Source organism: Engystomops pustulosus, chromosome 2 (assembly GCF_040894005.1).
Source record: "Engystomops pustulosus chromosome 2, aEngPut4.maternal, whole genome shotgun sequence".
Lineage (NCBI taxonomy): Eukaryota > Metazoa > Chordata > Amphibia > Anura > Leptodactylidae > Engystomops > Engystomops pustulosus.
The window spans coordinates 261299690-261443868 of NC_092412.1; the positions used below are offsets into that span (position 1 = coordinate 261299690).

At 50.5% G+C, this 144179-nt stretch overlaps 2 protein-coding genes and 1 long non-coding RNA gene across 4 annotated transcripts; 2 read left to right on the forward strand and 1 right to left on the reverse strand.

Moving 5' to 3' along the window:
* Nucleotides 1-20262: 20262 nt before the first annotated feature.
* Nucleotides 20263-76215, forward strand: LOC140116835 (uncharacterized). 2 transcript variants are annotated; one of them, XR_011852986.1, is made up of 3 exons: nt 20263-20350; nt 65507-65566; nt 76107-76215. It is a non-coding gene; the product is annotated as an uncharacterized lncRNA (long non-coding RNA). The 2 variants fall into 2 exon arrangements; XR_011852987.1 differs by lacking the exon at nt 20263-20350 and adding an exon at nt 47628-48087.
* On the reverse strand, nt 65386-84287 carry LOC140116834 (cystatin-A2-like). The gene is made up of 3 exons (XM_072133270.1): nt 83932-84287; nt 76064-76165; nt 65386-65596 (listed from the first exon to the last, which is right to left on the reverse strand). Exons 1-3 carry the CDS (start codon nt 83998-84000, stop codon nt 65468-65470), a joined length of 300 nt encoding a protein of 99 aa, XP_071989371.1. The 5' UTR covers nt 84001-84287; the 3' UTR covers nt 65386-65467.
* Nucleotides 84288-126927: 42640 nt separating this feature from the next.
* Nucleotides 126928-136635, forward strand: LOC140116836 (cystatin-A-like). The gene is made up of 3 exons (XM_072133271.1): nt 126928-127108; nt 130344-130445; nt 136373-136635. The coding sequence occupies exons 1-3, from the start codon at nt 127004-127006 to the stop codon at nt 136499-136501; spliced, it is 336 nt and encodes a 111-aa protein (XP_071989372.1). The 5' UTR covers nt 126928-127003; the 3' UTR covers nt 136502-136635.
* The last annotated feature ends 7544 nt before the right edge of the window (nt 136636-144179 follow it).

Genomic DNA, 144179 nt, shown 5'->3' on the forward strand with positions numbered 1-144179 from the left:
CTCTGTTTCCTCTCCATGTGCTGAGTCCTGTCCCTCTGTCTCTCCTCCATGTGCTGAGTCCTGTCCCTCTGTCTCCTCTCCATGTGCTGAGTCCTGTCCCTCTGTCTCCTCTCCATGTGCTGAGTCCTGTCCCTCTGTCTCCTCCATGTGCTGAGTCCTGTCCCTCTGTCTCCTCTCTATGTGCTGAGTCCTGTCCCTCTGTCTCCTTCCCATGTGCTGAGTCCTGTCCCTCTGTCTCCTCTCCATGTGCTGAGTCCTGTCCCTCTGTCTCCTCTCCATGTGCTGAGTCCTGTCCCTCTGTCTCCTCTCCATGTGCTGAGTCCTGTCCCTCTGTCTCCTATCCATGTGCTGAGTCCTGTCCCTCTGTCTCCCCTCCATGTGCTGAGTCCTGTTCCTCTGTCTCCTCTCCATGTGCTGAGTCCTGTCCCTCTGTCTCCTCTCCATGTGCTGAGTCCTGTCCCTCTGTCTCCCATCCATGTGCTTAGTCCTGTCCCTCTGTCTCCTCTCTATGTGCTGAGTCCTGTCCCTCTTTCTCCTCTCCATGTGCTGAGTCCTGTCCCTCTGTCTCCTCTCCATGTGCTGAGACCTGTCCCTCTGTCTCCTCTCCATGTGCTGAGTCCTGTCCCTCTGCCTCCCCTCCATGTGCTGAGGCCTGTCCCTCTGTCTCCTCCATGTGCTGAGTCCTGTCCCTCTGTGTTCCCTCCATGTGCTGAGTCCTGTCCCTCTGTCTCCTCTCCATGTGCTGAGTCCTGTCCAACTGTCTCCCTCTCCATGTGCTGAGTCCTGTCCCTCTGTCTCCTCTCCATGTGCTGAGTCCTGTCCCTCTGTCTCCTCTCCATGTGCTGAGTCCTGTCCCTCTGTCTCCTCTCCATGTGCTGAGTCCTGTCCCTCTGTCTCCTCTCCATGTGCTGAGTCCTGTCCCTCTGTCTCCTCTCCATGTGCTGAGTCCTGTCCCTCTGTCTCCTCTCCATGTGCTGAGTCCTGTCCCTCTGTCTCCTCTCCATGTGCTGAGTCATGTCCCTCTGTCTCCCCTCCATGTGCTGAGGCCTGTCCCTCTGTCTCCTCCATGTGCTGAGTCCTGTCCCTCTGTCTCCTCTCCATGTGCTGAGTCCTGTCCCTCTGTCTCCCCTCCATGTGCTGAGTCCTGTCCCTCTGTCTCCTCTCCATGTGCTGAGTCCTGTCCCTCTTTCTCCCCTCCATGTGCTGAGTCCTGTCCCTCTGTCTCCTCTCCATGTTCTGAGTCCTGTCCCTCTGTCTCCCCTCCATGTGCTGAGTCCTGTCCCTCTGTCTCCTCTCCATGTGCTGAGTCCTGTCCCTCTGTCTCCTCTCCATGTGCTGAGTCCTGTCCCTCTGTCTCCCCCTCCATGAGCTGAGTCCTGTCCCTCTGTCTCCTCTTCATGTGCTGAGTCCTGTCCCTATGTCTCCCCCTCCATGTGCTGAGTCCTGTCCCTCTGTCTCCCCCTCCATGTGCTGAGTCCTGTCCCTCAGTCTCCTCTCCATGTGCTGAGTCCTGTCCCTCTGTCTCCCCTCCATGTGCTGAGTCCTGTCCCTCTGTCCCCCCTCCATGTGCTGAGTCCTGTCCCTCTGTCTCCCCCTCCATGTGCTAAGTCCTGTCCCTTTGTCTCCCTCTCCATGTGCTGAGTCCTGTCCCTCTGTCTCCCCTCCATGCGCTGAGTCCTGTCCCTCTGTCTCCTCTCCATGTGCTGAGTACTGTCCCTCTGTCTCCTCTCCATGTGCTGAGTCCTGTCCCTCTGTCTCCTCTCCATGCGCTGAGTCCTGTCCCTCTGTCTCCTCTCCATGTGCTGAGTACTGTCCCTCTGTCTCCTCTTCATGTGCTGAGTCCTGTCCCTCTGTCTCTCCTCCATGTGCTGAGTCCTGTCCCTCTGTCTCCTCTCCATGTGCTGAGTCCTGTCCCTCTGTCTCCTCTCCAAGTGCTGAGTCCTGTCCCTCTGTCTCCCCTCCATGTGCTGAGTCCTGTCCCTCTGTCTCCTCTCCATGTACTGAGTCCTGTCCCTCTGTCTCCTCTCCATGTGCTGAGTCCTGTCCCTCTGTCTCCTCTCCATGTGCTGAGTCCTGTCTCTCTGCCTCCCCTCCATGTGCTGAGTCCTGTCCCTCTGTCTCCTCTCCATGTGCTGATTCCTGTCCCTCTGTCTCCTTCCCATGTGCCGAGTCCTGTCCCTCTGTCTCCTCTCCATGTGCTGAGTCCTGTCCCTCTGTCTCCTCTCCATGTGCTGAGTCCTGTCCCTCTGTCTCCCCTCCATGTGCTGAGTCCTGTCCCTCTGTCTCCCCTCCATGTGCTGAGTCCTGTCCCTCTGTCTCCTCTCCATGTGCCGAGTCCTGTCCCTCTGTCTCCTCACTATGTGCCGAGTCCTGTCCCTCTGTCTCCTCTCCATGTGCTGAGTCCTGTCCCTCTGTCTTCCCTCCATGTGCTGAGTCCTGTCCCTCTGTCTCATCTCCATGTGCTGAGTCCTGTCCCTCTGTCCCCTCTCCATGTGCTGAGTCCTATCCCTCTGTCTCCTCTCCATGTGCTGAGTCCTGTCCCTCTGTCTCCTCTCCATGTGCTGAGTCCTATCCCTCTGTCTCCCCCTCCATGTGCTGAGTCCTGTCCCTCTGTTTCCTCTCCATGTGCTGAGTCCTATCCCTCTGTCTCCCCCTCCATGTGCTGAGTCCTGTCCCTCTGTTTCCTCTCCATGTGCTGAGTCCTGTCCCTCTGTCTCCATGTGCTGAGTCCTGTCCCTCTGTCTCCATGTGCTGAGTCCTGTCCCTCTGTCTCCCCTCCATGTGCTGAGTCCTGTCCCTCTGTCTCCCCTCCATGTGCTGAGTCCTGTCCCTCTGTCTCCTCTCCATGTGCTGAGTCCTGTCCCTCTGTCTCCTCCATGTGCTGAGTCCTGCCCCTCTGTCTCCTCTCCATGTGCTGAGTCCTATCCCTCTGTCTCCTCTCCATGTGCTGAGTCCTGTCCCTCTGTCTCCTCCATGTGCTGAGTCCTGTCCCTCTGTCTCCCCTCCATGTGCTGAGTCCTCTCCCTCTGTCTCCTCTCCATGTGCTGAGTCCTGTCCCTCTGTCTCCTCTCCATGTGCTGAGTCCTGTCCCTTTGTCTCCCCTCCATGTGCTGAGTCCTGTCCCTCTGTCTCCCGTCCATGTGCTGAGTCCTGTCCCTCTGTCTCCTCTCCATGTGCTGAGTCCTGTCCCTCTGTCTCCCCTCCATGTGCTGAGCCCTGTCCCTCTGTCTCCTCTCCATGTGCTGAGTCCTATCCCTCTGTCTCCTCTCCATGTGCTGAGTCCTGTCCCTCTGTCTCCTCTCCATGTGCTGAGTCCTGTCCCTCTGTCTCCCCCTCCATGTGCTGAGTCCTGTCCCTCTGTTTCCTCTCCATGTGCTGAGTCCTGTCCCTCTGTCTCCTCTCCATGTGCTGAGTCCTGTCCCTCTGTCTCCCCTCCATGTGCTGAGTCCTGTCCCTCTGTCTCCCCTCCATGTGCTGAGTCCTGTCCCTCTGTCTCCTCTCCATGTGCCGAGTCCTGTCCCTCTGTCTCCTCACTATGTGCCGAGTCCTGTCCCTCTGTCTCCTCTCCATGTGCTGAGTCCTGTCCCTCTGTCTCCCCTCCATGTGCTGAGTCCTGTCCCTCTGTCTCCCCTCCATGTGCTGAGTCCTGTCCCTCTGTCCCCTCTCCATGTGCTGAGTCCTGTCCCTCTGTCTCCTCTCCATGTGCTGAGTCCTATCCCTCTGTCTCCCCCTCCATGTGCTGAGTCCTGTCCCTCTGTTTCCTCTCCATGTGCTGAGTCCTGTCCCTCTGTCTCTCCTCCATGTGCTGAGTCCTGTCCCTCTGTCTCCTCTCCATGTGCTGAGTCCTGTCCCTCTGTCTCCTCTCCATGTGCTGAGTCCTGTCCCTCTGTCTCCTCCATGTGCTGAGTCCTGTCCCTCTGTCTCCTCTCTATGTGCTGAGTCCTGTCCCTCTGTCTCCTCTCTATGTGCTGAGTCCTGTCCCTCTGTCTCCTTCCCATGTGCTGAGTCCTGTCCCTCTGTCTCCTCTCCATGTGCTGAGTCCTGTCCCTCTGTCTCCTCTCCATGTGCTGAGTCCTGTCCCTCTGTCTCCTCTCCATGTGCTGAGTCCTGTCCCTCTGTCTCCTATCCATGTGCTGAGTCCTGTCCCTCTGTCTCCCCTCCATGTGCTGAGTCCTGTTCCTCTGTCTCCTCTCCATGTGCTGAGTCCTGTCCCTCTGTCTCCTCTCCATGTGCTGAGTCCTGTCCCTCTGTCTCCCATCCATGTGCTTAGTCCTGTCCCTCTGTCTCCTCTCTATGTGCTGAGTCCTGTCCCTCTTTCTCCTCTCCATGTGCTGAGTCCTGTCCCTCTGTCTCCTCTCCATGTGCTGAGACCTGTCCCTCTGTCTCCTCTCCATGTGCTGAGTCCTGTCTCTCTGCCTCCGCTCCATGTGCTGAGGCCTGTCCCTCTGTCTCCTCCATGTGCTGAGTCCTGTCCCTCTGTGTTCCCTCCATGTGCTGAGTCCTGTCCCTCTGTCTCCTCTCCATGTGCTGAGTCCTGTCCAACTGTCTCCCTCTCCATGTGCTGAGTCCTGTCCCTCTGTCTCCTCTCCATGTGCTGAGTCCTGTCCCTCTGTCTCCTCTCCATGTGCTGAGTCCTGTCCCTCTGTCTCCTCTCCATGTGCTGAGTCCTGTCTCTCTGCCTCCCCTCCATGTGCTGAGGCCTGTCCCTCTGTCTCCTCCATGTGCTGAGTCCTGTCCCTCTGTCTCCTCTCCATGTGCTGAGTCCTGTCCCTGTGTCTCCCCTCCATGTGCTGAGTCCTGTCCCTCTGTCTCCTCTCCATGTGCTGAGTCCTGTCCCTCTTTCTCCCCTCCATGTGCTGAGTCCTGTCCCTCTGTCTCCTCTCCATGTTCTGAGTCCTGTCCCTCTGTCTCCCCTCCATGTGCTGAGTCCTGTCCCTCTGTCTCCTCTCCATGTGCTGAGTCCTGTCCCTCTGTCTCCTCTCCATGTGCTGAGTCCTGTCCCTCTGTCTCCCCCTCCATGTGCTGAGTCCTGTCCCTCTGTCTCCTCTTCATGTGCTGAGTCCTGTCCCTATGTCTCCCCCTCCATGTGCTGAGTCCTGTCCCTCTGTCTCCCCCTCCATGTGCTGAGTCCTGTCCCTCAGTCTCCTCTCCATGTGCTGAGTCCTGTCCCTCTGTCTCCCCCTCCATGTGCTAAGTCCTGTCCCTTTGTCTCCCTCTCCATGTGCTGAGTCCTGTCCCTCTGTCTCCCCTCCATGCGCTGAGTCCTGTCCCTCTGTCTCCTCTCCATGTGCTGAGTACTGTCCCTCTGTCTCCTCTCCATGTGCTGAGTCCTGTCCCTCTGTCTCCTCTCCATGCGCTGAGTCCTGTCCCTCTGTCTCCTCTCCATGTGCTGAGTCCTGTCCCTCTGTCTCCTCTCCATGTGCTGAGTCCTGTCCCTCTGTCTCTCCTCCATGTGCTGAGTCCTGTCCCTCTGTCTCCTCTCCATGTGCTGAGTCCTGTCCCTCTGTCTCCTCTCCATGTGCTGAGTCCTGTCCCTCTGTCTCCCCTCCATGCGCTGAGTCCTGTCCCTCTGTCTCCTCTCCATGTGCTGAGTACTGTCCCTCTGTCTCCTCTCCATGCGCTGAGTCCTGTCCCTCTGTCTCCTCTCCATGCGCTGAGTCCTGTACCTCTGTCTCCTCTCCATGTGCTGAGTCCTGTCCCTCTGTCTCCTCTCCATGTGCTGAGTCCTGTCCCTCTGTCTCTCCTCCATGTGCTGAGTCCTGTCCCTCTGTCTCCTCTCCAAGTGCTGAGTCCTGTCCCTCTGTCTCCCCTCCATGTGCTGAGTCCTGTCCCTCTGTCTCCTCTCCATGTACTGAGTCCTGTCCCTCTGTCTCCTCTCCATGTGCTGAGTCCTGTCCCTCTGTCTCCTCTCCATGTGCTGAGTCCTGTCTCTCTGCCTCCCCTCCATGTGCTGAGTCCTGTCCCTCTGTCTCCTCTCCATGTGCTGATTCCTGTCCCTCTGTCTCCTTCCCATGTGCCGAGTCCTGTCCCTCTGTCTCCTCTCCATGTGCTGAGTCCTGTCCCTCTGTCTCCTCTCCATGTGCTGAGTCCTGTCCCTCTGTCTCCCCTCCATGTGCTGAGTCCTGTCCCTCTGTCTCCCCTCCATGTGCTGAGTCCTGTCCCTCTGTCTCCTCTCCATGTGCCGAGTCCTGTCCCTCTGTCTCCTCACTATGTGCCGAGTCCTGTCCCTCTGTCTCCTCTCCATGTGCTGAGTCCTGTCCCTCTGTCTTCCCTCCATGTGCTGAGTCCTGTCCCTCTGTCTCATCTCCATGTGCTGAGTCCTGTCCCTCTGTCCCCTCTCCATGTGCTGAGTCCTATCCCTCTGTCTCCTCTCCATGTGCTGAGTCCTGTCCCTCTGTCTCCTCTCCATGTGCTGAGTCCTATCCCTCTGTCTCCCCCTCCATGTGCTGAGTCCTGTCCCTCTGTTTCCTCTCCATGTGCTGAGTCCTGTCCCTCTGTCTCCCCTCCATGTGCTGAGTCCTGTCCCTCTGTCTCTCCTCCATGTGCTGAGTCCTGTCCCTCTGTCTCCTCTCCATGTGCTGAGTCCTGTCCCTCTGTCTCCTCTCCATGTGCTGAGTCCTGTCCCTCTGTCTCCCCTCCATGCGCTGAGTCCTGTCCCTCTGTCTCCTCTCCATGTGCTGAGTACTGTCCCTCTGTCTCCTCTCCATGCGCTGAGTCCTGTCCCTCTGTCTCCTCTCCATGCGCTGAGTCCTGTACCTCTGTCTCCTCTCCATGTGCTGAGTCCTGTCCCTCTGTCTCCTCTCCATGTGCTGAGTCCTGTCCCTCTGTCTCTCCTCCATGTGCTGAGTCCTGTCCCTCTGTCTCCTCTCCAAGTGCTGAGTCCTGTCCCTCTGTCTCCCCTCCATGTGCTGAGTCCTGTCCCTCTGTCTCCTCTCCATGTACTGAGTCCCGTCCCTCTGTCTCCTCTCCATGTGCTGAGTCCTGTCCCTCTGTCTCCTCTCCATGTGCTGAGTCCTGTCTCTCTGCCTCCCCTCCATGTGCTGAGTCCTGTCCCTCTGTCTCCTCTCCATGTGCTGATTCCTGTCCCTCTGTCTCCTTCCCATGTGCCGAGTCCTGTCCCTCTGTCTCCTCTCCATGTGCTGAGTCCTGTCCCTCTGTCTCCTCTCCATGTGCTGAGTCCTGTCCCTCTGTCTCCCCTCCATGTGCTGAGTCCTGTCCCTCTGTCTCCCCTCCATGTGCTGAGTCCTGTCCCTCTGTCTCCTCTCCATGTGCCGAGTCCTGTCCCTCTGTCTCCTCACTATGTGCCGAGTCCTGTCCCTCTGTCTCCTCTCCATGTGCTGAGTCCTGTCCCTCTGTCTTCCCTCCATGTGCTGAGTCCTGTCCCTCTGTCTCATCTCCATGTGCTGAGTCCTGTCCCTCTGTCCCCTCTCCATGTGCTGAGTCCTATCCCTCTGTCTCCTCTCCATGTGCTGAGTCCTGTCCCTCTGTCTCCTCTCCATGTGCTGAGTCCTATCCCTCTGTCTCCCCCTCCATGTGCTGAGTCCTGTCCCTCTGTTTCCTCTCCATGTGCTGAGTCCTGTCCCTCTGTCTCCCCTCCATGTGCTGAGTCCTGTCCCTCTGTCTCCCCTCCATGTCCTGAGTCCTGTCCCTCTGTCTCCTCTCCATGTGCTGAGTCCTATCCCTCTGTCTCCTCTCCATGTGCTGAGTCCTGTCCCTCTGTCTCCTCTCCATGTGCTGAGTCCTATCTCTCTGTCTCCCCCTCCATGTGCTGAGTCCTGTCCCTCTGTTTCCTCTCCATGTGCTGAGTCCTGTGCCTCTGTCTCCATGTGCTGAGTCCTGTCCCTCTGTATCCCCTCCATGTGCTGAGTCCTGTCCCTCTGTCTCCCCTCCATGTGCTGAGTCCTGTCCCTCTGTCTCCTCTCCATGTGCCGAGTCCTGTCCCTCTGTCTCCTCACTATGTGCCGAGTCCTGTCCCTCTGTCTCCTCTCCATGTGCTGAGTCCTGTCCCTCTGTCTCCCCTCCATGTGCTGAGTCCTGTCCCTCTGTCCCCTCTCCATGTGCTGAGTCCTATCCCTCTGTCTCCCCTCCATGTGCTGAATCCTGTCCCTCTGTCTCCTCTCCATGTGCTGAGTCCTATCCCTCTGTCTCCCCCTCCATGTGCTGAGTCCTGTCCCTCTGTTTCCTCTCCATGTGCTGAGTCCTGTCCCTCTGTCTCCTCTCCATGTGCTGAGTCCTGTCCCTCTGTCTCCTCTCCATGTGCTGAGTCCTGTCCCTCTGTCTCCTCTCCATGTGCTGAGTCCTGTCTCTCTGCCTCCCCTCCATGTGCTGAGTCCTGTCCCTCTGTCTCCTCTCCATGTGCTGATTCCTGTCCCTCTGTCTCCTTCCCATGTGCCGAGTCCTGTCCCTATGTCTCCAATCCATGTGCTGAGTCCTGTCCCTCTGTCTCCTCTCCATGTGCTGAGTCCTGTCCCTTTGTCTCCCCTCCATGTGCTGAGTCCTGTCCCTCTGTCTCCCGTCCATGTGCTGAGTCCTGTCCCTCTGTCTCCTCTCCATGTGCTGAGTCCTGTCCCTCTGTCTCCCCTCCATGTGCTGAGCCCTGTCCCTCTGTCTCCTCTCCATGTACTGAGTCCTATCCCTCTGTCTCCTCTCCATGTGCTGAGTCCTGTCCCTCTGTCTCCTCTCCATGTGCTGAGTCCTATCCCTCTGTCTCCCCCTCCATGTTCTGAGTCCTGTCCCTCTGTTTCCTCTCCATGTGCTGAGTCCTGTCCCTCTGTCTCCTCTCCATGTGCTGAGTCCTGTCCCTCTGTCTCCCCTCCATGTGCTGAGTCCTGTCCCTCTGTCTCCCCTCCATGTGCTGAGTCCTGTCCCTCTGTCTCCTCTCCATGTGCCGAGTCCTGTACCTCTGTCTCCTCACTATGTGCCGAGTCCTGTCCCTCTGTCTCCTCTCCATGTGCTGAGTCCTGTCCCTCTGTCTCCTCTCCATGTGCTGAGTCCTATCCCTCTGTCTCCCCCTCCATGTGCTGAGTCCTCTCCCTCTGTTTCCTCTCCATGTGCTGAGTCCTGTCCCTCTGTCTCCCCTCCATGTGCTGAGTCCTGTCCCTCTGTCTCCTCTCCATGTGCTGAGTCCTGTCCCTCTGTCTCCTCTCCATGTGCTGAGTCCTGTCCCTCTGTCTCCTCCATGTGCTGAGTCCTGTCCCTCTGTCTCCTCTCCATGTGCTGAGTCCTGTCCCTCTGTCTCCTTCCCATGTGCTGAGTCCTGTCCCTCTGTCTCCTCTCCATGTGCTGAGTCCTGTCCCTCTGTCTCCTCTCCATGTGCTGAGTCCTGTCCCTCTGTCTCCTCTCCATGTGCTGAGTCCTGTCCCTCTGTCTCCTATCCATGTGCTGAGTCCTGTCCCTCTGTCTCCCCTCCATGTGCTGAGTCCTGTCCCTCTGTCTCCTCTCCATGTGCTGAGTCCTGTCCCTCTGTCTCCTCTCCATGTGCTGTGTCCTGCCCCTCTGTCTCCTCTCCATGTGCTGAGTCCTGTCCCTCTGTCTCCCCTCCATGTGCTGAGTCCTGTCCCTCTGTCTCCTCTCCATGTGCTGAGTCCTGTACCTCTGTCTCCCCTCCATGTGCTGAGTCCTGTCCCTCTGTCTCCCCTCCATGTGCTGAGTCCTGTCCCTCTGTCTCCCCTCCATGTGCTGAGTCCTGTCCCTCTGTCTCCTCTCCATGTGATGAGTCCTGTCCCTCTGTCTCCCCTCCATGTGCTGAGTCCTGTCCCTCTGTCTCCTCTCCAGGTGCTGAGTCCTGTCCCTCTGTCTCCTCTCCATGTGCTGAGTCCTGTCCCTCTGTCTCCTCTCCATGTGCTGAGTCCTGTCCCTCTGTCTCCTCTCCATGTGATGAGTCCTGTCCCTCTGTCTCCCCTCCATGTGCTGAGTCCTGTCCCTCTGTCTCCTCTCCATGTGCTGAGTCCTGTCCCTCTGTCTCCTCTCCATGTGCTGAGTCCTGTCCCTCTGTCTCCCCTCCATGTGCTGAGTCCTGTCCCTCTGTCTCCTCTCCATGTGCTGAGTCCTGTCCCTCTGTCTCCTCTCCATGTGCTGAGTCCTGTCCCTCTGTCTCCCCCTCCATGTGCTGAGTCCTGTCCCTCTGTCTCCTCTCCATGTGCTGAGTCCTGTCCCTCTGTCTCCTCTCCATGTGCTGAGTCCTGTCCCTCTGTGTCCTCTCCATGTGCTGAGTCCTGTCCCTCTGTCTCCCCTCCATGTGCTGAGTCCTGTCCCTCTGTCTCCCCTCCATGTGCTGAGTCCTATCCCTCTGTCTCCTCTCCATGTGCAGAGTCCTGTCACTCTGTCTCCCCTCCATGTGCTGAGTCCTGTCCCTCTGTCTCCTCTCCATGTGCTGAGTCCTGCCCCTCTGTCTCCTCTCCATGTGCTGAGTCCTGTCCCTCTGTCTCCCCTCCATGTGCTGAGTCCTGTCCCTCTGTCTCCCCCTCCATGTGCTGAGTCCTGTCCCTCTGTCTCCTCTCCATGTGCTGAGTCCTGTCCCTCTGTCTCCTCTCCATGTGCTGAGTCCTGTCCCTCTGTGTCCTCTCCATGTGCTGAGTCCTGTCCCTCTGTCTCCCCTCCATGTGCTGAGTCCTGTCCCTCTGTCTCCCCTCCATGTGCTGAGTCCTATCCCTCTGTCTCCTCTCCATGTGCTGAGTCCTGTCCCTCTGTCTCCTCTCCATGTGATGAGTCCTGTCCCTCTGTCTCCCCTCCATGTGCTGAGTCCTGTCCCTCTGTCTCCCCTCCATGTGATGAGTCCTGTCCCTCTGTCTCCCCTCCATGTGCTGAGTCCTGTCCCTCTGTCTCCCCTTCATGTGCTGAGTCCTGTCCCTCTGTCTCCTCTCCATGTGCTGAGTCCTGTCCCTCTGTCTCCCCTCCATGTGCTGAGTCCTGTCCCTCTGTCTCCTCTCCATGTGATGAGTCCTGTCCCTCTGTCTCCCCTCCATGTGCTGAGTCCTGTCCCTCTGTCTCCCCTCCATGTGCTGAGTCCTGTCCCTCTGTCTCCCCTCCATGTGCTGAGTCCTGTCCCTCTGTCTTCCCTCCATGTGCTGAGTCCTGTCCCTCTGTCTCCTCTCCATGTGATGAGTCCTGTCCCTCTGTCTCCCCTCCATGTGCTGAGTCCTGTCCCTCTGTCTCCCCTCCATGTGCTGAGTCCTGTCCCTCTGTCTCCTCTCCATGTGTTGAGTCCTTTCCCTCTGTCTCCTCTCCATGTGCTGAGTCCTGTCCCTCTGTCTCCTCTCCATGTGCTGAGTCCTGTCCCTCTGTCTCCTCTCCATGTGCTGAGTCCTGTCCCTCTGTCTCCTCTCCATGTGCTGAGTCCTGTCCCTCTGTCTCCCCCTCCATGTGCTGAGTCCTGTCCCTCTGTCTCCTCTCCATGTGCTGAGTCCTGTCCCTCTGTCTCCTCTCCATGTGCTGAGTCCTGTCCCTCTGTGTCCTCTCCATGTGCTGAGTCCTGTCCCTCTGTCTCCCCTCCATGTGCTGAGTCCTGTCCCTCTGTCTCCCCTCCATGTGCTCAGTCCTATCCCTCTGTCTCCTCTCCATGTGCAGAGTCCTGTCACTCTGTCTCCCCTCCATGTGCTGAGTCCTGTCCCTCTGTCTCCTCTCCATGTGCTGAGTCCTGCCCCTCTGTCTCCTCTCCATGTGCTGAGTCCTGTCCCTCTGTCTCCCCTCCATGTGCTGAGTCCTGTCCCTCTGTCTCCCCCTCCATGTGCTGAGTCCTGTCCCTCTGTCTCCTCTCCATGTGCTGAGTCCTGTCCCTCTGTCTCCTCTCCATGTGCTGAGTCCTGTCCCTCTGTGTCCTCTCCATGTGCTGAGTCCTGTCCCTCTGTCTCCCCTCCATGTGCTGAGTCCTGTCCCTCTGTCTCCCCTCCATGTGCTGAGTCCTATCCCTCTGTCTCCTCTCCATGTGCAGAGTCCTGTCACTCTGTCTCCCCTCCATGTGCTGAGTCCTGTCCCTCTGTCTCCTCTCCATGTGCTGAGTCCTGTCCCTCTGTCTCCCCTCCATGTGCTGAGTCCTGTCCCTCTGTCTCCTCTCCATGTGATGAGTCCTGTCCCTCTGTCTCCTCTCCATGTGCTGAGTCCTGTCCCTCTGTCTCCCCTCCATGTGATGAGTCCTGTCCCTCTGTCTCCCCTCCATGTGCTGAGTCCTGTCCCTCTGTCTCCCCTCCATGTGCTGAGTCCTGTCCCTCTGTCTCCTCTCCATGTGCTGAGTCCTGTCCCTCTGTCTCCCCTCCATGTGCTGAGTCCTGTCCCTCTGTCTCCTCTCCATTTGATGAGTCCTGTCCCTCTGTCTCCCCTCCATGTGCTGAGTCCTGTCCCTCTGTCTCCCCTCCATGTGCTGAGTCCTGTCCCTCTGTCTCCCCTCCATGTGCTGAGTCCTGTCCCTCTGTCTCCCCTCCATGTGCTGAGTCCTGTCCCTCTGTCTTCCCTCCATGTGCTGAGTCCTGTCCCTCTGTCTCCTCTCCATGTGATGAGTCCTGTCCCTCTGTCTCCCCTCCATGTGCTGAGTCCTGTCCCTCTGTCTCCCCTCCATGTGCTGAGTCCTGTCCGTCTGTCTCCTCTCCATGTGTTGAGTCCTTTCCCTCTGTCTCCTCTCCATGTGCTGAGTCCTGTCCCTCTGTCTCCTCTCCATGTGCTGAGTCCTGTCCCTCTGTCTCCTCTCCATGTGCTGAGTCCTGTCCCTCTGTCTCCTCTCCATGTGCTGAGTCCTGTCCCTCTGTCTCCCCCTCCATGTGCTGAGTCCTGTCCCTCTGTCTCCTCTCCATGTGCTGAGTCCTGTCCCTCTGTGTCCTCTCCATGTGCTGAGTCCTGTCCCTCTGTCTCCCCTCCATGTGTTGAGTCCTGTCCCTCTGTCTCCCCTCCATGTGCTGAGTCCTATCCCTCTGTCTCCTCTCCATGTGCAGAGTCCTGTCACTCTGTCTCCCCTCCATGTGCTGAGTCCTGTCCCTCTGTCTCCTCTCCATGTGCTGAGTCCTGTCCCTCTGTCTCCTCTCCATGTGCTGAGTCCTGTCCCTCTGTCTCCTCTCCATGTGCTGAGTCCTGTCCCTCTGTCTCCCCCTCCATGTGCTGAGTCCTGTCCCTCTGTCTCCTCTCCATGTGCTGAGTCCTGTCCCTCTGTCTCCTCTCCATGTGCTGAGTCCTGTCCCTCTGTGTCCTCTCCATGTGCTGAGTCCTGTCCCTCTGTCTCCCCTCCATGTGCTGAGTCCTGTCCCTCTGTCTCCCCTCCATGTGCTGAGTCCTATCCCTCTGTCTCCTCTCCATGTGCAGAGTCCTGTCACTCTGTCTCCCTTCCATGTGCTGAGTCCTGTCCCTCTGTCTCCTCTCCATGTGCTGAGTCCTGTCCCTCTGTCTCCCCTCCATGTGCTGCGTCCTGTCCCTCTGTCTCCTCTCCATGTGCTGAGTCCTGTCCCTCTGTCTCCCCTCCATGTGCTGAGTCCTGTCCCTCTGTCTCCTCTCCATGTGATGAGTCCTGTCCCTCTGTCTCCCCTCCATGTGCTGAGTCCTGTCCCTCTGTCTCCCCTCCATGTGCTGAGTCCTGTCCCTCTGTCTCCCCTCCATGTGCTGAGTCCTGTCCCTCTGTCTCCCCTCCATGTGCTGAGTCCTGTCCCTCTGTCTCCTCTCCATGTGCTGAGTCCTGTCCCTCTGTCTCCCCTCCATGTGCTGAGTCCTGTCCCTCTGTCTCCTCTCCATGTGATGAGTCCTGTCCCTCTGTCTCCCCTCCATGTGCTGAGTCATGTCCCTCTGTCTCCCCTCCATGTGCTGAGTCCTGTCCCTCTGTCTCCTCTCCATGTGTTGAGTCCTTTCCCTCTGTCTCCTCTCCATGTGCTGAGTCCTGTCCCTCTGTCTTCTCTCCATGTGCTGAGTCCTGTCCCTCTGTCTCCTCAACATGTGCTGAGTCCTGTCCCTCTGTCTCCTCTCCATGTGCTGAGTCCTGTCCCTCTGTCTCCCCCTCCATGTGCTGAGTCCTGTCCCTCTGTCTCCTCTCCATGTGCTGAGTCCTGTCCCTCTGTCTCCTCTCCATGTGCTGAGTCCTGTCCCTCTGTGTCCTCTCCATGTGCTGAGTCCTGTCCCTCTGTCTCCCCTCCATGTGCTGAGTCCTGTCCCTCTGTCTCCCCTCCATGTGCTGAGTCCTATCCCTCTGTCTCCTCTCCATGTGCAGAGTCCTATCACTCTGTCTCCCCTCCATGTGCTGATTCCTGTCCCTCTGTCTCCTCTCCATGTGCTGAGTCCTGTCCCTCTGTCTCCTCTCCATGTGCTGAGTCCTGTCCCTCTGTCTCCTCTCCATGTGCTGAGTCCTGTCCCTCTGTCTCCCCCTCCATGTGCTGAGTCCTGTCCCTCTGTCTCCTCTCCATGTGCTGAGTCCTGTCCCTCTGTCTCCTCTCCATGTGCTGAGTCCTGTCCCTCTGTGTCCTCTCCATGTGCTGAGTCCTGTCCCTCTGTCTCCCCTCCATGTGCTGAGTCCTGTCCCTCTGTCTCCCCTCCATGTGCTGAGTCCTATCCCTCTGTCTCCCCTCCATGTGCTGAGTCCTGTCCCTCTGTCTCCTCTCCATGTGCTGAGTCCTGTCCCTCTGTCTCCCCTCCATGTGCTGAGTCCTGTCCCTCTGTCTCCTCTCCATGTGATGAGTCCTGTCCCTCTGTCTCCCCTCCATGTGCTGAGTCCTGTCCCTCTGTCTCCCCTCCATGTGATGAGTCCTGTCCCTCTCTCTCCTCTCCATGTGCTGAGTCCTGTCCCTCTGTCTCCCCTCCATGTGCTGAGTCCTGTCCCTCTGTCTCCTCTCCATGTGCTGAGTCCTGTCCCTCTGTCTCCCCTCCATGTGCTGAGTCCTGTCCCTCTGTCTCCTCTCCATGTGATGAGTCCTGTCCCTCTGTCTCCCCTCCATGTGCTGAGTCCTGTCCCTCTGTCTCCCCTCCATGTGCTGAGTCCTGTCCCTCTGTCTCCTCTCCATGTGCTGAGTCCTGTCCCTCTGTCTCCTCTCCATGTGCTGAGTCCTGTCCCTCTGTCTCCCCCTCCATGTGCTGACTCCTGTCCCTCTGTCTCCTCTCCATGTGCTGAGTCCTGTCCCTCTGTCTCCTCTCCATGTGCTTAGTCCTGTCTCTCTGTCTCTCCTCCATGTGCTGAGTCCTGTCCCTCTGTCTCCCCCTCTATGCGCTGAGTCCTGTCCCTCTGTCTCCCCTCCATGTGCTGAGTCCTGTCCCTCTGTCTCCTCTCCATGTGCTGAGTCCTGTCCCTCTGTCTCCTCTCCATGTGCTGAGTCCTGTCCCTCTGTCTCCCCTCCATGTGCTGAGTCCTGTCCCTCTGTCTCCCCTCCATGTGCTGAGTCCTGTCCCTCTGTCTCCCCCTCCATGTGCTGAGTCCTGTCCCTCTGTCTCCTCCTCCATGTGCTGAGTCCTGTCCCTTTGTCTCCCCTCCATGTGCTGAGTCCTGTCCCTCTGTCTCCTCTCCATGTGCTGAGTCCTGTCCCTTTGTCTCCCCTCCATGTGCTGAGTCCTGTCCCTCTGTCTCCCTCTCCATGTGCTGAGTCCTGTCCCTCTGTCTCCCCTCAGGTCGATACCGGAGAAGATAAATTCTGTCTTTTAAAGATAGAAAAAATGGAAACTCCTGGAGGAGAGGGACTGAAGCTGAATGATTTCCAGTGCAAGTGGGAGCAGAATTGGCCGCTTTCTCCTTTCTAGAAATTAGATCCAATGCTGAATATATGTAGAAAACTGCCAGAAACCCCGATTCATCCTGCAGATTTATTGTCCTTATAAATGTCTGTTAACCCTTTGTATTGTAAAATAAATCATAAACAATTTATTATTTACATATAGTTATGTAAGAAAGAATCACATACGTTATAGAGAAGATACTGCTGGTTATAAATATATCCTAAAGTAGTATTTATATATAAAGACAGCACAGTACTACTACTCCTATCGTGTATATATGAGCACAGCATAGTACTACTGCTCCTATCGTCTATATATGAGCACAGCACAGTACTACTACTCCTATCCTGTATATATGGATGCAGCACAGTACTACTACTCCTATCCTGTATATATGGGCACAGCGCAGTACTACTACCCCTATCCTGTATATATGAGCACAGCACAGTACTACTACTCCTATCCTGTATATATGGGCACAGTACTACTACTCGTTTCCTGTATATACAGACACAGCACAGTACTACTACTCCTATCCTGTATATATGGTCATAGCACAGTACTACTACTCCTATCCTGTATATATGGGCACAGCGCAGTACTACTACTCCTATCGTGTATATATGAGCACAGCACAGTACTACTACTCCTATCGTGTATATATGAGCACAGCACAGTACTACTACTCCTATCCTGTATATATGGGCACAGCACAGTAGTACTACTCCTATCCTGTATATATGGGTACGGCACAGTACTACTACTCCTATCCTGTGTATATGGGCACAGCACAGTACTACTACTCCTATCCTGTATATATGGGCACAGCACAGTACTACTACTCCTATCGTGTATATATGAGCACAGCACAGTACTACTGCTCCTATCGTGTATATATGAGTACAGCACAGTACTACTGCTCCTATCGTGTATATATGAGCACAGCACAGTACTACTACTCCTATCATGTATATATATGCACAGCACAGTACTACTACTCCTATCCTGTGTATATGGGCACAGCACTGTACTACTGCTCCTATCCTGTATATATAAAGACAGCACAGTACTACTACTCCTATCCTGTATATATGAGCACAGCACAGTACTACTACTCCTATCCTGTATATATGAGCACAGCACAGTACTACTACTCCTATCCTGTATATATGGGCACAGCGCAGTACTACTACCCCTATCCTGTATATATGGGTACAGCAAAGTACTACTACTCCTATCCTGTATTTATGGTACAGCACAGTACTACTACTCCTTTCCTGTATATATGAGCACAGCACAGTACTACTACTCCTATCCTTTATATATGGGCACAGCACAGTACTACTACTCCTATCCTGTATATATTGGCACAGCGCAGTACTACTACTCCTATCCTGTATATATGGATACAGCACAGTACTACTACTTCTATCCTGTGTATATTGGCACAGCACAGTACTACTACTCCTATCCTGTATATATGAGCACAGCATAGTACTACTACTCCTATCCTATATATATGGGCACAGCACAGTACTACTACTCCTATACTGTATATATGGGCACAGCACAGTACTACTACTCCTATACTGTATTTATGGGCACAGTACTACTACTCCTATCCTGTACATATGGGTACAGCACAGTACTACTACTCCTATACTGTATATATGGGCACAGTACTACTACCCCTATCCTGTATATATGAGCACAGCACAGTACTACTACTCCTATCCTGTATATATAGGCACAGCACAGTACTACTACTCCTATCCTGTATATATGGGCACAGCACAGTACTACTACTCCTATCCTGTATATATGGGTACAGCACAGTACTACTTCTCCTATCCTGTTTATATGGGCACAGCACAGTACTACTACTCCTATCCTGTATATATGAGCACAGCACAGTACTACTACTCCTATGCTGTATATATGGGTACAGCACAGTACTACTGCTCCTATCCTGTTTATATGGGCACAGCACAGTACTACTACTCCTATCCTGTACATATGGGTACAGCACAGTACTGCTACTCCTATCCTGTATACATGGGCACAGCACAGTACTACTACTCCTATCCTGCATATATGGGCACAGTACTACTACCCCTATCCTGCATATATGAGCACAGCACAGTACTGCTACTCCTATCCTGTATATATGGGCACGGCACAGTACTACTACTCCTATCCTGTATACATGGGCACAGCACAGTACTACTACTCCTATCCTGTATATATGGGCACAGTACTACTACCCCTATCCTGCATATATGAGCACAGCACAGTACTACTACTCCTATCCTGTATATGGGTACAGCACAGTACTACTGCTCCTATCCTGTTTATATGGGCACAGCACAGTACTACTACTCCTTTCCTGTATATATGGACACAGCACAGTACTACTCCTCCTATCCTGTATATATGGGTACAGCACAGTACTACTACGCCTATCCTGTATATATGGGTACAGCACAGTACTACTACTCCTATCCTGTATATATGGGCACAGCGCAGCACTACTACTCCTATCCTGTATATATGGATGCAGCACAGTGCTACAACTCCTATCTTGTATATATGGGCACAGCACAGTACTACTACTCCTATCCTGTATATATGAGCACAGCACAGTACTACTACTCCTATCCTGTATATATGAGCACAGCACTGTACTACTACTCCTATCCTGTATATATGTGCACAACACAGTACTACTACTCCTATCCTGTATATATAGTACAGCACAGTACTACTACTCTTATCCTGTATATATAGTACAGCACAGTACTACTACTCCTATCCTGTATATATGGCCACAGCACTTTACTACTACTACTATCCTGTATACAGGAATGAACCAAGCATGTCTGCTGCCTGAGGCAAGCCATAGAGAAATGCCCCTCCCCCACCCATATATGTAATACATCAGGGAGTGTCAGGGTTTGGTGTGAAAAGAAAGCAATGCAAAATGCATAGAGCATACCGCCATGTAGTATAAAATGCATACAGCGTGCCACCATGTAGTATAAAATGCATACAGCGTGCCACCATGTAGTATAAAATGCATATAGTGTGCCACCATGTAGTATAAAATGCATATAGTGTGCCACCATGTAGTATAAAATGCATATAGTGTGCCACCATGTAGTATAAAATGCATACAGCGTGCCACCATGTAGTATAAAATGCATATAGTGTGCCACCATGTAGTATCAAATGCATATAGCGTGCCACCATGTAGTATAAAATGCATATAGCGTGCCACCATGTAGTATAAAAGGCAAACAGCTTACAGCCATGTATTATAAAATGCATACAGCGTATCGCCATGTAGTATAAAATGGATACAGTGTACACAGTGTCGGACTGGCACAGCGGTGGACCAGAGAATCCTCCGGTGGGCCCCGCCTCCTGATATCTCAATGCTTGTGTGAGAAGCACATGTACTTGTAAACAGCTCCTGAGCAGAAACAAGATGCTTCCTGTGCTCAGCGGACCATGCGACTTCTTGAGGAACTGCAGGTCAGCAGAGGTTAGGAAAGAGGAGCATGGAAGATTCCAGGGCCCTCCATCCTCAAATGGCCCCCACCTTCCGTGCAGGAACATTGCTACAACTGGTACAGTAGTTATTATGTGGCGGCAGGGCTGAAACCCGGAAACTTCTGAGACTTCCTGCCAGCCTCTGCACCCAATGCACCCCGAGGTCCTCACCCACCTTGCTTCTACCTCAAATGCCCGTCACAGGAGCAGGGCACTGGTGAGATAAAGCAGTGGGCTCCACAGGGTCCCTGCCAGCAACACACTGTAGCAAAGCTGCAGATTTCCCACATCACAGTCTTCCCCCAGAAACAGTGAGTGAGTTTCTGTGTAATGTACACCTTATACATGAAATATACTTGTATAAACTGTGTGTATTTGTGCATTCGCCTTTTCCCGACGTGTGAACTTGAGTGCGTTCCGATGCTCTTCAGCGCAGCAGCGCCACCTGGTGGACGTCGGAGGAACTACCTTAATAAATCCCGGCCGGACCCAAATCCAGCGCAGAGAACGCGCCGCTGGATCGCGAATGGACCGGGTAAGTAAATCTGCCCCAGCATGTCATTTCAGTTCCGGTTTACAGCATTCGGGCCGGGACGCAGCATGCGTTTTGAGTGTGATGCGGGGTAATGGCATCACACTCGCAAGTGGGGAACGGGCCTTACATTTCACAGCGAGTGCCATGTCGACCACACTGGTATCACTCCACAGTTAGGTTTGGTGTTTTGTAGTAAAATACCTACTCAATTTATAATTATGGTGCAGGTATCTGTCTTTCTTTGGAAAAGGGTAGGGGTTAAAGGGTTTGTCTAGTTTTAGCAATTGTTTGGGATAATGAAATGTTATACAATGTTCCAATATACTTTCTCTAGTAATTTCTCAAAGTTTTGCTCTGTTTGCTGTCATTTTATAGGAAACTTCATGGTTTAGTTCCTGTTCCCTGGTCATGTGATATCACAGATGCGAGGCTCATTATATCCCTGGTCATGTGATATCACAGGTGCGAGGCTCATTATATCCCTGGTCATGTGATTTCACACAGGTGCACGGCTCGTTATATCCCTGGTCATGTGTGGCGTCGGTATACAGCACCTCACCACAGTGGCGTCGGTATACAGCACCTCACCACAGTAAGGTAAGCCTTTTTATAGTGGTTTTAATGGTAATATTAGGGCAGCTGCACATAATGCACATCTTAATGCAGATGATGTGCAGGTGCAAGGTACCCCAGTCCGACACTGAGCGTACAGCCATGTAGTATAAATGCATAAAGCATACCACCATGTAGTAAAAATGCATACAGTGTACCGCCATGTAGTATAAAATGCATATAGCGTGCCGCCATGTAGTATAAAATGCATACAGCGTGCCGCCATGTAGTATAAAATGCATATAGCGTGCCGCCATGTAGTATAAAATGCATATAGCGTGCCGCCATGTAGTATAAAAGGCAAACAGCTTACACCCATGTAGTATAGATGCATACAGCGTGCCGCCATGTAGTATAAAATGCATACAGCATACTGGCATGTAGTATAAAATGCATATAGCGTGCCGCCATGTAGTATAAAAGGCAAACAGCTTACACCCATGTAGTATAGATGCATACAGCGTGCCGCCATGTAGTATAAAATGCATACAGCATACTGGCATGTAGTATAAAATGCATATAGCGTGCCGCCATGTAGTATAAAAGGCAAACAGCTTACACCCATGTAGTATAGATGCATACAGCGTGCCGCCATGTAGTATAAAATGCATACAGCATACCGCCATGTAGTATAAAATGCATATAGTGTGCCGCCATGTAGTATAAAATGCATACAGCATACTGGATTCGAGTCCGGCCGGGATTTATTAAGGCAGTTCCTCCGACGTCCACCAGGTGGCGCTGCTGCGCTGAAGTCCGCTGAAATGCACTCAAGTTCACCGGCCTATTCCTGGTGAAGGTAAGTGCAAGCTCCGCAACACTTTTTGTTTTTTAAATGCGGCGGTTTTTCTGAATCTGTCGGGTTTTCGTTCAGCCACGCCCCCCGATTTCCGTCGTGTGCATGCCGCCACCGATGCGCCACAATCCGATCGCGTGCGCCAAAATCCCGGGGCAATTCAGGGGAAATTGGTGCAAATCGGAAATATTCGGGTAACACGTCGGGAAAACGTGAATCGGGCCCCAAATGACCCCCAAAAGGTCTATGAGGCTCTGGTGGGAAACCTCAAGTGTTCCCCTGGGCCCAGATAATTCTGATAATCCAGTGATGGGCCGGGACCCCTGTACGGAGCAGAGGAGCCTCCCGTTGGGTTCGGGTGAAGCCGTTTTTTCTCTTGTACATTTTTCTCGGTTATTATAACTTTCTGCAGATAATTGATAAGATCATTTCTCATCCAGCAGATACTTGTCAGGTATAAAGTCTACACTGATAATTACACCTCCACATACCGGAGTCTGGGACGCCACAAGCCCCGAGGCCACAGGCACCTGATATCTGCAAACATTTCACTGATTTTCTCAGGCTTTGTTTTGATCAAAAAGAGACATAAACTGTATAATTCCCTAGATATAAGCATGAGAGGCATGAACGCCGGAGGCCGATAACAGAGGGGAGCGTCACATTCCAGCTCCGCCTGAATCTCCACTTCTTTACAATACAGAACGAAAATCCCAAAGCGTATGAGAGACACCAGAAGCGGGGATCAGGCTGCTATAGAGCTCACAATAGGGGCTTCTAGAATGATCCAGCTTCTAAATAGGAGTCATATCAGGGAAAAAGTGACTCGTCTCAGCTTATTTGCATGTGGATTTGGAGGAGATTTGACAAGATTTGACATAGAAGTGGGAAAGAAACTGCTGGTTTACTGGTGTAAAAGTGGATGGTACGGTCAGGGCTTAGAAATAGTCTCTGAGGAAGGACTGCAGTGTAGGGACTGTAATAATTGTAGTGGTGGCCGCCATCGTGTTTCCAGTCTCCATCACTGCAATTACTCTCCCCAACCTCCAGAAGATGAAATATCCGCTATCTTTCCCTATCCATGAGCTTGGCCCCTCCCCCTTGTCAGTTATGCCTTTCCATACAAAGGATGACGAGTCCCCCTGATACACAGACACAGCGGCGATTGCACCAGGAACATCGGACCGATGGCGCCTGGTACCTGGTGCATCCCAGGTACTGCAGCTGACACCGGGTGTACATTACATACATTACATACATGGTGTAACAATTTATGTACATTGTAATAATGTATTGTTTATTAGACTCCTCAGACTCACATCCACTAATGACGGGTTTATCAACCTCCGTGCGAACCCCTCCGACCTCTGACAAGTGCCGTCACATCACGTGGATTCTAGAATTCCTGATAGTTACACGGCCACATACCGGAGCCGGGGTGGATCCACGCAAAACAGCCACAGGCAACTTATACCTGCAGATACTTCACTCATTCTCTCATTTTTACATTAATCTCTCCGGTCTCTAATTTCAGAGGTTTGAGATGGGGGGACGAGGGACTGGATGGAGGTGCCAAGGGGCCTGGGGGCGAGCAGGTGGAGGACCAAAGCTGGAGGTGATGTGAGCTCGAGGGAGCCGGCAAACACTTATTGTGGGGATGCACACAGGAAAAGGAGATTCTGTAAACTCACAGTTCCTATATTAGGAGCACACCTTCCTCTGAGGACTAGCAGGACTGTTAGTCGGCCGGCGGTGACAGAAGAAAAGTCCTCTAGAGAGCAGGAACAATAACCGAATCTCAGCCTGGAAGAGTGGTCATCAATAATCTCCAGTGAGCAGATCTGTAGTAATCAGAGGCTCATGACAAAAAGCACAAGGCCAATAAGAAGCCAGAACCCCGGACAGAACCTCTAATTATAGATTTGTTCCGTCTAGAAAGTTCTGGGCTGACAACCAATAACAACCTGTGAAGCCTCAATAAAGTAACAAAAAGTCACTTACATAAACTCTTACCTCCTTAGGTGACGAGCAGATGCACATATAAATGATGCACATTGTGGAGGGCTGCGGTGGGCGCGTGGTGGTGGTGGATACCGTACAGCCGACCCAAGGGGAACACATACAGTAAAATCCTGGGAATAAGAAAGGGCCCTATTACCTGGAAATGTGGGCCCAGTGGGGTCATCCGTTCCCATCTGTCCAGGTTAGATTAGAATTTGCTACGGCCCAACTCCAGGACATGTCGTGCAGGTGTCACAGCAGGGTGGGTCACAGTCTTGTGGGGTGGGTCACAGAGTGATGGGGCACAATCTATTCAATTCTGGAAAAGTTACTGGAGGTGAAGTCTCTAAATTTTATTTCATGGGTTCTGGTGCCTTTAGGGTCACCCTGGAAGGTCCCAAGTCAGCATTACTTCTCCGAAAACAAGCCCCACCCTTTACTTACATGTGGCGGATAACGTGGACTACTCCCTGCAGCACCTGCACAGCGCAGAGGAAACCCATAGAAGTGCGCTTAATACGAGTCCTTAATGCCAAGTTGTTTGCGTTGCGTTACATTTTCAAAGGTTCCTCCCGCAAACACATTTTCAAACGCAACATGCAATCACAGGAAGAGCCTTATTGCCACATGATTCCTGCTCCATCAATTACCTTCCATCTCCAACAGCGTCAGGATGAGCAGGTGTTGAGGCGAGTCAGGCGGCAAACAGCGCGTTCGCCTAAATTTTAAGGTTGTGAGAAACACTGACACCAACAACGACACCAACACAGACACCAACACAGACACCAACACAGACACCAACACTGACACCAACACTGATACCAACACTGACCCCAACACTGACCCCAACACTGACCCCAACACTGACCCCAACACTGACCCCAACACTGACCCCAACACAGACACCAACACAGACACCAACACAGACACCAACACAGACACCAACACAGACACCAACACAGACACCAACACAGACACCAACACTGACACCAACACTGACACCAACACTGACACCAACACTGACACTAACTCTGACACCAACACTGAAACCAACACTGACCCCTACACTGATACCAACACTGACCCCAACACTGACCCCAACACTGACCCCAACACAGACACCAACACAGACACCAACACAGACACCAACACAGACACCAACACTGACCCCAACACTGACCCCAACACTGACCCCAACACTGACCCCAACACTGACCCCAACACTGACCCCAACACTGACCCCAACACTGACACCAACACAGACACCAACACAGACACCAACACTGACACCAACACTGATACCAACACTGACACCAACACTGACACCAACACTGACACCAACACAGATACCAACACTGACCCCAACACTGACCCCAACACTGACCCCAACACTGACCCCAACACTGACACCAACACTGACCCCAACACTAACCCCAACACTGATACCAACACTGACACCAACACGGACACCAACACAGACACCAACACAGACACCAACACAGACACCAACACTGACCCCAACACTGATACCAACACTGACACCAACACGGACACCAACACTGACACCAACACAGATATCAACACAGATACCAACACTGACCCCAACACTGACCCCAACACTGACCCCAACACTGACACCAACACTGACCCCAACACTGACCCCAACACTGACCCCAACACTGACCCCAACACTGACCCCAACACAGACACCAACACAGACACCAACACAGACACCAACACAGACACCAACACTGACCCCAACACTGACCCCAACACTGATACCAACACAGACACCAACACAGACACCAACACAGACACCAACACAGACACCAACACAGTCCCCAACACTGACCCCAACACTGACCCCAACACTGACCCCAACACTGACACCAACACAGATACCAACACTGACCCCAACACTGACCCCAACACTGACCCCAACACTGACACCAACACTGACCCCAACACTGACACCAACAAGGACACCAACACGGACACCAACACAGACACCAACACTGACCCCAACACTGACCCCAACACTGACCCCAACACTGATACCAACACAGACACCAACACAGACACCAACACAGACACCAACACAGACACCAACACAGACACCAACACAGACACCAACACTGACCCCAACACTGACCCCAACACTGACCCCAACACTGACACCAACACTGACACCAACAAAGATACCAACACAGATACCAACACTGACCCCAACACTGACACCAACACTGACCCCAACACTGACCCCAACACTGACCCCAACACTGACCCCAACACTGACCCCAACACTGACCCCAACACTGACCCCAACACTGACCCCAACACTGACACCAACATGGACACCAACACGGACACCAACACTGACACCAACACTGACCCCAACACTGACCCCAACACTGACCCCAACACTGACCCCAACACTGACACCAACACAGACACCAACACAGACACCAACACAGACACCAACACAGACACCAACACTGACACCAACACTGACACCAACACTGACACCAACACTGACACCAACACTGACACCAACACGGACACCAACACGGACACCAACACGGACATCAACACAGATACCAACACAGATACCAACAGACATCAACACAGACACCAACACTGACACCAACACGGACACCAACACGGACATCAACACAGATACCAACACGGACACCAACACTGACACCAACACAGACACCAACACTGACACCAACACTGACACCAACACTGACACCAACACAGACACCAACACTGACACCAACACTGACCCCAACACTGACACCAACACTGATACCAACACAGACACCAACACAGACACCAACACAGACACCAACACAGACCCCAACACTGACCCCAACACTGATACCAACACTGATACCAACACTGACACCAACACTGACACCAACACTGACACCAACACAGATACCAACACAGATACCAACACTGACCCCAACACTGACCCCAACACTGACCCCAACACTGACCCCAACACTGACACCAACACTGACCCCAACACTGACCCCAACACTGACCCCAACACTGACCCCAACACTGACACCAAAACGGACACCAACACAGACACCAACACAGACACCAACACTGACCCCAACACTGACCCCAACACTGACCCCAACACTGACCCCAACACTGATACCAACACTGACCCCAACACTGATACCAACACAGACACCAACAGAGACACCAACACAGACACCAACAGAGACCCCAACACTGACCCCAACACTGACCCCAACACTGACACCAACACTGACACCAACACTGACACCAACAAAGATACCAACACAGATACCAACACTGACCCCAACACTGACACCAACACTGACCCCAACACTGACCCCAACACTGACCCCAACACTGACCCCAACACTGACACCAACACTGACCCCAACACTGACACCAACACTGACCCCAACACTGACCCCAACACTGACACCAACACTGACCCCAACACTGACCCCAACACTGACACCAACACGGACACCAACACGGACCCCAACACTGACCCCAACACTGACCCCAACACTGACCCCAACACTGACCCCAACACTGACCCCAACACTGACCCCAACACTGACCCCAACACTGACCCCAACACTGACCCCAACACAGACACCAACACAGACACCAACACAGACACCAACACAGACACCAACACTGACACCAACACGGACACCAACACGGACATCAACACGGACATCAACACAGATACCAACACAGATACCAACAGACATCAACACAGACACCAACACTGACACCAACACGGACACCAACACGGACACCAACACGGACATCAACACGGATACCAACACTGACCCCAACACTGACCCCAACACTGACCCCAACACTGACCCCAACACTGACCCCAACACTGACCCCAACACTGACCCCAACACAGACACCAACACAGACACCAACACAGACACCAACACTGACACCAACACTGACCCCAACACAGACACCAACACTGACCCCAACACTGACCCCAACACTGACCCCAACACTGACCCCAACACTGACCCCAACACAGACACCAACACTGACCCCAACACTGACACCAACACTGACACCAACACTGACACCAACACTGACACCAACACTGACACCAACACAGATACCAACACTGACCCCAACACTGATACCAACACTGACCCCAACACTGACACCAACACAGATACCAACACAGACACCAACACAGACACCAACACAGACACCAACACAGACACCAACACAGACACCAACACAGACACCAACACTGACCCCAACACAGACACCAACACTGACCCCAACACTGACCCCAACACTGACCCCAACACTGACCCCAACACTGACCCCAACACTGACCCCAACACTGACCCCAACACTGACCCCAACACTGATACCAACACTGACACCAACACTGACACCAACACTGACACCAACACTGACACCAACACAGATACCAACACTGACCCCAACACTGACCCCAACACTGACACCAACACTGACCCCAACACTGACACCAACACAGATACCAACACAGACACCAACACAGACACCAACACAGACACCAACACAGACACCAACACAGACCCCAACACTGACCCCAACACTGACCCCAACACTGACCCCAACACTGACCCCAACACTGACCCCAACACTGACCCCAACACTGACCCCAACACAGATACCAACACAGATACCAACACAGACACCAACACAGACACCAACACAGACACCAACACAGACACCAACACAGACACCAACACAGACACCAACACAGACACCAACACGGACACCAACACGGACATCAACACAGATACCAACACAGATACCAACAGACATCAACACAGACACCAACACTGACACCAACACGGACACCAACACGGACATCAACACGGATACCAACACGGACACCAACACGGACATCAACACAGATACCAACACAGACAACAACACTGACATCAACACAGATACCAACACAGACAACAACACTGACACCAACACAGACACCAACACTGATACCAACACTGATACCAACACTGACACCAACACTGACACCAACACAGACACCAACACTGACCCCAACACAGACCCCAACACAGACCCCAACACTGACCCCAACACTGACCCCAACACTGACCCCAACACTGACCCCAACACTGACCCCAACACTGACCCCAACACTGACCCCAACACTGACCCCAACACTGACCCCAACACTGACCCCAACACTGACCCCAACACTGACACCAACACTGACACCAACACTGACACCAACACTGACACCAACACAGACACCAACACAGACACCAACACTGACACCAACACAGACACCAACACAGACACCAACACAGATACCAACACAGACATCAACACAGATACCAACACAGATACCAACACAGATACCAACACAGACATCAACACAGATACCAACACAGATACCAACAGACACCAACACAGATACCAACACAGATACCAACACAGATACCAACACAGACACTTACACAGACACCAAAACAGACACCAACACTGACACCAACACTGACACCAACACTGACACCAACACTGACACCAACACTGACCCCAACACTGACCCCAACACAGACATCAACACAGACACCAAAACAGACATCAACACAGACACCAACACAGACACCAACACAGACACCAACACAGATACCAACACAGACACCAACACAGACACCAACACTGACCCCAACACTGACACCAACACTGACACAAACATAGATAGTAACACAGACACCAAAACAGATACCAACACAGACACCAACACTGACACCAACACTGACACCAACACTGACACCAACACTGACACCAACACTGACACCAACAAAGATACCAACACTGACACCAACACTGATACCAACACTGACACCAACACAGATACCAACACTGACACCAACACTGACACCAACACTGACACCAACACTGACACCAACACTGACACCAACAGAGATACCAACACTGACCCCAACACTGATACCAACACTGATACCAACACTGATACCAACACTGATACCAACACTGACCTCAACACTGACCCCAACACTGACCCCAACACTGACCCCAACACTGACCCCAACACTGACCCCAACACTGACACCAACACTGACCCCAACACTGACACCAACACTGACACCAACAGAGATGCCAACACAGATACCAACACTGACAACAACACTGACCCCAACACTGACACCAACACAGACACCAACACTGACACCAACACAGACACCAACACAGACACCAACACTGACCCCAACACTGATACCAACACTGACCCCAACACTGACACCAACACTGACACCAACACTGACACCAACAGAGATACCAACACTGACCCCAACACTGATACCAACACTGATACCAACACAGATACCAACACTGACACCAACACAGACACCAACACAGACACCAACACTGACACCAACACTGACACCAACACTGACACCAACACTGACACCAACACTGACACCAACACTGATACCAACACAGATACCAACACTGACCTCAACACTGACCCCAACACTGACCCCAACACTGACCCCAACACTGACACCAACACTGACCCCAACACTGACACCAACACTGACACCAACAGAGATGCCAACACAGATACCAACACTGACAACAACACTGACCCCAACACTGACACCAACACAGACACCAACACTGACACCAACACAGACACCAACACAGACACCAACACTGACACCAACACTGACACCAACACTGATACCAACACAGACACCAACACTGACCCCAACACTGACACCAACACAGACACCAACACTGACACCAACACTGACACCAACACAGACACCAACACTGACACCAACACAGACACCAACACAGACACCAACACTGACACCAACACTGACACCAACACTGACACCAACACTGACACCAACACTGACACCAACACTGACCCCAACACTGACACCAACACAGACACCAACACTGATACCAACACTGACCCCAACACTGACACCAACACCATACCTCCCAACATTTCTGGAGGGAAAGAGGGACAAAATGGTGGCACACATAGGAGCACTTTTACTTACCCGGTCCATTCGCTTTCCAGCGGCGGCTTCTCAGACGAGTGTTCGGGTCTTCCGGCGATTCATGAAGGTCCTGCGCCCGATGTCCACCAGGTGTCGCTGCTGCGCCGAGATCCGCCGAGTTGCGTCGGAGTTCACTGATCTCTTCCTGGTGCATGTGAGTATGGCCCGTGCGACAATTTTTAGTTTTAAATGCGGCGGTTTTTCCGAATCCGTCGGGTTTTCGTTCAGCCACGCCCCCCGATTTCCGTTGCGTGCATGCCAGCGCCGATGCGCCACAATCCGATCGCGTGCCCCAAAAACCCGGGGCAATTCATGGAAATTCGCCGCAAATCGGAAATATTCGGGTAACACGTCGGGAAAACGCGAATCAGGCCCTTAGTAAATGACCCTCATGGTTTGCCGCGGCAATCCCCCTAAGCCACACCCCCAATCATTTTGTGGCCACGCTCCAAATTTTTACCATATTGTAATTATAAAAATAATCTTCTCAATAATAATATTAACAATTTTTTTAAGCTAAGATTTGAACTCAGAACCAGCACAGTCTATGTGCCATAATGACATAGAGGGGCTCATTTACTTACCCGGTCCTGTCAGCTGCGCATTCTCTGGCGAGGATTCGGGTCTTCCGGCGATTCACTAAGCTCGTGCGTCCAACTTCCTGCAGGTGTCGCTGTTGCGCCGAGGTCTGCCGGAGTTCACCTGTTTATTCCTGGTGCATGTGAGTGCTTGATTTTGCAACACAAATCGTTTTTTAAATTCTGCGGTTTTCCCAACAGCCACGCCCCACGATTTCTGTCGCGTGAAAGCCGGTGCAATTGCACTGAAATCTGATCGCATGCGCCAAAATCCAGGCGGAATTTGGCACAAAACGGAAAAAGTCGGGAAACCCGGGGAAAGTGCAGTCGCGGAGCCCTTAGTAAATGAGCCCCAGAGCCTCTACCCACTGAGCTATGAGCCAAGTGATTATCTAGCTGAGGATATTTGGTAACTAAGAAGTGTTATCTGCCACTGTTACAGTGTGACACAGACTTAATACACTGATATTTAGAGCGGGATCTTCTCAGAGATTATTATTGTCGTTATTTAGACAATTATTATTATGGAGATGATTATTATTATCTTTACTATTATTTATAATTGTCTCCATAATAATAAAATAATAAAATTTATAATAATAATAATTGTCTCAATAATTACAATAATAATCTCTGAGAAGATTCCGGCGATTCACTAATGTAGTTCCTCCGCCGTCCACCAGATGTCGCTGCTGCGCTGAAGTTCCCCGAAACCCGCCGGAATGCACGAGCCTATACCTGGTGAAGGTAATAATAATAATAATAATAATAATAATAATAATAATACTTTATTATCCCAAAGGGAACTTAAAGTGTCACATCCGCCATACATCAATTAAACAAAACATCACATATATGAAAAGACTCACATAAGAACAAAATAAAATAAAAACACATATAATACACATATAGTACACATAAATATAGATTTAAATTGATGTTCAATACATAATTAATTAAATGAGGTATAAAACGTAATAAAATATACCCTTCTTTCCAATCGTCGTACATTTTTTAAAACTTTCCAATTTTACACCTAATTGCGGTATTTGACAGCTCGAGAGCGGCCGGTATAAACGTCTTTTTATATCTCTCAGACCTGCGTCGCATAAGAATAAAACGGGAACTAAAACCACTGACCTGTGCCTGCAGCACGCCATGCGTTGGATGGTCACTGTTATTTCTAATTTTTTCCAATTTCCTTGTTATCCCGCACTGTACAAGTTTCTCCCATCAAGTGGCAAACCCACTATCGAGGAGGCTTTCTTAATTATTTTATCCATCTTTTGGCAATCCCTACCAGAGATACAATTGCCCCAAGCCGCTAGGGCAAATGCAAATGCGCTCACCATTACCGTATTATAGAAACCAACCAACATGGTCCTTGGGATGTCAAATGCTCTTAGTCTACGTAGAAAGAATAGATTACTATTAGGGCGTCTGAATACCTTTTGGATATGCTCCTGCCAGCATCATTTATTGTCTAAGACCACGCCCAAGTATTTATAGCTACCCACCTGCTCCACTTCTGTCCCTGCTATAATGAGCGGTTTGGGCATAACGCCCTTTTTTCTTGAAAAATCTATGACCAATTCTTTCATCTTATTTACATTTAGCACAAGACCATTAGAGCTGCACCATTCAGTAAATGTATTCACTGACTCTCGATATTCACTGTCGTCCCCCTCTGTGATACGGCCCACCAGTACCGAAGCGTCCGAGTACTTCTGAAGAAAACAGCCCGGATCATTTTTCCTAAAATCAGAGGTGTACAGAATAAACAAAAAGGGAGCTAACACAGTACCTTGAGGGGCCCCCGTACTACACACCACCTCGTCAGACCATGTGTCACCCAGCCTGACCCTCTGTGGTCTGCAGCGCAGATAAGCCATCAGCCATTTAATCATAGTCGGTTCTATCTGCATAACCTGCAGCTTAGACTCTAGCAATGCTGGAATAATCGTGTTAAATGCGCTGCTGAAGTCAAAAAAAGTCAAGCGTACCTCTGTTTTGGAGGATTCAAGATGAGCACATGCTCTATGTAACAGGTTAATTAATGCATCATCTACTCCCAGCCCACACCGATATGCAAATTGTAGTGGGTCTACAAAATCCTTCACCACACTAGATAAGTGCCGCATAACCAGTCTTTCTAAGATTTTCATAACCACCGGGGTCAGCGCTATTGGTCTATAGTCGTTTAACGTTTTTGGTCGTGGGACTTTATTTACGGGAACTATAACCGACGTTTTCCATAAAGTCGGCACTATTCCACATTGTAGGCTCATATTAAATAAATGTGTGAAAACCTCCCCCAGCTCCCTACAGCACGATCTCAGGACCCTATTATCCAACAAGTCTGGGCCTCCAGCTTTATTGGATTTTATCCGGCCTAGTTCTGGTACCACATCCTCAACTTTAATCGGCGGCATCATCTCCCGTTTTCCTCCCTCGTAGTGTTCCCCCACCACATTTAGATTTACACCATCATTTACATTAATTCCCGACACTATGGAGTTACACATCTCATTAATTCGTTAGCCTTCTCTATATCCCCTTCAGTTCGCGTTGGTATTCCGGTTATTAATTTTAGACCCTTCCAGACCTCCTTGGTTTTCTGCTCAGACAACTTATTTTCTAATCTCTTTTTATATGCAGCTTTGCACTCCCGGATTTTATGTTTAACATCCTTTAATAGGCTTCTATAGGAGTCCTCATCCCCAGCCAGGAAAGCCCGCCTCTTCAACCCCAACAATTTCTTAAGTTCTCCAGTCATCCAAGGTTTGTTATTTGCAAATATTTTAAGCCTTTTAACTGGCACTATACTGTCTACGCAGAACCTGATATAGTCAGTGACCAGATTAACACCCAGGTTTACATCGCCCTGAGCTTCACCACATAACAACTCCCAGTCTGTAGTTGCAAAGCAGCATTGCAATTCCTCTTCCACCGACCCAGACCATTTACGCACCGATATCTCCTTGGGAGAAAGTCTTTTTAAAACCGGGCGATATCGCGGTTTAAGAAAGATCAAATTATGGTCAGAGTTTCCCAAGGGCGGCAGTGTCACAGATTTGTAAGCATCAGTAGTGTTAGCATAGAATAGATCAAGCATATGTTCTCCTCTAGTCGGCCTAGTCACATAATGTGTTAAATTTGACCATATACCCGCTTTCCTGACGTGGTTGAAATCCCCAGTTATGATCAATAAAGTATCACTATATCTGCCTTGTAGTTCACCAACCACATCCTGAATTACTGCGAGTGCCGTATCATAATTGGCCGATGGTGGAATATATTTACCAACCAAGATTACAGCCGAGAACTCCCTCGGAAGATAGAAGGGCCTCATCACCAATGCTAAGATCTCCACGTCTCCACAGCAATGTTTCATTCTCACTGTAATATGTTCGGCTAAACACCATCCCTGATTTACATAAATGATAATACCTCCTCCTTTTTTCTTCCCACTACTTCTACAATCCCTATCTCCTCTAACCTGGGAGAAGCCTGGTAAGCTCAAGTCCCGCGACACAATTTTTTAAAAAAATGCGTCAGTTTTTCCGAATCCGTCGGGTTTTCGTTCGGCCACGCCCCCCGATTTCTGTCGCGTGCATGCCGGCGCCAATGTGCTACAATCCGATTGCGTGCGCCAAAATCCCGGGGCAATACAGGGAAAATTGGCGCAAATCGGAAATATTCGGGTAACACATCGGGAAAACGCAAATCGGGCCCTTAGTAAATGACCCCCTGTGTGTCTCTATGGCAGAGGGTTTGAATCCCGGGCCGGGCAAAAATGTATTTAATTTAACCTTGTGTCTGTGGGAACCCTAGGAGATGTAGTGACCATATATGGACAGATACTGATCTGAACCTGATGACGTGGTCCCTGCTCTCCGCTAACCCGACTCTTCTCTGAAAAGGATTCCCTGCCCGATGTCTGCTCTGGGGAACCCTAGGAGATGCAGTGACCATATATGGACAGATACTGATCTGAACCTGATGACGTGGTCCCTGCTCTCCGCTAACCCGACTCTTCTCTCAAAAGGATTCCCTGCCTGATGTCTGTAGAAGCCATTCTGTATCACGGGTTCTGGTTTTGAAAGTGTTTAATATGCGGGACACAGAGCCGGGACAACCCTGTGATGTTGTTATATGTGTTCTGCTAATATGTTTACTGTTCATGTGTTTTGCATATTCTGCCCAGCAGCAATGATGTACTGAGGAGGAGGAGGAGAAGGGGGAGGAGCAGGGGGAGGAGAAGGGGAGGAGCAGGGGAGGAGCAGGAGCAGGGGGAGGAGCATGGGGAGGAGAAGGGGGAGGAGCCGGGGAGGAGCAGGAGCAGGGGGAGGAGCATGGGGAGGAGCAGGAGGAGGAGCAGGGGGAGGAGCAGGGGGAGGAGCAGGGGGAGGAGCAGTCTGGTTTAGGGCAGTTGTTACATACAGAGCAAAGGAGAAGCATGGAATAAAGTTGTCTCTGAGCATGCGGTCCAGTGATCCGGTGTCGGTTCCTTCTACATCATACGGGTTCCTACCACGACATTACAACTGGCGACGAGGATTAACTATTATCAAGAAAGGGTATTTCAGAAAAACAGAAGAGCCACCTAGACTGTGATATAAGTACCCACCATGGCCGGTCTACCTGCATTCCCTTCCTTTGATGTGCACCAGTCCCAGGCAAATTTAGGAGCAGCTGGAATAAGTGGCTAAAACGCTTTGAGATATTTTTGCAAGCTATGAACATTACTGACAATGCAAGAAAGAACCCCAGCCAGTGCGGGACCTGGAGGGAATATGCGTGACAACCTCCCAGCTGCCCGTGACAAGGGGTAGAGGTAAAAAGAAACAGGACTGTCCCAGCCAATCCGGGACGGTTGGGAGCTATGCCAACACAGATACCAACCGTGATACTGAGATTCCGTTTTACACTTTTACACTTTGCACTATTATTAGAATCTGTTTTTTTAAGCAGATAACTTTAACCGATCCATTTAATAAAAACAGATACTTTGCTTTCTGTTGGCGTCAGTTAGTTTTTGTTTTTCACTATTTTACGAGGTTTTTTTTGGATTGTTTCCACTCAAACGACGGAAGATGTAAAAGAAAATCTGTTATTCCTCAGTTTTGCGCTAAGGGCTCGTTCATTTTTAAACGCATCCAAAGCACAAGTGGGAGGGGCTTGGCCCAAAGGCCTCCGCGTTTCCACTATAACACGTGTTATGGAATGAGGACCATACGTTTTCCATTACTGACATGCAAAACATGCGTTGCTTATTCCAGCAAACATGCGCATGGTTCCGGCAGCCCCGGAGGACAGTTAAAAGATAAATATTAGTCCATTTGTTATGTTTAACTTCACTCCATGGGAACTATTACAACTATATCCTGTACTACCCTTAAGGCTAAAATCTCAGCAAAGTGCAGTTTTTAAACATCAAATTTTAATAATTTCGTACTAAAAGATACAAAGATACAAGTGCACATTTACACGTAATCGTATATCACGTAGATGGGTGTGTGGGAGGAAACTGGAGGACCCAGAGGAAACCCATGCAACCATGGAGAGACCATACAAACTCTTTGCAGATGTTGACCTGGATGGTATTTGACCCCAGAACCCCAGTGCTGCAAAGCTGTAATGCTAACCACTGAGCCACCATGCTGCAAGGCTGTAATGCTAACCACTGAGCCACCATGCGGCAAGGCTGTAGTGCTAAATACTGAGTCACTGTGCTGCAAGGCTGTAATACTAACCACTGATGCATCATGCTGCAAGGCTGTAATGCTAACAACTGAGGCACCATGCTGCAAGGCTGTAGTGCTAACCACTGAGACACCATCCTGCAGGGCTGTGATGCTAACCACTAAGCCATCGCGCCGCCCTGTAATAGGGTAGGAGGAGCGCATAGGCGTGTTCATTGGTGCAAATTCCATCTAATGAAGGGATGGTAGGTGCATCCCTAAAATATCAACCCTATTGCCCAATAATGACTTGTGCCCTGACAAGGGTGGTCCCAAAGAATCTTTTGATGGGTTGGGAAATGGTGAGATATGGAGGGAGGGATTGTCTTGTGTAATGGAAGTGACAGCAGCCATGAAGCTGCCACCACAAGACCTAGAAGCCAAGTCTCGTCGCACTGTGCCCAGGAGGAGCGGGTAAGAGCTCCTGGTATCCAGGGTCAGGGACGGCCAAGAAGCCGGATTACACATGACTGGAGCAGTGAGGCCATAGGAATCCTCCTCCTTCACTGTAATGAACCAACAGCAGCAGAGACAGGAGGTTTGACCCTGCATCAAAAAATCTCAAAAAATCAGATGCCAGATTGGAAGCCAATAGTGCCCAAAGGATCCCACTGACTATAATGGGGTTCATGGAGTCCATGACTCAGATGTGATTCTTCTCCTGGGAAGGGGTAATGTAGGGTACAGGTGCAGGTAGAGGTGCAGGTGCAGGTACAGGTAGAGGTGCAGGTACAGATACAGGTAGAGGTACAGTTACAGGTGCAGGTACAGGTGCAGGTACAGGTAGAGGTAAAGGTAGAGGTGCAGGTACAGGTAGAGGTACAGGTGCAGGTACAGGTGCAGGTAGAGGTGCAGGTACAGGTAGAGGTACAGGTGCAGGTACAGGTAGAGGTGCAGGTACAGGTACAGGTGCAGGTACAGGTAGAGGTGCAGGTACAGGTAGAGGTGCAGGTAGAGGTACAGGTAGAGGTGCAGGTACAGGTGCAGGTACAGGTACAGGTACAGGTACAGGTAGAGGTGCAGGTAGAGGTACAGGTAGAGGTACAGGTAGAGGTACAGGTGCAGGTGCAGGTAGAGGTACAGGTACAGGTGCAGGTAGAGGGACAGGTAGAGGTGCAGGTACAGGTGCAGGTACAGGTGCAGGTGCAGGTAGAGGTACAGGTGCAGGTACAGGTGCAGGTACAGGTGCAGGTAGAGGTACAGGTGCAGGTACAGGTGCAGGTGCAGGTACAGGTGCAGGTGCAGGTACAGGTGCAGGTGCAGGTACAGGTACAGGTAGAGGTGCAGGTGCAGGTAGAGGTGCAGGTACAGGTACAGGTGCAGGTAGAGGTACAGGTGCAGGTACAGGTGCAGGTAGAGGTACAGGTGCAGGTAGAGGTACAGGTGTGCTGTTCCCCATAACAAGAACCCGTCCGCATTTTCAGACTCTCAAATACACTACAGATCACGCACCTGTCCATTATATAAGGGAAGCATTAAAGGGGATGAACCAATTCTGATTGTTACTGTGTAAGGAAGGGTCCTGTGTAAGGAGGTAAGGAAGGGTCCTGTGTAAGGATGTAAGGAAGGGTCCTGTGTAAGGATGTAAGTAAAGGTCCTGTGTAAGGATGTGAGGAAGGGTCCTGTGTAAGGAAGGGTCCTGTGTAAGGAAGGGTCCTGTGTAAGGATGTAAGGAAGGGTCCTGTGTAAGGAGGTAAGGAAGGGTCCTGTGTAAGGAGGTAAGGAAGGGTCCTGTGTAAGGAGGTAAGGAAGGGTCCTGTGTAAGGAGGTAAGGAAGGGTCCTGTGTAAGGATGTAAGGAAGGGTCCTGTGTAAGGATGTGAGGAAGGGTCCTGTGTAAGGAAGGGTCCTGTGTAAGGAAGGGTCCTGTGTAAGGATGTAAGGAAGGGTCCTGTGTAAGGATGTGAGGAAGGGTCCTGTGTAAGGAAGGGTCCTGTGTAAGGATGTGAGGAAGGGTCCTGTGTAAGGAAGGGTCCTGTGTAAGGAGGTAAGGAAGGGTCCTGTGTAAGGAAGGGTCCTGTGTAAGGAAGGGTCCTGTGTAAGGATGTAAGGAAGGGTCCTGTGTAAGGAAGGGTCCTGTGTAAGGAAGGGTCTTGTGTAAGGATGGAAGGAATGTTACCTGTATCCATAACAATGTGATCTACATGCAGACGCCTCCATTCTTCGCACCCACATCTATACTTACAAAATTTACCTGTCAGCACTAAAATGTACAGCTACAAAGTTTATAGTTTCAAATCAGAGCCTCAGGGGCTCTAATATATGCAAATCCTGAAAAGCTGAAGTTGCCTTTGGTTTTTGTCGAGTACCAAAGTGTGCATGTACATGGGACGTAAGGAAGGGTCCTGTGTAAGGAGGAAAGGAAGGGTCCTGTGTAAGGAAGGGTCCTGTGTAAGGATGGGTCCTGTGTAAGGAGGTAAGGAAGGGTCCTGTGTAAGGATGTAAGGAAGGGTCCTGTGTAAGGAAGGGTCCTGTGTAAGGAGGTAAGGAAGGGTCCTGTGTAAGGATGTAAGGAAGGGTCCTGTGTAAGGATGTGAGGAAGGGTCCTGTGTAAGGAAGGGTCCTGTGTAAGGATGGGTCCTGTGTAAGGAAGGGTCCTGTGTAAGGAGGTAAGGAAGGGTCCTGTGTAAGGATGTAAGGAAGGGTCCTGTGTAAGGAAGGGTCCTGTGTAAGGAGGTAAGGAAGGGTCCTGTGTAAGGATGTAAGGAAGGGTCCTGTGTAAGGATGTGAGGAAGGGTCCTGTGTAAGGAAGGGACCTGTGTAAGGAAGGGTCCTGTGTAAGGATGTGAGGAAGGGTCCTGTGTAAGGAAGGGTCCTGTGTAAGGATGTAAGGAAGGGTCCTGTGTAAGGATGTGAGGAAGGGTCCTGTGTAAGGAAGGGTCCTGTGTAAGGATGTAAGGAAGGGTCCTGTGTAAGGAAGGGTCCTGTGTAAGGAGGTAAGGAAGGGTCCTGTGTAAGGATGTAAGGAAGGGTCCTGTGTAAGGATGTAAGGAAGGGTCCTGTGTAAGGAAGGCTCCTGTGTAAGGAAGGGTCCTGTGTAAGGAAGGCTCCTGTGTAAGGAAGGGTCCTGTGTAAGGAGGTAAGGAAGGGTCCTGTGTAAGGAGGTAAGGAAGGGTCCTGTGTAAGGAGGTAAGGAAGGGTCCTGTGTAAGGAGGTAAGGAAGGGTCCTGTGTAAGGAGGTAAGGAAGGGTCCTGTGTAAGGAAGGGTCCTATGTAAGGAAGGGTCCTGTGTAAGGAGGTAAGGAAGGGTCCTGTGTAAGGAGGTAAGGAAGGGTCCTGTGTAAGGATGGAAGGAAGGTCCTGTGTAAGGATGTAAGGAAGGTCCTGTTTAAGGATGTAAGGAAGGGTCCTGTGTAAGGAGGTAAGGAAGGGTCCTGTGTAAGGAGGTAAGGAAGAGTCCTGTGTAAGGATGTGAGGAAGGGTCCTGTGTAAGGATGTGAGGAAGGGTCCTGTGTAAGGATGGAAGGAAGGGTCCTGTGTAAGGAAGTAAGGAAGGGTCCTGTGTAAGGAAGTAAGGAAGGGTCCTGTGTAAGGATGGAAGGAAGGGTCCTGTGTAAGGATGGAAGGAAGGGTCCTGTGTAAGGATGTAAGGAAGGGTCCTGTGTAAGGATGGAAGGAAGGGTCCTGTGTAAGGAAGGGTCCTGTGTAAGGATGGAAGGAAGGGTCCTGTGTAAGGATGGAAGGAAGGGTCCTGTGTAAGGATGGAAGGAAGGGTCCTGTGTAAGGATGGAAGGAAGGGTCCTGTGTAAGGAAGGGTCCTGTGTAAGGAGGTAAGGAAGGGTCCTGTGTAAGGATGGAAGGAAGGGTCCTGTGTAAGGAAGGATCCTGTGTAAGGAAGGGTCCTGTGTAAGGATGTAAGGAAGGTCCTGTGTAAGGAAGGGTCCTGTGTAAGGATGGAAGGAAGGTCCTGTGTAAGGATGGAAGGAAGGGTCCTGTGTAAGGAAGGGTCCTGTGTAAGGAAGGGTCCTGTGTAAGGATGTGAGGAAGGGTCCTGTGTAAGGATGTGAGGAAGGGTCCTGTGTAAGGATGGAAGGAAGGGTCCTGTGTAAGGATGTAAGGAAGGGTCCTGTGTAAGGATGTGAGCAAGGGTCCTGTGTAAGGATGTGAGGAAGGGTCCGGTGTAAGGAGGTAAGGAAGGGTCCTGTGTAAGGAAGGGTCCTGTGTAAGGAGGTAAGGAAGGGTCCTGTGTAAGGATGTAAGGAAGGGTCCTGTGTAAGGAGGTAAGGAAGGGTCCTGTGTAAGGAGGTAAGGAAGGGTCCTGTGTAAGGATGTGAGGAAGGGTCCTGTGTAAGGATGTGAGCAAGGGTCCTGTGTAAGGATGTGAGGAAGGGTCCGGTGTAAGGAGGTAAGGAAGGGTCCTGTGTAAGGAAGGGTCCTGTGTAAGGAGGTAAGGAAGGGTCCTGTGTAAGGATGTAAGGAAGGGTCCTGTGTAAGGAGGTAAGGAAGGGTCCTGTGTAAGGAGGTAAGGAAGGGTCCTGTGTAAGGAGGTAAGGAAGGGTCCTGTGTAAGGAGGTAAGGAAGGGTCCTGTGTAAGGAGGTAAGGAAGGGTCCTGTGTAAGGATGTGAGGAAGGGTCCTGTGTAAGGATGGAAGGAAGGTCCTGTGTAAGGATGTAAGGAAGGGTCCTGTGTAAGGAAGGGTCCTGTGTAAGGATGTAAGGAAGGGTCCTGTGTAAGGATGTGAGGAAGGGTCCTGTGTAAGGAAGGGTCCTGTGTAAGGATGTGAGGAAGGGTCCTGTGTAGTAATGGGTATCATTTTTTTTTTTTGGAGGTGAAATAGTTGGCACATTCTCAGCTACATTGGAAGAGGCTGAAGGCATTTGTGGTGCTCCTGGTACAATAGGTGAGAGGGTGGAGAAAATGTTACTTCAGTCTGACTAGTAGCCGTGTTTTGTGAAGCATGAAGTATGTTTGAATGGACACTTGACAAAGGATTCGGTGAGCCATGGCTAGTCAATGGCTGAGGGGAGAATTGTGCACTTGCAATACTAAGTGGGCTGGGATGAATATAAGGAGGTGTGTGCCGAGCAGGTTTGGGGGACATCCAACTGAGAAGGGAATGATTCAGATCTGAGTCCATAGATTCCTTGCGAGAACATTGTGGACATTTGGTTAATGTTCTGTGTAATTTCACCGGGGGCAGTAATCCTATTGTTATGAAATTGCTTATTTTCATCCAGTGATTGATGCATATACGGCTCCTGACCACGTGTCAGTCCAAGTTCTTCTTGTTCTTCCTCACAGGTTTGATTGACGTCATGGATGTCCATACTTGATTCGACATCAGGATTGTTTTGGATGGTTGGATTGTTCCCATTTTCATCTTGCAAATTGTGTGTGGCCACATTACATCTAGAAATATAATATTGGTAAATGTAAAATGTGTCCGGCAACTTAAAAATAAACATTTGGAATGAAACAACAAATGACATCTATTGCATTATGAGCACACAAAGAGAAGGTCCACATGTTTTTTAAAGTCAGTAAAATAAATGTTAGAATTCAATGTACAAGACTTTAGGTGACACATTGGGGCAGATTTACTTACCATTCGCGATCCAGCGGCGCGTTCTCTGCACAGGATTCGGGTCCGGACGGGATTTATGAAGGCAGTTCCTCCGCCGTCCACCAGGTGGCGCTGCTGCGCTGAAAAGCATTGGAACGCGCTGGAATACACCAAGCTGGACCAGGTGAAGGTAAGCGCTTCCCAAGCGGCACATTTTCGTTTTCTAAATGCGGCGGTTTTTCCAAATACGTTGGGTTTTCGGTCGGCCACGCCCCCCGATTTCCGTCGCGCGCATGCCGGCGCCGATACGCCACAATCCGATCGCGTGCGCCAAAATCCCGGGGCAATTCAGGTACAACCGGCGCAAATCAGAAATATTCGGGTAACACGTCGGGAAAACGTGAATCTGGCCCTTAGTAAATGACCCCCATTTTGTCAAATGAGTCCAATTGTTAAATCGTGGTGTGTGTAATTCAAGAAAAACTAATTTTGTGATTCCAAAAATTGCACACAACATAGAAAAGGGTATCATGTTTTGAAAATGTGTAAAACATTACCTTGCTCATCATTACAGGCGAGTGAATCCATGTCTCCAACGCCAAATATTTGGTCCTTGGGGATTGTCTGAGAAACTAATTTTTCCAAATCAGCTGCAGTAGATTGCCTGGAGGATCCAGCATGAGATGTTTGGGACAGTTTCATGTTACACTGCCTGCGACTGTCGTGCCATTTTTTTTTTAAGCTGGCAAATGCTTCTTTTTTCAACACCCAAAGCGTCAACTGAAGTAGCTATATTGTTCCAAATACGAGATTTAACTGACACAGGTGTCCGATCCGCTTTTTTCCCAAACAATGGGGCAGATTTACTTACCCGGCCCATTCGCGATCCAGCGGCGCGTTCTCTGCTCTGGATTTGGGTCCGGACTGGATTTATGAAGGTAGTTCCTCCGCCGTCCACCAGGTGGCGCTGCTGCGCTGAAAATAATCTCAACGTGCCGGAATGCAGCACCTCGGACCAGGTGAAGGTGAGCGCTTCCCAAGCGACACTTTTTCGGTTTTTAAATGCGGCGGTTGTTCTGAATACGTCGGGTTTTCGTTCGGCCACGCCCCCCGATTTCCGTCGCGCGCATGCCGGCGCCGATGCGCCACAATCCGATCGCGTGCGCCACAATCCCGGGGCAATTCAGGTACAATCGGCGCAAATCGGAAATATTCGGGTAACACGTCGGGAAAACGCGAATCGGGCCCTTAGTAAATGACCCCAAATATGTCATAATTTTGATAAACCTTTTTAGAGGGAAAAAAACCCATTAAAAAGTGCGTACGTAAATACAAACATGAACAATTTCTATAACATTTGAGTGAAATGGCATCTGTAAAGGCAAACATTTAGCCCAATGCTAAATTATGATTTTTGAACCTTGGTTTATTAAATATTAAAAATATAAACAAGATTAAAAAAAAAAAAAAGGACATTGGTGTGTAAGGTTTTTTCAAAAAATACATATACATACTATAAGCCTAGAGCAGGATCCAAACCGAATTAAACAAATTGTTTGGACATGCATTGTTACCCTTGGCAGAATTAATATTGAGACAAAAAATAAATAAATAAAAGGATAGTCACAAACAAACATATTACCATGTGTGCTGAAACTAAGCAGGTTTTATTTATTTTTTTTGTATTACAAAGCAAACAAATTACCGTATTTTCCGGACTATAAGGCGCACTTAAAAGCATTGGATTTCCGTGGAAATCCAAAGTGCGCCTTATAGTCCGGTGCGCCCTATGTATGGCGCTGGGCAGCGGACCATACTTACATAGGTCCCCGCTACCGGAGACCGGAGACAGCAGATCTCCAGCGGGAACTGCAGACCACGCGGCATGAACAACTTCTGCCGCGTGGTCTGCAGTTCCCGCTGGAGATCTGCTGTCTCCGGTAGCGGGGACCTATGTAAGTATGTCCGCTGTCATCCTCCACCTCCCCCTCACCTTCCCCGCTCACCTTCCCCGCGTTCCCCGACGCGTCTCGGCGACGCGTCCCGTCGCCGCGTCCCGTCGTGTCCCGCTCCGCCCCCTGACCTCCGCCACGCCCCCGGACCCCGCGCCTTATAGTCCAATGCGCCTTATATATGGAATTATTACATATATAAGGCGCATCGGACTAATGCGCCCGATAGGGCAAAAAATACGGTACTTACTTTTTCAATGAGTATTTTTTTCTCATGCACAGTGACATGTTTTTGCTTGTGCTTTCGAGGAGCAAAATTATGCGCAGGGTCGGATTCATCACTTAATGGTGAATTTGGAGGTTCTTCTGATGGCAACATTGGAAGTTTGCTGGATAAAACACTTTGTTGGCTGTTATTTTCAGGTAATGCTGGTGCCGAGTTTACAGGTTCATTTTGCAAATCAAACTTTTGCCTCAAAAATTGCCCAAACAGTGAGGTTAGTCTTTCTAGCTCACATCTCTCCATCTTGATTCCTCCTGGACGTTAGCCTACAAGCAGACTCCTCTTGTTGCCTTAAATCAGGGGTCTCAAACTCAATTTACCTGGGGGCCGCTGGAGGTAGATTCTGGGTAAGGCTGGGCCGCATCAAGTTTTCCACACAAAATGCGCTTACAAAATATCATTATTCAGATTCAAATGTCACGGCGTCTCCCAGCGCAAGGAAAGCCCCGAGCGGGGAGACGTGTTTTCTCTATGAACGCGTCCTGTGCACCGAGGGGTCCCAAGCTCCTACCGCACTGAGCCCAGTCAGGGACACTCCATCCCCCCCTCCCCCCCGGTACTTGCCTCCCATCGAAGAAGATGAAGTCGCCGCTCTGACCTGCACCAAGTGCGTTCAGAGCGGCGACTTCATCTTCTTCAAGTACCGGAGGGAAGGGGATTAACCGGTTACGGGCCCTTTCCTGTTTTTTCATGTCCATTTTTCACTCCCCACCTTCAAAAATCTATAACTTTTTTATTTTTACACGTAAAGAGCTGTGTGACGGCTTGTTTTCTGCGTAACAAATTGCACTTCATAGTGATGGTATTAAATATTACATGCCATGTACTCGGAAGCGGGAAAAAAATTCCAAATGCAATGAAAATGATGAAAAAAACGCATTTGCGCCATTTTCTTGTGGGCTTGGATATTACATCTTTCACTTAGCGCCCCAAATGACAGGTCTACTTTATTCTTTGGGTCGGTACGATTAAGGGGATACCAAATTTGTATAGGTTTATAATGTTTTTTACAAAAATTAAAACCTCCTGTACAAAAATTATTTTTTTGATTTTGCAAACTTCTGGCGCTAATAACTTTTTTATACTTTGGTGTACAGAGCTGTGGGTGGTGTATTTTTTTGCAAAATTTGATAATATTTTCAATGATATCATTTTTAGGACTGTACGACCTTTTGATCATTTTTTATAGATTTTTTATATTTTTCAAAATGGCAAAAAAGTGCCATTTTCGACTTTGTGCGCTATTTTCCGTTACGGGGTTAAACGCATTGAAAAAACGTTATCATATTTTGATAGATCGGACATTTTCGGACACGTCGATACCTGATGTGTTTATGATTTTTACTGTTTATTTATATTTATGTCAGTTCTAGGGAAAGGGGGGTGATTTGAAATTTTAGTATTTTTTGTATTTTTATTTATACTATTTTTCAGACTCCCTAGGGTACTTTAACCCTAGGTTGTCTGATCGATCCTATCATATACTGCCATACTACAGTATGGCAATATATGGGGATTTTCCTCCTCATTCATTACAATGTGCTATCAGCACATTGTAATGAAGGGGTTAAAACGAAATAGCCTCGGGTCTTCGGAAGACCCGCAATATGCGCAATATGCAGCAAAGACTTACCGGCTATGGAGAGGGCTCGGCCCGTGAGCCCTCTCCATGCAGCGCGACCTGCCCTCTCCATGCAGGTGGGGGCCGCAAAATATTGTCCCGCGGGCCGCAGTTGGCCCGCGGGCCACGAGTTTGAGACCCCTGCCTTAAATACTTTGCCAAGTGAAAAACCTGTGTTTAATTTCTCCTGATTTTGCATTGCTAAACTAAGAAGTCGCAGATAAATCCGAATTTGCGACAATATAAAAAAGCAAACACAAAAAAAAAGCGACAAATATTGAAAAAAACGCAACAAATTAAGCCCAAGAAATAGAGACATGCACAAAAGAACATAGAACCACATTGTGAATTTATGCCAAAAAAAATAGAACAGAGATTTCACATAGACAGAAAAAAAAACGCAAATTAATGATAAATATCCCCCAATGTATCAGAATTAAAAGTGGACCGTGTTAGAGGAAGTAGAAGCTAACAATAAAGAAAGTATAAAAAGACGCCTCCTCCAACGGGAGGTCCACTGGATCTATAAATCTGAAACGTTAAATCCTAATGGAATAAATGAAGAATGTCATTTTATTGTGTTTCTCTGATTGCTGTCAGCCTTCTTAGTTTGCACGGAGAACCGTTCATTTTTGAACTTTTCTTCGTACAAAAAGAAAAAAAAGTTCTTCCTCTATGCACCAATGTGCGAATATGTATGCTAAACAATTATGTGTAATGGTGACCTTATATTAACAAGAGAATGTATATACACCTATGTGCAGTTACGCTTCCGGCGATGTAGACAGAGATGCGCATGTCTGAGGAAGGAGGCGGGACCTCCGAAACGTCACAGTAATCATGCGAGCGCCGTCTCTGCGAAGAAGTGACTGACGATAAGACCTGAGATGTCTCTACAAGCCGCGGTACAGTGAGACTCAGAAGTGGAAATTGCATCTTTGCAACCTGTCTAATAACAAAGGACTGCACCTAGAGGTATACCCTCAGAAGTTATTTATAAAGAAAAAACTAACGTGTTAACAAGAATTATATAAAGCAAAGATATTTTATAAGAAAATTATTCTCAGTGGTTGGTTTTTTCTACATATTGACGTTTCTGGACTAATCAGGGAGTCCAGTGTGTTCCACTATTTTTTTCTGATTACGCCAAGGAATAGTTATATAAAGGCTGTTGCTGTGACTACTGGCTACTGTGGGGCTGGTGCTGTGACTACTGGCTACTGTGGGGCTGGTGCTGTAACTACTGGCTACTGTGGGGCTGGTGCTGTGACTACTGGCTACTGTGGGGCTGGTGCTGTGACTACTGGCTACTGTGGGGCTGGTGCTGTGACTACTGGCTACTGTGGGGCTGGTGCTGTGACTACTGGCTACTGTGGGGCTGGTGCTGTGACTACTGGCTACTGTGGGGCTGGTGCTGTGACTACTGGCTACTGTGGGGCTGTTGCTGTGACTACTGGCTATTGTGGGGCTGGTGCTGTGACTATTGGCTACTGTGGGGCTGGTGCTGTGACTACTGGCTACTGTGGGGCTGGTGCTGTGACTACTGGCTACAGTGGGGCTGGTGCTGTGACTACTGGCTACTGTGCGGCTGGTGCTGTGACTACTGGCTACTGTGGGGCTGGTGCTGTGACTACTGGCTACTGTGGGGCTGGTGCTGTGACTACTGGCTACTGTGGGGCTGGTGCTGTGACTACTGGCTACTGTGGGGCTGGTGCTGTGACTACTGGCTACTGTGGGGCTGGTGCTGTGACTATTGGCTACTGTGTGGGGGCAATGTGACTATTGGCTTTTGTTTAAGGGCACAGTGAGCCATTCGCAGACATTACCATTCTGTTGACTGTGTGGGGGCGCAGTTTCTATATTGACTTCTGTGTGGGGGTACAGTGTTTGCTATGATCTTGGCTACACTGAATGTTTATAAACCAGGTAGGGCAAGAGCACTATGGGTAATACACTAAGTTAATGCCTCGTCCATAGGAAAGTCATAAACATTAGATTTCTGGAGATCCAGCCCTTGGGACCCCAGTGACTGGTTCCAGTGCCTTATAGATGTGACAATGTGCTCCTCAGGGGCGGACCCAGATGAGGGAGACTCCTCCTCTATCCCAACGCAAATGCTGAACAGGATCGAAAATCTGGTCAGTACATTTTATGATGACATAATTAGACATAAATTAGATTTTAGCATGAAACTAGTAAACCCCTGGTCTATATATCATATCTGTTAAAGGGATGTTCCAGGTTTTGTTCTATTTTATGTATAATAACTAATATTACCTGAGTGGGAGGAGACATAAGCATTCAGATAATCTCTGTGGATTCTTCGCAGTGTAGCAAGCACAGCACCATGCATTGTATTGTGGTTGTGCTGGGTATTGCAGCCCAGCCCCATACACTTGAATGGGACTGAACTAAATACAGGTCATGTGACCGGGGGGGTGTAATGGATGTTGTTTTAGTGCTCGTGTTATATAAAATAAAACATACATTTTCATAATGTCATATGAGGGCCGGATTTTTGCTGGAGGAGTCTTGTTATTTAATGAAATCATTTCTGGGGAAAAATCACTTATTAATTAACCTGATTTACAGTTTCTAGGGAAATAAACAGCAATAGTTTTCCCTGTAATCTCTATTCTATATCAATAGTCGATACTTTTTCTGGTTTTTCTACTTCAGCCCAAATATGAACGTTTAAAAATGAATAAATATTGTAATATTGCTGCATTACTCTTCACTAATAGTAGCTGTATGAGGGCTTGTTTTTGTCCGGAAGGGAGAGTATGTGATAAAGTAATTCTGGACGACATATACAGAGGGTAAAGAAAGTATTCAGACTAGAGATGAGCGAGCACTAAAATGCTCGGGTACTCGTTATTCGAGATGAACTTTTCCCGATGCTCGAGTGCTCGTCTCGAATAACGAGCCCCATTGAAGTCAATGGGAGACTCGAGCATTTTTCAAGGGGACCAAGGCTCTGCACAGGGAAGCTTGGCCAAACACCTGGGAACCTCAGAAAAGGATGGAAACACCACGGAAATGGACAGGAAACAGCAGGTGCAGCATGCATGGATGCCTCTGAGGCTGCTTAATCGCACCATTATGCCAAAATTATGGGCAACAGCATGGCCATGACAGAGTGACCGAATGAGGCTAGATAGCATCTAAAACATCCAATAATTGACCCTGACACTATAGGGGACGGCATGCAGAGGCAGCGGCAGCAGCGGCAGGCTAGAGAGTGGCATGGCGACATACCCTAAATGGACTCAGGCTTCAAACCAATGGGTAGCAGAGAGGAACCAAAGGAGGTGAGCAAGAAGCGCACAAATAATATCGGTACATGATAAAAGTTTGCCAGTATATTTTGTGGATTACACAGCAGGGTGGCGACAAAGTTAACATGGAAGCCATGAAAACAACCCAAAATTCTGCCTGACACAGCTCGTTTGATAAGGGGACGATGTATGGAGGCAGTGAACTAGTAGTAGATTAAAGGTGCTGCAGATAAAACTATGTTAGTTGGTTCTTGGCATGGAGCTGGCGCTCCGCTTCCAGGCGAGCTTTCGCCAATCCAAGCCCCTGTCTCTAGGCTACTCCCCAAACAGCACTTCTAAGAACCTTTTGTATAAGATCAAGTGTAGTAGCGTTCTTATAAGTTTGGGATATGGCGGGTGAGGGGAATGTAAACATCTGCGCAAGAAGCGCTGAAATAATATTGGTAAATGATAAAAGTTTGCCAGTGTATTTTGTGGATTACACAGCAGGGTGGCGACAAAGTTAACAACTTTGATGTGGAATCCATGAAAACAACCCAAATTTCGGCCTGACACACCTCGTTTGGTAAAGGGACGATGTATGGAGGCAGCTATATGGACGACTTTTGGAGGTAGCAATGGAGACAACGTGTGGAGGCTGCTATGGAGACAATTTAATTTGGATAGTGCCTGTATGTGGCAGTCCAAAAAAGTTTTCAAACCAGAGGAGCAGGTAGGTGGTCCTCCAGAAAAATTAAATAGATTGAGTGCCTTTATGTGGCAGTCCAAAAAAGTTTTCAAACCAGAGGAGCAGGTAGGTGGCCCTCCAGAAAAATGAAATAGATTGAGTGCCTGTATGTGGCAGTCCCAAAAATTGTTTAAAACAGAGGACCGGGTCGGTGGCCCTCCAGAAAAATTAAATGCATAAAGTACTATAGCTACAGCCAGTGGGCCCTGTCAAAAAATAGCCAGTTTCCTCTGCTTTAGTGTACAAAGAGGAGGAGAAGGAGGAAAATGAGGAGGAGGAGGAGTGGATAAATTATTCAGGTTGAGCTTCCTTCACCTGGTGGAGATTGGAAATTAGGAGAAATCCAGGCTTTATTCATCTTAAAAAGCGTCAGCCTGTCAGTGCTGTCAGTCGACAGGCGTGTACGCTTATCGGTGATGATGCCACCAGCTGCACTGAAAACCCGCTCGGACAACACGCTAGCCACAGGGCAGGCAAGAACCTCCAAGGCGTACAGCGCCAGTTCGTGCCACATGTCCAGCTTTGAAACCCAGTAGTTGTAGGGAGCTGTGTGATCATTTAGGACGATGGTATGGTCAGCTACGTACTCCCTCACCATCTTTCTGTAAAGATCAGCCCTACTCTGCCGAGACTGGGGACAGGTAACAGTGTCTTGCTGGGGTGACATAAAGCTGGCAAAAGCCTTGTAAAGCGTACCCTTGCCAGAACTACGCACTCTGCCGCTAGCGCTGTCAGAAGGGAAATACTGTTTCAGCTTGTGCACCAGGGCCTGCTGGTATTCATGCATTCTCACACTCCTTTCCTCTCCAGGGATGAGAGTGGAAAGATTTTGCTTGTACCGTGGGTCCAGGAGAGTGAATACCCAGTAATCGGTGCTGGAATAAATTCTTTGAACGCGAGGGTCACGGGATAGGCAGCCTAGCATGAAATCTGCCATATGCGCCAGAGTACCAACGCGTAAGAATTCACTCCCCTCACTGGCCTGACTGTCCATTTCCTCCTCCTCCAACTCCTCCAACTCCTCTTCTTCTGCCCATACACGCTGAACAGTGAAGGACTGAACAATGGTCCCCTCTTGTGTCTCGCCAACATTCTCCTCCTCTTCCTCCTCATCCTCCTCCACCTCCTCCGATATGCGCTGAGAAACAGACCTGAGGGTGCTTTGGCTATCAACAAGGGAATCTTCTTCCCCCGTCTCTTGTGACGAGCGCAAAGCTTCCGACTTCATGCTGACCAGAGAGTTTTTCAACAGGCCAAGCAGCGGGATGGTGAGGCTGATGATGGCGGCATCACCACTGACCATCTGTGTTGACTCCTCGAAGTTACTCAGCACCTGACAGATATCAGACATCCACGTCCACTCCTCATTGTAGACTTGAGGAAGCTGACTGACCTGACTACCAGTTCTGGTGGAAGTTGACATCTGGCAGTCTACAATCGCTCTGCGCTGCTGGTAAACTCTGGATAACATGGTTAATGTTGAATTCCACCTCGTGGGCACGTCGCACAACAGTCGGTGAGCAGGCAGTTGGAGGCGGCGCTGCGCTGCCCTGAGAGTGGCAGCATCTGTGCTGGACTTCCTGAAATGCGCACAGATGCGGCGCACCTTCGTGAGCAAATCAGACAGATTGGGGTATGTCTTGAGGAAACGCTGAACTATGAGATTTAACACATGGGCCAGGCATGGCACATGTGTCAGTCTGCCGAGTTGCAGAGCCGCCACCAGGTTACGGCCGTTGTCACACACAACCATGCCTGGCTTCAGGTTCAGCGGTGCCAGCCACAGATCAGTCTGCGCCGTGATGCCCTGTAATAGTTCTTGGGCGGTGTGCCTTTTATCGCCTAGGCTCAGCAGTTTGAGCACCGCCTGCTGTCGCTTAGCGACGGCACTGCTGCTGTGCCTAGAGCTAGCGACTGATGGCGCCATGCCCACGGATGGTAGTTCGGAGGAGGAGGTGGAGGAGGGGTGGGAGGAGGAGGAGGCATAGTAGGCTTGAAAGACCTGGACCGAGGTAGGCCCCGCAATCCTCGGCGTCGACAGTATATGACCAGCCGCAGGGTCAGACTCGGTCCCAGCCTCCACCAAGTTAACCCAATGTGCCGTCAGCGATATATAGTGGCCCTGCCCGGCAGCACTCGTCCACGTGTCCGTGGTCAGGTGGACCTTGTCAGAAACGGCGTTGGTCAGGGCACGGATGATGTTGTCTGACACGTGCTGGTGCAGGGCTGGGACGGCACATCGGGAAAAGTAGTGGTGGCTGGGGACCGAATACCGAGGGGCGGCCGCCGCCATGAGGTTGCGAAAGGCCTCGGTCTCTACTAGCCTATAGGGCAGCATCTCCAGGCTAAGCAATCTGGAGATGTGAACATTAAGGGCTTGGGCGTGCGGGTGGGTTGCTCTATATTTCCTTTTCCGCTCCAGCGTCTGGGGTATGGAGAGCTGAACGCTGGTGGATGCTGTGGAGGATCGTGGAGGCGACGATGGGGTTTTTGTGCCAGGGTCCTGGGCAGGGGGCTGACTATCAGCTGACACAGGGGAATGAGCAGTGGTGTGCACGGCCGGAGGTGAACGGGCTTGTTGCCACTGAGTGGGGTGCTTAGCATTCATATGCCTGCGCATACTGGTGGTAGTTAAGCTATTAGTGGTGGAACCCCTGCTGATCCTGGTTTGGCAAATGTTGCACACCACAGTCCGTCGGTCATCCGGTGTTTCCTTAAAGAACCTCCAGACTTCTGAAAATCTAGCCCTCGCCGCGGGAGCCCTCGCCACGGGAGCTTCACTAGTTGACACATTTGGCGCTGATGCACCAGCTCTGGCCCTGCCTCTCCGTCTGGCCCCACCACTGCCTCTTCCAACCTGTTCTGGTCGAGGACTCTCCTCCGTCTCAGAAGCACTGTGTTCACCCGGCCTCTCAACCCAGCTTGGGTCTGTCACCTCATCATCCTCCGATCCCTCAGTCTGCTCCCCCCTCGGACTTCCTGCCCTGACAACAACTTCACCACTGTCTGACAACCGTGTCTCCTCATCGTCGGACACCTCTTTACACACTTCTTCCACTACGTCAAGAAGGTCATCATCACCCACAGACTGCGACTGGTGGAAAACCTGGGCATCGGAAAATTGCTCAGCAGCAACCGGACAAGTGGTTTGTGACTGTGGGAAGGGTCCAGAAAACAGTTCCTCAGAGTATGCCGGTTCAAATGCCAAATTTTCCTGGGAGGGGGCAGACTGGTGGGAGGAGGCTGAGGTGCAGGAGCTGGAGGAGTGCCGATTTCGGTGACATGGGTGGACTGCGTGGAAGACTGACTGGTGGACAAATTGCTCGAAGCATTGTCGGCAATCCACGACATCACCTGTTCGCACTGTTCTGGCCTCAACAGTGCTCTACCACGAGTCCCAGTAACTTCAGACATGAACCTAGGGAGCCCAGGACCACGGCCTCTGACCCCTGCAGTAGTTGGACGCCCACGTCCCCGCCCTCGTCCTCTACCCCTAGCCCTCGGGTTAAACATTTTGAAAATGAAAGTTATAACTTTAATTTTTTTTTTACTTTTTTTTTTGTGTTTTTTTGTTTTTAAAACCAAACGATGCTATTGCAACACCCTCGCCGATGCAATGGCGAGGGAGTGTTTGCGAATACGTCCCACCTGCATGTAATCACATCACACTACATGGTCCTGATAGGACATAGGGGTATTGCAGTGGTGAATCCTGCCTGGCAAGGCAGGAGTTAAGTGTTTTGTATGATGCAAGATGCTATTGTCCAATGATCTGTGTTACATCCTGTCCCTTTGTAAGCTGAGATGTGATTGGAGGAGCAGCCACCACCTGACCAAGGGGAAGTAATAAAACCCCCTGGCCAGGAATGTTCTGGGTCTCAGATCTCAGAGAAGTCTCAGATCTCAGAGAAGTCTCTGAACGGAGACCTTCGTGCACCGGAGCTGTCCTGTCACCGCGGCTGATCCTGAGTGAGTACAGCTGGGGAAGTTAAAGGGGGGTAGAGATTGTTTCCGACGCTAGGTTATTGGCTCACCTCCCAGGGAATAGTGACTGTGTCTTAAAGTGCCCACGTCCCATTCTAGCCATCGCCCATAGCAACGGACATTGTGTAACCCTGCAGACTTCCCTCAGCTAGGCCAGTCACGTCCGCCCAGGACGAAGATACGGGACTGGAGCAAGTCCCGTCCCCTGGTCCCTCCTCAGGGTACCGGAGCATGTTAAGTCCTCCAGAGAGTCCCTTCAGCCCTGCTACTGCTAGTGTCCCTGGGACTCCCACCATGATGCCTCTGACTATGCCCTACTATCTGGGGGCCCCCTGGTTACCCTACTACGAGGGAGAATCACACACTCTCCCTGAATTCAGGGACAAGTTGTTAGCCACCTTCGCCTTGCTCCCGTTCACAGAGGAACAGAAAGTGGGCATCCTAACCGGGCAGTTGAAAGGACCCGCTCTCCGGGAAGTCAAGTCTTGGCCCCGAGAACAGTGTCAGAATGTGGTCCAAATTCTTGATAGGCTACGCAACACCTTTGACAAGTGTACTGTCTCCGAGTTGAAGCAGAAATTCTTCGGGAAAAGACAGAAGCCCCAAGAGTCCCTCCGAGACTCTCCCTACAGGAGACATGGAAGGCCATCACCTGCCTTGAGCCCAAAGACGCTGAAACCTCTGATCAAACCTTAAGGGAACAATTTATTAATGGACTTGTTGATAGAAATCAAAGGTGTCAAATAAAGATCATCTCTTCACAACATGCCCAGGCCTCTTTCCTTGAGTTTAAGGAAATTGCCATTGACATATTAGGAGACCGACCACCTACTGGGCCGCAGAAAGAGCCTGAATCCGTGGAAATGGAAGAAGATGCTCTCGCTTGCCATCGCACGCAGTCAGCATCACCTACTCCTGCGGCTATGGAAGTTACTGGCATAGCAGGACCGGTCCCTAATCTGGCGGACACCCTGCATCAAATCCTCGATCGGTTGACCCAGTTGGAAGTAACTGTCTCCGCTATGAGGAGGAAACCTCCAGAGAACCCGGTACGGTCAGCTACTCCTCGTGACTCTCCGACTAAACAGCGCCCAAAAGAAGCGAAGTCGTTAAGCACCTGGAGTCAGAAGAAACCCCGCCAGCGGTGCAGCTACTGCCATAAATATGGGCATGAAGAGAATGGTTGTCGTCAGTTAAACGACAAACCCTTGGAGCTAAGGGACGACCTCCAAGGGAAGAACTTGTAAGTCCCCGAGATGACAACTGGATGCCCAGGTTCGTGGGGACTCGCCCCATGGTTCATGTAACCATCAACGGAGTTAACCTACCGGCCTTAATTGATACCGGCTCTCAAGTGACCACCCTCCGGAGTGCTGCCTTCGAGAAATGCCGAGGAAGAGCATCCTTAGTCCAGCCTCCAAAGGCTTACTTGAACATCATTGCTACGAACGGAAAACCCGTACCCATCCGCGGCTACTGGGAGCCCACGCTAACCATTGGAGACACTGAGTTAACCAGACAGGGCGTAGTGGTGACACGTGTGCCCGAAAACGGTAACTTCTCCCTGGTACTGGGTACCAATGTCCTCCGCAACTGCTACCCTGAAGTGCTGAAGGCTCTCCATGACTCCCTGCCAACAGTGCCCAACAGTTCCCGGAAGGTAATTCAGGAGACTATGCAGGTTCTAGCGGCGCAACAGAAGTTTGCTGGCCCTAATGGAGAAATCTGCAGAGCCCGGATCAAGGATCCTCAACCTGTCCGCCTTCAACCTGGGACTGAGACGTTAGTATGGTGTCGAGCCTGCATGGGCGTCCAAGGTCAAGACTACCAGGCGATAGTAGAACCTCTACCAGCTGATGAAGACCTGCCCATTCTAGCCGCCAGGAGCCTAGTCACTGTATCCCGAGGACAAGTACCCATTCGATTACTAAATGTGGGAGACTCCCCAGTGGATCTGAGAAAGTACCAAGCCGTAGCCACTCTCTTCAGCGTCCATCCTGAAGACTTGGTGGAAACCTCTCTGTCTGCCTCCCAACAGTTGGAACTGAAGCAAAGTGCTGAAGGTGAGCCTGCCGAGCAATCCTGGTGGCTTGAGCTCAATATTGGAGATGACGATTTTACTCCTGCAGACCAAGTACAAGGTGTCCTGGATGTCGTTATGAAGCACCACCAGGCCTTCAGCAAACACCCACTGGATTTTGGGCAGACTACCCTGATCCAACATACCATCCCTACTGGCTCTCATCCCCCTATCAAGGAGCGATACCGGCCCATACCTCCAGCCCGCTACCAAGAGGTGAAAAAGCTGGTACAAGAGATGAAGACAGCCAACGTTATCCGGGAAAGTCACAGCCCATGGGCTTCCCCGCTGGTCCTTGTGAAAAAGAAGGATGGAACCCTTCGATTCTGTGTTGACTATAGGAAGATCAACAATATCACCCACAAGGATGCCTATCCTCTGCCTCGAATCGAGGAATCCCTCGCAGCCCTAGGGTCAGCTGCCTACTTCTCTACCCTGGACCTGACCAGTGGCTACTGGCAAGTGGCCATGGCGCCGGAAGACAGAGAGAAGACGGCTTTCACCACCCCAATGGGCCTGTTCAAGTTCAATAACATGCCGTTCGGGCTATGCAACGCCCCAGGCACATTTCAATGGCTGATGGAGAGATGTTTGGGTCATCGCAACTTTGAGACCGTCCTGCTATATTTGGACGACATCATCATCTACTCCAAGACTTATGAAGACCACCTCCACCATCTGGCTGAAGTCTTCCAAATCCTGACCCAACATGGGTTGAAGGTCAAGCCAGCCAAGTGCCACCTGCTACAACCTAGCGTCAAGTACCTGGGACATGTGGTGAGCGCTCATGGAATTGAGCCAGATCCAGAGAAGATTGCAGCTGTCCACGACTGGCCTACCCCACAACCATACGGGACATCAAAAGCTTCCTGGGATTTGCCAGTTATTACAGGCGCTTCATCCCGAAGTTTGCCCAGCTGGCGGCTCCCCTGCAAGAGCTTCTAAGGGGCTTGCCAAAAGAGAGCCAACGTTCCCGAGTATCCATTGAGTGGACGGCCGAACGAGAAGCTGCCTTCCAGATGCTCAAGCAACGGTTGACTGAGCCTCCGGTGTTGGGATACCCAGACTATAGTCTGCCTTTCACCCTATACACTGATGCCAGCAAGCAAGGTCTAGGGGCGGTATTATCCCAGCTCCAGAACGGAACTGAAAGGGTCATAGCCTACGCCAGCCGTTCCCTCCGAGAACCGGAGCAAAACGACCAGAACTACAGTTCCTTCAAGTTGGAGTTTCTGGCGTTAGTCTGGGCTGTGACTGAAAAGTTCAAGGACTACCTGGCTGCATCATCTTTCACGGTCTTCACAGACAATAATCCTTTGGCGCATCTAAACACCACACGTCTTGGAGCACTGGAACAACGGTGGGCCTCCAGACTTGCCAACTTCAACTTTACCATCAAGTACCGGGCTGGTAAGACCAATGACAACGCCGACGCTCTGTCCCGTCTCCCTGACCAGTGAGAGGGACCCTCCACGGATGCTCAGTGGGAAGATGTCGAGATGCCAGCATTCTATGCCCGGTTTGTGCGTCAAGATGCCCAGAGAGTTTACTCCCTACCGACAGAGGCAGCGCCAGCTACTCCTCAAGAAGAGTCAGAGCCCCCTGCGGAAAAGGACCTCTGGATGAGTCTTCAGGCTGATAGCCGTGCCATAGGAGAAGTTATGGACTATCTCTCTAGTGGGCGAGTGCCTGAAAGAATCCGGCGCAGAAGAGCTGATGGAGAACTGTCTCAATTGTGGCGCCAGAGAAAGACTCTGAGCATGCACCAGGGTCTGCTAAAGAGAAGAACTCTGGACCTTATCACTTATGACCGGCTATACCAGATTGTGATTCCCAGGAGGGACGCCAAGATAGTACTGGAAATGTACCATGACCAGTCCGGACACTTTGGCGCTCAGAAGACTGAAGCCACCCTCCGAAGGCGATTCTTCTGGGTCAACATGAAGTCCGACATTGAAGCCTGGTGTCGAGAATGCCCAGCCTGCGCCATCGCTCGAGGAGAGCGACACAATCAAAGGGCCCCTCTACGTCCCATTGTGAGCCAACGGCCCTTAGAGATCCTGGCATTGGACCACGTGAAGTTGGAGCCCAGCAGATCCGGTCACAGCTATGCTCTCACGATCATCGATCACTATACCAAATTTGTGGTTACAGTACCTGTCAGAGACCTGTCTGCAAGGACTACCGCAGCGGTCCTATGGAAGAGCTTCATCCTCCCCTATGGCTGTCCGGACCAGATCCTTACAGACCAAGGAACAGCATTTGAGTCCCAAGTCTTCCAGGAGTTGTGCACTCTATATGGCTGCAAGAAGCTAAGGACCACAGCCTATCATCCCCAAGGCAACGGGCTTTGTGAGAAGATGAATCAGACTCTAATCAACATGCTGAGGACTCTGACCTCTGCAAAAAGGGCTGACTGGCCAAAACTGTTGCCCGAATTGGTGTACCTGTACAACAATACTACTCATTGCTCCACAGGATACACCCCGTATTATCTGATGTTCGGTAGGCATGGCCATCTCCCTGCTGATATGACCTGGGACATGGAGTCCCCTGATTCCCAGTCTTTACTCCCCCAGACTGACTGGGTTCACGAACACCAGAGGCGCCTGGCGGATGCCAGAGAAGTTGTGGATCTGCGGTTGGAAGAGGCCCGGGAGAAACAAAAAAGGGACTTTGATCGTAATGCCTGTGCTGAGCCTTTTGCCCCAGGAGATCGAGTGTGGCTGCGCAACAACCATCCTACCAGTAAGCTAGATGGGCGTTGGGAGCGTGAGCCATACCTAGTTAGGGACAGTCTCTCCCCTGAAGTCTACGAGATTTCAAGAGGAGACCGTCCACTACTCCGGGTACATAGGAACCGGATGAAGAGATGTCTTCGTCCTTTTGCCCCTATGTCTACACCTCTCACCTCGACCCCCAACTTACAGACCTCCTTGTGTTCACCTACCCCCAGTTTCTTAGAACTTGTGACTGTGCCTCAATTCTGTTTTGTTTCCACTCCAGTAAGAGGTACCTCAGAGAGACCATCATCCCCACCGCAGTCTCCAATACTACTGCCTGTGGAGGATGATCCGGCTTCAGAGTCTGTAACCCCTGAAGCATCAGAGCCAGCTGAGACTCCGACTCCAGCGCCTGAATCAGAGGAGGACGATGAGGAGGTTGTTATCTTCTCCCAACCGGAACTTCGGAGGTCTCAAAGGGAGACAAAAGGTAAAGCTCCTGCGTACCTGCAGGAGTATCAGCTGGTGTCACACAGAAGGAGGAGGCAGGTACGCTTTTCTGACACCGAAGTACTTACCACCGAAGAAGATGCAGAGTAACCCCTGAAGGGCTGTAGCCCACTTCAGGTACTGTACATATTGTATATTTCTGTCCTTTCCCTAAAGAGCCAGAAACTGTCCTGAGACTCTTACCCTTATTTATCTCAGTCAAGAGATTATACATTGTCCTGTGCTATGATAGCACCCTTCCTCTGCCAAAGCAGAGATTTCTTCAAAGGACTCTGTCCCTCTACACTAGAGGAGACCCTTTGCTTCTACTGCACTTTTCCCCACATCAAGGGCTGTACCCAGAAGATGGACTTTGTCATTAAAGACCTTCTGTGAGACTTTTGCCAGATACTACCAGGGAAGTTGCTGTGTCTATTGACTATTATTTTGCACTTAATGCCTCCTTTTTAGGTATGGACATTCTGCATGCACTTTTTATGCCTTTTCCTTTTCAGGTAAAGAGACATTCTATGCTGCTACCCTGAGTAGCCTATCTATCTACCTCTGTAACGTTGTAACGTTTTAAGATGTGTACCCATTGAGCTCCTAAGCCAATGTGAATTTACCACCTGTTTGCACACTGTCATATATGCCAGTAGTCTGCATTAACCCTTTCATAGGCTTTACAGGTTGTAGTGTGGCTGTGTCGGACCGTCTTCTTGTAAAACACTGACCGCTACCTGATCCCTCAAACCGAGGTTTGCACATGGGGGTAGTCCGTAAACTGCGGGTCCTAAGGGGACCGGGGGTGTTACACAGTTAGCACCTGGATGCCAACCATACATGGGTAAGGATGCCAGTCAGGAGGTACTCGTGTCGCATATGCTAACGCAATGCAGATAGACACATTATATAATTGCCGCCAGGGAAGAAGTGTTGATACAACAAATATACAGGCCTTGGTGCAAGGAGTGGATTACAGTACATGACACCACACCTTTCCTACTGTACAGTTCGGTTTAATGGCGTCAGCGACCAACTGTCATACAGCTACATGTTTTTTTTGTCTTAGTCTGACACCAACCCAGGTGCCTGTCTCCAGGACCATGGGCGGTTTGTCCCTACACCTCACATAGCCTGCACTTCCCAAAAGTGCCCATATCCACCTCTGTAGTCGAGCCGAGGGCGGCTCTTTCAATTGCCCCCGGGGTATGCAACACCCTCGCCGATGCAATGGCGAGGGAGTGTTTGCGAATACGTCCCACCTGCATGTAATCACATCACACTACATGGTCCTGATAGGACATAGGGGTATTGCAGTGGTGAATCCTGCCTGGCAAGGCAGGAGTTAAGTGTTTTGTATTATGCAAGATGCTATTGTCCAATGATCTGTGTTACATCCTGTCCCTTTGTAAGCTGAGATGTGATTGGAGGAGCAGCCACCACCTGACCAAGGGGAAGTAATAAAACCCCCTGGCCAGGAATGTTCTGGGTCTCAGATCTCAGAGAAGTCTCAGATCTCAGAGAAGTCTCAGATCTTTTCAGAGAGATTCCAGTGTAGAAATGAGTTAGGGATCAGTGAGTGAGTGAGTAATCTCAGTCTAGCCCATACCAGAGCAGGAAGAGCCTAGCCCCTGCCTCTGAAGAGTGGAGCATCAGACTAGAGTTAGTGTAGTGAGAAAAGGGGTATCATCTTACCTTTAAAGGTGATACCTGAAGCCCTACAGGACAAGCTGAAGCTTCCTACCAGGACACAGCTGCCTCCCAGCCTGCTCTCTACTTCCAGGCTGGTGAACTATCTCCTGAGGCTCCCTCCAACTCACATCTCAGCACTCCATCTACCTGTTAAAGGCACGTTTGCTGCGGTTCCTGTGGTTCAAATAAAGAACTGTAAGTTGTTTTCTTCAACTTCTGTCTCCGTCTGGTCCCTGCTAATACGGCTGCCTTCATCACCGGCACCCTGTCCATCACCCAGAGACTCACACTCGGGACATTAAGGGGTTGCCCCAGGGAGATCCGCTATAGCAGCCTCTCCCTCATCATTTCTTGCCAACACCACCCTGCTGGAGACCTGCCAGGCTGTAGGACAGCCCTCCGGTTCCCCGTACCAAGCACCGTGACCATAGCGTGCTTAGGCCGCAACCGCCAGCCACTCCGGTACCGCGGGCCCCGGCTGTCTCCAGGCCCACGAGAAAAGGCTAGGCCCCGGTGGGGGATGTTGCACTATCCTATTGCTATGGCTATTTTCTAGCCAAGTATTACAGCACACTGCTATGCCAGATGAGATGACGCTGAGTTATGAAAAAAATAAACGTAAAATAAAAAGAAACTGGCAGACTGTGCCTAATTCTACTCAAACCCCTAATAAATTGTCCCACTTTGGTGTTTGAGGTAGATATGTGTGTCACTAAGAGCTAAACACAATGGTAGCAAGTCCCCCTGCTAATTCCTCACAATATGGTACTAGCTGCACTACTAGTGCCAGCAAGCCCAGCCACAAGCAAATAAAAAAAAAAGTATAACGTTATTGTAGCCCTAAGAAGGGCTGTTGGGTTCTTGTAGAATCACTCCTGCCTAACAGTAAGCTAATAGAACACCCTAACGCTTTCCCTGAGCAGCAGCAGCTCTCTCCCTAGCGGCATCCAGACAGAGAATGATCCGAGCAGCGCGGGCAGGGGCTAGTCTATCCCAGGGTCACCTGATCAGGCCAGCCAACCACTGCTATCGACGTGTAAGGGTACCACGTCATGCTGGGTGGAGTGCAGAGTCTCCTGGCTTGTGATTGGCTCTGTTTCTGGCCGCCAAAAAGCAAAACAGCGGGAGCTGCCATTTTCTCGAGCGGGCGAAGTATGTTACGCTCATCTCTAATTCAGACCCCTTTAAGTTTTTCACTCTTTTTGCTTCATTTCAGCCAATTGTTGAGATAAAAAGTTTTTTATTCGCTTATTATTGAGCCCTCTGCTTCCCAGTAATTTGCCTTCTGCCCCCCCCCCCCAGAAAATGTGCCCTCTGCCCCCCAGTAATGTGCCCTCTTCCTCCCCAGTAATGTGCCCTCTGCTCCCTAGTAATGTGCCCTCTGCTCCCCAGTAATGTGCCCTCTGCTCCCCAGTAATGTGCCCTCTGCCCCCCAGTAATGTGCCCTCTTCCTCCCCAGTAATGTGCCCTCTGCTCCCTAGTAATGTGCCCTCTGCTCCCCAGTAATGTGCCCTCTGCTCCCCAGTAATGTGCCCTCTGCCCCCTCCAGTAATATGCACTCTGCCTTCCCAGTAATGTGCCCACTCCCCCCCCCAGTAATGTGCCCACTGCCCCCCCAGTAATGTCTCCTCTGCCCCCCCCAGTAATGTGCACTCTGCCCCCCCCGTGATGTGCACTCTGCCCCCCCCAGTAATGTGCCCACTGCCCCCCCCCAGTAATGTGCCCTCTGCCCCCCCGTGATGTGCACTCTGCCCCCCCCCCAGTAATGTGCCCTCTGCCCCCCCCGTGATGTGCACTCTGCCCCCCCCCAGTAATGTGCACTCTGCCCCCCCGTGATGTGCACTCTGCCCCCCCCAGTAATGTGCACTGTGCCCCCCCCCAGTAATGTGCACACTGCCCCCCCCCCAGTAATGTGCACTCTGCCCCCCCAGTAATGTACCCTCTGCTCCCCCGAGTAATGTGCTCTCTGCCCCTCCAGTAATGTGCACTCTGCCCCCCCAGTAATGTACCCTCTGCTCCCCACAGTAATGTGCTCTCTGCCCCATCCCCCAGTAATGTGCCCTCTGCCCCATCCCCCAGTAATGTGCCCTCTGCCCCCCCAGTAATGTGCCCTCTGCCCCATCCCCCAGTAATGTGCCCTCTGTCTCCCCAAAAAAATGTGCACTCTGCCCCACCCCCAGTAATGTGCCCTCTGCCTGGCCAGTAATGTACCCTCTGCCCCCTCCAGTAATGTGCCCTCTGCCCCCTCCAGTAATGTGCACTCTGCCCCCCCCCCCCCCCAGTAATGTGCACTCTGCCTGGCCAGTAATGTACCCTCTGCCCCTGTGCACCCTGCCCCCCCCCAGTAATGTGCACTCTGCCCCCCCCCCAGTAATGTGCACTCTGCCCCCCCCCCCCAGTAATGTGCCCTCTGCCTGGCCAGTAATGTACCCTCTGCCCCCTCCAGTAATGTGCCCTCTGCCCCCCCCAGTAATGTGCACTCTGCCCCCCCCCAGTAATGTGCACTCTGCCCCCCCCCCAGTAATGTGCACTCTGCCCCCCCCCCCAGTAATGTGCCCTCTGCCTGGCCAGTAATGTACCCTCTGCCCCCTCCAGTAATGTGCACTCTGCCCCCCCCAGTAATGTGCACTCTGCCCCCTCCAGTAATGTGCCCTCTGCCCCCTCCAGTAATGTACCCTCTGCCCCCTCCAGTAATGTCCACTCTGCCCCCTCCAGTAATGTGCCCTCTGCCCCCTCCAGTAATGTGCCCTCTGCCCCCCCCAGTAATGTGCCCTCTGCCCCCTCCAGTAATGTGCCCTCTGCCCCCTCCAGTAATGTGCCCTCTGCCCCCTCCAGTAATGTGCACTCTGCCCCCTCCAGTAATGTGCACTCTGCCCCCCCAAGTAATGTGCACTCTGCCCCCCCAGTAATGTGCACTCTGCCCCCCAGTAATGTGCCCTCTGTCTCCCCCAAAAAATGTGCCCTCTGCCCCCTCCAGTAATGTGCCCTCTGCCCCCTCCAGTAATGTGCCCTCTGCCTCCCCCAGTAATGTGCCCTCTGCCCCCCCCAGTAATGTGCTCTCTGCCCCATCCCCCAGTAATGTGCCCTCTGCCCCATCCCCCAGTAATGTGCCCTCTGCCCCCCCAGTAATGTGCCCTCTGCCCCATCCCCCAGTAATGTGCCCTCTGTCTCCCCAAAAAAATGTGCACTCTGCCCCCCCCCCAGTAATGTGCCCTATGCCTGGCCAGTAATGTGCCCTCTGCCCCCTCCAGTAATGTGCCCTCTGTCCCCTCCAGTAATGTGCACTCTGCCCCCCCCCAGTAATGTGCACTCTGCCTGGCCAGTAATGTACCCTCTGCCCCCCCCCCCAGTAATGTACCCTCTGCCCCCCCAGTAATGTGCACTCTGCCCCCCCCAGTAATGTGCACTCTGCTCCCCCCAGTAATGTGCACTCTGCCCCCCCCCAGTAATGTGCACTCTGCCCCCCCCCCAGTAATGTGCCCTCTGCCTGGCCAGTAATGTACCCTCTGCCCCCTCCAGTAATGTACCCTCTGCTCCCCACCCCAGTAATGTACCCTCTGCCCCCTCCAGTAATGTGCACTCTGCCCCCTCCAGTAATGTGCCCTCTGCCCCCTCCAGTAATGTGCACTCTGCCCCCTCCAGTAATGTGCACTCTGCCCCCCCCCAGTAATGTGCACTCTGCCCCCCCCCAGTAATGTGCCCTCTGCCCCCCCCCAGTAATGTGCCCTCTGCCCCCCCCAGTAATGTGCACTCTGCGCCCCCCCCAGTAATGTGCCCTCTGCCCCCCCAAGTAATGTGCCCTCTGCCCCCCCCCAGTAATGTGCCCTCTGCCCCCCCCAGTAATGTGCCCTCTGCCCCCCCCAGTAATGTGCCCTCTGCCCCTCCAGTAATGTGCCCTCTGCCCCTCCAGTAATGTGCCCTCTGCCCCCTCCAGTAATGTGCCCTCTGCCCCCCAGTAATGTGCCCTCTGCCCCTCCAGTAATGTGCCCTCTGCCCCTCCAGTAATGTGCCCTCTGCCCCCTCCAGTAATGTGCCCTCTGCCCCCTCCAGTAATGTGCCCTCCGCCCCCCCCCAGTAATGTGCCCTCTGTCCCCCCCCAGTAATGTGCCCTCTGCCCCCCCCCAGTAATGTGCCCTCTGTCTCCCCCAAAAAATGTGCCCTCTGCGCCCCCAGTAATGTGCCCTCTGCCCCCCCCCCCCCCATAATGTGCATTAAAGGGCTCTGAACACTTCCTGGACCTTCTGTCTATTATTTGTTAAAATTATACAAATAGGAAATGAAATGAATGTAGAGGCAGGTGTGGAGTTACGTGCCCCCCCCCTCTGCCCCCCTCTGCCCCCGGGGGTCCTGGCAGTCTTTGTTCCTCTGTACTTATGGAACATCTGACGCTTTGTCGCCTCAGATAAAGACGCCATTATCATAACAAATCACATGGAGTAGGAGGAGGGAAGGGTTAACATATTTCCTTTATTATGGGGCAGAAACCCGCAGGATGGGGGCGACTTATGGCGGATTCTGGACGTTCAGCGCTGGACACGACCTCTAAAAATACTCAATACAATCTTCTTTCTTCTTCTCCAGTAGGAAGCCACACAGAGACGGCTTCATCCCGGTGTGAGGCAGCGGCTCGTAGATTTTCAGGTGAGCGAACTGACCCCCTCCGAGACCCACCTGAGGGGACACAGAGGGACAGGTGACAGGAGGGGACACAGAGGGACAGGTGACAGGAGGGGACACAGAGGGACAGGTGACAGGAGGAGACACAGAGGGACAGGTGACAGGAGGAGACACAGAGGGACAGGTGACAGGAGGGGACACAGAGGGACAGGTGACAGGGGGAGACACAGAGGGACAGGTGACAGGAGGAGACACAGAGGGACAGGTGACAGGAGGAGACACAGAGGGACAGGTGACAGGAGGAGACACAGAGGGACAGGTGACAGGAGGGGACACAGAGGGACAGGTGACAGGAGGGGACACAGAGGGACAGGTGACAGGAGGAGACACAGAGGGACAGGTGACAGGAGGAGACACAGAGGGACAGGTGACAGGAGGGGACACAGAGGGACAGGTGACAGGGGGAGACACAGAGGGACAGGTGACAGGAGGAGACACAGAGGGACAGGTGACAGGAGGAGACACAGAGGGACAGGTGACAGGAGGGGACACAGAGGGACAGGTGACAGGAGGGGACACAGAGGGACAGGTGACAGGAGGAGACACAGAGGGACAGGTGACAGGAGGAGACACAGAGGGACAGGTGACAGGAGGGGACACAGAGGGACAGGTGACAGGAGGGGACACAGAGGGACAGGTGACAGGAGGGGACACAGAGGTACAGGTGACAGGAGGGGACACAGAGGGACAGGTGACAGGAGGAGACACAGAGGGACAGGTGACAGGAGGAGACACAGAGGGACAGGTGACAGGAGGGGACACAGAGGGACAGGTGACAGGGGGAGACACAGAGGGACAGGTGACAGGAGGGGACACAGAGGGACAGGTGACAGGAGGAGACACAGAAGGGACAGGTGACAGGAGGAGACACAGAGGGACAGGTGACAGGAGGGGACACAGAGGGACAGGTGACAGGGGGGACACAGAGGGACAGGTGACAGGAGGAGACACAGAGGGACAGGTGACAGGAGGAGACACAGAGGGACAGGTGACAGGAGGGGACACAGAGGGACAGGTGACAGGAGGGGACACAGAGGGACAGGTGACAGGAGGAGACACAGAGGGACAGGTGACAGGAGGAGACACAGAGGGACAGGTGACAGGAGGGGACACAGAGGGACAGGTGACAGGAGGGGACACAGAGGGACAGGTGACAGGAGGGGACACAGAGGGACAGGTGACAGGAGGAGACACAGAGGGACAGGTGACAGGAGGGGACACAGAGGGACAGGTGACAGGAGGGGACACAGAGGGACAGGTGACAGGAGGAGACACAGAGGGACAGGTGACAGGAGGAGACACAGAGGGACAGGTGACAGGAGGAGACACAGAGGGACAGGTGACAGGAGGGGACACAGAGGGACAGGTGACAGGAGGAGACACAGAGGGACAGGTGACAGGAGGAGACACAGAGGGACAGGTGACAGGAGGGGACACAGAGGGACAGGTGACAGGAGGAGACACAGAGGGACAGGTGACAGGAGGAGACACAGAGGGACAGGTGACAGGAGGGGACACAGAGGGACAGGTGACAGGAGGAGACACAGAGGGACAGGTGACAGGAGGGGACACAGAGGGACAGGTGACAGGAGGGGACACAGAGGGACAGGTGACAGGAGGGGACACAGAGGGACAGGTGACAGGAGGGGACACAGAGGGACAGGTGACAGGAGGAGACACAGAGGGACAGGTGACAGGAGGGGACACAGAGGGACAGGTGACAGGAGGGGACACAGAGGGACAGGTGACAGGAGGAGACACAGAGGGACAGGTGACAGGAGGGGACACAGAGGGACAGGTGACAGGAGGGGACACAGAGGGACAGGTGACAGGAGGAGACACAGAGGGACAGGTGACAGGAGGGGACACAGAGGGACAGGTGACAGGAGGGGACACAGAGGGACAGGTGACAGGAGGGGACACAGAGGGACAGGTGACAGGAGGGGACACAGAGGGACAGGTGACAGGAGGGGACACAGAGGGACAGGTGACAGGAGGAGACACAGAGGGACAGGTGACAGGAGAGGACACAGAGGGACAGGTGACAGGAGGAGACACAGAGGGACAGGTGACAGGAGTGGACACAGAGGGACAGGTGACAGGAGGGGAGACAGAGGGACAGGTGACAGGAGGGGACACAGAGGGACAGGTGACAGGAGGAGACACAGAGGGACAGGTGACAGGAGGAGACACAGAGGGACAGGTGACAGGAGGGGACACAGAGGGACAGGTGACAGGAGGGGACACAGAGGGACAGGTGACAGGAGGAGACACAGAGGGACAGGTGACAGGAGGGGACACAGAGGGACAGGTGACAGGAGGAGACACAGAGGGACAGGTGACAGGAGGAGACACAGAGGGACAGGTGACAGGAGGAGACACAGAGGGACAGGTGACAGGAGGGGACACAGAGGGACAGGTGACAGGAGGGGACACAGAGGGACAGGTGACAGGAGGGGACACAGAGGGACAGGTGACAGGAGGAGACACAGAGGGACAGGTGACAGGAGGAGACACAGAGGGACAGGTGACAGGAGGAGACACAGAGGGACAGGTGACAGGAGGGGACACAGAGGGACAGGTGACAGGAGGAGACATAGAGGGACAGGTGACAGGAGGAGACACAGAGGGACAGGTGACAGGACAGGAGGGGACACAGAGGGACAGGTGACAGGAGGAGACACAGAGGGACAGGTGACAGGAGGAGACACAGAGGGACAGGTGACAGGAGGAGACACAGAGGGACAGGTGACAGGAGGGGACACAGAGGGACAGGTGACAGGAGGGGACACAGAGAGACAGGTGACAGGAGGGGAAACAGAGGGACAGGTGACAGGAGGAGACACAGAGGGACAGGTGACAGGAGGGGACACAGAGGGACAGGTGACAGGAGGAGACACAGAGGGACAGGTGACAGGAGGAGACACAGAGGGACAGGTGACAGGACAGGAGGGGACACAGAGGGACAGGTGACAGGAGGGGGCACAGAGGGACAGGTGACAGGAGGGGACACAGAGAGACAGGTGACAGGAGGAGACACAGAGGGACAGGTGACAGGAGGGGACACAGAGGGACAGGTGACAGGAGGAGACACAGAGGGACAGGTGACAGGAGGGGACACAGAGAGACAGGTGACAGGAGGGGACACAGAGGGACAGGTGACAGGAGGGGACACAGAGGGACAGGTGACAGGAGGGGACACAGAGGAACAGGTGACAGGAGGAGACACAGAGGGACAGGTGACAGGAGGGGACACAGAGGGACAGGTGACAGGAGGAGACACAGAGGGACAGGTGACAGGAGGAGACACAGGGACAGGTGGGGACACAGAGGGACAGGTGACAGGAGGGGACACAGAGGGACAGGTGACAGGAGGAGACACAGAGGGACAGGTGACAGGAGGGGACACAGAGGGACAGGTGACAGGAGGGGACACAGAGGGACAGGTGACAGGAGGGGACACAGAGGGACAGGTGACAGGAGGGGACACAGAGGGACAGGTGACAGGAGGGGACACAGAGGGACAGGTGACAGGAGGAGACACAGAGGGACAGGTGACAGGAGGGGACACAGAGGGACAGGTGACAGGAGGGGACACAGAGGGACAGGTGACAGATGGGGACACAGAGGGACAGGTGCCAGGAGGGGACACAGAGGGACAGGTGACAGGAGGGGACACAGAGGGACAGGTGACAGGAGGAGACACAGAGGGACAGGTGACAGGAGGAGACACAGAGGGACAGGTGACAGGAGGGGACACAGAGGGACAGGTGACAGGAGGAGACACAGAGGGACAGGTGACAGGAGGGGACACAGGGGGACAGGTGACAGGAGGAGACACAGAGGGACAGGTGACAGGAGGGGACACAGAGGGACAGGTGACAGGAGGAGACACAGAGGGACAGGTGACAGGAGGAGACACAGGGACAGGTGGGGACACAGAGGGACAGGTGACAGGAGGGGACACAGAGGGACAGGTGACAGGAGGAGACACAGAGGGACAGGTGACAGGAGGGGACACAGAGGGACAGGTGACAGGAGGGGACACAGAGGGACAGGTGGGGACACAGAGGGACAGGTGACAGGAGGGGACACAGAGGGACAGGTGACAGGAGGGGACACAGAGGGACAGGTGACAGGAGGAGACACAGAGGGACAGGTGACAGGAGGAGACACAGAAGGACAGGTGACAGGAGGAGATACAGAGGGACAGGTGACAGGAGGGGACACAGAGGGACAGGTGACAGGAGGAGACACAGAGGGACAGGTGACAGGAGGAGACACAGAGGGACAGGTGACAGGAGGAGATACAGAGGGACAGGTGACAGGAGGGGACACAGAGGGACAGGTGACAGGAGGAGACACAGAGGGACAGGTGACAGGAGGAGACACAGAGAGACTGGTGACAGGAGGAGACACAGAGGGACAGGTGACAGGAGGAGACACAGAGGGACAGGTGACAGGAGGAGACACAGAGTGACAGGTGACAGGAGGGGAGACAGAGGGACAGGTGACAGGAGGAGACACAGAGGGACAGGTGACAGGAGGAGACACAGGGACAGGTGGGGACACAGAGGGACAGGTGACAGGAGGGGACACAGAGGGACAGGTGACAGGAGGGGACACAGAGGGACAGGTGACAGGGGGGGACACAGAGGGACAGGTGACAGGAGAGGACACAGAGGGACAGGTGACAGGAGGGGACACAGAGGGACAGGTGACAGGAGGAGACACAGAGGGACAGGTGACAGGAGGGGACACAGAGGGACAGGTGACAGGAGGGGACACAGAGGGACAGGTGACAGGAGGGGACACAGAGGGACAGGTGACAGGAGGGGACACAGAGGGACAGGTGACAGGAGGAGACACAGAGGGACAGGTGACAGGAGGGGACACAGAGGGACAGGTGACAGGAGGGGACACAGAGGGACAGGTGACAGGAGGGGACACAGAGGGACAGGTGACAGGAGGAGACACAGAGGGACAGGTGACAGGAGGGGAGACAGAGGGACAGGTGACAGGACAGGAGGGGACACAGAGGGACAGGTGACAGGAGGAGACACAGAGGGACAGGTGACAGGAGGAGACACAGAGGGACAGGTGACAGGACAGGAGGGGACATAGAGGGACAGGTGACAGGAGGGGACACAGAGGGACAGGTGACAGGAGGGGACACAGAGGGACAGGTGACAGGAGGGGACACAGAGGGACAGGTGACAGGAGGAGACACAGAGGGACAGGTGACAGGAGGAGACACAGAGAAACTGGTGACAGGAGGAGACACAGAGGGACAGGTGACAGGAGGGGACACAGAGGGACAGGTGACAGGAGGGGACACAGAGGGACAAGTGACAGGAGGGGACACAGAGGGACAGGTGACAGGAGGGGTCACAGAGGGACAGGTGACAGGAGGGGACACAGAGGGACAGGTGACAGGAGGAGACACAGAGGGACAGGTGACAGGAGGGGAGGGGACACAGAGGGACAGGTGACAGGAGGAGACACAGAGGGACAGGTGACAGGAGGAGACACAGAGGGACAGGTGACAGGAGGAGACACAGAGGCACAGGTGACAGGAGGAGACACAGAGGGACAGGTGACAGGAGGGGACACAGAGAGACAGGTGACAGGAGGAGACACAGAGGGACAGGTGACAGGAGGAGACACAGAGGGACAGGTGACAGGAGGGGAGACAGAGGGACAGGTGACAGGAGGAGACACAGAGGGACAGGTGACAGGAGGGGACACAGAGAGACAGGTGACAGGAGGGGACACAGAGAGACAGGTGACAGGAGGGGAGACAGAGGGACAGGTGACAGGAGGGGACACAGAGGGACAGGTGACAGGAGGGGACACAGAGGAACAGGTGACAGGAGGAGACACAGAGGGACAGGTGACAGGAGGAGACACAGAGAGACTGGTGACAGGAGGAGACACAGAGGGACAGGTGACAGGAGGGGACACAGAGGGACAGGTGACAGGAGGGGACACAGAGGGACAAGTGACAGGAGGGGACACAGAGGGACAGGTGACAGGAGGGGTCACAGAGGGACAGGTGACAGGAGGGGACACAGAGGGACAGGTGACAGGAGGAGACACAGAGGGACAGGTGACAGGAGGGGAGGGGACACAGAGGGACAGGTGACAGGAGGAGACACAGAGGGACAGGTGACAGGAGGAGACACAGAGGGACAGGTGACAGGAGGAGACACAGAGGCACAGGTGACAGGAGGAGACACAGAGGGACAGGTGACAGGAGGGGACACAGAGAGACAGGTGACAGGAGGAGACACAGAGGGACAGGTGACTGGAGGAGACACAGAGGGACAGGTGACAGGAGGGGAGACAGAGGGACAGGTGACAGGAGGAGACACAGAGGGACAGGTGACAGGAGGGGAGACAGAGGGACAGGTGACAGGAGGGGACACAGAGGGACAAGTGACAGGAGGGGACACAGAGGGACAGGTGACAGGAGGGGACACAGAGGGACAGGTGACAGGAGGGGACACAGAGGGACAGGTGACAGGAGGAGACAAAGAGGGACAGGTGACAGGAGGAGACACAGAGGGAAAGGTGACAGGAGGAGACACAGAGGGACGGGTGAGAGGAGGAGACACAGAGGGACAGGTGACAGGAGGAGACACAGAGGGACAGGTGACAGGAGGAGACACAGAGGGACAGGTGACAGGAGGGGACACAGAGGGACAGGTGACAGGAGGAGACACAGAGGGACAGGTGACAGGAGGGGACACAGAGGGACAGGTGACAGGAGGAGACACAGAGGGACGGGTGAGAGGAGGAGACACAGAGGGACAGGTGACAGGAGGAGACACAGAGGGACAGGTGACAGGAGGAGACACAGAGGGACAGGTGACAGGAGGGGACACAGAGGGACAGGTGACAGGGGGAGACACAGAGGGACAGGTGACAGGAGGAGACACAGAGGGACAGGTGACAGGAGGGGACACAGAGGGACAGGTGACAGGACAGGAGGGGACACAGAGGGACAGGTGACAGGAGGGGAGACAGAGGGACAGGTGACAGGAGGGGACACAGAGGGACAGGTGACAGGAGGGGACACAAAGGGACAGGTGACAGGACAGGAGGGGACACAGAGGGACAGGTGACAGGAGGGGAGACAGAGGGACAGGTGACAGGAGGGGACACAGAGGGACAGGTGACAGGAGGGGACACAGAGGGACAGGTGACAGGAGGGGACACAGAGGGACAGGTGACAGGAGGAGACACAGAGGGACAGGTGACAGGAGGAGACACAGAGGGACAGGTGACAGGAGGGGACACAGAGGGACAGGTGACAGGAGGGGAGACAGAGGGACAGGTGACAGGAGGGGACACAGAGGGACAGGTGACAGGAGGGGACACAGAGAGACAGGTGACAGGAGGGGACACAGAGGGACAGGTGACAGGAGGGGACACAGAGGGACAGGTGACAGGAGGGGACACAGAGGGACAGGTGACAGGAGGAGACACAGAGGGACAGGTGACAGGAGGAGACACAGAGGGACAGGTGACAGGAGGGGACACAGAGGGACAGGTGACAGGAGGGGACACAGAGGGACAGGTGACAGGAGGGGAGACAGAGGGACAGGTGACAGGAGGGGACACAGAGGGACAGGTGACAGGAGGAGACACAGAGGGACAGGTGACAGGAGGGGACACAGAGAGACAGGTGACAGGAGGGGACACAGAGGGACAGGTGACAGGAGGGGACACAGAGGGACAGGTGACAGGAGGGGACACAGGGGGACAGGTGACAGGAGGAGACACAGAGGGACAGGTGACAGGAGGGGACACAGAGGGACAGGTGACAGGAGGAGACACAGAGGGACAGGTGACAGGAGGGGACACAGAGGGACAGGTGACAGGAGGGGACACAGAGGGACAGGTGACAGGAGGGGACACAGGGGGACAGGTGACAGGAGGAGACACAGAGGGACAGGTGACAGGAGGGGACACAGAGGGACAGGTGACAGGAGGGGACACAGAGGGACAGGTGACAGGACAGGAGGGGACACAGAGGGACAGGTGACAGGAGGGGACACAGAGGGACAGGTGACAGGAGGGGACACAGAGGGACAGGTGACAGGACAGGAGGGGACACAGAGGGACAGGTGACAGGAGGGGACACAGAGGGACAGGTGACAGGAGGGGACACAGAGGGACAGGTGACAGGGGGAGACACAGAGGGACAGGTGACAGGAGGAGACACAGAGGGACGGGTGAGAGGAGGAGACACAGAGGGACAGGTGACAGGAGGAGACACAGAGGGACAGGTGACAGGAGGGGACACAGAGGGACAGGTGACAGGGGGAGACACAGAGGGACAGGTGACAGGAGGAGACACAGAGGGACAGGTGACAGGAGGGGACACAGAGGGACAGGTGACAGGACAGGAGGGGAGACAGAGGGACAGGTGACAGGAGGGGACACAGAGGGACAGGTGACAGGAGGGGACACAGAGGGACAGGTGACAGGAGTAGACACAGAGGGACAGGTGACAGGAGTAGACACAGAGGGACAGGTGACAGGAGTAGACACAGAGGGACAGGTGACAGGAGGGGACACAGAGGGACAGGTGACAGGAGGAGACACAGAGGGACAGGTGACAGGAGGAGACACAGAGGGACAGGTGACAGGAGGGGACACAGAGGGACAGGTGACAGGAGGAGACACAGAGGGACAGGTGACAGGAGGAGACACAGAGGGACAGGTGACAGGAGGGGACACAGAGAGACAGGTGACAGGAGGGGACACAGAGGGACAGGTGACAGGAGGGGACACAGGGGGACAGGTGACAGGAGGAGACACAGAGGGACAGGTGACAGGAGGGGACACAGAGGGACAGGTGACAGGAGGAGACACAGAGGGACAGGTGACAGGACAGGAGGAGACACAGAGGGACAGGTGACAGGAGGAGACACAGAGGGACAGGTGACAGGAGGGGACACAGAGGGACAGGTGACAGGAGGAGACACAGGGACAGGTGGGGACACAGAGGGACAGGTGACAGGAGGGGACACAGAGGGACAGGTGACAGGAGGAGACACAGAGGGACAGGTGACAGGAGGGGACACAGAGGGACAGGTGACAGGAGGGGACACAGAGGGACAGGTGGGGACACAGAGGGACAGGTGACAGGAGGGGACACAGAGGGACAGGTGACAGGAGGAGACACAGAGGGACAGGTGACAGGAGGGGACACAGAGGGACAGGTGACAGGAGGAGACACAGAGGGACAGGTGACAGGAGGAGACACAGAGGGACAGGTGACAGGAGGGGACACAGAGGGACAGGTGACAGGAGGAGACACAGAGGGACAGGTGACAGGAGGAGACACAGATAGACTGGTGACAGGAGGAGACACAGAGGGACAGGTGACAGGAGGGGAGACAGAGGGACAGGTGACAGGAGGAGACACAGAGGGACAGGTGACAGGAGGGGACACAGAGGGACAGGTGACAGGAGGGGACACAGAGGGACAGGTGACAGGAGGAGACACAGGGACAGGTGGGGACACAGAGGGACAGGTGACAGGAGGGGACACAGAGGGACAGGTGACAGGAGGGGACACAGAGGGACAGGTGACAGGAGGGGACACAGAGGGACAGGTGACAGGAGGTGACACAGAGGGACAGGTGACAGGAGGAGACACAGAGGGACAGGTGACAGGAGGAGACACAGAGGGACAGGTGACAGGAGGGGACACAGAGAGACAGGTGACAGGAGGGGACACAGAGGGACAGGTGACAGGAGGAGACACAGAGGGACAGGTGACAGGAGGGGAGACAGAGGGACAGGTGACAGGAGGGGACACAGAGGGACAGGTGACAGGAGGGGACACAGAGGGACAGGTGACAGGAGGGGACACAGAGGGACAGGTGACAGGAGGAGACACAGAGGGACAGGTGACAGGAGGAGACACAGAGGGACAGGTGACAGGAGGGGACACAGAGAGACAGGTGACAGGAGGAGACACAGAGGGACGGGTGACAGGAGGAGACACAGAGGGACAGGTGACAGGAGGGGAGACAGAGGGACAGGTGACAGGAGGGGACACAGAGGGACAGGTGACAGGAGGGGACACAGAGGGACAGGTGACAGGAGGGGACACAGAGGGACAGGTGACAGGAGGAGACACAGAGGGACAGGTGACAGGAGGGGACACAGAGGGACAGGTGACAGGAGGGGACACAGAGGGACAGGTGACAGGAGGGGACACAGAGGGACAGGTGACAGGAGGGGAGACAGAGGGACAGGTGACAGGAGGAGACACAGAGGGACAGGTGACAGGAGGGGGGGGGCTGTATATGTGATATGGGGTTATTACACAGCGCCCCCTAGTGGTCACTGATCCTTCCACCCCCTTCATCACTGTATTGGACAGAACAGTCCTCTATCTCCAGCTTCTAGGCCCAGATACCGGCGCTGGAGGTCACTTACCTTCACAAAATAGTTGGTTCCATTAATATACTGTGTCTTGTAGGAGACGGCCACAAAGGTTTCAGCGTTGACCCCAGAATTCTCCAGGAACTCGGCTTTTATCTAACAACAAAGTGAAGACAGAAAAAATACATGGAATGAAAAAAACTGAATAAAAATATAGAATTTTTTGTATAAATAGTTTGGATGAATCTGGGATTGTTACTGGAGCCGGGCAGGACCCCCAGGTGATATCCGTGGTACATAGATGGGAGATGCAGGACACCCGTATGTGGGGGCAGGATGGTGGCAGCATAACCCAACATTGAGGCTGGACCATAAATAGTTAATCCTGCCAATCCCTTTAAATATTCCCCATCAAGTATTGGAGGTTCTGTGCCGCTCCAGGGTCTTTACCCTGTGATTATGATCGTGACGATTACAGGTACTGCATCAGGTCCAGGACTACAACTCTCATCCTGCACATATTAGTACTAACCACTTCATCCTGCATGTGTGATCCCTCCACAGAATGACTGAATGAGCGGCAGCGCACACTACTACCACCTACTACTACTACCACCACCTACTACTACTACCACCACCTACTACTACTACTACTACCACCTACTACTACCACCTACTACTACCACCTACTACTACTACTACTACTACCACCTACTACTACCACCTACTACCACCACCTACTACTACTACCACCACCTACTACTACTACCACCTACTGCTACTACCACCTACTACTACTACCACCTACTACTACTACCACCTACTACCACCACCTACTACTACTACCACCTACTACTACTACCACCTTCTACCACCACCTACTACTACTACCACCTACTACTACTACCACCTACTACCACCACCTACTACTACTACCACCTACTACTACTACCACCTACTACCACCACCTACTACTACTACCACCTACTACTACTACCACCTACTACCACCACCTACTACTACTACCACCATCTACTACTACTACTACCACCACCTACTACTACTACTACCACCTACTACTTCTACTACCACCACCTACTACTACTACCACCTACTACCACCACCTACTACTACTACCACCACCAACTACTACTACTACCACCACCTACTACTACTACCACCTACTACTCCTACTACTACTACTACCACCTACTACTACCACCACCTACTACTACCACCTACTACTACTACCACCACCTACTACTACTACCACCTACTACCACCTACTACTACTACCACCTACTACTACTACCACCTACTACCACCACCTACTACTACTACCACCACCTACTACTACCACCTACTACTACTACCACCACCTACTACTACCACCTACTACTACTACCACCTACTACCACCACCTACTACTACTACCACCACCTACTACTACCACCTACTACTACTACCACCTACTACCACCACCTACTACTACTACCACCTACTACCACCTACTACTACTACCACCTACTACTACCACCTACTACCACCACCTACTACTACCACCTACTACTACTACTACTACTACCACCTACTACTACCACCTACTACTACCACCTACTACTACTACTACTACCACCTACTACTACCACCTACTACCACCACCTACTACTACTACCACCACCTACTACTACTACCACCTACTACTACTACCACCTACTACTACTACCACCTACTACTACTACCACCTACTACCACCACCTACTACTACTACCACCTACTACTACTACCACCTTCTACCACCACCTACTACTACTACCACCTACTACTACTACCACCTACTACCACCACCTACTACTACTACCACCTACTACTACTACCACCTACTACCACCACCTACTACTACTACCACCTACTACTACTACCACCTACTACCACCACCTACTACTACTACCACCATCTACTACTACTACTACCACCACCTACTACTACTACTACCACCTACTACTTCTACTACCACCACCTACTACTACTACCACCTACTACCACCACCTACTACTACTACCACCACCAACTACTACTACTACCACCACCTACTACTACTACCACCTACTACTCCTACTACTACTACTACCACCTACTACTACCACCACCTACTACTACCACCTACTACTACTACCACCACCTACTACTACTACCACCTACTACCACCTACTACTACTACCACCTACTACTACTACCACCTACTACCACCACCTACTACTACTACCACCACCTACTACTACCACCTACTACTACTACCACCACCTACTACTACCACCTACTACTACTACCACCTACTACCACCACCTACTACTACTACCACCACCTACTACTACCACCTACTACTACTACCACCTACTACCACCACCTACTACTACTACCACCTACTACCACCTACTACTACTACCACCTACTACTACCACCTACTACCACCACCTACTACTACTACCACCTACTACCACCACCTACTACTACTACCACCTACTACTACTACCACCTACTACTACCACCTACTACCACCACCTACTACTACTACCACCTACTACTACTACCACCTACTACCACCACCTACTACTACTACCACCATCTACTACTACTACTACTACCACCACCTACTACTACTACTACCACCTACTACTTCTACTACCACCACCTACTACTACTACCACCTACTACCACCACCTACTACTACTACCACCACCAACTACTACCACCACCTACTACTACCACCTACTACTTCTACTACCACCACCTACTACTACCACCACCTACTACTACTACCACCATCTACTACTACTACTACCACCATCTACTACTACTACTACCACCACCTACTACTACTACTACTACTACCACCTACTACTACTACTACCACCTACTACTACTACCACCTACTACCACCACCTACTACTACTACCACCACCAACTACTACTACTACCACCACCTACTACTACTACCACCACCTACTACTTCTACTACCACCACCTACTACTAATACTACCACCACCTACTACCACCTACTACTACTACCACCACCTACTACTTCTACTACCACCTACTACTACTACCACCTACTACCACCACCTACTACTACTACCACCAACAACTACTACTACTACCACCACCTACTACTTCTACTACCACCACCTACTACTAATACTACCACCTACTACTACCACCTACTACTACTACCACCACCTACTACTACTACCACCACCTACTACTACTACTACTACCACCTACTACTACTACTACCACCTACTACTACTACTAAACTGGTCTGTTTCCATGCAGTATAAGGTACTACTACCACCTACTACTACCCCCTACTACTACCACTACTACCACCTACTACTACTACTACCACCACCACCACCACCACCTACTACTACTACTACCACCTACTACTACTACTACCACTACTAAACTGGTCCGTTTCCATGCAGTATAAGGTACTACTACCACCTACTACTACTACTACTACCCCCTACTACTACCACTACTACCACCTACTACTACTACCACCACCACCACCTACTACTACTACTACCACCTACTACTACTACTACCACCACTAGTATCACCTACTCCTACTACTACCACCACCTACTACTACCCCCTACTACTACCACCTACTACTACTACTACCACCACCACCTACTACTACTACTACCACCTACTACTACTACTAAACTGGTCCGTTTCCATGCAGTATAAGGTACTACTACCACCTACTACTACCCCCTACTACTACCACCACCACCACCTACTACTACTACTACCACCTACTACTACTACTACCCCCTACTACTACTACCACCTACTACTACTACTACTACCACCACCTACTACTACTACTACCCCTACTACTACCACCACCTACTACTACTACTACTACCACCACCACCTACTACTACTACCCCCTACTACTACCACCTACTACTACTACTACCACCACCTACTACTACCACCACCTACTACTACCACCACCTACTACTACTACCACCTACTACTACCACCACCTACTACTACCACCACCTACTACTACCACCTACTACTACTACTACCACCACCACCTACTACTACTACTACTACTACTAACACCTACTACTACTACTACCACCACTAGTATCACCTTCTACTACTACTACTACCACCACCTACTACTACTACTACCACCACCTACTACTACTACTACAACTACGACACTGGTCCGTTTCCATGCAATATAAGGTACTACTACTACCCCCTACTACTACCACTACTACCACCTACTACTACTACTACCCCCTACTACTACTACCACCTACTACTACTACCACCTACTACTACTACTACTACCACCACCTACTACTACTACTACCCCCTACTACTACCACCACCTACTACTACCACCTACTACTACTACTACCACCACCACCTACTACTACTACTACTACTAACACCTACTACTACTACTACCACCTACTACTACTACTACCACCACTAGTATCACCTTCTACTACTACTACTACCACCACCTACTACTACTACTACCACCACCTACTACTACTACTACAACTACGAAACTGGTCCGTTTCCATGCAATATAAGGTACTACTACTACCCCCTACTACTACCACTACTACCACCTCCTACTACTACTACCCCCTACTACTACTACCCCCTACTACTACCACTACTACCACCTACTACTACTACTACTAATACCACCTACCACTACCACCTACTACTACTACTACCACCACCTACTACTACTACTACTACTACTACTACCACCTACTACTACTACTACCACCACCACCTACTACTACTACCACCACCTACTACTACCACCTACTACCACCACCTACTACTACTACCACCTACTACTACTACCACCTACTACCACCACCTACTACTACTACCACCATCTACTACTACTACTACTACCACCACCTACTACTACTACTACCACCTACTACTTCTACTACCACCACCTACTACTACTACCACCTACTACCACCACCTACTACTACTACCACCACCAACTACTACCACCACCTACTACTACCACCTACTACTTCTACTACCACCACCTACTACTACCACCACCTACTACTACTACCACCATCTACTACTACTACTACCACCATCTACTACTACTACTACCACCACCTACTACTACTACTACTACTACCACCTACTACTACTACTACCACCTACTACTACTACCACCTACTACCACCACCTACTACTACTACCACCACCAACTACTACTACTACCACCACCTACTACTACTACCACCACCTACTACTTCTACTACCACCACCTACTACTAATACTACCACCACCTACTACCACCTACTACTACTACCACCACCTACTACTTCTACTACCACCTACTACTACTACCACCTACTACCACCACCTACTACTACTACCACCAACAACTACTACTACTACCACCACCTACTACTTCTACTACCACCACCTACTACTAATACTACCACCTACTACTACCACCTACTACTACTACCACCACCTACTACTACTACCACCACCTACTACTACTACTACTACCACCTACTACTACTACTACCACCTACTACTACTACTAAACTGGTCTGTTTCCATGCAGTATAAGGTACTACTACCACCTACTACTACCCCCTACTACTACCACTACTACCACCTACTACTACTACTACCACCACCACCACCACCACCTACTACTACTACTACCACCTACTACTACTACTACCACTACTAAACTGGTCCGTTTCCATGCAGTATAAGGTACTACTACCACCTACTACTACTACTACTACCCCCTACTACTACCACTACTACCACCTACTACTACTACCACCACCACCACCTACTACTACTACTACCACCTACTACTACTACTACCACCACTAGTATCACCTACTCCTACTACTACCACCACCTACTACTACCCCCTACTACTACCACCTACTACTACTACTACCACCACCACCTACTACTACTACTACCACCTACTACTACTACTAAACTGGTCCGTTTCCATGCAGTATAAGGTACTACTACCACCTACTACTACCCCCTACTACTACCACCACCACCACCTACTACTACTACTACCACCTACTACTACTACTACCCCCTACTACTACTACCACCTACTACTACTACTACTACCACCACCTACTACTACTACTACCCCTACTACTACCACCACCTACTACTACTACTACTACCACCACCACCTACTACTACTACCCCCTACTACTACCACCTACTACTACTACTACCACCACCTACTACTACCACCACCTACTACTACCACCACCTACTACTACTACCACCTACTACTACCACCACCTACTACTACCACCACCTACTACTACCACCTACTACTACTACTACCACCACCACCTACTACTACTACTACTACTACTAACACCTACTACTACTACTACCACCACTAGTATCACCTTCTACTACTACTACTACCACCACCTACTACTACTACTACCACCACCTACTACTACTACTACAACTACGACACTGGTCCGTTTCCATGCAATATAAGGTACTACTACTACCCCCTACTACTACCACTACTACCACCTACTACTACTACTACCCCCTACTACTACTACCACCTACTACTACTACCACCTACTACTACTACTACTACCACCACCTACTACTACTACTACCCCCTACTACTACCACCACCTACTACTACCACCTACTACTACTACTACCACCACCACCTACTACTACTACTACTACTAACACCTACTACTACTACTACCACCTACTACTACTACTACCACCACTAGTATCACCTTCTACTACTACTACTACCACCACCTACTACTACTACTACCACCACCTACTACTACTACTACAACTACGAAACTGGTCCGTTTCCATGCAATATAAGGTACTACTACTACCCCCTACTACTACCACTACTACCACCTCCTACTACTACTACCCCCTACTACTACTACCCCCTACTACTACCACTACTACCACCTACTACTACTACTACTAATACCACCTACCACTACCACCTACTACTACTACTACCACCACCTACTACTACTACTACTACTACTACTACCACCTACTACTACTACTACCACCACCACCTACTACTACAACCACCACCTACTACTACTACTACCACCACCTACTACTACTACTACTACCACCTACTACTACTACCACCTTCTACTACTACTACTACTACCACCTACTACTACTACTACTAGTACCACCACCACCTACTACTACCACCTACTACTACCACCACCACCACCTACTACTACTACTACCATCTACTACTACTACTACTACCACTACCACCTACTACTACTACTACCACCTACTACTACTACTACTACCACCTACTACTACTACTACCACTACTATCACCTACTACTACTACTACTAGTACCACCACCACCTACTACTACCACCACCTACTACTACCACCTACTATTACTACTACTACTACTACTACCACCTACTACTACTACTACCACCTACTACTACTTCTACTACCACCACCTACTACTACTACCACCTACTACTACTACTACTACCACCTACTACTACTACCACCTACTACTACTACTACCACCTACTACTACCACCTACTACCACCACCTACTACTACTACTACCACCACCTACTACTACTACTACCTATTTTTGTGTACGGTTCCGGTCCGTTTCCATGCAGTATAAGGTTATTTTACACAATGATACAAGAGGAGATCGACAATCCCCAAACTCTGGAAGGTGACACTTACCTGACCACTTACCTGACTCCTCCAGGACAAGATGGAGAAGATACAATGTAACATTCAGGATGTAACATAAAGAGGAAGTCACTAACCGAGTCCACAAGATCCTGGACTTCCTGATCAGCCGCCTGTTCTGCTCCTACACGTCCTGGAAGCGCCATGGTGAGTGCAAGCTCTGTGGTCTACACCTAAGTATCATCCACATCTGCTTGTATATCCATGGACTGCACCACTTATGGAGGGGCAGGGGTGTTCTCCGATCTCTCCCATCACATATTCCTTTCATACAAATCCCCACCCCAGGACATTGGTATGATCCAGGACAGTGATGGCTAACCTATGGCACTGGTGCCAGAGGTGGCACTCGGAGCCCTTTCTGTGGGCACTCGGCCATCACCAGAGAGAACTCCAGGTATCTTCCTGCAGTCCCAGACAGCCCAGGACTTGCTGTGCACAGAGATATTTTACAGTGACAGCTCTACCTGGGACTATTTTCTGCTTTATTGGTGCCTCAGGTGCTGATATCAATGAAAACTGTGACAGAGCAGGAAGTATAAATCACACATTACATTTCTGTGCTGGCACTGTGCGATAAATAAGTGGGTCTATGTTGTAGTTTGGGCACTCGGTCTCTAAAAGGTTCTCCATCACTGCTCTAGGATGTAGCTGACACCAGAGAGAGTGCGCTTGTGTTACAGGCAGTGATATATACATCAGGCTTCCTGCACACAACCAGAAAATACGGACGCGTCGTAGCCGTGTTTCTACAGCCGGAACGCGTTGCGGTTGAACCTGATGGACGTTTGTAGAAACCATGAAAATATGTAACGTCCTCATTTACTGAACTTCACAGTCCTGTGCGGGGACCGCCGGACGCAGGAGGTGGAGCTACTCCTCCCCGTGTCCCAGGCCGTGGTCACCGGCGCATGAGCCCCTCCACAGATGAGACCCTTCCTTACACAGGACCCTTCCTTACCTCCTTACACAGGACCCTTCCTTACACAGGACCCTTCCTTACACAGGACCTTCCATACATCATTACACAGGACCTTCCTTACATCCTTACACAGGACCCTTCCTTACACAGGACCCTTCCTCACATCCTTACACAGGACCCTTCCTTACACAGGACCCTTCCTCACATCCTTACACAGGACCCTTCCTTACACAGGACCCTTCCTCACATCCTTACACAGGACCCTTCCTTACACAGGACCCTTCCTTCCATCCTTACACAGGACCCTTCCTTACCTCCTTACACAGGACCCTTCCTTACACAGGACCCTTCCTTACCTCCTTACACAGGACCCTTCCTTACACAGGACCCTTCCTTCCATCCTTACACAGGACCCTTCCTTACACAGGACCCTTCCTTACCTCCTTACACAGGACCCTTCCTCACATCCTTACACAGGACCCTTCCTTACATCCTTACACAGGACCCTTCCTTACCTCCTTACACAGGACCCTTCCTTACACAGGACCCTTCCTTCCATCCTTACACAGGACCCTTCCTTACCTCCTTACACAGGACCCTTCCTTACACAGGACCCATCCTTACACAGGACCCTTCCTTACACAGGACCCTTCCTTACCTCCTTACACAGGACCCTTCCTTACGTCCCATGTACATGCACACTTTGGTACTCAACAAAAATCAAAGGCAACTTCAGCTTTTCAGGATTTGCATATATTAGAGCCCCTGAGGCTCTGATTTGAAACTATAAACTTTGTAGCTGTACATTTTAGTGCTGACAGGTAAATTTTGTAAGTATAGATGTGGGTGCGAAGAATGGAGGCGTCTGCATGTAGATCACATTGTTATGGATACAGGTAACAATCAGAATTGGTTCATCCCCTTTAATGCTTCCCTTATATAATGGACAGGTGCGTGATCTGTAGTGTATATGAGAGTCTGAAAATGTGGACGGGTTCTTGTTATGGGGAACCCAACAGCACACCTGTACCTGCACCTGTACCTGCACCTGTACCTCTACCTCTACCTCTACCTGCACCTCTACCTGTACCTCTACCTGTACCTCTACCTGCACCTGTACCTGCACCTGTACCTGCACCTGTACCTCTACCTGCACCTCTACCTGCAACTCTACCTGCACCTGTACCTACACCTGTACCTGCACCTCTACCTGCACCTGTACATGTACCTCTACCTGCACCTGTACCTCTACCTGCACCTGTACCTCTACCTGCACCTGTACCTCTACCTGCACCTGTACCTGCACCTCTATCTGTACCTGCACCTCTACCTGCACCTGTACCTCTACCTGCACCTGTACATGTACCTCTACCTGCACCTGTACCTCTACCTGCACCTGTACCTCTACCTGCACCTGTACCTGCACCTCTACCTGTACCTCTACCTGCACCTGTACCTCTACCTGCACCTGTACCTCTACCTGCACCTGTACCTGCACCTCTACCTGTACCTCTACCTGCACCTGTACCTCTACCTGCACCTGTACCTCTACCTGCACCTCTACCTCTACCTGCACCTCTACCTCTACCTGTACCTGCACCTATACCTGCACCTCTACCTGTACCTATACCTGCACCTCTACCTGTACTTGTACCTGCACCTCTACCTGTACCTGCACCTCTACCTGCCCCTCTACCTGCCCCTCTACCTGTACCTGCACCTCTACCTGTACCTGCACCTCTACCTGCCCCTCTACCTGTACCTGCACCTCTACCTGCACCTGTACCTGCACCTCTACCCTGCATTACCCCTTCCCAGGAGAAGAATCACATCTGAGTGAACCATGAACCCCATTATAGTCAGTGGGATCCTTTGGGCACCATTGGCTTCCAATGTGGCATCTGATTTTTTGAGATTTTTTGATGCAGGGTCAAACCTCCTGTCTCTGCTGCTGTTGGTTCATTACAGTGAAGGAGGAGGATTCCTATGGCCTCACTGCTCCAGTCATGTGTAATCCGGCTTCTTGGCCGTCCCTGACCCTGGATACCAGGAGCTCTTACCCGCTCCTCCTGGGCACAGTGCGACGAGACTTGGCTTCTAGGTCTTGTGGTGGCAGCTTCATGGCTGCTGTCACTTCCATTACACAAGACAATCCCTCCCTCCATATCTCACCATTTCCCAACCCATCAAAAGATTCTTTGGGACCACCCTTGTCAGGGCACAAGTCATTATTGGGCAATAGGGTTGATATTTTAGGGATGCACCTACCATCCCTTCATTAGATGGAATTTGAACCTATGAACACGCCTATGCGCTCCTCCTACCCTATTACAGGGCGGCGCGATGGCTTAGTGGTTAGCATCACAGCCCTGCAGGATGGTGTCTCAGTGGTTAGCACTACAGCCTTGAAGCCACGGTGGGCTTAGTGGATAGCATTACAGCCTTGCAGCATGGTGCCTCAGTTGTTAGCATTACAGCCTTGCAGCACAGTGACTCAGTATTTAGCACTACAGCCTTGCCGCATGGTGGCTCAGTGGTTAGCATTACAGCCTTGCAGCATGGTGGCTCAGTTGTTAGCATTACAGCCTTGCAGCATGATGCATCAGTGGTTAGCATTACAGCTTTGCAGCACTGGGGTTCTGGGGTCAAATACCATCCAGGTCAACATCTGCAAAGAGTTTGTATGTTCTCTCCGTGTTTGCATGGGTTTCCTCCGGGTCCTCCAGTTTCCTCCCACACACCCATCTACGTGATATACGATTACGTGTAAATGTGCACTTGTATCTTTGTATCTTTTAGTACGAAATTATTAAAATTTGATGTTTAAAAACTACACTTTGCTGAGATTTTAGCCTTAAGGGTAGTACAGGATATAGTTGTAATAGTTCCCATGGAGTGAAGTTAAACATAACAAATGGACTAATATTTATCTTTTAAATGTCTTCCGGGGCTGCCGGAACCATGCGCATGTTTGCTGGAATAAGCAACGCATGTTTTGCATGTCAGTAATGGAAAACGTATGGTCCTCATTCCATAACACGTGTTATAGTGGAAACGCGGAGGCCTTTGGGCCAAGCCCCTCCCACTTGTGCTTTGGATGCGTTTAAAAATGAACGAGCCCTTAGCGCAAAACTGAGGAATAACAGATTTTCTTTTACATCTTCCGTCGTTTGAGTGGAAACAATCCAAAAAAAACCTTGTAAAATAGTGAAAAACAAAAACTAACTGACGCCAACAGAAAGCAAAGTATCTGTTTTTATTAAATGGATTCGTTAAAGTTATCTGCTTAAAAAAACAGATTCTAATAATAGTGCAAAGTGTAAAAGTGTAAAACGGAATCTCAGTATCACGGTTGGTATCTGTGTTGGCATAGCTCCCAACCGTCCCGGATTGGCTGGGACAGTCCTGTTTCTTTTTACCTCTACCCCTCGTCACGGGCAGCTGGGAGGTTGTCACGCATATTCCCTCCAGGTCCCGCACTGGCTGGGGTTCTTTCTTGCATTGTCAGTAATGTTCATAGCTTGCAAAAATATCTCAAAGCGTTTTAGCCACTTATTCCAGCTGCTCCTAAGTTTGCCTGGGACTGGTGCACATCAAAGGAAGGGAATGCAGGTAGACCGGCCATGGTGGGTACTTATATCACACCATGGAGGAACTGGAACTCTTGATGTTGGAGCGGAAATATGATATAGTGGGTATCAGCGAGACATGGCTGGACAGTAGCTATGACTGGGCTGTTACTATAGATGGTTATAGTCTTTTTTAGAAAGGATCGTATAAATAGACAAGGGGGAGGGGTTTGTTTATATTTGAATTCTTGCCTCAAGCCCGTCTTTCGAGATGACATCAGTAACGCAAATGTGGAGTCCCTATGGGTGGAGATAAGAGGAGGGAAAAAGAATAATAAAATATTACTAGGGGTTTGTTATAAGGCTCCAAATATAATGGAGGCAGCAGAGGAAATGCTGATAAGTGAAATGGATGCGGCTTCAAAGCGCAGGGAAGTATTTATCATGGGGGACTTCAATTACCCAGATATCGACTGGGGGGCAGAAACCTGCAGGTCCTTCAAAGGTAGCAGGTTCTTGTCAACAGCAAAAGACAATTACCTGTCGCAACTAGTCCTGGAGCCAACAAGAGGGGGGGCACTGCTGGACCTTATCCTTACCAAAAGACCTGATAGGGTATCAAAACTACAGGTTGGGGGGAACCTGGGGAATAGTGATCATAATATCATTGATTTTGTATTACGCTTTACTAAGAGCGTTAGTGAAGGGGCAACCAACACAACTTCAGGAGGGCAGCAACTAAGGGAAGACCTTAAAGGCATAGACTGGGATAATGCTCTCAAAGACAAAAGCCCCCCCAAAAAATGGGACTTTTTCTCATATATTCTGAAAAAGTCCTGTGAGAAACACAAACCTTATGGGAAAAAGTATAAGAGGAACAAGACTATGTGGTAACTAGTCTTGTAAGGAAAGCAATAAGCGAGAAAGATAAAGCGTTTAAGGTGCTAAAACGTGAAGGTAGCGATGAGGCATTACAGGACCATAGAGAGAAAAATAAATCCTGTAAAAAGCAGATAAAGGCCGGAAAAATAGAGACTGAGAGAAATATTGCCAGGGAGAGCTAAAATAATCCCAAATTATTCATCAAGTATATAAATGATAAGAAACTAAAAACAGAGAGTGTGGGTCCCCTTAGAAATAACATGGGGGTCATGGTGGAAGGGGATGAGGAAAGGGCCAGTCTACTGAATGTCGCCTTCTCAACTGTCTTTACCCAGGAAAATCCCCTGGTGGAAGACACAATGAGGAATAATGTTAATTATTTTTATAATGTCAACAGTTTAACCCAGGAAGAGGTACGACGCCGCCACGCCACTAAGATAGATAAATCACCTGGGCCAGATGGCATACACCCCCGGGTTCTGCATGAATTATGTACGGTGATAGACAGACCATTATTTTTAATATTTGAAGATTCACTGAGGACTGGTTATGTTCCACAGGAATGGCGCATAGCAAATGTGGTACCAATATACAAAAAAGGATCAAATAGCGATCCTGGAAACTACAGACCCGTGAGTCTAACTGCTGTGGTGGGGAAAATATTTGAGGGGTTTATTAGAGATGCTATCCTGGAGTATCTCACTGAGCACAACCTTATAACCCGGCGTCAGCATGGGTTTATGAGAGATCGGTCCTGTCAGACTAATCTGATTGGTTTCTACGAGGAGGTAAGTTCAAGACTGGATCTGGGGGACGCTGTGGATGTTGTATATCTGGACTTTTCAAAGGCATTTGACACCGTGCCACATAAAAGGTTGGTATATAAAATGAGACTGCTGGGAATAGGAGAAAATCTGTGTATTTGGGTAAGTAATTGGCTTAGTGATAGAAAACAGAGGGTCGTCATTAATGGCACATTCTCAGATCGGGTTGATGTTACCAGTGGAGGCCACAGGGGTCAGTATTGGGGCCACTTCTTTTTATTAATGACCTTGTAGTGGGTTTACACAGTCAAGTTTCAATATTTGCAGATGATACTAAGCTGTGTAAAGCAATAAATACTGAGGTCGATAGTTTAGCATTACAGAGGGATTTGTGGACGCTTGAGGGATGGGCAGAGAAATGGTTGATGAGGTTTAATGCAGATAAATGTAAAGTTATGCACTTGGGCCATGGAAACAAAAAGTATAATTATGTTCTAAACGGTCAATTACTTAGTAAAACTTAAGCTGAAAAGGACTTGGTGGATGGTAAACTTAATTTTAGTGACGAGAGCCAGGCGGCTGCTGCTAAAGCAAATAAAATAATGGGATGTATCAAGAGAGGAATAGATTCTCATGATAAAGAGAATGCCCCTGTATTGTGTACAGTTTTGGGCACCAGTGTATAAAAAGGATATAGTAGAGCTGAAACGGGTGCATAGGAGAGCAACCAGGATTATTAGGGGAATGGGGGGACTAGAATACACTGACAGATTACAAAATTTGGGATTATTCAGTTTAGAAAAAAGACGACTGAGGGGAGACCTCATTACAATGTACAAATACCTGAATGGACAGTACAAGGATCTCTCCAAAGATCTTTTTATACCTAGGCCTGTGACCAGGACAAGGGGGCATCCTCTACGCCTACAGGAGAGGCGATTCTACCATCACCATAGTCAGGGGGCATCCTCTACGCCTAGAGGAGAGGAGGTTCTCCCATCACCATAGTCAGGGGACATCCTCTACACCTAGAGGAGAGGAGGTTCTACCATCACCATAGACAGGGGGCATCCTCTACACCTAGAGGAGAGGAGGTTCTACCATCACCATAGACAGGAGGCATCCTCTACACCTAGAGGAGAGGAGGTTCTACCATCACCATAGACAGGGGGCATCCTCTACACCTAGAGAAGAGGAGGTTCTACCATCACCATAGACAGGGGGCATCCTCTACACCTAGAGGAGAGGAGGCTCTACCATCACCATAGACAGGGGTGATCCTCTACGCCTAGAGGAGAGGAGGTCCTACCATCACCATAGACAGGGGGCATCCTCTACACCTAGAGGAGAGGAGGTTCTACCATCACCATAGACAGGGGGCATCCTCTACACCTAGAGGAGAGGAGGTTCTACCATCACCATAGACAGGGGGCATCCTCTACACCTAGAGGAGAGGAGGTTCTACCATCACCATAGACAGGGGGCATCCTCTACACCTAGAGGAGAGGAGGTTCTACCATCACCATAGACAGGGGGCATCCTCTACACCTAGAGGAGAGGAGGTTCTACCATCACCATAGACAGGGGGCATCCACTACACCTAGAGGAGAGGAGGTTCTACCATCACCATAGACAGGGAGCATCCCCTACACCTAGAGGAGAGGAGGTTCTACCATCACCATAGACAGGGGACATCCTCTACACCTAGAGGAGAGGAGGATCTACCATCACCATAGACAGGGGGCATCCACTACACCTAGAGGAGAGGAGGTTCTACCATCACCATAGACAGGGGACATCCTCTACACCTAGAGAAGAGGAGGTTCTACCATCACCATAGACGGGGGCATCCTCTACACCTAGAGAAGAGGAGGTTCTACCATCACCATAGACAGGGGGCATCCTCTACACCTAGAGGAGAGGAGGCTCTACCATCACCATAGACAGGGGTGATCCTCTACGCCTAGAGGAGAGGAGGTCCTACCATCACCATAGACAGGGGGCATCCTCTACACCTAGAGGAGAGGAGGTTCTACCATCACCATAGACAGGGGGCATCCTCTACACCTAGAGGAGAGGAGGCTCTACCATCACCATAGACAGGGGACATCCTCTACACCTAGAGGAGAGGAGGTCCTACCATCACCATAGACAGGAGGCATCCTCTACACCTAGAGGAGAGGAGGATCTACCATCACCATAGACAGGGGCATCCTCTACACCTAGAGGAGAGGAGGTTCTACCATCACCATAGACTGGGGGCATCCTCTACACCTAGAGGAGAGGATGTTCTACCATCATCATAGACAGAGGACATCCTCTACACCTAGAGGAGGTTCTACCATCACCATAGACAGGGGGCATCCTCTACACCTAGAGGAGAGGAGGTTCTACCATCACCATAGACTGGGGGCATCCTCTACACCTAGAGGAGAGGATGTTCTACCATCATCATAGACAGAGGACATCCTCTACACCTAGAGGAGGTTCTACCATCACCATAGACAGGGGGCATCCTCTACACCTAAAGGAGAGGTGCTTCTACCATCACCATAGACAGGGGGCATCCTCTACACCTAGAGGAGGTTCTACCATCACCATAGACAGGGGGCATCCTCTACACCTAGAGGAGAGGTGGTTCTACCATCACCATAGACAGGGGGCATCCTCTACACCTAGAGGAGAGGAGGTTCTACCATCACCATAGGCAGGGGGCATCCTCTACACCTAGAGGAGAGGAGGTTCTACCATCACCATAGGCAGGGGGCATCCTCTACACCTAGAGGAGAGGGGGTTCTACCATCACCATAGACAGGGGGCATCCTCCACACCTAGAGGAGAGGAGGTCCTGCCATCATCATAGACAGGGGGCATCCTCTACACCTAGAGGAGAGGAGATTCTACCATCACCATAGACAGGGGGCATCCTCTACACCAAGAGGAGAGGAGGTTCTACCATCACCATAGACAGGGGCATCCTCTACACCTAGAGGAGAGGAGGTTCTACCATCACCATAGACAGGGGGCATCCTCTACACCTAGAGGAGAGGAGGTTCTACCATCACCATAGACAGGGGGCATCCTCTACACCTAGAGGAGAGGTGGTTCTACTATCACCATAGACAGGGGGCATCCTCTACACCTAGAGGAGAGGAGGTTCTACCATCACCATAGACAGGGGACATCCTCTACACCTAGAGGAGAGGAGGTACTACCATTACCATAGACAGGGGGCATCCTCTACACCTAGAGGAGAGGAGGTTCTACCATCACCATAGACAGGGGGCATCCTCTACACCTAGAGGAGAGGTGGTTCTACCATCACCATAGACAGGGGGCATCCTCTACACCTAGAGGAGAGGAGCTTCTACCATCACCATAGACAGGGGTCATCCTCTACACCTAGAGGAGAGGAGGTTCTACCATCACCATAGACAGGGGGCACCCTCTACACCTAGAGGAGAGGAGGTTCTACCATCACCATAGACAGGGGTCATCCTCTACACCTAGAGAAGAGGAGGTTCTATCATCACCATAGACAGGGGACATCCTCTACACCTAGAGGAGAGGAGGTTCTACCATCACCATAGACAGGGGGCATCCTCCACACCTAGAGGAGAGGAGGTCCTGCCATCATCATAGACAGGGGGCATCCTCTACACCTAGAGGAGAGGAGATTCTACCATCACCATAGACAGGGGGCATCCTCTACACCAAGAGGAGAGGAGGTTCTACCATCACCATAGACAGGGGGCATCCTCTACACCTAGAGGAGAGGAGGTTCTACCATCACCATAGACAGGGGGCATCCACTACACCTAGAGGAGAGGAGGTTCTACCATCACCATAGACAGGGGGCATCCTCTACACCTAGAGGAGAGGAGGTTCTACCATCACCATAGACAGGGGGCATCCACTACACCTAGAGGAGAGGAGGTTCTACCATCACCATAGACAGGGAGCATCCCCTACACCTAGAGGAGAGGAGGTTCTACCATCACCATAGACAGGGGACATCCTCTACACCTAGAGGAGAGGAGGATCTACCATCACCATAGACAGGGGGCATCCACTACACCTAGAGGAGAGGAGGTTCTACCATCACCATAGACAGGGGACATCCTCTACACCTAGAGAAGAGGAGGTTCTACCATCACCATAGACGGGGGCATCCTCTACACCTAGAGAAGAGGAGGTTCTACCATCACCATAGACAGGGGGCATCCTCTACACCTAGAGGAGAGGAGGCTCTACCATCACCATAGACAGGGGTGATCCTCTACGCCTATAGGAGAGGAGGTCCTACCATCACCATAGACAGGGGGCATCCTCTACACCTAGAGGAGAGGAGGTTCTACCATCACCATAGACAGGGGGCATCCTCTACACCTAGAGGAGAGGAGGTTCTACCATCACCATAGACAGGGGGCATCCTCTACACCTAGAGGAGAGGAGGTTCTACCATCACCATAGACAGGGGGCATCCTCTACACCTAGAGGAGAGGAGGTTCTACCATCACCATAGACAGGGGACATCCTCTACACCTAGAGGAGAGGAGGTTCTACCATTACCATAGACAGGGGACATCCTCTACACCTAGAGGAGAGGAGGTTCTACCATCACCATAGACAGGGGGCATCCTCTACACCTAGAGGAGAGGAGGTTCGACCATCACCATAGACAGGGGACATCCTCTACACCTAGAGGAGAGGAGGTCCTACCATCACCATAGACAGGAGGCATCCTCTACACCTAGAGGAGAGGAGGATCTACCATCACCATAGACAGGGGCATCCTCTACACCTAGAGGAGAGGAGGTTCTACCATCACCATAGACTGGGGGCATCCTCTACACCTAGAGGAGAGGATGTTCTACCATCATCATAGACAGAGGACATCCTCTACACCTAGAGGAGGTTCTACCATCACCATAGACAGGGGGCATCCTCTACACCTAGAGGAGAGGTGCTTCTACCATCACCATAGACAGGGGGCATCCTCTACACCTAGAGGAGGTTCTACCATCACCATAGACAGGGGGCATCCTCTACACCTAGAGGAGAGGTGGTTCTACCATCACCATAGACAGGGGGCATCCTCTACACCTAGAGGAGAGGAGGTTCTACCATCACCATAGACAGGGGCATCCTCTACACCTAGAGGAGAGGAGGTTCTACCATCACCATAGACAGGGGGCATCCTCTACACCTAGAGGAGAGGAGGTTCTACCATCACCATAGACAGGGGCATCCTCTACACCTAGAGGAGAGGAGGTTCTACCATCACCATAGACAGGGGGCATCCTCTACACCTAGAGGAGAGGAGGTTCTACCATCACCATAGACAGGGGGCATCCTCTACACCTAGAGGAGAGGTGGTTCTACTATCACCATAGACAGGGGGCATCCTCTACACCTAGAGGAGAGGAGGTTCTACCATTACCATAGACAGGGGACATCCTCTACACCTAGAGGAGAGGAGGTTCTACCATCACCATAGACAGGGGACATCCTCTACACCTAGAGGAGAGGAGATTCTACCATTACCATAGACAGGGGACATCCTCTACACCTAGAGGAGAGGAGGTTCTACCATCACCATAGACAGGGGACATCCTCTACACCTAGAGGAGAGGAGGTTCTACCATCACCATAGACAGGGGGCACCCTCTACACCTAGAGGAGAGGAGATTCTACCATCACCATAGACAGGGGACATCCTCTACACCTAGAGGAGAGGAGATTTTACCATCACCATAGACAAAGGTTCTTTACTGTAAGAGCAGTGAGACTGTGGAACTCTCTGCCGCAGGAGGTTGTTATGGAGGACTCTATGTACATGTGCAGGAGGTTGTTATGGAGGACTCTATGTACATGTGCAGGAGGTTGTTATGGAGGACTCTATGTACATGGTCAGGAGAGGCCTGGATGACTTTCTGGAGAGAAAAAATATCACGGGTTATGGGGATAAAACATTTACTTAATTCTTAAAGGTTGGACTTGATGGACTTGCGTCTCCTTCCAGCCTTATATGCTATGATATCACAGTCTAGGTGGCTCTTCTGTTTTTCTGAAATACCTTTTCTTGATAATAGTTAATCCTCGTCGCCAGTTGTAATGTCGTGGTAGGAACCCGTATGATGTAGAAGGAACCGACACTGGATCACTGGACCGCAGGCTCAGAGACAACTTTATTCCATGCTTCTCCTTTGCTCTGTACGTAACAACTGCCCTAAACCAGACTGCTCCTCCCCCTCCCCTGCTCCTCCCCCTCCCCCTGCTCCTCCCCCTGCTTCTGCTCCTCCCCCTCAGTACATCATTGCTGCTGGGAAGAATATGCAAAACACATGAACAGTAAACTTATTAGCAGAACACATATAACAACATCACAGGGTTGTCCCGGCTCTGTGTCCCGCATATTAAACACTTTCAAAACCAGAACCCGTGATACAGAATGGCTTCTACAGACATCGGGCAGGGAATCCTTTTGAGAGAAGAGTCGGGTTAGCGGAGAGCAGGGACGTCATCAGGTTCAGATCACCATCTGTCCATATATGGTCACTACATCTCCGAGGGTTCCCACTGACACAAGGTTCAATTAAATACATTTTTGCCCGGCTCGGGATTCAAACCCTCAGCCATAGAGACACACAGGGGGTCATTTACTAAGGGCCCGATTTGCGTTTTCCCGATGTGTTACCCGAATATTTCCGATTTGCGCCAATTTTCCCTGTATTGCCCCCGGATTTTGGCGCACGCAATCGGATTGTGGCACATTGGCGCCGGCATGCACGTGACGGAAATCGGGGGGCGTGGCCAAACGAAAACCCGACAAATTCGGAAAAACTGATGCATTTAAAAAAAAAATTGTGTCGCGGTACTTGCGCTTACCTTCACCAGGTATAGGCTCGTGCATTCCGGCGGGTTTCGGGGAACTTCAGCGCAGCAGCGACATCTGGTGGACGGCGGAGGAACTACATTAGTGAATCGCCGGAAGACCCGAATCTTCTCAGAGATTATTATTGTAATTATTGAGACAATTATTATTATTATAAATTTTATTATTTTATTATTATGGAGACAATTATAAATAATAGTAAAAATAATAATAATCATCTCCATAATAATAATAATTGTCTAAATAACGACAATAATAATCTCTGAGAAGATCCCGCTCTAAATATCAGTGTATTATGTCTGTGTCACACTGTAACAGTGGCAGATAACACTTCTTAGTTACCAAATATCCTCAGCTAGATAATCACTTGGCTCATAGCTCAGTGGGTAGAGGCTCTGGGGCTCATTTACTAAGGGCTCCGCGGCTGCACTTTCCCCGGGTTTCCCGACTTTTTCCGCTTTGCGCCGAATTCCGCCTGGATTTTGGCGCACGCGATCAGATTTCAGTGCAATTGCACCGGCTTTCACGCGACAGAAATCGTGGGGCGTGGCCGTTGGAAAAACCGCAGAATTTAAAAAACGATTTGTGTTGCAAAATCAAGCACTTACATGCACCAGGAAGAAACAGGTGAACTCCGGCAGACCTCGGCGCAACAGCGACACCTGCAGGAAGTTGGACGCACGAGCTTAGTGAATCGCCGGAAGACCCGAATCCTCGCCAGAGAATGCGCAGCTGACAGGACCAGGTAAGTAAATGAGCCCCTCTATGTCATTATGGCACATAGACTGTGCTGGTTCTGAGTTCAAATCATGAATTGCCCCGGGTTTTTGGCCCACGCGATCGGATTGTGGCGCATCGGCGCTGGCATGCACGCGTCGGAAATCGGGGGCGTGGCTGAATGAAAACCCGACGGATTCGGAAAAACCGCCGCATTTAAAACAAAAAATTGGTCGCACGGGCCATACTCACATGCACCAGGAAGAGATCAGTGAACTCTGACGCAACTCGGCGGATCTCGGCACAGCAGCGACACTTGGCGGACATCGGGCACAGGACCTTCATGAATCGCCGGAAGACCCGAACGCTCGTCCGAGAAGCCGCCGCTGGAACGCAAATGGACCGGGTAAGTAAATGTGCCCCTATGTGTGCCACCATTTTGTCCCTCTTTCCCTTCCAGAAATGTTGGGAGGTATGTATTACTGGCTGTGATGTGAGGTAAGGCTTGGGCTATTCTCCTCAGATACAGCCACAGTCGCTGATACATTATTGTGCTCGCTCTGAGATTGTTGCTCGCTGTAGTAGCTGCTCCTGCTGGAGCTATTGGCACCCGTTGCTGCTGGTCAGAAATTGATGCTTCAGTGGCCCAAAACATGTGTCATCCCAGTTACAGGCAACCTAAAATGGCTGCCACAGGAAAACCAGGGCTCCAGAAACACACCCACTTATCACCCTGAGCAGAGTGAGCGCATGTACCTCCTGACCAGCAGATGGCAGCATAGCACCATTATAGGTCACATATAACAAGAGTGGAGGCAGAATACAATACAGTAATGATAGGGGAACAGAAGACACCGAACGGAAAGTCGCTGGAACAGGGGGGGGTGATGGGGGAGGATAATGATCTAGCAACAACCTAATGGAAACTACCGGATCAGAACTTATAGTAACACCCTCCCCAGCACCCCACAGACTTGAAATTACCTTGCTCTGGAGCACCCATGGCAGAAACCACGGGTGACGACGCTCGCACCGCCGGAACCAGGCTGGCTGCCCTGGATGACCCACTGCGGTCCCGCTGCTGCCGTACACGCCGATATGGACCAGGCCTCGCTGAGGGGTTCAAACCGTCTGAAATGACAGGGAGCGCACCCTCAACGCCCTGGATCTCCGCTGAGTTCTAGACGACCTGGAGCGGTCACTGTTAAAGGAAACCTACCATTTCAAATGGTAGGTGTAAGCTGTAAACACCGAGCACCAGCTCAGGGTGAGCTGGTGCCGGTGCTTAGTTTCGTTAGTGTGCGCGCGCAACGCCTGCGGCATTTCCTATGTAGGCGCGCGCACGCAGCGCCGAAGCAGTTTCTGCTATAAAGTTTAAAAAGTGTTAAAACCGCGATACCGTGGTTTTAACACTAACGAAACTAAGCAGCGGCACCAGCTCACCCTGAAATGGTAGGTTTCCTTTAAGGGAAAAAATGCTCCGCAAAGCCGCGACAACTGCGCCAGCGGATAAAACCAGTCCGGGGGACGAAGCCTAACTCCATAACTGCATCAGCGATAGGAGCACGCACAACAGGACCAAGAACACTATAAGGACACAGGAGCGGGCGCCGGGGGCGGGAGGAAGAGAAAGGGCGGAGCTAAGGAGCTCGGCGGTCTGTAGACCAGGCCAGATCATTGAGCAGCGGCGCTATGTGTAAGAGGCAGGTGAGGGGGAATAGAGGAGGAAGCCAGGGCAGGTGGAAGCTGGGACATCAGGTAAAAGAACCTGAGCCGGCTAAGGGAGTCATCCATACTAGTTACCAGTCACTGGGTACTGGGAGCTCTCAGCGCACACCAACTGCTTTGGTGCCGCAGATCAAAGAGGAAGAGGAGGAGCTGACAGCCCCTTATAAAACCAGGAAACAGGAAGCAGAGGGGAGGAGAAAACTCTAGCAACACCCAGCTCAATAAAGTGCCAAGTTAGCCCTGTAGTGCAGAGACTAACCTAAAAACAGCATTCACCAGTCCAGGTGACCTTCCCTAATTGGTCAGGAGTACACCACAAATGTAGCAGATGATGGCGCCCCTTTAATGATGAATACTGAATAATGGCCGATTATCGTAACCTCAAGCTGTTTTTTGCAAGCAGTGCAGGACCAGGACACCTCACCCACAGATGTTGGTACCATAAAAGCCCAAGGTTCCACCACCCAGATGGATATTCACGCGCTGATCTGCCCAATAGTCACACAAGTGTCCTAGTATTCACATGCTTGAGTGAAAACCTGAAAACGATATTGGGGCAGATTTACTTACCCGGTCCATTCGCGATACAGCTGCGCGTTCTCTGCCGTGGATTCGGGTCCGGCCGGGATTCATTAAGGCAGTTCCTCCGACGTCCACCAGGTGGCGATGCTGCGCTGAAGTTCCCCGAAATGCACTCAAGTTCACCGGCCTATTCTTAGTGAAGGTAAGTGCAAGTTTCGCAACACTTTTTTTTTTTTTTTTAAATGCAGCGGTTTTTCCAGGCCGAGCAGGGATGGGGGTGCAGGGGGGCCAGGCTGGAGCAGGGATGAGGGTGCAGGGGGGCCAGGTCGGAGCAGGGATGGGGGTGCAGGGGGCCAGGCCGGAGCATGGATGGGGGTGCAGGGGGGCCAGGCCGGAGCAGGGATGGGGGTGCAGGGGGGCCAGGCCGGAGCAGGGCTGGAGGTACAGAGCCAGGAGAGGGGACTCGGCGGTGACTTCCTACCAGAGCCTGGAGCAGGGTTGTAGGAGCCAGTACAGCAGGGGGAAGCAGCAATGGTGGTTACTCAGAGCATGTGCCCGCCTCTTGTACCTCCCACGTTACTAGCCACACCCCTGTCACATCCCTCTGATGAATAAAGATGAGGGAAGGTAGAGCAACCTCCAATTAAAGGGGCCACACACCTTTTATTGTATCCAGACTGCTAGCCACCTTTGAGCAGTCATTAGCCCAAAGGCTATGCGCCTAGGGGCTATCAACTGCGTCTATGGTGAACAGTTTGTTACGCTCCTATGGGGCACATCTTCGGTCTTGCTAGGGAATCCATGCCTCTCCACAGTGGGGGACATGTATTATCATATCTGCGCCAAAAAAAATGCCAGGATTTTATTTTTTTTTTGCCTCAGAATTGAGTTTGCGCCAAAAAGAACATATATTTCCAGCTATCCCAACTCCTCCTCCGGTTTTTTTAGCAAGTGGGCGTGGCCTAACTTTTCCACATTAACCATCACATTTATGTGTATTTTGTCAGCATTTTTTGAAGCAAATTTAGTCACACAATAGACAAGGAAATAAATGGTCAGAGAGCAAAATAGAGGATGCCCCCTGTCTATGGTGATGGTAGAAAATCCTCTCCTCTAGGTGTAGAGGATGCCCCCTATCTATGGTGATGGTAGAACCTCCTCTGCTCTAGGTGTAGAGGATGCCCCCTGTCTATGGTGATGGTAGAACCTCCTCTCCTCTAGGTGTAGAGGATGCCCCCTGTCTATGGTGATGGTAGAACCTCCTCTCCTCTAGGTGTAGAGGATGTCCCCTGTCTATGGTGATGGTAGAACCTCCTCTCCTCTAGGTGTAGAGGATGCCCCCTGTCTATGGTGATGGTAGAACCTCCTCTCCTCTAGGTGTATAGGATGCCCCCTGTCTATGGTGATGGTAGAACCTTCTCTAGGTGTAGAGGATGCCCCTGTCTATGGTGATGGTAGGACCTCCTCTCCTCTAGGTGTAGAGGATGTCCCCTGTCTATGGTGATGGTAGAACCTCCTCTCCTCTAGGTGTAGAGGATGCCCCCTGTCTATGGTGATGGTAGAACCTCCTCTCCTCTAGGTGTAGAGGATGCCCCCTGTCTATGGTGATGGTAGAACCTCCCCTCCACTAGGTGTAGAGGATGCCCCCGTCTATGGTGATGGTAGAACCTCCTCTCCTCTAGGTGTAGAGGATACCCCCTGTCTATGGTGATGGTAGAACCTCCTCTCCTCTAGGTGTAGAGGATGCCCCCGTCTATGGTGATGGTAGAACCTCCTCTCCTCTAGGTGTAGAGGATGCCCCCTGTCTATGGTGATGGTAGAACCTCCTCTCCTCTAGGTGTAGAGGATACCCCCTGTCTATGGTGATGGTAGAACCTCCTCTCCTCTAGGTGTAGAGGATACCCCCTGTCTATGGTGATGGTAGAACCTCCTCTCCTCTAGGTGTAGAGGATGCCCCCTGTCTATGGTGATGGTAGAACCTGCTCTCCTCTAGGTGTAGAGGATGCCCCCTGTCTATGGTGATGGTGAAACCTCCTCTCCTCTAGGTGTAGAGGATGCCCCCTGTCTATGGTGATGGTAGAACCTCCTCTCCTCTAGGTGTAGAGGATGTCCCCTGTCTATGGTGATGGTAGAACCTCCTCTCCTCTAGGTGTAGAGGATGCCCCTTGTCTATGGTGATGGTAGAACCTCCCCTCCTCTAGGTGTAGAGGATGCCCCTTGTCTATGGTGATGGTAGAACCTCCTCTCCTCTAGGTGTAGAGGATGTCCCTGTCTATGGTGATGGTAGAACCTCCTCTAGGTGTAGAGGATGCCCCCTGTCTATGGTAATGGTAGAACCTGCTCTTTTCTAGGTGTAGAGGATGCCCCCTGTCTATGGTGATGGTGGAACCTCCTCTCCTCTAGGTGTAGAGGATGCCCCCTGTCTATGGTGATGGTAGAACCTCCTCTCCTCTAGGTGTAGAGGATGTCCCCTGTCTATGGTGATGGTAGAACCTCCTCTCCTCTAGGTGTAGAGGAGGCCCCTTGTCTATGGTGATGGTAGAACCTCCCCTCCTCTAGGTGTAGAGAATGCCCCTTGTCTATGGTGATGGTAGAACCTCCCCTCCTCTAGGTGTAGAGGATGTCCCTGTCTATGGTAATGGTAGAAACTCCTCTTCTCTAGGTGTAGAGGATGCCCCCTGTCTATGGTGATGGTAGAACCTCCTCTTCTCTAGGTGTAGAGGATGCCCCCTGTCTATGGTGATGGTAGAACCTCCTCTCCTCTCCTCTAGGTGTAGAGGATGCCCCCTGTCTATGGTGATGGTAGAACCTCCTCTCCTCTAGGTATAGAGGATGCCCCTGTCTATGTTCATGGTGGAGACTCCTCTTCTCTAGGTGTAGAGGATGCCCCCTGTCTATGGTGATGGTAGAACCTCCTCTCCTCTAGGTGTAGAGGATGCCCCCTGTCTATGGTGATGGTAGAATCTCCTCTTCTCTAGGTGTAGAGGATGCCCCCTGTCTATGGTGATGGTAGAACCTCCTCTCCTCTAGGTGTAGAGGATGTTCCCTGTCTATGGTGATGGTTGAACCTCCTCTCCTCTAGGTGTAGAGGATGTTCCCTGTCTATGGTGATGGTAGAACCTCCTTTCCTCTAGGTGTAGAGGATGCCCCCTGTCTATGGTGATGGTTGAACCTCCTCTCCTCTAGGTGTAGAGGATGCCCCCTGTCTATGGTGATGGTAGAACCTCCTCTCCTATAGGTGTAAAGGATGCCCCTATCTATGGTGATGGTAGAAGCTCCTCTCCTATAGGTGTAAAGGATGCCCCCTGTCTATGGTGATGGTAGAACCTCCTCTCCTCTAGGTGTAGAGGATGTTCCCTGTCTATGGTGATGGTAGAACCTCCTCTCCTCTAGGTGTAGAGGATGTCCCCTGTCTATGGTGATGGTAGAATCACCTCTCCTCTAGGTGTAGAGGATGCCGCCTGTATATGGTGATTTTAGAACCTCCTCTCCTCTAGGTGTAGAGGAAGCGTCCTGCCAATGGTGATGGTAAAATCTCCTCTAGGTGTAGAGGAAGCCCCCTGTCTATGGTGATGGTAGAACCTCCGCTCCTCTAGGTGTAGAGGATGCCCCCTGTCTATGGTGATGGTAGAACCTCCGCTCCTCTAGGTGTAGAGGATGCGTCCTGCCAATGGTGATGGTATAATCTCCTCTCCTCTAGGTGTAGAGGCTGTCCCCTGTCTATGGTGATGGCAGAACCTCCTCTCCTCTAGGTGTAGATGATGCCCCCTGTCTATGGTGATGGTAGAACCTGCTCTCCTCTAGGTGTAGAGGATGCCCTCTGTCTATAGTGATGGTAGAACCTCCTCTTCTCTAGGTGTAGAGGATGCCCCCTGTCTATGGTGATGGTAGAACCTCCTCTCATCTAGGTGTAGAGGATGTCCCCTGTCTATGGTGATGGTAGAACCTCCTCTCCTCTAGGTGTAGAGGATGTCCCCTGTCTATGGCGATGGTAGAACCTCTTCTTCTCTAGGTGTAGAGGATGCCCCCTGTCTATGGTGATGGTAGAACCTCCTCTCCTCTAGGTGTAGAGGATGCCCCCTGTCTATGGTGATGGTAGAACCTCCTCTCCTCTAGGTGTAGAGGATGCCCTCTGTCTATAGCGATGGTAGAACCTCCTCTTCTCTCGGTGTAGAGGATGCCCCCTGTCTATGGTGATGGTAGAACCTCCCTTCCTTTAGGTGTAGAAGATGCCTCCTGTCTATGGTGATGATAGAGCCTTCTTTCCACTAGGTGTAGAGGATGCCCCCTGTCTATGGTGATGGTAGAACCTCCTCTCCTCTAGGTGTAGAGGATGCCCCCTGTCTATGGTGATGGTAGAACCTCCTTCCCTCTAGGTGTAGAGGATGCCTCCTTTCTATGGTGATGGTAGAACCTCCTTTCCTCTAGGTATAGAGGATGCCCCCTTTCTGTGGTGATTATAGAGACTACTCTCCTCTAGGTGTACAGGATGCCCCCTGTCTACGGTGATGGTAGAACCTGCTCTCCTCTAGGTGTAGAGGATGCCCCCTGTCTACGGTTATGGTAGAACCTGCTCTCCTCTAGGTGTAGAGGATGCCCCCTGTCTATGGTGATGGTAGAACCTCCTCTCCTCTAGGTGTACAGGATGCCTCCTGCCAATGGTGATGGTAGAATCTCCTCTAGGTGTAGAGGATGTCCACTGTCTATGGTGATGGTAGAACCTCCTCTCCTCTAGGTGTGTAGGAAGTACCCTGTCTATGGTGATAGTAGACCCTCCTCTCCTCTAGGTGTAGAGGATGCTCCCTGTCTATTGTGAAGGCAGAACCTCCTCTCCTCTAGGTGTAGAGGATGCCCCCTGTCTATGGTGATGGTAGAACCTCCTCTCCTGTAGGTGTAGAGGATGTTCCCTGTCTATGGTGATGGAAGAACCTCCTCTCCTCTAGGTGTAGAGGATGCCCCCTGTCTATGGTGAAGGTAGAAACTCCTATCCCCTAGGTGTAGAGAATGCCCCCCGTCTATGGTGATGGTAGACCCTCCTCTCCACTAGGTGTAGAGGATGCCCCCTGTCTATGGAGATGGTAGAACCTCCTCTCCTCTAGGTGTAGAGGATGCACCCTGTCTATGGTGATGGTAGGACCTCCTCTCCTCTAGGTGTAGAGGATGCTCCCTGTCTATGGTGATGGTAGAACCTCCTCTCCTCTAGGTGTAGAGGATGCCCCCTGTCTATGGTGATAGTAGAATCGTCTCTCCTCTAGGTGTAGAGGATGCCCCCTGTCTATGGTGATAGTAGAATCGTCTCTCCTCTAGGTGTAGAGGATGCCACCTGTCTATGGTGATAGTAGAATCGTCTCTCCTCTAGGTGTAGAGGATACCACCTGTCTATGGTGATAGTAGAATCGTCTCTCCTCTAGGTGTTGAGGATTCCCCCTGTCTATGGTGATGGTAGCACCTCCTCTCCTGTAGGTGTAGAGGATGTTCCCTGTCTATGGTGATGGTAGAACCTCCTCTCCTCTAGGTGTAGAGGATGCCCCCTGTCTTTGGTGATGGTAGACCCTCCTCTCCTCTAGGTGTAGAGGATTCCCCCTGTCTATGGTGATGGTAGAACCTCCTCTCCTCTAGGTGTAGAGGATGCCCCCTGTCTATGGTGAAGGTAGAAACTCCTATCCCCTAGGTGTAGAGAATGCCCCCCGTCTATGGTGATGGTAGACCCTCCTCTCCACTAGGTGTAGAGGATGCCCCCTGTCTATGGAGATGGTAGAACCTCCTCTCCTCTAGGTGTAGAGGATGCACCCTGTCTATGGTGATGGTAGGACCTCCTCTCCTCTAGGTGTAGAGGATGCTCCCTGTCTATGGTGATGGTAGAACCTCCTCTCCTCTAGGTGTAGAGGATGCCCCCTGTCTATGGTGATAGTAGAATCGTCTCTCCTCTAGGTGTAGAGGATGCCCCCTGTCTATGGTGATAGTAGAATCGTCTCTCCTCTAGGTGTAGAGGATGCCACCTGTCTATGGTGATAGTAGAATCGTCTCTCCTCTAGGTGTAGAGGATACCACCTGTCTATGGTGATAGTAGAATCGTCTCTCCTCTAGGTGTTGAGGATTCCCCCTGTCTATGGTGATGGTAGCACCTCCTCTCCTCTAGGTGTAGAGGATGCCCCCTGTCTATGGTGATAGTAGAACCTCCTCTCCTCTAGGTGTAGAGGATGCCCCCTGTCTATATTGATGGTAGATCCTCCTCTCCTCTACGTGTAGAGGATGCCACCTGTCTATCGTGATGGTAGAACCTCCCTTCCTTTAGGTGTAGAGGATGCCTCCTGTATATGATGATAGTAGAACCTCCTCTCCTCCAGGTGTAGAGGATGCCCCCTGTCTATGATGATGGTAGAGCCTCCTCTCCTCTAGGTGTGGAGGATGCCCCCTTTCTATAGTGATGGTAGAACCTCCTCTCCTTTAGGTGTAGAGGATGCGTTCTGCCAATGGTAATGGTAGAACCTCCTTTCCTCTAGGTGTAGAGGATGCCCCCTGTCTATGGTGATGGAAGAACCTCCTCTTTTCTAGGTGTAGAGGATGCTCCCTGTCTATGGTGATGGTAGAACCACCTCTCCTCTAGGTGTAGAGGATGTCCCCTGTCTATGGTGATGGTAGAACCTCCTCTCCTCTAGGTGTAGAGGATGCCCCTGTCTATGGTGATGGTAGAACCTCCTCTCCTCTAGGTGTAGAGGATGCCCCCTGTCTATGGTGATGGTGGAACCTCCTCTCCTCTAGGTGTAGAGGATGCCCCCTGTCTATAGTGATGGTAGAACCTCCTCTCCTCTAGGTGTAGAGGATGTCCCCTGTCTATGGTGATGGTAGAACCTCCTCTCCTCTAGGTGTAGAGGATGCCCTCTGTCTATGGTGATGGTAGAACCTCCTCTCCTCTAGGTGTAGAGGATGCCCCCTGTCTATGGTGATGGTATAACCCCCTCTCCTCTAGGTGTAGAGGATGCCTCCTGTCTATGGTGATAGTAGAACCTCCTCTCCTCTCGGCGTAGAGGATGCCCCCTGTCTATGGTGATGGTAGAACCTCCTCTCCTCTAGGTGTAGAGGATGCCCCTGTCTATAGTAATGGTAGAACCTCCTCTCCTCTAGGTGTAGTGGATGCTCCCTGTCTATGGTGATGGTAGAGCCTCCTCTCCTCTAGGTGTAGAGGATGCTCCCTGTCTATGGTGATGGTAGAACCTCCTCTCCTCTAGGTGTAGAGGATGCTCCCTGTCTATGGTGATGGTAGAACCTCCTCTCCTCTAGGTGTAGAGGATGCTCCCTGTCTATGGTGATGGTAGAACCTCCTCTCCTCTAGGTGTAGAGGATGCCCCCTGTCTATGGTGATGGTAGAACCTCCTCTCCTTTAGGTGTAGAGGATGCTCCCTGTCTATAGTGATGGTAGAACCTCCTCTCCACTAGGTGCAGAGGATGCCTCCAGTCTATGGTGATGGTAGGACCTCCTCTCCTCTAGGTGTAGAGGATGCCCCCCTGTCTATGGTGATGGTAGATCCTCCTCTCCTCTAGGTGTAGAGGATGCCCCCTGTCTATGGCGATGGTAGAACCTCCTCTCCTTTGGTTGTATAGGATGTCCACTGTCTATGGTGATATAACACCAAATGTTTGATCAAAAGAACAGTAGCCAAATAATCAAAAAGTTCATATAGCAAATTTACTTTTTATTAATCACGATAAAAGTCAATACAAACAATGACATCAGTAGTAGGTGGACCAAATCAAAACATATTAAAATCAAATGAGGAACCCGGGAGGTAGGAAGGGAAGGGGGTGGGGATATGGAGCAACGCCGGCACTGGGGATTTATAGAAAAGGCGCAAAACTGAGATTCTCACCATGTGGGGTTACAGTGTCCAAGAGGAAAATCCATTTGGATTCTCTTTGTGCCAATATCCGTCTCCAGTTGCCCCCTCTTGGCATCCGTGAGCACCCTAACTATCCCTCTTACCTTTAATTGAGATTCGTCGCAATCGTGATGTTCTTTAAAGTGTCGCGGAATGGTTTTCAATTTGGTTAGGTCATTTTCATCTCTTGAGGCTCTTATACCTAGGACATGTTCACGGACTCTGCGTCTTAATTCTCTGGTGGTAAGGCCGATGTAGATAAGTCCTCAGGCACATGTGGCAGAGTAGATAACGCCAAAGGTTGTGCATGAGATAGTGTGCGTAATCTTGTAATGTCGTTGCAATTCCCACATGGACGACAACCCCATTTAGGACCACGTGATCCAAAAATATGGGGAGTCTGACCCTTATGTGTACTGCGGACCAAGTAATCTCTCAAGTTCTTAGATCGACGATATGTGATCGAGGGGTTCTTTTGTGTATATTGATTGAGAGTTGGGTCCATACGTAGGATCTGCCAGTATTTGGACAAGATGTCCCTAATATTGGTCCACTGAGAATTGTAAGTAGTGACAAACCTCACCTGGTTATCTGTCTCTTTATTTTTGGTTTTAGGTATAAGTAGATCCCTTCGTCTGGCTTGTTTCGCTCTTTTGTATCCATTGTGGATGGCTCGATCGAAATAACCTCTTTCTTGAAATCTTTGTTGGAGATCCTTGGATTGGATCTCAAAATCTACATCATTCGAGCACAGTCTTCGAATACGAAGAAATTGTCCAATAGGAATGCTATCAATCAGCTTCTGAGGATGGGAGGAGTTAGCATGGAGTAGAGTATTGCTAGACCTTTCTTTCCTGTAAACAGTAGAAAAAATGTTGCCCACATCATCCACATCAAAAAGAATGTCTAAGAATTCCATTCTATGTCTTCCTGCTTTGTATGTCAGTCTGATGTTTTTATCATTTTGATTGAGCATCTGAATGAACTCTTGAAGTTCGCTAAGTTCCCCTCGCCAGACCATGATGATGTCGTCTATATAGCGTGCATACTTTTTCAACAAATTTGGTCCACCTACTACTGATGTCATTGTTTGTATTGACTTTTATCGTGATTAATAAAAAGTTAATTTGCTATATGAACTTTTTGATTATTTGGCTACTGTTCTTTTGATCAAACATTTGGTGTTATATGCTATGCCAGCAGTGGTTGGCCCCCACTGCCGGCTTTTGTCCTTTTGTGTCTATGGTGATGGTAGAACCTCCTCTCCTCTAGGTGTAGAGATTGCCGCCTGTCTATGGTGATGGTAGAACCTCCTCTCCTCTTGGTGTAGAGGATGCCCCCTGTCTATGGTGATGGTAGAACCTCCTCTCCTCTAGGTGTAGAGGATGCCCCTGTCTATGGTGATGGTAGGGCCTCCTCTCCTCTAGGTGTAAAGGATGCCCTCTGTCTATGCTGATGGCAGAACCTCCTCTCCTCTAGGTGTAGAGGATGCCTCCTGTCTATGGTGATGGTAGAACCTCCTCTCCGCTAGGTGTAGAGGATGCCCCCTGTCTATGGTGATGGTAGAACCTCCTCTCCTCTAGGTGTATCGGATGTCCCGTGTCTATGGTGATGTTAGAACCTCCTCTCCTCTTGGTGTAGAGGATGTCCCGTGTCTATGGTGATGTTAGAACCTCCTCTCCTCTTGGTGTAGAGGATGTCCCCTGTCTATGGTGATGTTAGAACCTCCTCTCCTCTTGGTGTAGAGGATGCCCCATGTCTATGGTGATGGTAGAACCTCCTCTCCTCTAGGTGTAGAGGATGCCCCCTGTCTATGGTGATGGTAGAACCTCCTCTCCTCTAGGTGTATAGGATGTCCCGTGTCTATGTTGATGGTAGAACCTCCTCTCCGCTAGGTGTAGAGGATGCCCCCTGTCTATGGTGATGGAAGAACCTCCTCTCCTCTAGGTGTATCGGATGTCCCGTGTCTATGGTGATGTTAGAACCTCCTCTCCTCTTGGTGTAGAGGATGCCCCCTGTCTATGGTGATGGTAGAACCTCCTCTCCTCTAGGTGTAGAGGATGCTCCCTGTCTATGGTGATGTTAGAACCTCCTCTCCTCTTGGTGTAGAGGATGTCCCCTGTCTATGGTGATGTTAGAACCTCCTCTCCTCTTGGTGTAGAGGATGCCCCCTGTCTATGGTGATGGTAGAACCTCCTCTCCGCTAGGTGTAGAGGATGCCCCCTGTCTATGGTGATGGAAGAGCCTCCTCTCCTCTAGGTGTAGAGGATGTCCCCTGTCTATGGCGATGGTAGAACATCCTCTCCTCTTGGTGTAGAGGATGCCCCCTGTCTATGGTGATGGTAGAACCTCCTCTCCTCTAGGTGTAGAGGATGTCCCCTGTCTATGGTGATGGTAGAACCTCCTCTCCTCTAGGTGTATAGGATGCCCCCTGTCTATGGTGATGGTAGAACCTCCTCTCCTCTAGGTGTAGAGGATGCCCCCTGTCTATGGTGATGGTAGAACCTCCTCTCCTCTAGGTGTAGAGGATGCTCCCTGTCTATGGTGATGTTAGAACCTCCTCTCCTCTTGGTGTAGAGGATGTCCCCTGTCTATGGTGATGGTAGAACTGCCTCTCCACTAGATGTAGAGGATGTCCCCTGTCTATGGTGATGGTAGAACCTCCTCTCCTCTAGGTGTAGAGGATGCCCCCTGTCTATGGTGATGGTAGAACCTCCTCTCCTCTACGTGTAGAGGATGCCCCCTGTCTATGGTGATGGTAGAACCTCCTCTCCTCTAGGTGTAGAGGATGTCCCCTGTCTATGCTGATGTTAGAACCTCCTCTCCTCTTGGTGTAGAGGATGTCCCCTGTCTATGGTGATGGTAGAACCTCCTCTAGGTGTAGAGGATACCCCCTGTCTATGGTGATGGTAGAACCTCCACTCTTCTAGTTGTAGAGGATGCCCCCTTGTCCTTGGTCCTTGGTAAGATTCCAGCCTGTATCCGCTCAAGATCTCGCAAATTTCCCCCTTTGTCCTCCTATCCAAACATCGAGTTATTTGTGAAAGTAGTGTCTCAAGAATTTGAGAAAATCCCACGAGATATACATCATGACAATCTAACCCCGCGAATGCGAAAAGCCTTAAAACATCTGAGGGAATTGGATGATGTTATTATAAAACAGGCGGACAAGGGGGGGAACATTGTACTATGGCCAAGACACTTGTATGAAGCTGAAGCTCAACGACATTTAAAAGATAAAACATGCTATCGGAAATTGACTTATAACCCCGCCAACAAATCTGTTACAAGCGGCAATTAAAAACAAAGTGATTTCGAATGAATGTGCTGATGCATTATTTGTCAAGATACCAAAAACTCCCACTCTGTATCTACTATCAAAGGTGCATAAAAATTCCAACTGTCCCCCGGGGCGCCCGATAATATCTGGGAACGGTGGGCTAACTGAAAATATTGGCAAATTTATTGATCATCACATAAAAGATATAGTGGAATGTCTACCCTCGTATGTGAGAGATACGTCAGATCTTTTACAAAAAATTGAAGGCCTGCATATAGAGGAGGACATGATATTTGCCACCTTAGACGTGGAATCGCTGTACACAAGCATTAAACATTGTGATGGCCTAAAGGCTGTGCAATTCTTCTTAAATACCACATTCCTAGAGGACGGCATGAAAAACTTTGTGATACAGCTGCTGGGATTCGTTCTCTTTCACAACATGTTTGTGTTTGGGGAATCCTTCTACCTACAGCTCCAGGGGACGGCTATGGGGGTGGCATGTGCCCCCTCATATGCCAATCTGTTCCTGGGGCTGTGGGAGAGGGACCTCTTCACAGGCGATCGGGATGTCGAGATGGACCGCGTCATCTTTTGGGCGCGGTACATCGACGACCTCCTGATCGTCTGGAGGGGAACGACCCAGCAGCTGGCCACATTTGTCCAGAGGTTAAACTCCAATGATGTCAACATTAAACTTACATATAAATGTGACACAAATAAAGTAGACTTTTTGGATGTCCTTCTAGAAAAAGACGGATCGGGATACCTCCAACGGATGTTTACAGAAAAGAGACGGCTGTTAACGCCTTACTTCATGCATCTTCCTCCCACCCACCACAAACCATTACAGCAGTCCCTACGGGACAGTATTTACGTATGAGAAGAATTTGCTCAACAGATGAAGCGTTCGAGCGTCGGGCGCGAGAACTTAGACAAAGATTTACAGATCGTGGTTACAGCCAGAGATGCCTAAGAAAGGACTATCACAGCGCCAAATCGACACCCAGAATTCAACTACTATACCCAGAGAAAAAACAAAAAGAAGATCAAAAGTTGAGGTTCATAACAAAATTCCACTCACAATGGCAATCCATGAGAGAGATCTTAGAACGGCCTCTACTAAGATCAGACCCGATAATACACAAATATATCCCCATGTATCCAGGGATAGCAGCTCGCAGATCTAAGAACCTACAGGATACACTAGTTAAAAGCCACTATGTGAGGAAGGAAGCCCAAACCTTTTTAGACAATCGTGGCCCAAAATGGGGGTGTAGACCTTGTGGCCGTTGTGTAGCCTGCCCCAATGTCATCAAAACTGGAACCTTTACAGACTCGGGCGGCCAGAAGGAATACACCATACAATCTCTTGTAATATAAAGGCGGTAGTGTATCATGCCACATGCCCTTGTGGCATGATTTACATTGGTATGACCACTAGGGAATTTAAAATCCGGGTACGTGAACATGTACAAGACATTAGGGCAGCAAACAATCCCGAATTCTGTACCGATGGGCTTCTGGTGGCAAGACATTTTAAGGAATTTCATGAGTGTAAACCCAAATTTCTCCGCGTCTGTGGTATAGACCATATCGAAGGTAACATCAGAGGTGGCCCCGTAGCGCAAAGGCTGGCGCAATGCAGAACAAAATGGATCTGGACTCTTAAAACATTGGACCCACAAGGTCTTAATGAAACCCTGAGCTATGCCCCATTTCTCTGACTCCCGACCCGGGCTGCACCGGGTTTTTAAAACCCTTTTTCACTTTATTATTTTTCTTTTAATATGTCCTGTATCTAGCAGGTTCTGTAAAACATGACCTTATGACCACTTGAGTGCTCTGAGGAATACCTCGGTCATCCACTGATGTGTCACATATAGTGACTGGATATGAATTACGAGCAAAACCATCGTGGTGCCATCTATCGGACACTTTACAAATATTTCATGCGGTAACATACTTTTCAGCTATGTGTGGAGCCTGTTTGCACTTTTGCAATGATAATTTCTCTACTATAGACATTTTAATGGCACGAAGATAATAATAAGAAGAACAATAATAACAAGATAATTTTGATTTTCACACTCATCCCACAAAAAAATGTTTGATATATTAATAATTTATGACAATGTAACCTTTGCTATTTTGAATTATGACACGACCTGTGTCACATGTGCTATATTTGTACTTTTCACTGTTTTCTGCACTTCTTTCCAGCACTTGCACATTCCCCAGACCAAGGCTAGCGCCAAAATGCGCGCCGGGGAACCTGGATGTGGCAGACGGGAGGTGTACGATGGCCAAGGGTACGTTTACACTTCATGATTTGCACATGCATTGAGCACTTTACATGCCTATAGGGAACCAAGGTATATCAGGCTGTACGGCAAGCACTTTATTGCATCATTTGCACAACAACCCATTACTGGGCATGTATTGTATTATGTATTGTAGTTGTATATACACGTGACCCATACGATAATGTGCCCCACCTTCCAAACCCGCCCCATTGACTTATATGTTGTTCCCTGTTGATTTGTTCATGTATTGTGATATCCTGTCTTAATTGAATATGCAATAAAATAAGTGTATTTTGAATTGGCTAAGTGTTCTGTTTGTAGGTGTTTTGCCTTGGAAAAGTCCAGATCTACAACATCCACAGCGTCCCCCAGGTCCAGTCTTGAACTTACCTCCTCGTAGAAACCAATCATATTAGTCTGACAGGACCGATCTCTCGCTGACGCCGGGTTATAAGGTTGTGCACAGTGAGATGCTCCAGCCGCTACTTACAGCCGTGCGCCACTTTAATCCATCGGTATTAAATCCCTCCAGTCTGTATCTAGATCGGAGCGGTCGGCTGGAGCGAAGTATATCTATTTACCACAGAGGATTTGTCAGCATCCAGTGTGACATTAGGTAAGTGCTATCCCTCAATTGCGCTGTCCCTATATTACAGTGGGACCAACGCGCGTTTCATTGAGGAAACACGGCTTCTTCTGGGGGCCCTTTCCCCCTTTAATTTTTGTTCATATTTTGGTGGTGTACAACTGTGAGTGTTTTTTTCATATCTGTTCTATCCTTTTGAGTACTCAGCAGGATAAAATCAAATCAATAAAGTTCCATCCGTACCCAGCACCCATTCCAAGTGCTTGCGCTGTACTCATAACTAAGAATCTGTGCGTACCAAGCTAACATAGCTACACCCCTATATAGCACCCATTCCAAGCGCTGTACTAATAACTAAGGATCTGTGCGTATCAAGCTAACCTAGCTACACCCCTATATAGCACCCATGTACAGTGCTGAGCAGCACTCGGGGCTCCCCGCCTGGTGGGACTTTGCATCCTACCTATTATGGGTGATATTCCACACCTCCTACGGTGCATTATAACCTGCACGATTACGTTTATCTTTTGGAGCTCCTACACAATTTACTCCAAATTGCGGATATTCTTATTCTCTACTTACACACAGACGAGACGCGTGGTATTTAGTCCACTGAGTTTTTAATCATTTTCATCCCCTGAATATCTCATAGCATTTGCTATTTCTCTATTAATTTATGGTTACAATAAAAATTACGTTTTACTTATATTCATTGTCCGGATATGGGCAGTTCTGTAAAAAAAAAAAACACTGTACCCCCTGTGGGGAATTGCTATGGTAGATGCTTTGTAGCAGTGCAGGAAGCAGGGACACACGCAGAGTTAAAGTCCAAAAATCAATTGTTTATTCACACTTCCTTGTCAAAAAACACAAATTCAGCCTTAGCTTACGCACGTAATAAAGTACAAAATAAACCCTGTCCAGCTAGGCACTTCCTAATACAATTTCAGATCCTAGCTATTCGGGTACCAGGCTGCCTGGCACACGCTCTTGGCAAGCAGTAGTAGCCATCTTCTTCCCGGTGCATGTAAGTGCATGGCTTGCGACACAAATTGTTATATCCCGCGCGTTGTCCGAATCCGCCGGATCGTCCGACAACCCACCCACCCGAATGGTGTCACGTGAAAGTCGGTGCCGATACGCCATAATCCGATCACGTGCACCTAAAACCCTTTCTAAATGCGGCGCACATGGGAAATCGTCAGGTATTTGGACGATAGTGCAGACCCTTAGTAAATAAGCCCCAGTGTCTGCAAATAGCTCACAGTGCCCTTAAACAAAAGCCAATAGTGACATTGCCCCAACACAGTAGCCAATAGTCACATCCAACCACATTAACCAGTAGTCACAGCACCAGCCCCGGAGCTGAAAACTTTTGTGTTCTGCTGAACCAAGCAAAGGGCAGGAGCCGGCTCTCTGACGTGGGTCGCCCCAGCTCATCAAGCTGGTCATAAATTTAACAACCCGCTCCCCAAGCCGGTGGGAAAACCAGTCTTATCTGATCCCAGAATATAAAGTGTGTGAGGACACCTATGGACACAGTCATCATGTAACCCCAGGGGCCCCGTATTAGTAATGCATAAGCGCAGGAGGTGGAGGCTGCAGCCACCAGTCACAGATGTGATGTCACCTATAGAAAGCATCGGAAGCATGTATATGAGATGTGCAACATCCCCCACCGGGGCCTAGCCCTTGAGGTGAGGCCTGGAGACAGCCGGGGCCCGCGGTACCGGAGTGGCTGGCGGTTGCGGCCTAAGCACGCTGTTGTCACGGTGCTTGGTACGGGGGAACCGGAGGGCTGTCCTACAGCCTGGCAGGTCTCCAGCAGGGTGGTGTTGGCAAGAAAAGATGAAGGAGAGGCTGCTATAGCGGATCTCCCTGGGGCAACCCTTTAATATCCCGAGTGTGAGTCTCTGGGTGATGGACAGGGTGCCGGTGATGAAGGCAGCCGTATTAGCAGGGACCAGACGGAGACAGAAGTTGAAGAAAACAACTTACAGTTTGTTTATTGCAACCGGCAGGAACTGCAGAAAACGTGCCTTTAACAGGTAGGTAGGGTGCCGAGATGTGAGTTGGAGGGAGCCTCAGGAGATAGTTCACCAGCCTGGATGTAGAGGGCAGGCTGGGAGGCAGCTGTGTCCTGGTAGGAAGCTTCAGCTTGTCCTGTAGGGCTTCAGGTATCACCTTTAAAGGTAAGATGATACCCCTTTTCCTCACTACACTAACTCTAATCTATTACTCCACTCTTCAGAGGCAGGGGCTAGGCTCTTCCTGCTCTGGTATGGGCTAGACAGAGATTACTCACGCACACACTGATTCTCCTACAACAGAATCTCTCTGAAAAGATCTCTGGAAAGACTCCAGAACATTCCTGGCCAGGAGGTTTTATTACCTCCCTTTGGTCAGGTGGTGGCTGCTCCTCCAATCACATCTCAGCTTACAGAGCACAGGATGTAACACAGACATTGGTTGACATAATTACATCACAGATTAACATCTGCCTTGCCAGGCAGGATTAACCACTGCAATTTCCCCTTGATCCTATAAGGACCATGTAGTGTAATGTGGTGTTACCTACAGATGGGACGTATTCGCAAGCACTACCTCGCCATCGCTTCGGCGAGGGTGTTGCATACCCCGGGGGCAATTGAAAGAGCCGCCCTCGGCTCGACTATAGATGTGTTGGGGCACAGAGGGGGCTAAGGCACTTCTGGGAAGTGCAGGCTATGTGAGGTGTAGGGACAAACCGCCCATGGTCCTGGAGACAGGCACCTGGATTGGTGTCGGACTAAGACAAAAATATGTAGCTGTATGACAGTTGGTCGCTGACGCCATTAAACCGAACTGTACAGTAGGAAAGGTGTGGTGTCATGTCCTGTAATCCACTCCTTGCACCAAGGCCTGTATATTTGTTGTATCAACGCTTCTTCCCTGGCGGCAATTATATGGTGTCTATCTGCATTGCGTTAGCATATGCGACACGAGTACCTCCTGACTGGTATCCTTACCCATGTATGAGTGGCATCCAGGTGCTAACTGTGTAACACCCCCGGTCCCCGTAGGACCCGCAGTTTACGGACTACCCCCATGTGCAAACCTCAGTTTGAGGGATCAGGTAGCGGTCAGTGTTTTACATAGAAAGACGGTCCGACACAGCCACACTACAACCTGAAAAGCCTATGAAAGGGTTAATGCAGACTACTGGCAGATATGACAGTGTGCAACAGGTTAGCAAAATCACATTGGCTTAGCAGCCCAATGGGTACACATCTTATAACATAACGTTACAGATAGATAGGCTACTCAGGGTAGCAAGATAGTAAATGTCTCTTTTCCTGCAAAGAAAAGGCATGGAGAGTGCAAGCAGAATGTCCGTACCTAAAAGGAAGGCATTAAGTGCAAAATAGTAATAAATAAAGTGGCAACTTTTCCTGGTAGTATTTGGCAAAAGTCTCTCAGAAGGTCTCTAATGACAAAGTCCATCTTCTGGGTACAGCCCTTGATGTGGGGAAAAGTGCACTGAGAAGCAAAGGGTCTCCTCTATTTGGAGAGGGACAGAGTCCTTTGTAGGAATCTCTGCTGTGGCAGAGGAAGGGTGCTATCATAGCACAGGCCAATAATCAGTTCAAGGTAGGTCTCTTGACTGAGATAAATAAGGGTGAGAGTCTCAGGAAAGTCTCTGGCTCTTTGGGGTAAGGACAGAAATATACACATATATACAGTACCTGAAATGGGCTACAGCCCTTCAGGGATTACTCTGCATCTTCCTCGGTGGTAAGTACTTCGGTGTCAGAAAAACGTACCTGCCTCCTACTTCTGCGGGTCACCAGCTGGTACTCCTGCAGGTACGCAGGAGCTTTACCTTTTGTCTCCCTTTGAGACCTTCGAAGTTCCGGCCTGGAGAAGATAACAATCTCCTCATCGTCGTCCTCTGATTCAGGCGCTGGAGTCGGAGTCTCAGCTGGCTCTGATGTTTCAGGGGTTGCAGACACTGGAGCCGGATCATCCTCCACAGGCAGCAGTATTGGAGACTGCGGTGGGGATGATGGTCTCTCCGAGGTACCTCTTACTGGAGTGGAAACAAAACAGAATTGAGGCACAGTCACAAGTTCCAAGAAACTGGGGGTAGGCGAACACAAGGAGGTCTGTAAGTCGGGGGTCGAGGTGAGAGGTGTAGACATAGGGGCAAAAGGACGAAGACATCTCTTCAGCCGGTTCCTATGTACCCGGAGTGGTGGACGGTCTCCTCTTGAAATCTCGTAGACTTCAGGGGAGAGACTGTCCCTAACTAGGTATGGCTCACGCTCCCAACGCCCATCTAGCTTACTGGTAGGATGGTTGTTGCGCAGCCACACTCGATCTCCTGGGGCAAAAGGCTCAGCACAGGCATTACGATCAAAGTCCCTTTTTTGTTTCTCCCGGGCCTCTTCTAACCGCAGATCCACAACTTCTCTGGCATCCGCCAGGCGCCTCTGGTGTTCGTGAACCCAGTCAGTCTGGGGGAGTAAAGACTGGGAATCAGGGGACTCCATGTCCCAGGTCATATCCGCAGGGAGATGTCCGTTTCTCCCGAACATCAGATAGTACGGGGTGTACCCTGTGGAGCAATGATTGGTATTGTTGTACAGGTACACCAATTCGGGCAACAGCTTTGGCCAGTCAGCCCTTTTTGCAGGGGTCAGAGTCCTCAGCATGTTGATTAGAGTCTGATTCATCTTTTCACACAGCCCGTTGCCTTGGGGATGATAAGCTGTGGTCCTCAGCTTCTTGCAGCCATATAGAGTGCACAGCTCCTGGAAGACTTGGGACTCAAATGCTGTTCCTTGGTCTGTAAGGATCTGGTCCGGACAGCCATAGGGGAGGATGAAGCTCTTCCACAGGGCCGCTGCGGTAGTCCTTGCAGACAGATCTCTGACAGGTACTGCAACCACAAATTTGGTATAGTGGTCGATGATCGTAAGAGCATAACTGTGACCGGATCTGCTGGGCTCCAACTTCACGTGGTCCAATGCCAGGATCTCCAAGGGCCGTTGGCTCACAATGGGACGTAGAGGGGCCCTTTGATTGTGTCGCTCTCCTCGAGCGATGGCACAGGCTGGGCATTCCCGACACCAGGCTTCAATGTCGGACTTCATGTTGACCCAGAAGAATCGCCTTCGGAGGGTGGCTTCAGTCTTCTGAGCGCCAAAGTGTCCGGACTGGTCATGGTACATTTCCAGTACTATCTTGGCGTCCCTCCGGGGAATCACAATCTGGTACAGCCGGTCATAAGTGATAGGGTCCAGAGTTCTTCTCTTTAGCAGACCCTGGTGCATGCTCAGAGTCTTTCTCTGGCGCCACAATTGAGACAGTTCTCCATCAGCTCTTCTGCGCCGGATTCTTTCAGGCACTCGCCCACTAGAGAGATAGTCCATTACTTCTCCTATGGCACGGCTATCAGCCTGAAGACTCATCCAGAGGTCCTTTTCCGCAGGGGGCTCTGACTCTTCTTGAGGAGTAGCTGGCGCTGCCTCTGTCGGTAGGGAGTAAACTCTCTGGGCATCTTGACGCACAAACCGGGCATAGAACGCTGGCATCTCCACATCTTCCCACTGAGCATCGGTGGAGGGTCCCTCCCACTGGTCAGGGAGACGGGACAGAGCGTCGGCGTTGTCATTGGTCTTACCAGCCCGGTACTTGATGGTAAAGCTGAAATTGGCAAGTCTGGAGACCCACCGTTGTTCCAGTGCTCCAAGACGTGCGGTGTTCAGATGCGCCAAAGGATTATTGTCTGTGAAGACAGTGAAAGATGATGCAGCTAGGTAGTCCTTGAACTTTTCGGTCACAGCCCAGACTAACGCCAGAAACTCCAACTTGAAGGAACTGTAGTTCTGGTCGTTTTGCTCCGGTTCTCGGAGGGAACGGCTGGCGTAGGCTATGACCCTTTCAGTTCCGTTTTGGAGCTTGGATAATACCGCCCCTAGACCTTGCTTGCTGGCATCAGTGTATAGGGTGAAAGGCAGACTATAGTCTGGATATCCCAACACCGGGGGCTCAGTCAACCGTTGCTTGAGCATCTGGAAGGCAGCTTCTCGTTCGGCCGTCCACTCAATGGCTACTCGGGAACGTTGGCTCTCTTTTGGCAGGCCCCTTAGAAGCTCTTGCAGGGGAGCCGCCAGCTGGGCAAACTTCGGGATGAAACGCCTGTAATAACTGGCAAATCCCAGGAAGCTTTTGATGTCCCGTACGGTTGATGGGGTAGGCCAGTCGTGAACAGCTGCAATCTTCTCTGGATCTGGCTCAATTCCATGAGCGCTCACCACATGTCCCAGGTACTTGACGCTAGGTTGTAGCAGGTGGCACTTGGATGGCTTGACCTTCAACCCATGTTGGGTCAGGATTTGGAAGACTTCAGCCAGATGGTGGAGGTGGTCTTCATAAGTCTTGGAGTAGATGATAATGTCGTCCAAATATAGCAGGACGGTCTCGAAGTTGCGATGACCCAAACATCTCTCCATCAGCCGTTGAAATGTGCCTGGGGCGTTGCATAGCCCAAACGGCATGTTGTTGAACTCGAACAAGCCCATTGGGGTGGTGAAAGCCGTCTTCTCTCTGTCTTCCGGCGCCATGGCCACTTGCCAGTAGCCACTGGTCAGGTCCAGGGTAGAGAAGTAGGCAGCTGACCCTAGGGCTGCGAGGGATTCCTCGATTCGAGGCAGAGGATAGGCGTCCTTGTGGGTGATATTGTTGATCTTCCTATAGTCAACACAGAATCGAAGGGTTCTATCCTTCTTCTTCACAAGGACCAGCGGGGCAGCCCATGGGCTGCGACTCTCCCGGATAACGTTGGCTGTCTTCATCTCTTGTACCAGCTTCTTCACCTCTTGGTAGCGGGCTGGAGGTATGGGCCGGTATCGTTCCTTGATAGGAGGATGAGAGCCAGTAGGGATGGTGTGTTGGATCAGAGTAGTCTGCCCAAAATCCAGTGGGTGTTTGCTGAAGGCCTGGTGGTGCTTCATAACGACATCCAGGACACCTTGTACTTGGTCTGCAGGAGTAAAATCGTCGTCTCCAATATTGAGCTCAAGCCACCAGGATTGCTCGGCAGGCTCATCTTCAGCACCTTGCTTCCCTTCCAACTGTTGGGAGGCAGACAGAGAGGTTTCCACCAAGTCTTCAAGATGCACGCTGAAGAGAGTGGCTACGGCTTGGTACTTCCTCAGATCCACTGGGGAGTCTCCCACATTTAGTAATCGAATGGGTACTTGTCCTCGGGATACAGTGACTAGGCTCCTGGCGGCTAGAATGGGCAGGTCTTCATCAGCTGGTAGAGGTTCCACTATCGCCTGGTAGTCTTGACCTTGGACGCCCATGCAGGCTCGACACCATACTAACGTCTCAGTCCCAGGTTGAAGGCGGACAGGTTGGGGATCCTTGATCCGGGCTCTGCAGATTTCTCCATTAGGGCCAGCAAACTTCTGTTGCGCCGCTAGAACCTGCATAGTCTCCTGAATTACCTTCCGGGAACCGTTGGGCACTGTTGGCAGGGAGTCGTGGAGAGCCTTCAGCACTTCAGGGTAGCAGTTGCGGAGGACATTGGTACCCAGTACCAGGGAGAAGTTACCGTTTTCGGGCACACGTGTCACCACTACGCCCTGTCTGGTTAACTCAGTGTCTCCAATGGTTAGCGTGGGCTCCCAGTAGCCGCGGATGGGTACGGGTTTTCCGTTCGTAGCAATAATGTTCAAGTAAGCCTTTGGAGGCTGGACTAAGGATGCTTTTCCTCGGCATTTCTCGAAGGCAGCACTCCGGAGGGTGGTCACTTGAGAGCCGGTATCAATTAAGGCCGGTAGGGTAACTCCATTGATGGTTACATGAACCATGGGGCGAGTCCCCACGAACCTGGGCATCCAGTTAGCATCTCGGGGACTTACAAGTTCTTCCCTTGGAGGTCGTCCCTTAGCTCCAAGGGTTTGTCGTTTAACTGACGACAGTCATTCTCTTCATGCCCATATTTATGGCAGTAGCTGCACCGCTGACGGGGTTTCTTCTGACTCCAGGTGCTTAACGACTTCGCTTCTTTTGGGCGCTGTTTAGTCGGAGATTCACAAGGAGTAGCTGACCGTACCGGGTTCTCTGGAGGTTTCCTCCTCATAGCGGAGACAGTTACTTCCAACTGGGTCAACCGATCGAGGATTTGATGCAGGGTGTCCGCCAGATTAGGGACCGGTCCTGATATGCCAGTAGCTTCCATAGCCGCAGGAGTAGGTGATGCTGACTGCGTGGGATGGCAAGCGAGAGCAGATTCTTCCATTTCCACGGATTCAGGCTCTTTCTGCGGTCCAGTAGGTGGTCGGTCTCCTAATATGTCAATGGCAATTTCCTTAAACTCAAGGAAAGAGGCCTGGGCATGTTGAGAAGAGATGATCTTTAGTTGACACCTTTGATTTCTATCAACAAGTCCATTAATAAATTGTTCCCTTAAGGTTTGATCAGAGGTTTCAGCGTCTTTGGGCTCAAGGCAGGTGATGGCCTTCCATGTCTCCTGTAGGGAGAGGGCAAAGTCTCGGAGGGACTCTTGGGGCTTCTGTCTTTTCCCGAAGAATTTCTGCTTCAACTCGGAGACAGTACACTTGTCAAAGGTGTTGCGTAGCCTATCAAGAATCCGGACCATGTTCTGACACTGTTCTCGGGGCCAAGACTTGACTTCCCGGAGAGCGGGTCCTTTCAACTGCCCGATGAGGATGCCCACTTTCTGTTCCTCTGTGAATGGAAGCAAGGCGAAGGTGGCTAACAACTTGTCCCTGAATTCAGGGAGAGTATGTGATTCTCCCTCGTAGTAGGGTAACCAGGGGGCCCCCAGATAGTAGGGCATAGTCAGAGACATCATGGTGGGACTCCCAGGGACACTAGCTGTAGCAGGGCTGAAGGGACTCTCTGGAGGACTTAACATGCTCCGGTACCCTGAGGAGGGACCAGGGGACGGGACTTGCGCCAGTCCCGTATCTTCGTCCTGGGCGGACATGACTGGCCTAGCTGAGGAAAGTCTGTGGGGTTACACAATGTCCGTTGCTATGGGCGATGGCTAGAATGGGACGTGGGCACTTTAAGACACAGTCACTATTCCCTGGGAGGTGAGCCAATAACCTAGCGTCGGAAACAATCTCTACCCCCCTTTAACTTCCCCAGCGGTACTCACTCAGGATCAGCCGCGGTGACAGGACAGCTCCGTTCCCGATGTCCGGCAGGCAGCAGGGGCTCGGTGATGCTCAGCGGTGTTCTCCTCCAGTCGCAGGACACGTGCGCCGGAACTCCGGATGAGGCGCACGCTGCTGGCAGGCTTCAGGCGCGGCCTGCGCCGAAATCCAAGATGGCCGATTAACCCTCTTCGTTGCCGGCTGCACTCGCTCCAGCTCCTCCTCCACGGTAGTTCGCGCCACTCGAGCAGGGGGCGGAGCCTAGTGACGCCTCTGGAGTTCCCGCCAGTGAGGATTTGGCGGGCTGAAAATACTTGCTGCGCCACACGCCTCTGAGGTAAATGCTTCAGGCGCAGCAGCGCCGGATGTAGCAGGGCTTACACAGTTCTTGCAGGAATTAACCTCTTGAGTGCTGGAGCGGCGCTCGACAGCACGTGGCAGCAGTATAAAGTTCAATGTAGAAACACACAAATACTTGGGCCTAAACCCGGATGGCAGCAGGGTTAGGCAGCACAGTCTTTTTCTTAATAAAGTACAGTCTTTAGTGCCAGGATAAGGCACAGAAGTAAATATCCTGTGATTCGTGACGCCACTTGCAACATCCCCCACCGGGGCCTAGCCCTTGAGGTGAGGCCTGGAGACAGCCGGGGCCCGCGGTACCGGAGTGGCTGGCGGTTGCGGCCTAAGCACGCTGTTGTCACGGTGCTTGGTACGGGGGAACCGGAGGGCTGTCCTACAGCCTGGCAGGTCTCCAGCAGGGTGGTGTTGGCAAGAAAAGATGAAGGAGAGGCTGCTATAGCGGATCTCCCTGGGGCAACCCTTTAGTGTCCCGAGTGTGAGTCTCTGGGTGATGGACAGGGTGCCGGTGATGAAGGCAGCCGTATTAGCAGGGACCAGACGGAGACAGAAGTTGAAGAAAACAACTTACAGTTCGTTTATTGCAACCGGCAGGAACTGCAGAAAACGTGCCTTTAACAGGTAGGTAGGGTGCCGAGATGTGAGTTGGAGGGAGCCTCAGGAGATAGTTCACCAGCCTGGATGTAGAGGGCAGGCTGGGAGGCAGCTGTGTCCTGGTAGGAAGCTTCAGCTTGTCCTGTAGGGCTTCAGGTATCACCTTTAAAGGTAAGATGATACCCCTTTTCCTCACTACACTAACTCTAATCTATTACTCCACTCTTCAGAGGCAGGGGCTAGGCTCTTCCTGCTCTGGTATGGGCTAGACAGAGATTGCTCACTCACTCACTGATTCTCCTACAACAGAATCTCTCTGAAAAGATCTCTGGAAAGACTCCAGAACATTCCTGGCCAGGAGGTTTTATTACCTCCCTTTGGTCAGGTGGTGGCTGCTCCTCCAATCACATCTCAGCTTACAGAGCACAGGATGTAACACAGACATTGGTTGACATAATTACATCACAGATTAACATCTGCCTTGCCAGGCAGGATTAACCACTGCAATTTCCCCTTGATCCTATAAGGACCATGTAGTGTAATGTGGTGTTACCTACAGATGGGACGTATTCGCAAGCACTACCTCGCCATCGCTTCGGCGAGGGTGTTGCAGATGCTTCCTCCGATTCTCCCCCTTCTCCCTCTCATTCTCAGCCAGATCTCTATTCTATATCAAGATCCTGAAAAGCAACATTTCAAGTTTTGAGTTATGTTACTATCACTCCGCTGCCTGTAATGTACAAGCCCCTTATGGCTCCTCTAGTGTCAGCTACACCCTGGACCATACCATGTCCGGGGGAGGGGGGTGCAATTCACAAACAAATAAGCAGGTTCGGACTGGACCGGAGCAGAACAGGCGGATAACCACGGAGTCCGGGTCATTGTTGACTCGTTAAGGATCTCATCAGCCTCCGCTTTGTGTGACTGATCCTGGATCTACATTTCTATTTCCCATTGTATCTTTTCTATAATAACTCTATATCAATAGCGATGGGAACCAATCACTGGGAGGAGGGAAACCTTAGACCTGATGATACGACTCATTTATCTCCCCACGTGGGGTAGCGGCACTTACGGGTAACTTTTCACATGGCAGAATTTTGTACTCATCAGGGTCTGGTATTGATAACCACATCTTCGGACTCCCCATCTCACGACTCCCCATCTCCCGACTCCCCATCTTCTCTCTCCCAGATTCATCCCCATTTCATGTCTCCCTCCATATGTTTCTCCTGTCTCCATTCCCTCATCACCTGGCTCCACCTTCTTTCCCCCAACTCCATCTCCTAGGTCCATGCGCAATATCGCATGCGCATGTTGCCATATCCTCCACGAGTCCCAACACAACTAATTACACGGGGACTCCACACCAACCCGAGAATCCAGTTTACGGCACATTCTCCATTCAGATGATTTGTGTCTCTGCAGAGCAATCACATCACTCGGGTTCTGTGCGGACAGATCACAATTATAGAACACAATCTCATTGTGCGTCCTACGTGATAAGACACAATCAGAGACACTTTCAGATCCCAGCAAATTACTGGCGATAATCTGCACCCGCATAATAATCTGCATAATCTGAAACCCTCCGGCAGCAGGTCGTCCAAATAAAAAAAGGAAGATCCATCAGCCGTAGCAAGAAAAGTTATTCCAAGCCTGTGGTTTTTGGAATATTCCATCTTTCCATCATGACAAACTCATTCAAGTTCCCCAAGAAGACCGGTCACCCCGAAAGACAAATGCAAGAGAGGACAGGATAACGCGGAGAATCTCCATGGGGAATTGCTTCATCACTGCAGCTGGAATTGTCCCCAGTTCCGCCCAGACCATGGGAAGGATCCTCAGGCAGTGTCCCACATTTATCACAACCAGTGCAGTCTGTACTATGCGCGGCAGATTAATCATGACTGGCGCTCAGTCTTCATAAATAAGGCGCCCCCTGCGCTGCTCCGGAAGTGTGCACCTTTTTTTTCTTTGATCCTGCAGCAGCAATGTGGCGCAGTAACTCTGACTACTCCTACTATGCAGTAACTCGCCCCATTAGCTGCACATTTTTCTGTCTTGTCGGACACCAAAACCGATTTGTGTTGCATGCAAGTCCGATCGCGTGCACCAAAAACCCTGCTTAAATGCGGCGCAAATCGGAAATAGTCGGGAAACCCGATGAAAATGCGCCACGCGGACCCTTAGTAAATAAGCCCCATTATGTTCTTCAACAAACTGGGAAAAGACTGAACCCAAAGTGTAAAGGGAAGTCAGTGATAGGCGGCGAAGGAAGTGTCAGGGTTTGGGGAAAGTCCTTGGTGACAAAGTTCTGGCCAAGAAACCCACAACAGTCACAGAACTGAGGAAGGGACTGGAAGAAGAGCGAAGCAGATCCCAGCAGAACTGTGTGAGAGACTAATGAGGTCCTGTGACCGGGGGCTTGAGGTCCTGGTGGCCGGGGCTGAGGTCCTGTGACCGGGGGCTTGAGGTCCTGTGACCCGGAGCTTGAGGTCCTGTGACCGGGGGCTGAGGACCTGTGACTGGGGGCTGAGGACCTGTGACCGGGGGCTGAGGACCTGTGACTGGGGGCTGAGGCTCTTTGTGTCTCCAAAATCTAGGACCATCTTGTCTTTATGTTTCTGATTTAGAAAGTTTTTACATTTTTGTCACATTGTTTCCTCCGGTTTCCTCCCAGTTGCAGAACTTGTCCTGTAACATAAACCCAAAATCTGAAAAGTAACAATTCAGGATTATGACTAATGTTACGCCCATTGTCTGTCATCCACAAGCCCCTTACTCCCTCCATGTCACACCCCAGGTATACACGGCTCATACCACTGATCACCCCCCCCCCCCAGGTATACACGGCTCATACCACGGTGGAATGTGTGTAGGTGAGATGCTCCCCCGCAGCTCATGTGGTGCCTTCCTATGATATATAATTGTGTGTCCTCAGGTCTAGTCTGCAGAGCTTGCACTTAGAATGGCTCAGATTCGTGAATGTGGAGTTCAGCGCCCCCCAGTTATGGAGGGAGGACTGGGTGCTGAAAATACAGCGGACCCAGAGGTGCAGGAGCTTGTAGACGCGGTAAGTGGCATCACAGACAGAGGAGGGGCTGTACAGGATAGGAGTAGTAGTGCTGTGCTGTGCTCATATATAGAGGATAGGAGTAGTAGTACTGTGCTGTGTCCATATATACAGGATAGGAGTAGTAGTACTGTGCCTATATATACAGGATAGGAGTAGTAGTACTGTGCTGTGCCCATATATACAGGATAGGAGTAGTAGTACTGTGCTGTGCCCATATATACAGGATAGGAGTAGTAGTACTGTGCTGTGCCCATATATACAGGATAGGAGTAGTAGTACTGTGCTGTGCCCATATATACAGTATAGGAGTAGTAGTACTGTGCTGTCCCCATATATACAGGATAGGAGTAGTAGTACTGTGCTGTGTCCATATATACAGGATAGGAGTAGTAGTACTGTACCAATATACACAGGATAGGAGTAGTAGTACTGTACCAATATATACAGGATAGGAGTAGTAGTACTTTACCAATATATACAGGATAGGAGTAGTAGTACTGTGCTGTGCACATATATACAGGATAGGAGTAGTAGTGCTGTGCTGTGCCCATATATACAGGATAGGAGTAGTAGTACTGTGCTGTGTCCATATATACAGGATAGGAGTAGTAGTACTGTGCTGTGCCCATATATACAGGATAGGAGTAGTAGTACTGTGCTGTGCCCGTATATACAGGATAGGAGTAGTAGTACTGTGTCTGTATATACAGGATAGGAGTAGTAGTACTGTGCTGTGCCCATATATACAGGATAGGAGTAGTAGTGCTGTGCTGTGCCCGTATATACAGGATAGGAGTAGTAGTACTGTGCTGTGCCCATATATACAGGATAGGAGTAGTAGTACTGTGCTGTGCCCATATATACAGGATAGGAGTAGTAGTACTGTGCTGTGCCCATATATGCAGGATAGGAGTAGTAGTACTGTGCTGTGCCCATATATACAGGATAGGAGTAGTAGTACTGTACCAAAATATACAGGATAGGAGTAGTAGTACTGTGCCCATATATACAGGATAGGAGTAGTAGTACTGTGCCCATATATACAGGATAGGAGTAGTAGTACTGTGCTGTATCCATATATACCGGATAGGAGTAGTAGTACTGTGCTGTGCCCATATATACCGGATAGGAGTAGTAGTACTGTGCCCATATATACAGGATAGGAGTAGTAGTACTGTGCTGTGCCTATATATACAGGATAGGAGTAGTAGTACTGTGCTGTGCCTATATATACCGGATAGGAGTAGTAGTACTGTGCCCATATATACAGGATAGGAGTAGTAGTACTGTGCTCATATATACAGGATAGGAGTAGTAGTACTGTGCTGTGCCTATATATACCGGATAGGAGTAGTAGTACTGTGCCCATATATACAGGATAGGAGTAGTAGTACTGTGCTGTGTCCATATATACAGGATAGGAGTAGTAGTACTGTGCTGTGTCCATATATACAGGATAGGAGTAGTAGTACTGTGCTGTGCCTATATATACAGGATAGGAGTAGTAGTACTGTGCTGTGTCCATATATACAGGATAGGAGTAGTAGTACTGTGCCCATATATACAGGATAGGAGTAGTAGTACTGTGCTGTGCCTATATATACAGGATAGGAGTAGTAGTACTGTGCTGTGCCTATATATACCGGATAGGAGTAGTAGTACTGTGCCCATATATACAGGATAGGAGTAGTAGTACTGTGCTCATATATACAGGATAGGAGTAGTAGTACTGTGCTGTGCCTATATATACCGGATAGGAGTAGTAGTACTGTGCCCATATATACAGGATAGGAGTAGTAGTACTGTGCCCATATATACAGGATAGGAGTAGTAGTACTGTGCTGTGCCTATATATACAGGATAGGAGTAGTAGTACTGTGCTGTGTCCATATATACAGGATAGGAGTAGTAGTACTGTGCTGTGCCTATATATACAGGATAGGAGTAGTAGTACTGTGCTGTGCCTATATATACCGGATAGGAGTAGTAGTACTGTGCCCATATATACAGGATAGGAGTAGTAGTAATGTGCTCATATATACAGGATAGGAGTAGTAGTACTGTGCTGTGCCTATATATACCGGATAGGAGTAGTAGTACTGTGCCCATATATACAGGATAGGAGTAGTAGTACTGTGCCCATATATACAGGATAGGAGTAGTAGTACTGTGCTGTGCCTATATATACAGGATAGGAGTAGTAGTACTGTGCTGTGTCCATATATACAGGATAGGAGTAGTAGTACTGTGCTGTGCCTATATATACAGGATAGGAGTAGTAGTACTGTGCTGTGCCTATATATACCGGATAGGAGTAGTAGTACTGTGCCCATATATACAGGATAGGAGTAGTAGTACTGTGCTCATATATACAGGATAGGAGTAGTAGTACTGTGCTGTGCCCATATATACAGGATAGGAGTAGTAGTACTGTGCTGTGCCTATATATACAGGATAGGAGTAGTAGTACTGTGCCCATATATACAGGATAGGAGTAGTAGTACTGTGCCCATATATACAGGATAGGGGTAGTAGTACTGTGCTGTGCCCATATATACAGGATAGGAGTAGTAGTACTGTGCTGTGCCTATATATACAGGATAGGAGTAGTAGTACTGTGCTGTGCCCATATATACAGGATAGGAGTAGTAGTACTGTGCTGTGCCCATATATACAGGATAGGAGTAGAAGTACTGTGCTGTGCCCATATATACAGGATAGGAGTAGTAGTACTGTGCTGTGCTCATATATACAGGATAGGAGTAGTAGTACTGTGCTGTGTCCATATATACAGGATAGGAGTAGTAGTACTGTGCTGTGCTCATATATACAGGATAGGAGTAGTAGTGCTGTGCTGTGCCCATATATACAGGATAGGAGTATTAGTACTGTGCTGTGCCCATATATACAGGATAGGGGTAGTAGTACTGTGCTGTGTCCATATATACAGGATAGGAGTAGTAGTACTGTGCTGTGTCCATATATACAGGATAGGAGTAGTAGTACTGTGCTGTGTCCATATATACAGGATAGGAGTAGTAGTACTGTGCTGTGTCCATATATACAGGATAGGAGTAGTAGTACTGTGCTGTGCTCATATATACAGGATAGGAGTAGTAGTGCTGTGCTGTGCCCATATATACAGGATAGGAGTAGTGGTGATCAGTAACTGTTTGTATTCTGGAATTACCTTCTGCTTATTATCATTATTCTTCATTCTTTATGTTGTCAGATAAAACCTGAATTTCTGAAAAAATCTGGGATTAATGCTACAAAGTTTAAGGCCACCAAGTATAAAACGCAAGTTGTTGCTGGAACAAATTACTTTGTGAAGGTAAGTGATCTCCAGCGCTGGACATTTGGGGTCATTTACTAAGGGCCCGATTCGCTTTTTCCCGACGTGTTACCCGAATATTTCCGATTTCCCCTGAATTGCCCCGGGATTTTGGCGCACGCGATCGGATTGTGGCGCATTGGCGCTGGCATGCACGCGACGGAAATCGGGGGGCGTGGCCGAACGACAGATTCGCAAAAAACGTCGCTTTAAAAAAAAAAAAAATGTCGCTGGACTCGCGCTTACCTTCACCAGGAATAGGCCAGTTAACTTCACTGCATTCCGGCGGGCCTCGGGGAACTTCAGCGCAGTAGGAGGAACTGCCTTAGTGAATCTCGGCCGGACCCAAATCCAGCGCAGAGAACGCACCGCTGGATCGCGAATGGGCCGGGTAAGTAAATCTGCCCCAAGGAGTCTTGTAGCTCTGGACCCCAGGGATCAAATGAAAGGAGCCTCCACACAAGGTTTTCCCCACTACAGAAAAAGTTTCAGCCTTTACATTGCATGTGATGCGGTGCAGAGGCATAATGGGATTGATAGCAGAGCAGGAATGAGAAGAAAGCAGAGGAAATCAGGTGGAGGAGGGTATACTGCTAGATAGAGGTTGTAATATACAGTCCGGTGGGGGGTGTTATATACAGTCCAGTGGGGGATGTTTTATACAGTCCAGTGGGGGGTGTTATATACAGTCAGGTGGGGGTGTTATATACAGTCCGGTGGGGGGCGTTATTGACAGTCTGTGGGGGGGTGTTATATACAGTCCGGTGGGGGGTGTTATATACAGTCCGGTGGGGGTATTATATACAGTCAGTGGAGGGTGTTATATACAGTCCTGTGGGATGTTATATACAGTCCGGTGGGGGGTGTTATATACAGTCTGGTGGGGGTGTTATATACAGTCCGGTGGAGGGTGTTATATACAGTCCGGTGGGGGGTGTTATATACAGTCCGGTGGAGGGTGTTATATACAGTCCTGTGGGGGTATTATATACAGTCAGTGGAGGGTGTTATATACAGTCCTGTGGGATGTTATATACAGTCCGGTGGGGGGTGTTATATACAGTCCGGTGGGGGTGTTATATACAGTCCGGTGGGGGGTGTTATATACAGTCTGGTGGAGGTGTTATATACAGTCCGGTGGAGGGTGTTATATACAGTCAGGTGGGGGGTGTTATTGACAGTCAGGTGGGGGGTGTTATATACAGTTAGGTGGGGGGTGTTATATACAGTCCGGTGGGGGTGTTACATATAGTTAGGTGGGGGGTGTTATATACAGTCCGGTGGGGGTGTTATATACAGTCCGGTGGGGGGTAATATATACAGTTAGGTGGGGGGTGTTATATACAGTCCGGTGGGGGGTGTTATATACAGTCCGGTGTGGGGGTGTTATATACAGTCCGGTGTGGGGGTGTTATATACAGTCCGGTGGGTGGGTGTTATATACAGTTCGGTGGGGGGTGTTATATACAGTCCGGTGGGGGTGTTATATACTGTCCGATGGGGGGTGTTATATACAGTTGGGTGGAGGGTGTTATATATAGTCCGGTGGGGGTGTTATATACAGTCAGGTGGGTGGTGTTATATACAGTCCGGTGGGGGGTAATATATACAGTCCAGTGGGGGGCGTTATATACAGTCAGGTGGGGGGTGTTATAAACAGCCCAGTGGGGGGCGTTATATACAGCCCAGTGGGGGGCGTTATATACAGTCAGGTGGGGGGTGTTATATACAGTCCGGTGGGGGGCAGGGCCGGTGCTATGGGTAGGCAAAGGTGGCAATTGCCCAGGGCCCCCTTAAAGGGGAAAGGGGAGAATCTCTTCTTTCAAATGAATCTTGAATTGTGTCTCTAGGTGCTATGGATCCAGAGATATTCAGGTTTAAAGTGAGAATATCAGGTGCCATTTTTATATATAAAAATCACTCTAGACGGCAGTTTAACAGTTAATATCTCAGTTTTCCTGACACTTAGAAACACAAATTTAGATTCATAAAATAGAGGAGACGTTCTATGTTCTATGTATCGCAGGGCCAGAGATACAGCCCCCTGAAGTGCACCCCCCCCCCTCCAGATTCTTAGCCATCAGTATACAGTACAGGGAGAATTTGCTGCACACAGGAGCTGCTGCACCTCACAGATAGTGGAAATAATCACTTTATATGTTACTACATTCTGAGAAGGAATAATATCAACTAATATTCATGTTATTAGCCCTTCTCTATGCAGAACTATCTGAGAACACACCTGCTCTCTTATTGCCTTTTATTTTGCCTAATGTGACTACACTGCGACCAGAACATGTCCATAAAGCCATATGTAACACCAAAAACACACACATGTTCTGGAATAAAGTTTTTATTTCCCACCATCCTCCATTACTTACACTGATGTTCTCACTCAGATTCCTATGAAGTGCGGAGGGCTCTGTTATTGTGCGGATAATACAATGGCGTAGATCTAAACGTGACTTTATTATCTCATTAGAGGGGTTTATGGATATATAGTTATTTATTTGGGTTACCATTGTGTAAGGGAGCAAACAATGATAGATCTGTGTGAAGCCCAGTGCAATTTTCTGCAGTTCCCTTTGCTGCATATTTTGGTGAATATATTTCAAAATTATATAGGTTTTATGGCGCCTTTACTGTTTTATTGCTATATTTTGTAGGTTGCATTTTTTAAATTTCTAGCTCAAAAGCAGATATCTAGTTGTTACAGTTTTAGTGATATTATGTGGATTTATTTATGTGAACAGATCAATAGGGCACATTTGTGAACTCTACACATGTCCATCTATTACATTTAGGATGTGAAGGGAAATATTTTCTGTTTGGAACAAATTTTTTACCATCAAAGTCAAATTTTAAGTATTTTTTATAAAATGTTTCAGTTTGATTCAAAATTGCATAAAGGCGCCTTTGTCTATAAACTCTTTAATGCAATTTTGAAAATGGGGCAAGTGTCTTCTTTCAGAAAATATCAGTCCCTGTCCCCATTGGGCCTCACAATCTAATCAACCTACCAGTAATTTTTTGGAGTGTGGGAGGAAATCTACGCAGACACAGAGAGAACATACAAACTCTTTGCAGATGTTGACCAGTACTGCATGGCTGTAGTGCTAACCACTGAGCCACCATGCTGCCCATCAATCTATCATCTATCTTCTCCTATAAAATTCTTCAAAATTACAGTTTGTTTTATCATACTAAATGGAGCCTCTTACTGACTGTGACTGGTCATAAAATAGTTTTATTTTGGGGCCCCACTTTTAGTTTTGCCCAGGGCCCCACTTTGGCTAGAACCGGCCCTGGTGGGGGGTGTTATATACGGTCCGGTGGGGGGTGTTATTGAGAGTCAGGTGGGGGGTGTTATATACAGTCCGGTGGTGGGTGTTATTGACAGTGAGGTGGGGGGTGTTATATACAGTCCGGTGGGGGGTGTTATATACAGTCCGGTGGGGGGTGTTATATACAGTCCGGTGGGGGGTGTTATATACGGTCCGGTGGTGGGTGTTATTGACAGTGAGGTGGGGGGTGTTATATACAGTCCGGTGGGGGGTGTTATATACAGTCCGGTAGGGGTGTTATATACAGTCCGGTGGGGGGTGTTATATACGGTCCGGTGGTGGGTGTTATTGACAGTGAGGTGGGGGGTGTTATATACAGTCCGGTGGGGGGTGTTATATACAGTCCGGTGGGGGTGTTATATTCAGTCCGGTGGGGGGTGTTATATACAGTCCGGTGGGGGGTGTTATATACAGTCCATAAGGGGTGTTATATACAGTCCGGTGGAGGGTGTTATATACAGTCCATAAGGGGTGTTATATACAGTCCGGTGGGGGGTGTTATATACAGTCCGGTGGAGGGTGTTATATACAGTCCGGTGGGGGTGTTATATACAGTCCGGTGGGGGTGTTATATACAGTCCGTTGGGGGTGTTATATACAGTCAGATGGGGGGTGTTATATACAGTCAGGTGGGGGGTGTTATATACGGTCCGGTGGGGGGTGTTATTGACAGTCAGGTGGGGGGTGTTATATACAGTCCGGTGGGGGGTGTTATATACAGTCCGGTGGGGGGGGTGTTATATACAGTCCGGTGGGGGGTGTTATATACAGTCCAGTGGAGGGTGTTATATACAGTCCGGTGGGGGTGTTATATACAGTTCGGTGGGGGGTGCTATATACAGTCGGGTGCAGGGTGTTATATACAGTCCGGTGGGGGGTGTTATGTCCATGTATACAGGATAGGAGTAGTAGTACTGTGCTGTGTCCGTATATACTCCTCCTGACCTGTCACCTGTCCCTCTGTGTCCCCTCCTGTCACCTGTCCCTCTGTGTCTCCTCCTGTCACCTGTCCCCCTGTGTCTCCTCCTGTCACCTGTCCCTCTGTGTCCCCTCCTCTCCTGTCACCTGTCCCTCTGTGTCCCCTCCTGTCACCTGTCCCTCTGTGTCCCCTCCTGTCACCTGTCCCTCTGTGTCTCCTCCTGTTACCTGTCCCTCTGTGTCTCCTCCTGTCACCTGTCCCTCTGTGTCCCCTCCTGTCACCTGTCCCTCTGTGTCTCCTCCTGTCACCTGTCCCTCTGTGTCTCCTCCTGTCACCTGTCCCTCTGTGTCCCCTCCTGTCACCTGTCCCTCTGTGTCCCCCTCCTGTCGCCTGTCCCTCTGTGTCTCCTCTTGTCACCTGTCCCTCTGTGTCTCCTCCTGTCACCTGTCCCTCTGTGTCCCCTCCTGTCACCTGTCCCTCTGTGTCCCCTCCTGTCACCTGTCCCTCTGTGTCTCCTCCTGTCACCTGTCCCTCTGTGTCCCCTCCTGTCACCTGTCCCTCTGTCTCCCCTCCTGTCACCTGTGCCTCTGTGTCTCCTCCTGTCACCTGTCCCTCTGTGTCTCCTCCTGTCACCTGTCCCTCTGTGTCCCCTCCTGTCACCTGTCCCTCTGTGTCTCCCCCTGTCACCCGTCCCTCTGTGTCTCCCCCTGTCACCCGTCCCTCTGTGTCTCCTCCTGTCACCTGTCCCTCTGTGTCCCCTCCTGTCACCTGTCCCTCTGTGTCTCCTCCTGTCACCTGTCCCTCTGTGTCCCCTCCTGTCACCTGTCCCTCTGTGTCTCCTCCTGTCCTGTCACCTGTCCCTCTGTGTCTCCTCCTGTCACCTGTCCCTCTGTGTCCCCTCCTGTCACCTGTCCCTCTGTGTCTCCTCCTGTCACCTGTCCCTCTCTGTCCCCTCCTGTCACCTGTCCCTCTGTGTCCCCTCCTGTCACCTGTCCCTCTGTGTCCCCTCCTGTCACCTGTCCCTCTGTGTCCCCTCCTGTCACCTGTCCCTCTGTGTCCCCTCCTGTCACCTGTCCCTCTGTGTCTCCCCCTGTCACCCGTCCCTCTGTGTCTCCTCCTGTCACCTCTCCCTCTGTGTCCCCTCCTGTCACCTGTCCCTCTGTGTCTCCTCCTGTCACCTGTCCCTCTGTGTCTCCTCCTGTCACCTGTCCCTCTGTGTCTCCTCCTGTCACCTGTCCCTCTGTGTCCCCTCCTGTCACCTGTCCCTCTGTGTCTCCTCCTGTCACCTGTCCCTCTGTGTCCCCTCCTGTCACCTGTCCCTCTGTGTCCCCACCTGTCACCTGTCCCTCTGTGTCTCCTCCTGTCACCTGTCCCTCTGTGTCCCCTCCTGTCACCTGTCCCTCTGTGTCTCCTCCTCTCACCTGTCCCTCTGTGTCCCCTCCTGTCACCTGTCCCCCTGTGTCCCCTCCTGTCACCTGTCCCTCTGTGTCTCCTCCTGTCCTGTCACCTGTCCCTCTGTGTCTCCTCCTGTCACCTGTCCCTCTGTGTCCCCTCCTGTCACCTGTCCCTCTGTGTCCCCTCCTGTCACCTGTCCCTCTGTGTCTCCTCCTGTCACCTGTCCCTCTGTGTCCCCTCCTGTCACCTGTCCCTCTGTGTCTCCTCAGGTGGATGTCGGAGGGGGTCAGTTCGTTCATCTGAGAATCTTCAAGCCTCTGCCTCACACCGGAGAGAAGCCGAGTCTCAGCCTTTACCAAGTGGGGAAGACAAAACAAGAGCCCATCGGGTTTTTTTAGCAGATGGAAACAGATGGAAATCCGGGGAATTGTGCAGATTATTACAATGATCAACCGAATAATAAATGGAAATACATTTCTGTTAAACATTTGATTTGTAAACTGAAAGTTAAAAATTAAAACCTAAAACATAATGGATGTGAGTGTTTTCTATAGGGCGCTGAACGTATAATCATCTATCACCTGATGGGGGCGACACAGAGCAGAGAGAAGACTCAGCACCTCGTATATTCACTGCTGGTCCCTGCCCTCCTGACAGTGAAGTCTCTTATTGTCCTCACTATTGTATGTCCTGTACATGCAGGGTATAGATGGGTTACATGCAGGGTATAGATGGTACATGCAGGGTATAGATGGTTACATGCAGGGTATAGATGGGTTACATGCAGAGTATAGATGGTTACATGCAGGGTATAGAGGGTACATGCAGGGTATAGATGTTACATGCAGTGTATAGATGTTACATGCAGGGTATAGATGTTACATGCAGGCTATAGATGGTTACATGCAGGGTATAGATGGTACATGCAGGGTATAGATGTTACATGCAGGGTATAGATGTTACATGCAGGGTATAGATGGGTTACATGCAGGGTATAGATGGGTTACATGCAGGGTATAGATGGGTTACATGCAGGGTATAGATGGGTTACATGCAGGGTATAGATGGGTTACATGCAGGGTATAGATGTTACATGCAGGGTATAGATGGTGACATGCAGGGTATAGATGGGTAACATGCAGGGTATAGATGTTACATGCAGGGTATAGATGGGTTACATGCAGGGTATAGATGTTACATGCAGGGTATAGATGGTTACATGCAGGGGTATAGATGGGTTACATGCAGGGTATAGATGGTTACATGCAGGGTATAGATGTTACATGCAGGGTATAGATGGTTACATGCAGGGGTATAGATGGGTTACATGCAGGGTATAGATGGTTACATGCAGGGTATAGATGGTTACATGCAGGGTTTAGATGTTACATGCAGGGTATAGATGGGTTACATGCAGGGTATAGATGGGTACATGCAGGGTATAGATGGGTTACATGCAGGGTATAGATGGGTTACATGCAGGGTATAGATGGGTTACATGCAGGGTATAGATGGGTTACATGCAGGGTGTAGATGTTACATGCAGGGTATAGATGTTACATGCAGGGTATAGACGGTTACATGCAGGGTATAGATGTTACATGCAGGATATAGATGGGTTACATGCAGGGTATAGATGTTACATGCAGGGTATAGATGGGTTACATGCAGGGTATAGATGTTACATGCAGGGTATAGATGTTACATGCAGGGTATAGACGGTTACATGCAGGGTATAGATGTTACATGCAGGATATAGATGGGTTACATGCAGGGTATAGATGTTACATGCAGGGTATAGATGGGTTACATGCAGGGTATAGATGGTTACATGCAGGGTATAGATGGGTTACATGCAGGGTATAGATGGGTTACATGCAGGGTATAGATGGGTTACATGCAGGGTATAGATGGTATATGCAGGGTATAGATGGTTACATGCAGGGTATAGATGGTTACATGCAGGGTATAGATGGTTACATGCAGGGTATAGACGGTTACATGCAGGGTATAGATGGGTTACATGCAGGGTATAGATGGTTACATGCAGGGTATAGACGGTTACATGCAGGGTATAGATGTTACATGCAGGGTATAGATGGGTTACATGCAGGGTATAGATGGGTTACATGCAGGGTATAGATGTTACATGCAGAGTGTAGATGGTACATGCAGGGTATAGATGGTTACATGCAGGGTATAGATGGTTACATGCAGGGTATAGATGGGTTACATGCAGGGTATAGATGGTTACATGCAGGGTATAGACGGTTACATGCAGGGTATAGATGTTACATGCAGGGTATAGATGGGTTACATGCAGGGTATAGATGTTACATGCAGGGTATAGATGTTACATGCAGGGTATAGATTGTTACATGCAGGGTATAGATGGGTTACTTGCAGGGGATAGATGGGTTACATGCAGGGTATAGATGTTACATGCAGGGTATAGATGTTACATGCAGGGTATAGATGGTTACATGCAGGGTATAGACGGTTACATACAGGGTATTGATGGGTTACATGCAGGGTATAGATGGTTACATGCAGGGTATAGACGGTTACATGCAGGGTATAGATGTTACATGCAGGGTATAGATGGGTTACATGCAGGGTATAGATGTTACATGCAGGGTATAGATGGGTTACATGCAGGGTATAGATGTTACATGCAGGGTATAGATGTTACATGCAGGGTATAGATGGTTACATGCAGGGTATAGATGGTTACATGCAGGGTATAGATGGTACATGCAGGGTATAGATGGGTTACATGCAGGGTATAGATGGGTTACATGCAGGGTATAGATGGTTACATGCAGGGTATAGATGTTACATGCAGGGTATAGACGGTTACATGCAGGGTATAGATGGTTACATGCAGGGTATAGACGGCTACATGCAAGGGAAAAGATGGGTTACATGCAGGGTATAGATGGTTTACATGCAGGGTATAGATGTTTCATGCAGGGTATAGACGGTTACATGCAGGGTATAGATGTTACATGCAGGGTATAGATGGGTTACATGTAGGGTATAGATGGGTTACATGCAGGGTATAGATGTTACATGCAGGGTATAGATGGGTTACATGCAGGGTATAGATGGGTTACATGCAGGGTATAGATGGGTTACATGCAGGGTATAGATGTTACATGCAGGGTATAGATGGGTTACATGCAGGGTATAGATGGGTTACATGCAGGGTATAGATGTTACATGCAGGGTATAGATGTTACATGCAGGGTATAGATGGGTTACATGCAGGGTATAGATGGGTTACATGCAGGGTATAGATGGGTTACATGCAGGGTGTAGATGTTACATGCAGGGTACAGATGGTTACATGCAGGGTATAGATGGGTTACATGCAGGGTATAGATGTTACATTCAGGGTATAGATGGGTTACATGCAGGGTATAAATGGTACATGCAGGGTATAGATGGTGACATGCAGGGTATAGATGGTTACATGCAGGGTATAGATGGTTACATGCAGGGTATAGATGGTACATGCAGGGTATAGATGTTACATGCAGGGTATAGATGGTTACATGCAGGGTATAGATGGGTTACATGCAGGGTATAGATGGTTACATGCAGGGTATAGATGGTTACATGCAGGGTATAGATGTTACATGCAGGGTATAGATGGTTACATGCAGGGGTATAGATGGGTTACATGCAGGGTATAGATGGTTACATGCAGGGTATAGATGGTTACATGCAGGGTTTAGATGTTACATGCAGGGTATAGATGGGTTACATGCAGGGTATAGATGGGTACATGCAGGGTATAGATGGGTTACATGCAGGGTATAGATGGGTTAAATGCAGGGTATAGATGGGTTACATGCAGGGTATAGATGGGTTACATGCAGGGTGTAGATGTTACATGCAGGGTATAGATGTTACATGCAGGGTATAGATGGGTTACATGCAGGGTATAGATGGTTACATGCAGGGTATAGACGGTTACATGCAGGGTATAGATGTTACATGCAGGATATAGATGGGTTACATGCAGGGTATAGATGTTACATGCAGGGTATAGATGGGTTACATGCAGGGTATAGATGTTACATGCAGGGTATAGATGTTACATGCAGGGTATAGACGGTTACATGCAGGGTATAGATGTTACATGCAGGATATAGATGGGTTACATGCAGGGTATAGATGTTACATGCAGGGTATAGATGGGTTACATGCAGGGTATAGATGGTTACATGCAGGGTATAGATGGTTACATGCAGGGTATAGATGGTTACATGCAGGGTATAGATGGGTTACATGCAGGGTATAGATGGGTTACATGCAGGGTATAGATGGGTTACATGCAGGGTATAGATGTTACATGCAGAGTGTAGATGGTACATGCAGGGTATAAATGGTTACATGCAGGGTATAGATGGTTACATGCAGGGTATAGATGGGTTACATGCAGGGTATAGATGGTTACATGCAGGGTATAGACGGTTACATGCAGGGTATAGATGTTACATGCAGGGTATAGATGGGTTACATGCAGGGGTATAGATGGGTTACATGCAGGGTATAGATGTTACATGCAGGGTATAGATGTTACATGCAGGGTATAGATGGTTACATGCAGGGTATAGATGGGTTACATGCAGGGTATAGATGGTTACATGCAGGGTATAGACGGTTACATGCAGGGTATAGATGTTACATGCAGGGTATAGATGGGTTACATGCAGGGTATAGATGGGTTACATGCAGGGTATAGATGTTACATGCAGAGTGTAGATGGTACATGCAGGGTATAGATGGTTACATGTAGGGTTTGGATGGTTACATGCAGGGTATAGATGGGTTACATGCAGGGTATAGATGGTTACATGCAGGGTATAGACGGTTACATGCAGGGTATAGATGTTACATGCAGGGTATAGATGGGTTACATGCAGGGTATAGATGTTACATGCAGGGTATAGATGTTACATGCAGGGTATAGATGGTTACATGCAGGGTATAGATGGGTTACTTGCAGGGGATAGATGGTTACATGCAGGGTATAGATGTTACATGCAGGGTATAGATGGTTACATGCAGGGGTATAGATGGGTTACATGCAGGGTATAGATGGTTACATGCAGGGTATAGATGGTTACATGCAGGGTTTAGATGTTACATGCAGGGTATAGATGGGTTACATGCAGGGTATAGATGGGTACATGCAGGGTATAGATGGGTTACATGCAGGGTATAGATGGGTTACATGCAGGGTATAGATGGGTTACATGCAGGGTATAGATGGGTTACATGCAGGGTGTAGATGTTACATGCAGGGTATAGATGTTACATGCAGGGTATAGATGGGTTACATGCAGGGTATAGATGGTTACATGCAGGGTATAGACGGTTACATGCAGGGTATAGATGTTACATGCAGGATATAGATGGGTTACATGCAGGGTATAGATGTTACATGCAGGGTATAGATGGGTTACATGCAGGGTATAGATGTTACATGCAGGGTATAGATGTTACATGCAGGGTATAGACGGTTACATGCAGGGTATAGATGTTACATGCAGGATATAGATGGGTTACATGCAGGGTATAGATGTTACATGCAGGGTATAGATGGGTTACATGCAGGGTATAGATGGTTACATGCAGGGTATAGATGGTTACATGCAGGGTATAGACGGTTTCATGCAGGGTATAGATGTTACATGCAGGGTATAGATGGGTTACATGCAGGGGTATAGATGGGTTACATGCAGGGTATAGATGTTACATGCAGGGTATAGATGTTACATGCAGGGTATAGATGGTTACATGCAGGGTATAGATGGGTTACATGCAGGGTATAGATGTTACATGCAGGGTATAGATGTTACATGCAGGGTATAGATGGTTACATGCAGGGTATAGATGGCTTACTTGCAGGGGATAGATGGGTTACATGCAGGGTATAGATGTTACATGCAGGGTATAGATGTTACATGCAGGGTATAGATGGTTACATGCAGGGTATAGACGGTTACATGCAGGGTATAGATGGGTTACATGCAGGGTATAGATGGTTACATGCAGGGTATAGACGGTTACATGCAGGGTATAGATGTTACATGCAGGGTATAGATGGGTTACATGCAGGGTATAGATGTTACATGCAGGGTATAGATGTTACATGCAGGGTATAGATGGTTACATGCAGGGTATAGATGGGTTACTTGCAGGGGATAGATGGGTTACATGCAGGGTATAGATGTTACATGCAGGGTATAGATGTTACATGCAGGGTATAGATGGTTACATGCAGGGTATAGACGGTTACATGCAGGGTATAGATGGGTTACATGCAGGGTATAGATGGGTTACATGCAGGGTATAGATGGTTACATGCAGGGTATAGACGGTTACATGCAGGGTATAGATGTTACATGCAGGGTATAGATGGGTTACATGCAGGGTATAGATGGGTTACATGCAGGGTATAGATGTTACATGCAGGGTATAGATGGTTACATGCAGGGTTTGGATGGTTACATGCAGGGTATAGATGGGTTACATGCAGGGTATAGATGGTTACATGCAGGGTATAGACGGTTACATGCAGGGTATAGATGTTACATGCAGGGTATAGATGGGTTACATGCAGGGTATAGATGTTACATGCAGGGTATAGATGTTACATGCAGGGTATAGATGGTTACATGCAGGGTATAGATGGGTTACTTGCAGGGGATAGATGGGTTACATGCAGGGTATAGATGTTACATGCAGGGTATAGATGTTACATGCAGGGTATAGATGGTTACATGCAGGGTATAGACGGTTACATGCAGGGTATAGATGGGTTACATGCAGGGTATAGATGGTTACATGCAGGGTATAGACGGTTACATGCAGGGTATAGATGTTACATGCAGGGTATAGATGGGTTACATGCAGGGTATAGATGTTACATGCAGGGTATAGATGGTTACATGCAGGGTATAGACGGTTACATGCAGGGTATAGATGGGTTACATGCAGGGTATAGATGGTTACATGCAGGGTATAGACGGTTACATGCAGGGTATAGATGTTACATGCAGGGTATAGATGGGTTACATGCAGGGTATAGATGTTACATGCAGGGTATAGATGGTTACATGCAGGGTATAGATGGGTTACTTGCAGGGGATAGATGGGTTACATGCAGGGTATAGATGTTACATGCAGGGTATAGATGTTACATGCAGGGTATAGATGGTTACATGCAGGGTATAGACGGTTACATGCATTGTATAGATGGGTTACATGCAGGGTATAGATGGGTTACATGCAGGGTATAGATGGGTTACATGCAGGGTATAGATGTTACATGCAGGGTATAGATGGTTACTTGCAGGGTATAGATGGGTTACATGCAGGGTATAGATGGGTTACATGCAGGGTATAGATGGCTTACATGTAGGGTATAGATGGGTTACATGCAGGGTTTAGATGTTACATGCAGGGTATAGATGGGTTACATGCAGGGTATAGATGTTACATGCAGGGTATAGATGGGTTACATGCAGGGTATAGATGTTACATGCAGGGTATAGATGTTACATGCAGGGTATAGATGGTTACATGCAGGGTATAGATGGTTACATGCAGGGTATAGATGGTACATGCAGGGTATAGATGGGTTACATGCAGGGTATAGATGGGTTACATGCAGGGTATAGATGGTTACATGCAGGGTATAGATGTTACATGCAGGGTATAGACGGTTATATGCAGGGTATAGACGGTTACATGCAGGGTATAGATGGTTACATGCAGGGTATAGACGGCTACATGCAGGGTATAGACGGCTACATGCAAGGGAAAAGATGGGTTACATGCAGGGTATAGATGGTTTACATGCAGGGTATAGATGTTTCATGCAGGGTATAGACGGTTACATGCAGGGTATAGATGTTACATGCAGGGTATAGATGGGTTACATGTAGGGTATAGATGGGTTACATGCAGGGTATAGATGGGTTACATGCAGGGTATAGATGGGTTACATGCAGGGTATAGATGGGTTACATGCAGGGTATAGATGTTACATGCAGGGTA

Coding starts and splice junctions, on each gene's coding strand:
- LOC140116836 (XM_072133271.1), top strand. CDS start 127,004: ATGGCTCAGATTCGTGAATGTGGAGTTCAGCGCCCCCCAGTTATGGAG. Junction 127,109..130,343: donor TGCAGGAGCTTGTAGACGCG/GTAAGTGGCATC, acceptor TTATGTTGTCAG/ATAAAACCTGAATTTCTGAA. Junction 130,446..136,372: donor GAACAAATTACTTTGTGAAG/GTAAGTGATCTC, acceptor GTGTCTCCTCAG/GTGGATGTCGGAGGGGGTCA.
- LOC140116834 (XM_072133270.1), bottom strand. CDS start 84,000: ATGGCGCTTCCAGGACGTGTAGGAGCAGAACAGGCGGCTGATCAGGAA. Junction 76,166..83,931: donor TCCAGGATCTTGTGGACTCG/GTTAGTGACTTC, acceptor CTTTGTTGTTAG/ATAAAAGCCGAGTTCCTGGA. Junction 65,597..76,063: donor GAACCAACTATTTTGTGAAG/GTAAGTGACCTC, acceptor GTGTCCCCTCAG/GTGGGTCTCGGAGGGGGTCA.